The sequence below is a fragment of the Dendrobates tinctorius genome, unplaced genomic scaffold (assembly GCF_039654945.1).
Source record: "Dendrobates tinctorius isolate UK_male_01 unplaced genomic scaffold, ASM3965494v1 ptg000022l, whole genome shotgun sequence".
NCBI classification, from domain to species: Eukaryota; Metazoa; Chordata; class Amphibia; order Anura; family Dendrobatidae; genus Dendrobates; species Dendrobates tinctorius.
This window is the reverse complement of record NW_027361690.1, coordinates 95,640,772-95,784,950: the sequence shown is the minus strand read 5'-3', so window position 1 is coordinate 95,784,950 and position 144,179 is coordinate 95,640,772. Positions and strand designations below refer to the sequence as shown.

At 45.8% G+C, this 144,179-nt stretch overlaps 1 protein-coding gene and 1 long non-coding RNA gene across 2 annotated transcripts; both read left to right on the top strand.

Moving 5' to 3' along the window:
• The first annotated feature begins 28,041 nt into the window (after positions 1 to 28,041).
• Positions 28,042 to 91,837, top strand: LOC141084436 (uncharacterized). Its single transcript, XM_073569161.1, has 7 exons — positions 28,042 to 28,112; positions 28,922 to 29,033; positions 32,897 to 32,985; positions 39,216 to 39,351; positions 39,448 to 39,644; positions 51,531 to 51,621; positions 91,652 to 91,837. Exons 1-7 carry the CDS (start codon positions 28,042 to 28,044, stop codon positions 91,835 to 91,837), a joined length of 882 nt encoding a protein of 293 aa, XP_073425262.1.
• A 12,115-nt stretch (positions 91,838 to 103,952) lies between these two features.
• LOC141084323 (uncharacterized) lies at positions 103,953 to 106,606 on the top strand. Its single transcript, XR_012230978.1, has 3 exons — positions 103,953 to 104,051; positions 104,154 to 104,301; positions 105,821 to 106,606. It is a non-coding gene; the product is annotated as an uncharacterized lncRNA (long non-coding RNA).
• Positions 106,607 to 144,179: the final 37,573 nt, after the last annotated feature.

The window sequence follows — 144,179 nt, the reverse complement described above, 5'->3', positions numbered from 1 at the left end:
GGTAAAAAAAAGGCATGTGCAAAAAAACGCATACATAAGCATGCCAATGCGCACATATGCTCACCATAGACTTATAATGGGTGTCTTGCTGTAAAAAAACGCATTGCGCGCGCATGCGTTTTTTTGAGGCAAGTCGGACGCTCAAAAAATGCAACAGGTTGCATTTTGTGCGCCCGAGCGCATACCGCAAAAAAACGCATGCGCGGTAAAACGCGTACAAACGCATGTGTATGCGCACATAAGCGCATCCCATGCAAAGTATAGGAAAAAAACACGCATGCGCTATTTAGCGCTAAAATACCGCGAAAAAAACGCAAATGTGAAACCAGCCTAACGCCGTGTCCTTCGGGTAGAGTTCTGTGGCCGTACACTGTGCACTCTTTTGGCCGGGCTCTGTGAGCTTAACAGGCATCGGCATCTATGTTCAGCGGTTGTGCGGCTCTGTGCATTAACAGAGTTTGCCCCTGTTCACATTGGGTGACGTAACCCACGTGTGACTGATTTCACACCGCTTAATTCTTCCGCCATTACTTAGCAGCTGTGTACCACCTCTGCACGGTGGACCCCGGGCTGCGAACGCACCTGCTATTATTTTATAATTTGGTGTGTTCCGCCAGCCCTAACACCAGGTCGCATACCAAGAATTCAAAGCACGGGGAGCAAACACTAAGACAAGCGGGGAAGCAGAAGTAAACAGTCAGAGAACAAACCAGGGTGTAACGGGGTCAGATGCTCAAGCCTGGGGGCAGAAACTATAACTGACGCTGCCTGCCGTCCGCAGCGGACTGGAATAGCAACACAGATCCCAAAATGAGGCAGAGAAAGTTAACCCTCACATGACCAGATCGGGGAGAGAATAACAAGAAACAAACCCCGGCCTCGATCATAACAGTACCCCTCTGTCAATGGGGGGCCACAGGACCCCCAGGTTTTCTGGATAACAAGCGTGAAAGGCCAGGACCAACTGATCCTCATGGACCAAACGAGCCGACACCCACGACCAATCCTCAGGACCGTAACCCTTCCAATGGACCAAATACTGAAGTGAATGGCATAGCAAACGAGAATCCACCACCCGTTCTACTTCATACTCGGTCTGACCATCCACCACAACAGGTGGCAGGTGCGAAGGAGACTTACATGAGGAAGACACCAAATGCTTCAGAAGCGCCTTATGGAACACATTGGGGATCCGAAACGACGAAGGCAAGCGCAAGCGAAAAGCCACAGGATTAACCACCTCTAAAATTTCGTAAGGACCAATAAACTTGGGACCATACTTAGCAGAAGGAATCTTGGTGGATAACCATACCTTATCCTCCACCTGAAATGCCGGCCCCATCGAACGTCGTTTATCCGCAAAAAAATTGTATTTGCCCTGGGCCTCTGGACCTCCCTCCAGACCTCCCCCAACCACTTGAAAGGCCGAATCATCCCCTGGACACCCCGAATCCAGCCGGGAAAACTCATTAAAGTGAGGGTGAAAACCATAGTTGGAAAAGAACGGGGAAGTACCAGTGGATTGATTACCACGATTATTGAAAGCGAATTCTGCCATGAGTACTGAAGAGCACCAATAATTCTGTCTAGACGTGGCAAGACACCGTAATATATTCTCCAAAGACTGATTGGTCCTTTCTGTCTGACCGTTGGTCTAGGGATGATAGGCCGATGAAAAGGTCAGGCTGATACCCAGTCTTTTACAAAAAGCCCTCCTGAATTTCAACACAAACTGTACCCCTCTATCGGTCACCACACTCATAAGCACACCATGCAATCAGACAACATGCTCAATGAATAGTTTTGATAGAGTCTCAACATTAGGCAGACCCGCCAATGGTTCAAAATGTGCCTGTTTACTGACCCTATCCACTACTACCCAAACCATGGTTTTACCATAAGAGGGGGGAAGATTTGTGATAAAATCCATGGACAGATGAGTCCAAGGTCTATCCGGAATTGGCAATGGCACCAATTCCCCGGCTTGCCGGTTATGGGAGGCTTTAGCGGCGCGCGGGCACAGGTTTCACAGGAGGACACAAACACAGCGACGTCAGAAGCCAACAAGGACAACCAAAATAGCCTAGTGATGGCTTTACGTGTGGCCGGGATTCCAGGATGCCCACTCAGAGCCGAGTCATGGAACTCCCGAAGGACCCTTAACCGATACTGGACTGGCACAAAGAACTTATTATCAGGTACGGATGGAGGAGCAAGAGACTGGGCCTCACAAATCTCCTGCTCCAATGCCGAGGACCCCAGCCAACTCCACTCCACACTGAAGAATAGAGGAAGGAGGTTTAGGGGGTGACATAGGATCCAAGCTGAGAGACAACGCATCAACCCACATTCTTGGACTCAGGCCTGAAAGTGATTAAAAACTGAAATTGAGAAAAAAAAAAAATGACCACCTCGCCTGTCTCGGGGTTAAACATTTGGCGGACTCAATGTAAGACAGGTTGATGTGATCCGTAATGACAGTGATACGATGGACAGCCCCCTCCAAAAAATGCCTCCATTCTTCAAAAGCCAGTTTAATGGCCAATAACTTTTGGTTACCCACATCATAATTCCTTTCAGCGGAGGAAAACTTTTTCGAAAAGAAGGCACAGGGTCTTAAATTAGTTAACGTGGTGGGCCCCTGGGATAACACCGCCCCCACTCCCACCTCCGAGGCGTCCACCTCCACGATAAACGGTTCAGATAAATCAGGTTGAATCAGTACAGGGGCAGATATGAAACACTCTTTTAAAGAAGAAAACGCCACCAAAGCTGGAGCTGACCAGCTTTTTATATCAGCCCCTTACGAGTTAAATCAGTGAGGGGTTTGACCACCTGAGAAAACCCTTTGATGAATTTTCTATAGTAATTGGCAAAACCCAGAAAACGCTGAAGACCCTTGAGATCACTGGGCTGCACCCAATCCACAATAGGCTGTAAATTTCTAGAGTCCATACGAAACCCCTCAGCAGATAAAATGAATCCCAGAACGGACAATTCTTGGACAAAAAAATGAATACTTCTCCAGTTTAGCAAAGAGAGAGTTCTCCCTGAGCCTCTGGAGAACAGTATAGAGGTGGCCTATGTGATTCTGTTTATCATAAGAATACATGAGGATATCATCCAGATAAACTACCATGAAGCGCCCAATAAAATCGGAAAAAACACGATTGATAAAATTCTGGAATACCGCTGGCGCATTAGTCAGGCCAAAGGGCATAATCAAGTTCTCAAACAAACCCTCAGAGGTGAGAAATGCAGTTTTCCACTCATCCCCCCTCCCACATGCGGATGAGATTATATGCTCCCCTGAGGTCCAACTTAGAGAACCACCTGGCCCCAGACAATTGATTATACAAATCAGGTATAAGTGGGAGGGGGTAAGTGTTCCTTACAGTGATCTTATTCAATTCTTGAAAATCTAGGTATGGGCGTAAATCATCATCCTTTTATTTTAACACAAAAGAACCCCGCCACCATGGGAGAAACAGAAGGGCGAATGTGCCCCTTACGAAGGCTTTCAGAGATATGCTTCTTCATAGCTGCCCGCTCAGGGCCAGAGAGGTTGTACAAATGTGCCTTGAGCAATTTGGCACCAGGAACGAGATCAACAGCACAATTGAATGCGCGGTGTGGTGGTAAAACCTCAGCCTCCTTTTCGGAGAACACATCCTCAAGATCCTTTAGGTACTCCAGAATACCCTCCAGATACTTTAACAAGACATCTCTTAGAACAACTGGGACCACAATTAACAATATTCTGAGCTTCCCAGTAAATGACCGGGTTATGTACTAGTAACGAGGGAAACCCCAACACCAATCCCGCTGGCAGATTGTCCAGAACAAAACATGTAATATGTTCTTGATGATGGAACCCCACCCTGAGGATAAACTCCTCGGAGACAAACATAACCACATTCTTAGCAAGAGGACTTTTATCAATGGCTACAATATTGATGGGGGTTCCCAACCTGACTGTCCCTAACTTACATTTAGCCACCAAATCAGAGTCAATCAGGTTCAGCGATGACCCACAGTCCACAAAAGCTGAAGTGGGCGTACAACAGTTTTCAACAAAAAGTTCCACTTCCAATTGTAATTTTAACAGTGAGGAAAAACATAACCGAGAGTCTGGGCAACCTCCTCGATGGTTACCCAGACTTAGGCGTTTCCCGGCACCTTGGGAATTGGAGGACAGGAAGGACAGTACTTTTTCCAGTGTCCAGGACCACCACAGTACAAGCAGAGTCTGCCTTCCCGTCGTCATCCCCTCTCTCTTTCCTTGACGGTGGTGGTCCCCACCTCTATGGGCTCGGAATGTGGCGTAACGCCGGAATTGCTCGGAAGAAGAGGAACTTCCCGCTGCATGACACCCCTCTCCCGTAGTCTACGATCCATCCGGATGGCCTGAGTCATAGCCTAATTCAAGGAACTAGGTGGCGGATGGAGAGCCAGAGCGTCCTTCAGATGATCAGACAGTCCCCTCCGAAACTGACACCTGAGCGCGGAGTCGTTCCAGGACACCTCAGAGGACCATCATCTGAACTCCTAGCAATTCCACTCGGCTGAGAGCTTTCCCTGAACAAGACCCACGATATTGTCCTCAGCCAACTAACCACGGTCCGGTTCGTCATATATAAGTGCTAGGGCTCCAAAAAACCTATCCACCGACATCCGTTCAGGGGCATCGAGAAAGCCCAAGACTGGAGACCCTTCCTGAGTAAGTAAATAATTATCCCTACCCGCTGACTCTCATCCCCAGATGATCGAGGGCTAAGCGAAAATAATAATTTACAACTCTCCCTGCCTGAACATACAAAACTTGTCTTTCTCTCCAGAAAAGGTGTCAGGAAGCTTAACCGAGGGTTCGAGAGAGTGCAAAGCAACATCTACAGAATCACCAGTCCGACCAACAGCATGAGGGGTGGTACCCTGCACAGTCTTAACAGTCTCCGTCAACTCTTTCTTTGAGTATGGGACGTGGCCAATGCCCTATGTTCCACCGATAATTCTCGCATCATCTGTGTCAAACTGGACACCTGATCCACCAGGTTACGAAGTGGGTCCATGACCAGAGGGAAAAAAATGAAAAATCCCCTTTAAATCTTTGGTCAGTTATAATGTAATGATACTGCAGTGCAGTATAGTGCAACCTCCACCAAGGGGAGCTGGTGAGGGAGAAGAGGCTGCACTCACAGCGTAGCACCACAGTGCGACAGCACAGGAGCCACTAGGTGGCGAGAGAGTGGTCAGACAAACCAGTGTAACAGGCCAGATTAACCCCCCACCCAGAACATACCCTGGGTTAAAGTGGCCTAGGCCAGATTATACCTCTGGTATATTCTGGCCTAGGCCAAAATATACCCCGGGGTATAAATTGGCCTAGGCCAGTTTATACCCCTCTGAGCCAGAATATACCCCAGCTGCTGTAGATCAGATTTTTCACGCTTTTGAGAACCATGCTTAACATACTTAACGGGGCCCCAGTCAGTGCACAGGGGCCACAGGCAGCACAGAGGGGCCACAGGAAGCGCACAGGGGGTCAGAGACAGCGCATGGTGCCCCAGACAGCGCACAGGGCCCCAGGCAGCACACAGGGGCCCCAGGCAGCACACAGATGCCCCAGGCAGCACACAGGGGCCCAAGGCAGCACACAGATGCCCCAGGCAGCGTACAGGGCCGAAGGCAGTGCACAGGGCCCCAGGCAGCGCAAAGGTGCCCCAGATAGCACACAGGGGGTCCCAGATAGCGCACATGGGGGAAGAGACAGCTCACAGGGACCCTGCGCGCTGTCTCTTTCCCCCTTGCATGCTGCCTCTGCCCCACTGTGCGATGTCTCTGCCTCCCTGTGCGATGTTTCTTCCCCCTGTGTGCTGTCTGGGGCCCCGTTTTTGACTATATCACTCTATTCTGTGTGATGTCTGGGGTCCCTGTGCCATGTCTGGGGTCCCTTGTGCTGTCTGGGTCCCCATGCGCTGTCTCTGCCCCCCCGTGTGCTGCCTGGGGCCCCGTGTGCTGCCTGTGATCGCGGTCGCTGCCTCTGCCCCTCCCGTGTGCTGCCTGGGGCACCTGTGTGCTGCCTAGGGTCCTGTGCACTGCCTGGGGCCCCTGTATGCTGCCTGAGGCCCCCGGATGCAGCCTGGGGCCACTGTGTGCTGCTTGGGGCCCCCGTTTGCTGTCTGGGGTCCCGTGTGCTGTCTCTGCCCCCCGTGTGCTGCCTGGGGCCCCTGTGTGCTGCCTGGGGCCCCATTATGGAGTATATTACTCAATGGTTCTCAAAAACCTGAAAAATCTGATCTACAGAAGCTGGTGTATATTCTGACCCGGAGGGGTATAATCGGGCCTAAGCCAATTTATACCCCGGGGTATAGTTTGGCCTAGGCCATAATATACCCGGGGTATATTCTGGCCCAGAGGGGGTATAAACTGGCCTAGGCCAATTTATACCATGGGTATTTTCTGGGCGGGGGGTTAATCTGGCCTGTTACACCGGGTCAGCAACAGTCAGGAAATGCAGTACCAGAGGGAAACACAATACACGTGGTCAAGTACAAGCCAGAGAAGTCAGATCCAGCCGGGAGCAGAGATATCTGACACGTAAGACAGTCAGACAGGTCAGAAGTCAAGCACGGTCACATACCAAGAAGCACAGGGAGCAAACACTAAGACAAGCGGGGAAGCAGGAGTAAACAGTCAGAGAACAAACCAGGGTGTAACGGGGTCAGCTGCTCAAGCCTGGGGGCAGGAACTATAACTGACGCTGCCTGCTGGCTGCAGCGGACTGAAATAGCAACACAGATCCCAAAACGAGGCAGAGAAAGTTAACCCTCACATGACCAGACCAGAGAGAGAATAACAAGAAGCAAACCTCGGCCTGGATCATGACATTTGGTAAGTTTTTCACTTCAGTATATCTAAAAAACTGGAGTGGGTGAAAAATACAGAAGTGGCAATGTGTTTCTATTATACTTTTCCTCTGATTGTTCCACTCCTGGATTTGGCTTACAAATACTGATGTAAAATACTGAGGAATGATGAGTCACTGGGGAGGTGCCAGATGTTGCAGAAGTGCCAGCTGGGCATGTAGTCCCAATGGCAGCAGATGATGTCACGGTAGCTGAAGTGGGTCGCTGGACCCCTCAACACTTCCCTTGTGTCCACAACAATTGTCAGTAGCAGGAGGTGGCACTTGTGGATGGTATAGGACCCCCGGGGGGGGGCTCTCTTGTAGCAGTGATGTCTGGGTGCAGGTTTTGGAGCGCCCATGGTGTTTGTGCAATCTCAAGCAGCCAGACACACAGGAGAACTTGTAAACATAACAATTTTACTGAAAGAGGTGATGGGGTACAGTCTCTCTCTTAAAGGAAAAGTTCACAGCATATTGTGCATATGAAAGTAATGATTCTCTCCTCAGGAGACAGGCGAGCTTATGGCCTCTTACGGCACTAGGACCAGATTTCTCTTCACTTGCTATTAGAGGAAGTGCTATGCGCAGTCCAAGAAATATTACACTGATGGAGGGGCCTTCACAGATTGGCTCTCCGTGGAAACACACTAAATTGTTAAAGTACTCACAGTTTTGACCCTACTGTTCCCTATCGCAGGGGGTAGGTTAAACAAAATCGGTGGTGTGGCAGCCACATGTATCTGGTCCTAGCTAGAAGCAAACAGGATAACCAGCATGCAGGAGAGCACATGTGCAGCTTATCTCTCCTGACTAGAAGAGGCTTCACTCCTTTGTGGAGGAGATTATGAGGAGAAAGATGTTCCCCCATTGTGGACTGGCATGGAAGCCATCCGGGGAACAGTAGTGTCTGCTTCCTCAAGCAGCCTGAACAGCCCAGAACTGGCAGTTACATCAGGAAGTTGTGTGAACCCTGAACTAGGAGTTACCTCAGGAAGTGTGCGAGCCCTGAGCTAGGAGTTACCACAGGAAGTGTGCGAGCCCTGAGCTGGGAGGCTCCTCCCAGCAGTTTCTATGGCTGCTTGTTGTGAGAATAATCATTTAACTTCATAAACACATTGGCCAGTAGATGGCAACAAAGCACATTTATGAATCGTTGGTATACAATGCAATGTAATACATCTCCTAACTCACAGTGCCCAATCTAATTCTGACACACTGGAACAAATCTACTGCCACACAACAACTGTCTTATTCAACAGCAGTAGTACAGATATTGGGATACCACATACTGAATGTGTGAACGTGGCCTAAGAGATTCCTATGATCTAAATTATTTTTCATCCATGAATTATTCAGCTTTGAGCAGATATTTTTATGATAAAAAGTATGAAATAAGAGGAATTCCTTCCACTAATGCCTGTACACAGGTGCCATTATTATATATTATCCCAGGCTATTTGTGTTCTTCCAGGTGGTGAACATTCTCCCTTCGCTCCAAGGAGATTTAACCTCTCCATACCAGAGGGCTGTTGCATCCAAAGTGTTGCAAGCACCAAATATAACAGTGCAGGATGTGGAGCTGTGAGTATTGCAGCGTCAGTGTGGCTGAGGGCTGATCACATCTCTGTTCTCATAAAAAGGTGGCTTTATTCATAGGATGGGAAGATACGTGTGCCAGGCAGATGTGCAGGATCTGGAACCGTATAGACAGAATATGAATATTTCCTTGGCTCTGAGAAGAAACCTCTTCCAGTGTGTCACCAGAGGAGACCTCTTTCCAGACTCTATGGTGAAGTTCAATAACTCAGCGGGGATAATAAGGATAGTATACCTCTACTTTGCTAGTAATTACTTGCAAACTTTTTTTGTGTTTACACTGTTATCTATGTAAGTACATAGGAGGGACGGATGCACGGGATGAGTACTAAGCACCTACCCATACGGGGAATGTTTCTGGTACATAGAAAAGTAATCTGAGATTTGTGCATTTATAAGTAAATTATTTGTATTCATAACACAGCGCTGGGGGGAGTAAAGGGAAGAAATGTGTGAATGAATCAACAACTGCGTGTTAAATAAATGGTAACACTTAGAGCAAAACAATGTGGAATTGTATTTATTTATTTTCTTGCTTATATAGCACCATTTATTCCACAGCACTTTACAGACATTGTCATTGCTGGCGCCCTTTGCGGCTCACAATCTAGATCCCCTAATCAGTATGTCTTTGGAATGTGGGAGGAAACCGGAGAACCCAGAGGAAACCCACGCAAACACGGAGAGAACATACAAACTCCTTGAGTGGAGACTGTGTCCTTAGTGGGATTGGCAGCACTGCAAAGTAACAGAGCTAACCTAACCACTGAACCACCGTGCTGCCCATAGTTTTATGAAAGCTTTTACAGAATTGTTATTTTATGGGGAATGCAAATATTTATTAAAACAGCACAAGGCAGATTATAGTTGGGGACATTAGTTCTCCTGGCACAAGACAGTGATGGAAATTTATCAAAATTGGTTTAAATTAAAAGTGGATCAGTTGTCCATGGTTGTCCAAACAATTAAATTCCAGATTTAATATTTAGACTGTGTACCCACGTAAGCGGTTTTTTTTTGCGTTTTTTAAGCGTTTTTACCTTACAAGAAGCATCCCATTCATTTTAATGAATTCTGCACTTTTTGTGCATAATTTTGCAGAAAAATCTGCCTTTTTAACTATATTCTATGAGACTGGGGACGCTCCGGAAAAAAAACGCAAAAAAAAGCGCGCAAAACACGGAAAAAACGCGCATTTTCTGAGAAGGAGTCCGGTTTTCAGTCAGGACTTTTCTGCATACGTGGGTACATAGACTAAGGGGCAATTTGAAAAATTGAAAGCAGTGACTTTATTGCATGCCAGAGAGGATAGGATATAAATGAATGGTAACTGTTTCCTTATCCTTTCCCAGCCCTAGGCTCTGATCATTTGTCTCTTTGTCATCTGCTTAGATGTCGGAATTCCTGTTTGGTGATCAGCAGTCTCAGGACCTTGGAGAGCTCAGCTCAGACTCGGTCCCCAATCTTTCTGTGGCGATATGCTTTCTGGGATACAATTTTCTCCAGAGTCTCAGCCCAGAGCGCCTGATGCCTGTCCTTTCTGATGTTGCCTCAGTAACATTAACAGCAGCTCAGGTAATGCTATTATTTTAAATCAGTCTGTCTGTCTATCTATCTACAGGGGGTGAAATCCGTATTTAACATATCACCAATTTTCTAAGTAAATCTATTTGTATAGGTGTTATTGACATGAAATTCTCACCAGATGTCAGTAACAACCTATCCAATCCACACAGGCAGAGAAATCAAACCATAGATGTCCATAAATTAAGTTACCAGTAATAATGAGAAATGACACAGGGAAATAGTATTGAACACATGAAGAATGAGAGGTGCAAAAAGCCATGAAAAGTCAAAGTCATGAAACCAGATGAAATCTATTATTAATTAGAAATCAATCCTGTCGCTTAGGCCTCTTTCACACATCTGTTTTTTGCCATCAGTCACAATACGTAGTTTTAAAAAAAAAAAACGGATCCAGCGACTGATGCCGTTTTTTTCTCATATACTTGCATTAGTGGCGGATTGCGACGGATGGCCACACGTTTCATCCGTCGTTCGACGGATCCATTGGAAATTCTTTGTCCATTTGCTGGACACAACGCACAAAGCAACGTTTTTGTGTCCGTCTGTCGTCTGCTAGAATGGATGCCTATGGGTGATGGATTCCGTTTTTTTTAACTGAGCATGCTCAGTTTACCTCCGGTCCCTGGTGTCAGCTGATGGGACAACTGATCCCTTCATCCGACACCTACTACCACTAATTGCAGTGAGAGCAGGAGCGATGGATGGGAGTATTCATCTGCCGCTCCTGCGCTGAATATATATAAATAATAGAAATAAAAAAAACGGTGTGGGTCTCCCCCTATTTTTGATAACTCGTCAGACGAAACTTACAGCTGGGGCTGCAACCCTCAACTGTCAGCTTCAGCAAGGCTAGTTATCAAGAATAGAGGGGTTCCCATGCTTTTTTTTATTATTTAAATAAATCATTTTAAAAAATGGCGTGGGGTCCCTCCCATTTTTGACAACTAGCCTGACTAAACTCACAGCTGGGGGCTGATATTCTCAGGCTGGTAAGGGGCCACTGATCTTGCCCCCCCAGCCTAAAAATAGCAGCCCGCAGCTGCCCAGAAAAGGCGCATCTATTAGATGCGCCAATTCTGGTGCTTTGCCTGGCTCTTCCCACTTGCCCAGTAGCCATGGCAAGTGGGGTAATAAGGGGTTAATGTCACCTTGCTATTGTAAAGTGACATTAAGCCGGGTTAGTAATGGAGAGGTGTCAATAAGACACCTCTCCATTACTAATCCTAGAGTTACTCAAGGGTTAAATAAACACCCACACAATAAGAATAAAGTCTTTTAATGAAATAAATAAACACACAGGTTTTCCATCTTTATTGTTCTCCTAATCCAATGGAAGCCTTGATCTCCTGAAAGAAAAAAAAACAAAAAAAACAACAATATACCCATACCTCTCCGGCGAACAGTCAAGTCCCACAGCGTAATCCATATATCTGGGGGGTAAATACTTTACAACAGGGAGCGGTGCTAATGCGACCACCCCGGCTGTAAAGCACTGAGGAATGAGATGCTGGGAGCGGAGGTTCAGTGACTAGAGCTGACGTCACCGAAACCCCATCCCCTCACAGCCTACCCTGGAGTGAACTCTGAAGCGTGAGAAAATCAAAGGGAAGAGGTCACCGCAGGTATTATATCTATTCTATCTATCTATTCTTTCTATCTATTCTGTCTATCTATCTATTCTATCATTCTTTCTATCTATTCTTTCTTTCTATCTATTCTTTCGACGGATTCGATGGATCCATCAAAAAACGGACGAAATGGATGAAAAAACGGATGCGACGGATCCATTTTTTTGATGGATCCGTCAGTCAGATCCGACAGTCGGATTCGTCAAATAATCAGATCTGTCGCATCAGTTTTTCACAATCTGCGACGGATCCGACGATCCTCAGTGAATCAAGGTGGTCCTCGTGGAGAGGCCAGATAGTAGATATCAATAAAGGGAACCTGCCACAAAGTTTTTGCCATATGTAACCAACGGCCACCACCTTTCAGCCCCACATGAGAGCATTTTATAATGCTGTAAAAATGACTCCATTTCGCCCTGCAAGGCAAAAAAGACCTTTTATTACACTCACCTGCGGCAAGGGCCGGTCAGCATAGATGTTCTTCATCCTGCGCCTTCTCTCTTTTTGCGATGCCGTCTTCCTTCTCTGCTGCGTGTGGATGACGGAAACATCTGGTCACAGGTGCCCTATAAGGTCCCGGCACAATCATGCACAATGAAAGCCTGGGATGGGCTGAAACGCGTCCTGTTTGCTGACTGAATTAAAGCCGAAGTCACCAGAACTTGAGTGCCAGGACTGTATTGAAATCTATTAAGTAATTTCAGCAACCATTGTGGGTTTTTCTTACTGTAACAGAAGGGAACCAACAATTTTGTCCATGTGTGTAATGAATGCAAGCAATGGCATATCGTGAAACTTGTGGACCCCAATGCAAATTCTCTAACAGGACCCTCAACTATCACAGGTCTTTAATAGTATTGGTCTTTTCATATGGGGTGAAGGGACCATTTGGGCCCTTTAGTCTCCAGGGTCTGGGTGCGATTGCAAACCCTGCACCCATTATAGTTACACCCTTGAGTATAAGGTCAGCCTGACTCCTGTAGGTATGATCTTCACAGTAACACAGGAATAATGTGAACTGTCCGAGACTAGGAGGCTGCTGCCATCACCAGCTCTAGCATATTAATTACTGCAATTAGCAGTAATATGTTTAATACGGCACTGATATAGATGCCGATTCTGCCAGTGTGACTCCCTCCTCCCCCTGTAGACTCTGCCCATAGCTCTCCATATCATTTAAAGGGCACAAGCCTATTGGAACCAGTGTCTTGAATACACATGAAAAATTGTACGTTTTACCATATACGTTAATGGGAAAGCCACAATTTCTGTACATCCAACATTTATTCTTGTTCATATAGTAGCAACATATTCCACAGCACTTTACTCATGTAGTCATCACTCTCTGTCCCCATTGGGGCTCATAATCTAAATTTCCCATGAATATTTTTTTTTTGGTGTGAGGGTGTTAACTCACACAAATACAAGAACATAAAAACTCCATGCTGCTGCTGATGAATTTGAAGCCAGGACACTATGCGCTGCAAGGCAACAGTGCTAGCCACTAAGCTACCATGCTACCCACTGAGCCAGCATTATGGAGTAAAAGGCACATTTTTACCATATATGCATGGAAAACACCCATGTTAAAACATATGTAAAACATATATAGTAAACACTAAAATTCAATAATGCAAATTTAAATAAAGGCAGATGATAACATAATGCTTATTCCATGAATATGGCTTTTCTACCATTAAATTGAAAGACAACTTTAAAAGAAAATAAATGCGGCATGATTTAGAGATGTACCAAGGGTAGAAGTATTTTATAATTTGCTCTGACCTTTGTAGATTTTTTTTTTACTTTAGATAATATAATCTATAGATAAGAATCTAGACAAAGAAATGTAAATACACATGTTGCCCACAAGGTGGCAGCAGAGATTTTAATATCCCACGGGTAATGTACGTAGTATAGACTATACAGTATGTATTTATGGATCAGTATGTGTATATTGCAATTTTTCTTTATTTTTTATTCTGCAATTATTTTTATATATTTTCTAGGCACGGGAGATTGTTCAGAAGGTTCTAAATCCAGGAAACGTGAGTTTAAACCTGTGTATATGATGTATCATTCAGGAATTATCAAAATGATTGTGTTAGGTCATGCAGTCGTCATATATGAATGGGATTTTAGCAACATCAATTGGTATATATTATTATTGTTCATTTTTATAGTACAGCATGTGAAAAAGGGGCATACATAGACAAGAACAATAAACATGAACAATACAAGGCACGCACAAGTACAGAAGGAGAGAGGACCCTGCCCGTGAGGGCTCACAGTCTACAGGGGATGGGTGAGGATACACAAGGAGAGGGTAGAGCTGGTCGTGCAGCGGTTCAGTAGACTGAGGGTCACTGCAGGTTGTAGGCTTGTCAGAAGAGATGGGTCTTCAGGTTCCTTTTGAAGGTTTCTGTGGTAGGCGAAAGTCTGATGTGTTGGGATAGAGGGTTCCAGAGTTTGGGGGAAGCATGGGAGAAGTTTTGTATGCGGTTGTGAGAAGAAGAGATAAGAGGAGAGTAGAGAAGGAGGACTTGATCGAAGGTTACGTGTAGGTAAGTACCAGGAGACCATGTCACAGATGTATGGAGGAGACAGTTTGTGGATGGCTTTGTATGTCATAGTTAGGGTGTTGAAATGGAGTCTCTGGACAATAGGAAGCCAGTGAAGGGCTTGGCAGAGAGGAGAAGCTGGGGAATAGCGGGGAGACAGGTGGATTAGTCGGGCAGCAGAGTTTAGGATAGATTGGAGTAGTGCAAGAGTGCTATAGGGGAGGCCGGAGAGTATGGGGTTGCAATAGTGGAGGCGGAAGATGATAAGGGCGTGCACGAGTTTCTGTATCTTTTCTCTCCACTCACAGGTCTCAGATGAAATCCTGGCACACATGGGCTCCTTGGTGTTGGGGATCAGTCCATCCTTTCTTCAGCAGTTATCACACAGTCAGGTTGCACAGCTGCTGCCAGCCATGACCAGTAATGCAGACCTGCTCAGTTCTGCTCAGACGCTGACCGTCTTCAGGACTCTATGGGTATGTGCAATTGGAAACTTTTATGATACTTTTTTCTAATATTTAGTGCAAACATTATATTTATTCTTCAAGGAAAGGTATTTCATAAAAGCAGCATTAATAACTGCCAAGTGAGTCCTTGGTATGGAGTATAGAGCAATTTAAAGGGGTTAACCAAGGTGTTCAAAATGGCCACATGTTCCAAGATGCAACCTATCCAGACACTCATTAGATCGGGTTGCCTAAAGAAACACTGTAGCAACAAGAAAAAAAGAAGGACCATATGGAAAAATGCACACCACCAGTATGTATGATTATACAAGGAGAAGGATTTATTAACAACAATGTTACATTAAAAACACGTAAAAGCAGAAAAATGAATAACAATCCCCCTGACGAAGCCCTCTTGATACGGCGACACGCGTTGGGTTTCTCCCATCTGTTATCCTGCCGGCACTGGCACCTCAGTATGGGTCCCTCATGCTTTTTATCATCTTCTGCTTCATACATGAGCTTTTACCTTCAGCTGTGAGAGGGCTGCTTTCATTCAGGCATATCTGCTCTTTCATCAGCATTTTCATGTCTGACATTCTGTAGCCTTTTATCTACACGGCTTTATTTTTTGCAGCTCCTCAGCGCGTTACTTTTCTCATTTTTATGGGATGGAATGTTTTCTTGCACATTGTGTGCGCTATTTTCACCTCCATTGCGAACACTGTGGTTGTTGCACATTTGGCATGGTTGTGTGGTATTTAGCTATTCTGATTGATATGTTATCCGGGAAACTTTTCCTACCTGAGGGTCATTTACATGTTTGAGTCTCTAATCAAGGCGATCTCATTAGGTTGCACACTATGAGGGGCATCTTGATGTAACTACATTGTCATACATTATTATGTGGATACGCCCATTTGTGTATGCCCGTTGCTACTTATCTTGTTGTTTATCCATGTTGATGGTATATATATATGAGACTCTATTCTATTTTGTATGGACTAGGATATACAGTGGGATTGTTATTCATTTTTCTGCTTTTACTGTAACATTGTTGTTAATAAAGCCTTCTCCTTGTATAATCATACATACTGGTGGTGTGCATTTTTCCATATGGTCCTTTTTTTTTCTTGTTGCTACAGTATATTACTATGTGACCATTTGCACCCCCTGGCAATTGTTACTTCTGTATATTAGCAGTGCGCCCGTACATTCCTTATTTCAGTTGCCTAAAGAAACACTGCTCGAGACATATGTCTGAGCGATGTTAGAGCAAGTTCCTGTCAGGCTGAGGAGCAACATTGTAGATGAGCATAACTGATCTGCCCACTCAATCAGTCTGAGGCTACTTTCACACTTGCGTTTTTTTGCTGCGCGTTTTTGCGCACACAAACGCATGAAAAAAACGCATCATGCGTTTGTGTGCATTTTTTGTGGGTTTTGGTGCATTTTTTTAAAAAAACGCATGCTTTTTTGCGCATATGTGCGCATTACAATGCGCACGTATGCGGACCCATAGACTTTAATGGGTGTTTTGCTGTAAAAAAACGCATTGCGTGTGCATGCGTTTTTTTGGGGCAAGTCGGATGCACAAAAAATGCAACAGGATGCATTTTGTGCGCCCGAGCGCACACTGCAAAAAAACGCATGCGCATACAAACGCGTACGTGCGCATATGTATGCGCACCCATGTTAAAGTATAGGGGAAAAACGCATGCTTTTTTTGCGCTAAAAAGCAGCGCAAAAAAACGCAAGTGTGAAACCAGCCTGACAGGTGAATAACGGGACGCAAACAAAACCGACAATTAAAAAAAATAAAAGTGAGCAAATACCCTCTAGTAAGTAAATGATTAAAGTGTAATAGTACTTATAAATAATATATGGCACTTAGTTTGCACTATTTTGTTCAAAAAAGTGTAAAAACCATCCCACCAGGACAAGGTGTACCCAATCAGGATGGTACTTAACCTTGACCTCACTCTGTGTCAGCAGATGTCAAAATAGATAAGGGCAGAGCAGGACCCAGACCCGACTGTTCAGACTCCTGCCTATGGAAAGAACTGCCATCCCGCCCAGGACACCTCCACTTTCCACACTTATAGAAATATGCAGGCCATTAACACCCAGAAACTTATGAAGAATTTGCAGTCATCATTGGCCCCAATCTCCTCCCTCTCATGTCCTGACTCTGCACTGAAGCATTATAACGAAACATTGCAAAGTGCCCTGGATGAAGATGCGCCTCCTATACATAGAACAACTCGGCACACACGGAGATAACCCTGGCACACGCTGCAAACACGTTTCCTATAGCGGTGCACCGAACTTCTGTAGAGAAAATCCAATCTGCCCGAAGATTTCATCCATTATAAGCTTATGCTTAAAGCATACAACACTGCCCTTAACCTCTACTAACAAACAAACCTATTTCAATAACCTAAAACGTCTCTTTGACACTTTTCATTCCCTACTCAACCCAAAAGTGCAGGCCCCAACCACAATCTGGCCAATTATTTCAAAGAAAAAATTGACCATATCAGACAGAAATTTTTTCCCAATACCCTCATACCATGCACTGTCCTCCCCCACTGCATCTAGCTCACTCTCTGACTTTGAACCAGTCACAGAAGAAGAAGTAATCCGGCTCCTTGCATCTTCTTGCGCTATTACTTGGACCAGTGACCCTATTCCGCCACATGTCCTCCAGTCCATTTCCCCAGCTGTCACCACTCGTCTAACAAAAATATTCAACCTCTCTCTCTCTCTTCCGGTATCTCTTCCTCCTCAAATAAGTACGCCATCATACATCCATTACTTAAAAACCATCCCTTGACCAAAACTTTGCTGCTAACTATAGACCTGTCTCGAATCTTCCCTTCATTTCTAAACTCCTGGAACGCTTGGTCCACTCCCGTCTTATGCGCTATCTCTCAGATAACTCTCTTCTTGACCCTTTTCAATCCGGTTTCCGCTCTCTACACTTTAATGAAACTGCCCTCACTAAAGTCTCTAATGATCTAACAGCTAAATCTAATGGTCACTACTCCATGCTAATTCTCTTGGATCTCTCTGCAGCATTCGACACTGTGGATCATCAGCTCCTCCTCACTATGCTCAGCTCCATCGGCCTCAAGGACACCGTTCTTTCCTGGTTCTCCTCCTATCTCTCTGACCACTCCTTCACTGTATCTTTTGCTGGTTCCTCCTCCTCTCATCTTCCCCTTATACCCTTACTGTTGGGGTTTCTCAAGGATCTGTGCTAGGCCCCCACCTCTTCTCCTTGTATACTGCCCCTATTGGACAAACACTCAATAGATTTGGTTTCCAGTACCATCTCTATGCTGATGACACCCAATTACACACCTCTACTCCCGACATCACACATGCATTATTAAAAAACACCAGAGATTGTCTTACCGCTGTCTCCAACATCATGTCCTCCCTCTGTCTGAAACTGAACCCATCAAAAACTGAATTCCTTGTGTTTCCTCCCTCTACTAACCTACCTATGCCTGACATTGCCATTTCCATGTGTGGTTCTACCATTACTCCCCAGCAACATCCCCGCTGTCTTAGGGTTATACTTGAATGAGAGCTTTCATTCACCCCCCACACACACACACACACACATCCGATCACTGGCTCGCTCTTGTTATCTGCACCTTAAAAACATTTCTGGAATTCAACCTTTTCTTACTTTCGATTCTGCAAAAACTCTTACTGTTGCTCTTAGTCATGCTCTTCTGGACTATTGTAACTCTCTACTAATTGGTCTCCCTCTTACCAAACTTTCCCCTCTCCAATTTGTCTTGAATGCTGCAGCCAGGATCATATTCCTCACCATATTCCTCACCAACTGTTAAACTGATGCCGCTACCTTGTGAGAGTCATTACACTGATTACCCATCCACAATAAACTTATCATAAAGTTATCACTCTCAACCACAAAGCACTTCACAGTTCAGCACAACCCTACATCTCCTCCCTCGTCTCAGTCTACCACCCTACCCGTGCCCTCCGTTCTGCTAATGACCTGAGGTTAACATCCTCAATAATCAGAACCTCCCACTCCCGTCTCCAAGACTTCTCCTGTGCTGCATCTATTTTTTGGAATGCACTACCCAGGACACTTTGATTAATCCCCAATACTGACAGTTTTAAGCGTGCCCTAAAAACACATTTTTTCAGACTGGCCTACCGCCTCAACACATTAATCTAACTATCCATGTGTTGCCCATTCAATATTTTTTACCATATCCAGGTTCCTCGTATCGTTCTCACATGTTTTATGCATTTAATAGCCCTCTGTATCTGTACTTTTGCATATTCTGACTGATAACCTGTTCATGTAGCATTACATGAACACCCAATTTATTACATTATGGCTGATCAGAAAAATGGAAGCAATTGTTACCATCCACCTTTCTTGTCTCCTCTATTTCCTCAGAGATTGTAAGCTTGCGAGCAGGGCCCTCATTTCTCTTGGTATCTGTTGATTTATGTGATTATTGTTATGCTGTATTGTCTGTACAAGTCCCCTCTAAAATGTAAAGTGCTGCGGAATATGTTGGTGCTATAGAAATAAAATTAGTATTATTATGAAAAGCTATATAAACAAAATGAACAGTCCAAAAAGAGGGAGCCACACTCCTGTTTGTAGAAAATACAACAAAATTAAGCAAAACAAAAAAGAATTATGCATAGGTGTGCATTCACACTGTGGCCATTTAACAAACAGAACCTAAGAAAAAAAAGAAACAAACACAAATAAATAAAATCTGAAAATAAATGCACAAATACACCACGGAGACACCATGGTGGGGTGCTGGTAATAGCACTACGGTAAGTGAATTAATAAATAGTAATAGTACATGTAAATAATATAGGGTACTTAGTTAACACTTTTTTGATTAAAAAAGCATGTAAGCCATCCCACCACAAATAGTTGTACCCATACAGGATGGTCCCTAACTCTTGTAGTTCACCTCGATATGTGGACACAAATAGGGCTGAAGTAGGAAAAAAACCTCTCCTCCATGTCTTTTTTCCTCTTACCTTATTCCTTTTCCGTGCTGCATGGCAGTTTTACAGCATGGCAGAAAGGCTGACTGAGCAAAACAGGTTGTAGCCTGAAATATGTGTCAGCAGACATTTTTGACAACTGCTTAGATTCCCCCATTAAGTTGGACTCATGTTAGCTTTAGAGACAACACAACGAACGAAAACAGAGGATGAGGTTTTACTTGGAGGGCAAATCAGTACCAGGACTTATGTAGCTGTACAGCAAGGCAGGTATGGGCCCTACTTACTCTATACTGACCCCAATACTTATCATTTATATTTATATCTTCCTTTTTTCATCTGTATTTATCATTTGCAGGAGTCATGGAATATTTCTCATAACCTTAATGAGCTGGGGCCTCTACTACAATCATTGCCACTGATAATGTTACGTACAAGGAGCAAAGAAGTGCTGTCTCATCTGTCTAATGTGAGCTCTATGGCTGGGGTGAGATGGAACGAACAACAGGTACAGCACTAATACTTCATGATCAAGTGCTTTATTTTAAAGAGATTCTGATTTTAAAGAGATTCATCCCCAAAGTACCTTTAAACTAACGATACAGTGATATAGGGAACTTAGCCCCCAATAAAATCTTGCTGGCACAGAGCTTGAGAAAATAACTTTTAAGGTAGGTGTAAATGATGAGTCTTCAGTGTTCACTTGGTATGTTAGAAGAGTTCAGTGCGTAGTTTTGTCCCCTTATTTAGTATCTTAGGCACTTCCCCTGCTTATGATGCACAGCATTCTCTTCCTAGTGTGAATGCTGCCCTGGGTGTGCGCACATGCGCGATTACAATGGCCGTGCCGGCCACACACACAGTTCATTTTGGGAATGCCCACGGTGGTTGAGCGGTTTCTCCTACCTGGCTCCTGGCTGCACTGGTACATGTGGAAATGTAGTGAGCAGCTTCAGAGAGGAGGAGATGGTGGAAAAGTGCAGCTCTTGGCTTCATTGCATAACTGAATAGGTGATTATCCTCGCTGCCACCAATGATAACATTTTAGCTGCTAAAAAAAAAACAAGCAGCATGTTTTGTCCAGCCATATAATTGCTGTCTAGAAAGTTGTTTTTGTGTGTTAATCCTTCATATAATTCATACTGTAAGGTAACAGCACCACCTGCTGGCCGTTTAATGCATAGATTCTAATTTAATTTGCAATGTATTGTGGGATTGTTCCTGTTACATCATAGTCTTGTTTATGACACTGTGAGGGGAACAGCAGCCTTTATTCCTCCACGTGTCTTAGGAGAAACTACACCATTCGTGTTCTTCATGCTTCTTAAACAGCCTGCTCTAAGCATAGTTGGTAAGCACTAACTAGGTGTTATAATCCTGTGTTTATAACGTTTGTTGTATTAAATAGGTAATCATCAGCTATGTATTACCTCATGGTACCTATGTATTACCTCATGGTACCTATGTACTACCTCATGGTACCTATGTACTACCTCATGTTACCTATGTATTACCTAATGGTGCCTATGTATTGCCTCATGTTACCTATGTATTATCTCATGGTACCTATGTATTACCTCATGGAACCTATGTATTACCTCATGGAACCTATGTATTACCTCATGGAACCTATGTATTACCTCATGTTACTGTGTATTGCAGACGATCTGTATTTTATGCTCTGTGCAGTTATATATTCTGAAATGCTCCTGTTATTGCATCCTATAGTTTCACCCTTTCCTGTCACATGTGCAATCAATAAAAGAAGGTTACAATTTTACAGCCTCTTTTTCTTAAAGAAGACAGGGGGTTTAGCTACATGTCTCATTGCACACCCTGCTAACGTGTATGAGGACAGTATACAGCAACTCATGCACATGTGCTGAACTCTGAAACCCTTTATGTACATGGGATATGCGACAGTGTGGAGGCACCACTGCTGTGCGGCATTAATGATATAGGGTGAATAGATGATGAATCTGGATTAGGTCAGCCTGTTTTATTATTTAGGAGAACATTACAGCGATGGACTGTGTACTCTCCCCCATATTTCATTGTCAGAACAGAATCCAACAGTACTAGGGAAAGACCTGTAAGCAAGCCCAGTTTTAGGCAAAATGGGGCCCTAGGCAAAGTTTAAAATGGCATATTGCACATCATACAGAAGCATTTCAATTATATTTACATGCGCTGAGTTCAGGCTGCTAAATGAGTGTGATCGACAATATTGAAGTCGTTCAACACTTGTTTCCCGGCCTCTTTCCACCATCTGAGAAAGAATGATGGGGACAGAACAATCACTAATGGATCACTAACAGATCACCATACAGTATCACCTGGGGGCGGGACCTCGGCCCCGACGTCATCTCTTCTGGAGCCGCGGTCACTCCGGGGGTCCCGCCGGGTGCGCACGCGCACCTCTCGTACCTAGGTACCTGTCTCCTCCATGTTATGTCTGCGCTTGCGTGCTTTTCTCAGTTTGGTCTCCAGGTCAGTCCTCTCTATGGTACTGGAGGACTTGACCCGGAAGCTCTCGTGATCATGTGTTATATCAGGCTACCTCTTCCTAGGGGAGGTGCCTGATTATTGTTGTGTTTCCTGGCTTGGTCTGCCGTGTCCCTGCCTGGCTGTGCGCTGTATTCGGGTCCCCTGCCTTGCACTCTGTTGTGCCTCTTGGCACACGCTCTGAACCTGCACTCTGCATTGTACTCGGTTGTGCCTCCTGGCACTCGCTCTGATCCTGTGCTCTGTCTTGTACTTAGTTGTGCCTCCTGGCACACACTCTGATCCTGTGCTCTGTCTTATACTCAGTTGTGCCTCCTGGCACACACTCTGATCCTGTGCCTTGTCTCATACTCAGTTGTGCCTCCTGACACATGCTCTGATCCTGTACTCTGTCTCTTACTCAGTTGTGCCTCCTGGCACACGTTCCAATCCTGCACTCAGTCTTATGCTCAGTTGTGCCCTCTGGCACACACCCTGCTCCTGTACTCTGTTACACCTCCTGGCACACCTGCTGCCTGACTCAGTGCTCTGACGTGCTCCTTGCACGCATCCTGCTTCACTCACACCCAGACGTACGAAGTCTCTGTATACCACGTGTTCCCGTGTCCACGCTTTACACGTTCCTGCAGACACACTCACCCACTCGTGTCTCCTGTGAGCTGGCCGCCTGGTGCCAGCAGTCGTGGTACCTCATCCCCTGGGGCTTGCCCCTGACACTCCCTGTATAGGGGGTGGTCTTCACTAGGTCATCTCGCCCTGGGAGGGTTGGTGCCACGACCCAGAGGGTCCACTCCAGGAGTCGTCAGACATGTTATCAGCAGCACATGAATAGTTTACAACCCATAGTCCTCCATATAGTATAATACACTCCCTATAGTCCTCCATAGAATATAATGTGCCTCATAGTCCTCCATTTAGTATAATACACTCCTCAGTCTTCCATATAGTATAATACACTCCCCATAGTTATCCATATAGTATAATATACCATATGAAGCACTATGAGGAGTGTATTATACTATATGGAGGACTGAGCAGTATATTTTAATATATGGATAACTATGAGGAGTGTATTATATTATATGGAGTGGAGGACTGAGTGGTGTATTATACTATATGGATGACTGAGTGTCTTTTAATACATGGAGGGCTATGAGGAGTGTATTATACTATATGGATGACTAGCCCTCCATATACTAAAATACACTCAGTCCTCCTTATAATATAATACACTCATCATAGTCTTCCATATTTTAAAATACACTGCTCAGTCCTCCATATAGTATAATACACTTCTCATAGTGCTCCATATAGTATAATACACCGCCAGTCATCCATGTAGTACAATTCACTTCCCATAATATAATGCACCCATAGTTCTTCATATAGTATAATGTATTCCTCTTAGTTCTCGATACAGTATAATGCAGCCACCCCACAGAGTATAATGCAGCCATCCCAGAGTATAATGCAGCCCCACCATACAATATAATGTAACCCCCATAGAATATAATGCAGCCACCACACAGAATATAATGTAACCCCCCATAGAATATAATGCAACTCCCTCATATAGTATAATGCAGCTCCTCCATAGAATACAATGTAGCCCTCCTCATATAGTATAATGCAGCCCCAATAGAATATAATGTAGCTCCTCATAAAGTATAATGAAGCCCCCATACAAAATAATCTAGTCCCCCATAGAATATAATGCAGCCCCCCCATAGAATACAATGTAGCCTCCTCATATAGTATAATGTAGCCCCCTCATAGAGTATGATGCAATCACCCCCATAGAATATAATAAATATAATACAGCCGACCTCCCCATAGAATTTAATGTAGCCCCGAATAGAATATAATACAGCCCAAGATTATTATTACCTCCCCATAGAATATAATGTAGCCCCCATATTATATAACACAGCCTCCCCCATAGAATATAAGGTATAATGCACCCCCATGCTATATAACACAGCCACATAGTATATAACACAGCCGCATAGTATATAACACAGCCGCATAGTATATAGCACAACACCACATGATATATAGCACAACACCACATGGTATACAGCACAGCCCCACATGGTATATAGCACAGCCCCACATGGTATATAGCACAGCACCACATAGCATATAACCCCCCCGAGAATGGCCCCACAGTCCAGTACTCACTGTTACATTAAAAAAACACATTCCTCACCTCTCCTCATGCCCGCGCTGCTCCCGCCTCCTGTCACACAGTGAGTGCGCGATAACGTCATCGCGCAACCGCAATGTAAGAGGCAGAGCGGGAATGATGGGATGCTCTATCCTTCATCATTGCTTTGAAATGTCCTGGCGTCTATGCGGGGGCGGGGGGAGTCGACGCTGGCAGCAGGCGGGCCCCATTGCCTCACGGGCCCCATATAGGCTGTGTGATGTGCCGCTAGCTGGGGGCCCCTGGGGGAGTGGGGGCCCTAGGCAGCTGCCTGGTCTGCCTGCCGCCAACCCCGGCCCTGCCTGTAAGCTGAAGGAGATATTCCCTCAAGATATAGATCTTCAGAGTCTTATGTGACCAAATGACATTTGAGGGTGTGACCTATCGGCAGTTGAGGGGCATTAGATTTCCAACAAGTTATGCAAACCAGTTTATGGGCTTGTTGTAATCGGTGCACATCGCCTGGGCCCTCCTGTCAATGGGTTGCACTTTATTTTACAAACTGTTCATAGACAATTTGTTTTTCATTTGGATCGGTACATTAGAAGAGAGGCAAACAACTTTGTTCAAGGTCTAAAAAATAATAAATGGGGTTTAAAATTTCCATCTACCTTTTCCATGACCTCAATTGAATTCCTGGGTTTTGGTTATTTCTATAAATAATGAGGGAACTATTCGGATCTGCACCCTTTTTAAACAGGTAGAAGTCAACAGCTTTCTTAATTATTCAAGTGGGCATCTACCTCGTTGCGTGAAAAACATACCTTATGGACAGTTCTGGAGGATTCAAAAAAATTCTATGTCTGAAGTTGACTATTATAATGAATGCAGGATTCTGAGGAGGAGATTTTTGGAAAAGGGATACCCCCAAACAGCTTATAAAAGATGTCTTTGAAAAATCTAAAAGGTTGAAACAAAAAGGTTGTTTAGCTAAGATTTCTACAATATTTGAGAGGACAGCATGTTTGGGGGAAAATAGACTTCAATTTAGTTTTGTAGCAATTCTGAAGAAGTAATGGTTTATTCTGGCTGGAGACCCCATTTGATAAAAAAATTTTGCCTGAGGATCCTGTTGTAGTATTTAGGCATAATAAAAATGTTAAAAACTTGATAGCGCCCAGTCAAATTAATATGAAAATCAATTATGGAGCAGAGAGTGATAAACATGAGGGTACTATTCTGGAAACTAGTGGAACCTATAAATGTGGTAATCAGAAATGCAAGAGCTGTAAATGGATAATTCAAGTAGAAAGCAATTTGTAGCAGTTGTTAGAGGGGAAAAGTTTTTTCGTAAAAAGTTTTTTAAATTGCAACAGTTTGTATGTCATTTATGTATTTCAGTGTCAATGTAAATTGCTGTATAGGGGAATACATCTCAGGATGAATAAACACAGGTCTAATTTAACCCCTTTCTGACATTGGGCGTACATTTACGCCGATGTCGGAATCTCTCCCTTTCATGTGGACTGCGGCAGTGAGCCCACATCTTTCCGGGGACATGTCAGTTGTTTTGAACAGCTGACATGTGCCCAGAATAGCCGCAGGTGGAATTGCGATGCACCCGCGGCTATTAACTAGTTAAATGCCGCTGTCAAACTCTGACAGCGGCATTTAACAAGCGCTTCCGGCAATCGCGCTGGAAATACGCACACTGGTGGCCCACATCACGTGATCGCGGGTTATTGGTGTGTCGGTATGACAAATGGAGGTCTCCTGGAGACCTCTATGGTTGTCTGTGCCGGATTGCTGTGAGCGACACCCAGTGGTTGGTGCTCATAGCAAGTGAGCAATTGTACTACATTGAGGTGATCTGACCATCGCCTCTATATAGCAGAGCCGACTGGGTTATGGCAGCTTCTAGTCTCCCATGGAGACTATTGAAGCAATCCAAAATTAAAAAGAAAATGTTCTTAAAAATATAAAAAAAATTAAAAAAAATAAAAGTTTAAATCACCTCCCTTTCACCCCATTCACAATAAAACAATAAAAATATAATCAAACATACACATATTTGGTATCGCCGAGTTCACAATCGCACAATCTATCAATAAAATAAAAGGATTAACCTGATCGCTAAACGGTGTAGCGAGAAAAGTCAAAACGCCATAATTACGTTTTTTGGTCGCCATGGCATCGCATTAAAATGCAATAACGAACGATCAAAAGAACGTATCTGCACATAAATGGTATCAATAAAAACAACAGCCTGGCATGCAAAAAATAAGCACTCACCCAACCTGATATCACGAAAAATGGAGACGCTACGGGTAACGGAAAATGGTGCATTTTTTAGAATTTTTGGGAGTTTTTTTTACCACTTTGATAAAAAAAACCCTAGGCATATCTGGTGTCTATGAACTTGTAATGACCTGGAGAATCATAATGGCAGGTCAGTTTTAGCATTTAGTGAACCTAGAAAAAAAGTCAAACAAAAAACAAATGTGGGATTGCACTTTTTTTTGCAATTTCACCGCACTTGGAATTTTTTCCCCTTTTTCTAGTACACGACATGGTAAAACCAATGATGTCGTTCAAAAGTACAACTCGTCCTGCAAAAAATAAGTCTTCACATGGCCATATTGATGGAAAAATAAAAAAGTTATGGCGCTGGGAATGAGGGGAATGAAAAAAAAAAAATGCAAAACCAAAAAAAGCTCTAGGCGTTAAGGGGTTAAAAAATGGAATTATGAACCATAGTTTGTCGAGGCATTTTTTTCATGTGCATGAAAAAAAACCCTGCCAATCTAGAAGTTATTATAACAGAACAAATACCAGCTAGTCATAGTAATAGCCATCAAAGATTGGTGAATAGGGAAAGTTTCTGGATTTTTAAATTGTCCACATTAGTTCCTGATGAGACAGCACCCTCAGATCGTCATTTTTTTCCTTCCTGTTCCAATGATATTTATGGCACAACTAACTTGAGTATAAAGTTTAGGGGTTTATACAAGAGCAAATTAATGTTGTATGACATGTTAATGTAAATGTCACAATTCGACTGGCAAGTGACCCGGGACCAGGGGCTCCTTTCCTGGCCCTAAAGCTAGGGGGCGCCCTAGCTCATCCTGTACCCGGGATACTTCAGATGGCGAAGATGCTGGGGCCTCCGCCCTTGCTTCATCTCATAGAACAACCGTTCGTCTGTCCCCTTCCCCCACCCAGGGGCGCTACTGTCCACCGCAGTACACCAACCTGACAGACAGGGTAACAAAGACAAGGGTAAACTGAGAACTCCACACACACAAAATATACACTCACATATAACAGTGGTATTCACCAGGGTGTGTAGGGAGGAGGAAGAAAGCAAAACAGGGAAGGATAAGGAATTTCCAAGCATACAAACCAGACAACAGTCACTAATAAACTCCTCCAGCTTTCCTTCTCAAAACCAATTTCTCCCTCTCCAAAGTCATGCAGCAAGTGCTATATATAAAAAAACTATCTTCTTCCTATACAAGGCACTGCTGCTGATCCGGGAGGTCACACAAGGGATGCGTATGTCAGATGGAGTCAGGTAGGTTCAACAGACGTGCATGAAAAAATCTATAATTTCATGTACGGGTATGTTACCACGAAAAGTATGGAAATCTTCCCCCAGAAGAAGGCACCTTGCCGAAACGCACGTTGGGGCAGTGGCACCGCAACTCTCAGGTAACACCATGTTATTTTAATATATTCCCTCTCTCCTCTCATTATTTTTTTCCAAACACTGCATACAGCTTTGATAATCTAATTTGTTGGTGCTCCCATTTCCCTCATACTTTGTATATAATTTGTTATATTGCTTTATATGGAATTATTTGGCTGCACATATACTCTTGAGCAACTTACTTTCTGTTTATTATTGCCTTTATGTTACCCCTCTGAGTTGCTGTTCCACATTCTGACTTGTCACTGTCATCACCTTACTGCCTCAGTTATGTTTGTTTTTTATATGTTACTTCAATAGAGCTTTACCTTTTATATACAGTATCTATCCATTGGTTCCTGGTGCCTGGTTGATTTGTGCAGATTGTCTCTACTTCTACTGTAATATCCAAGGAATGTTCCATGTGGAAAATCTGGAGAGAAAATCTTTTCCTTATATTACCTCTTCAAACATACCCTCTTACTTTGCCTCTTGTGTATAACTCTAATAAAGACATAGGGAGGCACAATGAATCACTCTATCCTTCTTCACTAAGGGTAGTGTGAATTGTATAAATCTCATGTCTTCCACTGGCATCACAACAATATCATAAGGTCAGAAGAGACCTACATGAATGGTCACATTTCTATGTCATGAGAGTTGGAAAGTTGGACGAAACCTCTTGTCCCTGTTTGGGTGGTATGGTGACCTCGGCCCACCAACCTCATCTTATTTATATCAATACATCCTACCTTATATATTTGTGTTATCTCCATGTACCCAAATCAAAATCTTCCATCCCAAATACAATCATTCTCTTTATCCCTTGTAGGTCCACAGTGACTACATCCCACTGTGATTCCCTGAGAAGCCTCCTACAAGATAACTTCACACAAGCTATGGAGCAGTTCTATGATATCATAAATGCATTACCGCAGCATGTGGTGAGAACACAAAATGGAAATATGGCTCTGAGTTGAGTTTGCTGTAATCAGCACATTTGGTAATTAGACATCTGCATACTATGGTCCTGATACTGGTGTCTTGCACGCCAGTCTTAATGAAGACACTACTGGCGTAAGAGATGTCTGATTCATTAATAATTCATTATTGGGAGAACACCGCTTAATGAATTAGATGCATCTCACAACTGCCGTGCGCCTCTACCAGAAACGTTACTCTAGTCAAGGACTGGAATCATTTTCTGGCATAATTTACATCACTTTGCATTAATTTTGACCAGTATTAAATGGGCCATGTCACTCCACATCCTGCCCCAGTTCTACCTGGTTTGGCAAAGCTGGTCGACAATGGCATAAAAAAGACAAATGTTGCAACATTTTTAGCTGTGCAAAATGGTTGGTGCATTTTAAAGTGTTTAAACGCCTGAATTCTGGTATAAAACCCATAATTAATTGGGTCCTATGTGTGTGTTCACATATTCACATTTCGTTCTGTGATAGACATTGCAGCCCAGGGTGGAACCCTCCAATACACCGGGTATGGGTCGGATCTTCTGGTCCCTGTTACACGGTTGGTGGTGGCTGTGCTCGGCACTTGTTACTTTGGAGGCACTGTAAAGAGAGGAGGCACATGGCCTTTTGGTGAGCGGGGGTTAAATGCTGCTGTTTTACTGTCCCCTCTGAGTGTGATGGTAATGGCATTCCCCATGAAGTAGGTTGTACTATTCAGCTTGCCGTCTCCTAGGGCTTTCAGACATTTCAGGGGCATTTGCCTAATGTTGTATGGTTTACGTTATTCATTATCATATATAGAAATGATGGTTGCATTGTTTGTAGTACTTTGCTGCCATCTACTGGACATTGTTATGATATGTTTTCGTGTTCTATAACTGTAATTCCCACAATGTCTCTCTCTTTGTAATTCCTCCTATCTTCTTCCTCACATCCTTTCTGCTGGTGCAGCATGTGCATCAAGACTGAAGAGAGGATTCTCCTGTTACCTCTACCCTCCATATTCTACCTCATCTTCATCACTTCATCTTCCCTGACATCTTTCCTCACCTCATCAAAGTACTGCGAGTACCGCGGTGAGGTTTAGGTTGGAAGAGGTTACCTTTTATTTTTAACACAGCCAGGAGGATGACAGCCACAGATGGTACAATGTAAACACGTGTAGATGAGAAAACAGTCCCAAATCACAGGCTGCATATGGTAGCAGAGACAGGCAACCAGGAATATAAGGCTATGTGCACACGTATGCAGAAAATTTCTGCATGAAAACCTGACTCCTTCCCAGAAAACGCATGTTTAATTCTGCAAGTTTTCTGTGCCGTTTTTGCGCAAAAAACGCGCGTTTTTTTCCAGAGCGGAAAGCGGAGCGGAGCTACAAATGCGGAATTTTCCACGAAATTAATGAGTATGCTGCGTTTTTTCCGCGATGCGTTTTTTTCACGTGAAAAAAACCGCAACATGTGAACACAGCCTAAGAGGAGAGCACGACAGCAAGTCCCTCCAGTGGCCTAAGTACAGTGGGGAAAAAAAGTATTTAGTCAGTCAGCAATAGTGCAAGTTCCACCACTTAAAAAGATGAGAGGCGTCTGTAATTTACATCATAGGTAGACCTCAACTATGGGAGACAAACTGAGAAAAAAAATCCAGAAAATCACATGGTCTGTTTTTTTTTCATTTTATTTGCATATTATGGTGGAAAATAAGTATTTGGTCAGAAACAAGCAATCAAGATTTCTGGCTCTCACAGACCTGTAACTTCTTCTTTAAGAGTCTCCTCTTTCCTCCACTCATTACCTGTAGTAATTGCACCTGTTTAAACTTGTTATCAGTATAAAAAGACACCTGTGCACACCCTCAAACAGTCTGACTCCAAACTCCACTATGGTGAAGACCAAAGAGCTGTCAAAGGACACCAGAAACAAAATTGTAGCCCTGCACCAGGCTGGGAAGACTGAATCTGCAATAGCCAACCAGCTTGGAGTGAAGAAATCAACTGTGGGAGCAATAATTAGAAAATGGAAGACATACAGGACCACTGATAATCTCCCTCGATCTGGTGCTCCACGCAAAATCCCACCCCGTGGGGTCAGAATGATCACAAGAACGGTGAGCAAAAATCCCAGAACCACGCGGGGGGACCTAGTGAATGAACTGCAGAGAGCTGGGACCAATGTAACAAGGCCTACCATAAGTAACACACTACGCCACCATGGACTCAGATCCTGCAGTGCCAGACGTGTCCCACTGCTTAAGCCTGTACATGTCCGGGCCCGTCTGAAGTTTGCTAGAGAGCATTTGGATGATCCAGAGGAGTTTTGGGAGAATGTCCTATGGTCTGATGAAACCAAACTGGAACTGTTTGGTAGAAACACAACTTGTCGTGTTTGGAGGAAAAAGAATACTGAGTTGCATCCATCAAACACCATACCTACTGTAAAGCATGGTGGTGGAAACATCATGCTTTGGGGCTGTTTCTCTGCAAAGGGGCCAGGACGACTAATCCGGGTACATGAAAGAATGAATGGGGCCATGTATCGTGAGATTTTGAGTGCAAACCTCCTTCCATCAGCAAGGGCATTGAAGATGAAACGTGGCTGGGTCTTTCAACATGACAATGATCCAAAGCACACCGCCAGGGCGACGAAGGAGTGGCTTCGTAAGAAGCATTTCAAGGTCCTGGAGTGGCCTAGCCAGTCTCCAGATCTCAACCCTATAGAAAACCTTTGGAGGGAGTTGAAAGTCCGTGTTGCAAAAGCGAAAAGCCAAAAACATCACTGCTCTAGAGGAGATCTGCATGGAGGAATGGGCCAACATACCAACAACAGTGTGTGGCAACCTTGTGAAGACTTACAGAAAACGTTTGACCTCTGTCATTGCCAACAAAGGATATGTCACAAAGTATTGAGATGAAATTTTGTTTCTGACCAAATACTTATTTTCCACCATAATATGCAAATAAAATGAAAAAAAAACAGACAATGTGATTTTCTGGATTTTTTTTTCTCAGTTTGTCTCCCATAGTTGAGGTCTACCTATGATGTAAATTACAGACGCCTCTCATCTTTTTAAGTGGTGGAACTTGCACTATTGCTGACTGACTAAATACTTTTTTTCCCCACTGTATGGTGTCCAGTACTGAGCACTGAGGAAACTACTACCTTCAACCCTTTCAGGATTGTAATCCCTGTTCGGCCCCCATGTCCCAGCATCATTAACCTTCAATAACATGTGAGTCTTGTTAGCGGAGATTTTCCCCATAGTTGCTATGAGTAACTAATCCTAGCCGAATATTCTTCCTGCATTCTGGGCACGCTTGCAATGGCAGTAGACCGCTGTGTGAACAGTAGAATCGGGGCATCACTCACACCAGGAGTAGACGTTCCAAAGGTTCACTCACACTTTCCTCGGAGAAGCTTCTTCATAATGGCCTGGTAGAACAGGAAACTAATTTCCCTCACATATTTCTGCTGCTTGAGCTATCTTGGTGCTCACTGAACTTCTCTTGTAGACTCTTGACTCTGAACTCCAACTCTAACTCTGACTAGAATTATTCTTGCTATAACTTTTATGTGTATCACTCGGGTATTACAAGATGACAGTAGTTATCACAGATATGTATACCAAACACCAAATCCATACTGTGAACCCTGGCTAATCAGATGCATGGGGTCAGCTGAACATGGATATAGCCCATCATACCTGCATTTATGGTACATACTGTACATTCTGGGGGGTCTACTGTTATACACGTACTGTCTGTCTATCCTATATGATAGATATTATGACATGGCATATAAATGTTATACATGTTTCCCATCTCTTCTCCTGTTCAGGTTCGCTGTGTACTGGATAAGGTAATCGTCCTTCCTCCATCTATTACTCTGCTGAAAAGTTTAAGCTCCCAGATGATTGCTGAGATTCAGTAAGTCAAAGCCATCAGTTCTCTTCAATGTTTAGCAGCCTCTGCCAGGTGCTGCAGATCAGCTTCTATTCTTTTCAATGGCAGTTGATCTGCAGTACTTGGCAGCGACTGCTAGACTGTTGTATGCCCTCTGCGCATGACCGACCAAATCATCACTAAGCTAGAACAGGCACTGACTGTGGGTTATCTCATTAATGGACAGAGTAGTTATCATGGTTGTTCTGTACATGTGTAAGCAGGTTGTGGGGTTCAGTGACAGACAGGAGGCAGAGCAAGGGTTAACAAGATGTAACAATTTAATAGAACATGGTATTCACTCCTGGCAGGGAGGTTAATGGCTGCGCCAATTCTTTGGAATGCACTTCCCAGGTCAATACGATTAGTCCCCAATCCCCACAATTTTAAGCGTGCCCTAACGCATTTATTCAGACTGGCCTACCGCCTCAACACATAAACCTAATCTATCCCTGTATGGCACAGCCAAAAGTTTTACCATAACCAGGTTCCCCGCATCATGTTCCCACATGCTTTATGCATCCATTAGCCCTCCGTGTCTGTACTGTTACACACTTAACATTATGGCTGGTCCAAACAATCAGGGCAATTGTTACCACCCACCTTTCGTGTCTACCTCTTTCCTCATAGACTGTTAGCTTGCGAGCAGGGCCCTCATTCCTCTTGGTACCTGTTATGATCTATGTGACTATTGTTATGTCCCCTCTGAAATGTAAAGTGCTGCGGAATATGTCGGCGCTATCGAAATAAAATTTATTATTATATTATAAGGGGGGGTGATAATACTGTAAGTATAGCAAATGTAAAACAATAACAGTCCAGTGAAGGAACTTATCATGTCCTGTATGCTCCTCTGCAGTAGATGAACCCTCAGGGGGGTGGTAGAATCGGCAGAGGCCGAGAATATGTCCTCAGATTATTATTATTATTGTTATTATTATTATTATTATTATTTATATAGCACCATTAATTCCATGGTGCTGTACATGAGAAGGGGGGTTACATACAAAGTTATAGATGGGGTCCTTTAAACGATGCTCCGTCTTCTGGCGGCAGCGGTCGGTCTCCGTTACCTTCCGCTGATTCCCTAGTCCATAAGCACGTGCAGCCAAAGCAAACAAGGCCATGGCACTCCCAGAGTCAAACGTAAATGGGCGGGAAGCAGGTGGCAGGGAAGGCCTTCTCTACTCTGCACGTGCACGGTACTCAGTCACTGAGCGCACGGCACCCCTGTCTCTGGCAGCTAGTGAGCGCACGGCACTTCTCTCCACAGTGGTCCCATTGGAGGTGGCGGGGACCAACCAACGCAGCCTGTTGCGGCACCGGTACTCAGAGGACGGCGCACGCTGCTTATCTGGCTGCGCGCTGTTGCTGGTTTACGGCAAACTGCTTGCGGCTGTGCGTGCTTTTCTTTTTAAGCTGCCCCTCCTACTCGGGTCATGAGGTTGGTCCGGCTCCTCATTCCTTCCCCCAGGCAATAAGGGGCAATAAGGGAGGCAGCCTCAATGGTTCCGGACCCAGTTTGTTACAGGTACAGGCAGCTCGGTCTTCCTCCTTACACATGAGCCAGTTCACAGCTCGCTTCTGGGATCATGTGCAGAACTACAATAATATCCCCATATAGGCCAGTTCTCTGCTGGAGGTGTCTTGTGTATGGCATCAAAGGCATCATTCATGCCACTCTAGGCTTGCCAGTGATGCTACTGGACACGTAGACGGCCAAGAGGTGCATAGAGGACATTTCACTTCTAATTAGTGTACCACACGGGAGTTGTTCATTTAGCAAAATATCTAACGGCCCTAGTAGGGATACAAAAGTCTTTTCATGCCAAACATCAAGGTGGAAATGAGGTATAAGGTAAAACCTGGTGACAGGTTCAACTAAGTGATTATATCATGCAGTTACTTACACTACTCAGTACCGGGCCGGTTCTTAAGGGGATGTGCTTGAGAAGACCGCTGGGGCTGATGGTGATGCAGCAGAGTTGTTACCACTCTCCACAGGTAGAGCTAAACCCCAGGGCAGTTATAATGAGATACGATGGTGATGATGGTGGTTGTAGTGCAGGGCAAGTGACGGAGTAAATAAATTGGAGGACACAGCAGTGTGCAGTCTTCACAGGTTTTACTCACAGTTCTGATGTTACAATCCCCAGCCAGGGTGCTGTGTCCTCAGGGTCGGTGGTCCAGCCAGCTCTCAGGTAATTTGGGGTTCACCGTGTCAGAACCCCCTTCAGATGTTCCTTCCCTGGTCATCTCACTGCGCTGGCTCCCTCCACTCCTGCCCTGCGTCTTCACACACAGTGTCCCAAGCCAGCAGCCTCGGATCTTGTCGGGCAACATGCTCTAGGTCCCCTGGATCCTATCTGGCTGCCTTTTCAGCTAATGTGTTGGATGCGGCTTCAGCACATGCACATACTGCAACCTCCGGTTAGCTAGCTAGGTCCTTAGTTTCTCCACTAGTCTGGGGCCGGTCCCTAACTGCGACCTGGTCCCTCCACCCGACTACGGTCGGTGTGGATGCGGGCCCCACGGGTGGATTCCTCACTACCCGTGCCCCTAGGACCCCTTATTTCTCTCTTCCGCTGAAGCTTATCTTTCTGTTCTTCTGTCCTTCCTTTCTCTCTTTCCACTGTCTGCTGGTCCCGGGCTGAGCTCCTCACTGCTCAAGTCCCCAGCACCAACTGCACCCTTTCCCTCCAACTGTCACTTCCTTCAGCTTCCCCTGCTGCTTTCTCCACGCACATCCACTACCCAGTCTCTCCCTGCGGCTGAGAGGTCTGGTGTTGGATGCAAGTATATCAGTTCTGTGCTGTGCCCCCTCCTTACCTGAGAGCAGAATACCACATCTCTGAATGAGGTGCAGTGGTGACTGAACCCTCAGGGGTGCCACACTAACAGTTAATGATATTGGATGAGCTAAAATAAGGTACATCACAGGGCATTAATACAGCAAAAAAGGGGCAGCTGTATTTACCTGCCCAGGTCTCAGAACTAATGCACTATCCGGATGCAGAAAACCTGTATAGTAAAGATCGCGGCAACACAGGTGCAAAATACTGATGAAACAACCACTCACAACCTGACCGTTCATGGAGGGGGTGATTGCTTAGTATTAAATTGAACAAAAGCGGGTTGTATAGACCATTGGTCACACTCAGGTAATGCACCGTGTCTGGCTTACATCCTTTTAGTAACGCCCATACTATTAGATTAGGAGGGCTGCCCAGCGCTAAGTGCACCCCATGAGAACAGACACCCTAGTTTATAAGGCCAAAAATGATGGGCCTGGCTGCACCCTGAAAAATTATATATAAAATAAATGAGGTATTGGTCGATATTTTGGCCAAGATATGCAAGTTCACAACCTACGTGTCAAGGGTTCTCACACTTGCGAGTCCTAACACTAAAATTAATAGCAAAGTCACAAACAGAGGACTAAAAATCCTCCAAAAATTCAAGAATTAACACAGCAAAAAACAACATCACAGGCAGGTCACCAGCCAACTTAAGGTCAGACAATAGCTCACAAGCTTTAAAGAAGAAATGTTTTTTTTATTTTTATTTCATAAATTTAGTAATACATGTGCAAATAAGACACTTTGTAATATATGTTAGGCGTCGGGTTCCTGCAGCTGCACAGCTGGGATCCAGAGCCTCACATTCAGAGGTCTCCCATTCTTCAGTGAACGCAGAGGAGCCTGCTCAGCAGCCCCGTCGCTCCTGACACTCTGCTCAGACCAGCTCTATGGGTCTGGTTGCTGCTGCTGCCACCTCTGGGCCAGCAATAGCAACGCAGCCTGCTCAGCAGCAAGCCGTTGCAGAGGCCAAGTCCTTCCGTCGCTCCACTGAGCATGCTCACGAGACAATCTCCCATTGGAGATCGGGAGTCACATACACAGGTCCTTCTCCAGATCTGATTGGTCCATCTCAGGGATCTGGAAGCTTCCGGAAGGTCCCGGCTATAAAAGGTTTGCATGGCCGCTTGGCCATGCGCTAGTATAGACTCTAGTTGCTACCTGTGTGAATGATGACGGATGCATGAACCTGCGAATGACTCATTAAGATTCCCCTCCCTCTGATATTACGTGTGTGGATAGGGGCTTAGTCTTAGAATCAGCGCCATTCAGTGGCGCGCTACAGGCCACAGTGCATATCTCCACAGAACTAGCGTCCGACAGTGCACCCCCTCATGTGCATTGTTGTATAGCGGCTGTGTCAGTCGCCGTGCTGCACTCAGCAGCACTTGTCGGCGTCCGCGGTAGCGATGCCGCACGCACGGTAGGTCTAGACGGACACTGACTCTGTGTCTTGGGCCCTAGTCCTGTAAGAACAAAAACGTTGGCACAACCCTGAGAATTGTAGGTGGTGCCCAAGTAGGATCCCAATCCGTGAACTAAATATATATAGACTTGGCACACACCAAAGGTTTCTGATGCAGAAAGGTGATTTTTAATTATACAACAGTACATACATACACAGACGTTTCGGTCTAGGACCTTCATCAATGTACGCACTTGGGATTCGCGGTGGATACTGCGTCCACACTCCACAAATCACCACGCAGTGGGACGGCTTCATTTGCCTCCTCACAGGATTGGTCTATCTCACAAAGCCCAGTCACTAAGAATCTCACAGTACAATATATCGTACATTGATGAAGGTCCTAGACCGAAACGTCTGTGTATGTATGTACTGTTGTATAATTAAAAATCACCTTTCTGCATCAGAAACCTTTGGTGTGTGCCAAGTCTATATATATTTGGGCCCTAGTCCTGTGACCATATACTGTTATGAATGAGTCACCGTAGGAGGCAAAAACAGAAATACAAGCTAAGTCCGGAAACCCAGAGAAGTTGGCAACTATCAGATTGCAGACCCCTGAACCTATCAACACAACTAGCAGTAGCCGTGGGGGTACCTACGATGCAGTAGACCCCTCGATCACAGCCGGAGAATTAAATAGGCCTAAAGAAAGAAAGGGGAAATCTAAACTGCCCCAGAGCAGACCCCAAAGCAATAGGCAGCCCCCAACATATAATGACGGTGAAGCAAGATGAAAACACTAACACAGACAGAAAGATAGACTGAGCAAAGACGGGGCCCAAAACTACCTAGATAGGAAAGGACAGGAAGGCTGCTGTCTGCAATCTGCCAAAACCCTATCAAAGACATAAGCCAACAAGCTGATATGAAAAAGGCCCTGAAGCAGCTAGGCTTCAAAAACTAAATCAGCACTCAGGTATTTTCAGAAGACAGAGCTAAAGGAATTCAGCACACCCCAGCAGGGAATGGCAGAAATCCAGAAAAACAAAGCAAAACAAAGTCAAAGCACCAATGCAAAAGGCCGAGCAGCAAACTTAGCTTTAGAGGAGCAGGAATTCAGACTGGTCTCCAAGGATCCCACAGAGAAATCACCCGCAGGGCAGAAGGGCGTCGGCAGCCTTATATCCAGTCAGTAACTCCACTCAGCCAGTCATCATCATCAGCCTCAGGTGTTTGATAATCAGGCTCACTACCTTTCTTTACCAGAAGAGGGAGTTCCTCGGGCCTCAGTAATGAAGGGGAAAATGAACTCACAACAATATACTGTGCTTGCATTCCACTGAGACCTGTGAGTCCAACAGGCTCGGTATTTATGTTTATTGCTTTGGCGCCTCTGTGAATCAACAGAGTACACGCAGCGCACACCGGGTGACGTTCAACCCGCGTGCGATATACCGCCATATTGAGTGTCCGCCATTACCTAGCAGCAGTGTTACACCTTCTGCATGGTGGACCCCGGGCGGCGAACGCACTTTCTATTATTTATTATTTAGTGCTTCTTTCTCCTCCTGAACTGATCATTCATTATTCAAAATTCTATATTTTCAGGCTAAGCTTGTCTTTATTGAAAACAGATTTGCCCATTACTAAGATGGGAGATGGCAGTTGGTTCTCATAAAGTTATATGGTGAACTGGAACTGTGGTTGCAGGAGAACTTTCATCAGAATGTCTGTTTCTGTGTCTATCTCTTCTCCCCTTTTCGCTCCATAGAACTTTGAAAGCACCAACTGTCCTCTCCGATCTCTGCAATAGGGAAATTTGCCTTTACTGAATATAAATTTTACCCATGAATTGAGAGTGAAATAAAAGATATATTGCAAAGTTTCTTATTGTCATGTGATTTATTGATATTTCTTTCCCAACATAACTGTCCATACTTCTGTTTTAGGCCCAGTGCTGTATCTCTCCTTCCAGCCAATAGCTGTAGATATGTACTTCAGATGCTGAAATCTGAAGCTCAGTCTGTGGCCGCCTTACCTCAGCAGCGTCGCTTTGGCTTGCTTGATGCACTCATGCGTTGCCTGGTAAGACTGTGTCGCCAGCTCACAAGTACTCACCTTTGCATACACATACTGTACATTTGCACATATAAGCACTATGTCATCTCTCTTTTTCTGCAGAATTCAGCAGGAATTATTGACCCTCAGGAACAATTTATCATTCTTGGAAGCTTAGCTCCATTTCTCAAAGGCTCAGCTTATCTCACATTGTCCCAGGGAATGATGCTAAAGAATGTTGAATGTGTGACAAATTACTGCTATCTTCAAGAAACATGGCTGCCATTATCCCAACTGCTGCAAGATTCACAAAGCTTTGGGTAAGTAACACACAGGTGTAAGGAAATACTGAACACGATCAGTATATAAATCAGCAGACAAATCAGGGGAAGATAGAAAACAAGAATGTGTATATGGTGTCCTTGTCCTCTGATACAGACATGTGTAAGATTCCAGGGATGCTGCTGCCAACACTCGCTCTCATGCATTGGCTTCATCGCCATCTACATACAGGTGCTTCTCTCAAAATTAGAATATCATCAAAAAGTTAATTTATTTCAGTTATTCGATACAACAAGTGAAACTCATGTATTATATAGAGTCATTACAGAGTGATCTATTACAAGTGTTTATTTCTGTTAATGCTGATGATTATGGCTTACAGCCAATGAAAACCCAAAAGTCATTATCTCAGTAAATTACAATACTTTATAACTCCAGCTTGAAAAATGATTTTAAAATCCAAAATGTTGGCCTACTGAAATGTATGTACAGTAAATGCTCTCAATCCTTGGTCGGGGCTCCTTTGGCATCAATTACTGCATTAGTGCGGCGTGGTATGGAGGCGATCAGCCTGTGGCACTGCTGAGGTGTTATGGAAGCCCAGGTTGCTTTGATAGCAGCCTTCAGCTTGTCTGCATTGGGCGGGTTTGCTGGCCAATCAAGCACAGTGATACTGTTTTTAAACCAGGAATTGGTACATTTGGCAGTGTGGAGAGGTGCCAAGTCCTGCTGGAGAATAAAATTTCCATCTCCATAAAGCTTGTCGGCAGAGGGAAGCATGAAGTGCTCTAAAATTTCCTGGTAGACGGCTGCACTGACTTTGGTATTGATAAAACACAGTGGACCTACACCAGCAGTTGATATGGCTCCCCAAACAATCACTGATCGTGGAAACTTCACACTAGACCTCAAGCTGCTTGGATTGTGGCTTCTCCACTCTTCCTCCAGACTCTGGCATCTTGATTTCCAAATGAAATGCAAAATTAAACTTTCATCTGAAAACAACACCTTCGACCACTGAGCAGCAGTCCAGTTCTTTTTCTCCTTGGCCCAGGTAAGATGCTTCTGGCGCTGTCTATTGGTCATGAGTGGCTTGACACAAGGAATGTGACACTTGTAGCCCATGTCCTGGATACATCTGTGTGTGGTGGCTCTTGAAGCAATGAGTCTAGCAGCAGTCCACTCCTTGTGAATCTCCCCCAAATTTTTGAATGGCCTTTTCTTAACAATCCTTTCAAGGCTGCAGTTATCCTGGTTGCTTGTGCCCTTTTTCTACCACACTTTTTCCATCTACTCAACTTTCCATTAATATGCTTGGATACAGCACTCTGTGAACAGCCAGCTTCTTTAGCAGTGCCATTTTGTGATTTACCCTCCTTGTGGAGTGTGTCAATGACTGGCTTCTGGACATCTGTCAAGTCAGCAGTCTTCCCCATGATTGCGGAGCCTACTGAAACAGACTAAGGGACCTTTTTAAACGCTTAGGAAGCCTTTGCAGGTGTTTTTTGCTAATTATTCTAATTTACTGAGATAAAGACTTTTGGGTTTTCATTGGCTGTAAGCCATAATCATCAACATTAACCCCTTAATGGCTGTAGTTTTTTTCGATTTTTCGTTTTTCGCTCCCCTTCTTTCCAGAGCCATAACTTTTCTCCTTCGCCTCATTGGGGGACACAGATACTGTGGGTGTATGCTTCTGCCGCTTGGAGGCTGACACTAAGTGAAAAAAAGAGGTTAGCTCCTCCTCCGCCATATACACCCTCGCCCCCATTGCAGGCGGAAATCAGTTTTTTGCTTAGTGTCCATGGAGGCACACGTCTGTTTTTTTGCTCCAGACTTTTTCCATGAAGATTAGACAGGGGCAACGGATCCTATTGAAAGGGTCTGATTTCCCCAAACCAACAACGAGCGAGCACGTGCAAGTGTCCCTCCACGTATCCTCTCCCGTGACGTGGGACACGATGCCGGACTTAGCCCTGACAACCCCTAGGTATTGAAACCATGGGCTGTACAGAGGCACAAGACTAGTCTGTGCGGCCCCCACTGCTCCACCAATGCTTAGACTGCGGTTTACGGTCCCTCTCCTCACCCCCCGAAGGGGTTAGATGGAGCTAGGGTGCCTGCACCATTCTATTTTTCAAGGCCCCCTCACATACCTGAGCTGGGAAGCCGAAGAGGATCATTAGTGAGGAGAGGGCCTGGGAGGGCTCCTGCGGTGAAGATCTGGGGCTGGAGCCCTTAGCCGGCAGATGCCATAGGCCATTCTTGACTGAGTGTGGCTGCAGACGGAGAGCGCGGTGTGGAGCAGCCCGCGACAGCAAGTAGCGCCAGATTTTGCGGCGCCATGGAAGGTCCGCGCCCCCCCATTCCCCCCCATTGCGGGCAAGGGATAAATTGAGGCCGTGGCTTTAGCCGGAGCTAGGCCGCGGCCGGAAGTTCCGCCTCCAGGCCGCGCGTCACTTCCGGCGGCCCGCCCCCCAGGCCTGGGAGGCGGTGGATAAATTTAGTCCCCGGCTTCGGAGCGCGGCTAGGCCGCAGAGCAGGAAGTACCGCCTCTGGAGTGGTTTATATGCTGGCGGCCCACCCCACAGCTGGTGGCGCGCGATTTTGATGTGGAGGCGTCCACGAACGTGGGGGCACAGGACTGGGGTAAGTGCTGCCCGAGAGGCCACGCTACAGGGAAAACGAGGTGCTACCTCCTCCCCCCCATCCCCAGCAGCGGACAGATACAGCATGTCCGAAAAAGCAAAGATGCACACTTTTTTTACGCTGCACGCATCTCTTGTCGGGCTGCGTTTCCGCGGGCACAGAGCAAGCGATTATGCGAAGCCTGAGAGTCTGACGCGCCCAGGAGCCCTCCCCTGTGACTGCGACCGAGGTCCCAAACCCCCCCCGGAGTGGGCCCTATCACTGTCACAGTCCATGGCGTCGCTAACGAGGGAAATCGAGTCCCTTCAGGCCCCAGATAGGGTCAGGGACAGTGGCTCGCCGGCCTTAGAGGGAACCTCCACCTCACTAGAGCCTTCAGCCTGCAGGGGCCGCTCCCATTCCAGGCAGACCCGGGGGAAGAGAATCCACGCGGTGTTGCCCAGTCCATCCGGTGCTTTGGCATCCGTAAGTTCTGCTTCTCGCTCCCCGTCACCAGTGGTTGATAGCGAGCAGACCTCAGATTTCGACCCCGAGCCCCTTGACCTGAATGCTCCAGGGTCAAGTGAGTCAGTGGACAGCCTCATAGAAGCCATCAATCAGACCTTGGGGATTGAGGATGATCCCGCAATAAGGTGGCGGCCGCACAGAATTTTTTCCCCTCACCCTGAGTTTGAGGACATAGTGCAGCGACACAGGGAACGACCAAACAGGCGTTTCTCGGGTCAAAAGGCACTCGAAGAAAGGTATCCATTTGCCCCGGACCTCCGTAAAAAATGGACGGAATCTCCGATGGTGGATCCACCGGTGTCACGCCTAGCCACTAAAACTCTGTTATCCATACCTATATTTTGATACAGGAAAGATGTACATCTTTGTACCGTGTTAGCCAGTCGATAGAAAAATATTCAGAATTGAGAGTCTTCAGTGGTTGATACCTTTTAATGGCCAACTGAAAAGATGGTAACAGAAGCTCAGGCTTCTATTCCAACCTGTGTGCGGTTCCCAAAAAGGACGGGACTGTCAGACCTGTTTTGGACCTCAAACTTCTGAGCAAATTCATCAGGATCAGACATTTCCGGATGAAGTCACTCCGTTCAGTCATATCAGCCATGGAGCAGGGAGAATACTTGGCCTCGGTCGACATCCAGGACGCATGTCTGCATATTCCCATCTTTCCTCCTCATCAAAGTTTCCTGCGTTTCGCCATCAACGGTCGACATTTTCAGTTCTTGGCACTACCTTTCGGATTAGCCACGGCTCCCAGAGTGTTCACAAAGGTTATGGCAGTTGTCATGGCCATATTGCATTCTCGAGGCATAGTCGTCTTGCCTTAAAGTACTTGGATGACCTATTGGTCAAGGGCCCTTCAAGACGGGCATGCGAGGAAAATGTCTACATCACACTAGATACTCTTGCCCGCTTAGGGTGGTTGGTCAATGCAAAGAAGTCATCCCTTCCATAATCATAATTCTGCTTCACGTCACTTGTCTCATCTATTGCATTTTTTCTGTGCTGTATTGTGCATAAATATGTGACTCTTCAGATTTTGTATTAGTCTATGCCTGATGAAGAGACCTGAGTAGTCTCGAAAGCTTGCAATGTGTTACCATCTTTTCAGTTAGCCATTAAAAGGTATCAACCACTGAGGACTCTCAATGCTGAATATTTTTTTATCCATACCTAGTGGTTCCTCTATTAAGGATCCCACGGATCGCCTCATAGAGAGCTTAGCTCGCTTAGTATATGAGGCATCAGGATCAGCGCTCTCTCTCCCTCGTTTGCAGCAACGTGGGTAGCCATGATCTCATGGTCAGAATCATTAAACAAGGTCGCGCAGGAGCAAGAGCTACCTGCAGAGATATCGGAGGTCGCGAGTCAGATCGCGATGGCCGGAGACTACGTAATCAATGCATCTTTGGATGCTGCCAATTGCTCGGCACTTGCTGCCGCTAACGCAATTTCTATCAGAAGAGCTCTATGGTTCAGGACATGGCGAGCCGATTCTGCTTCCAAGAAGTCCTTGACTTCCCTGACCTATCAGTGCGGCCGTCTATTTGGGGAGAAGTTAGTTCAACTTATCTCCGACTCCACAGGAGGAAAGAGCGGTTTTCTCCCTCAACAAAAGGTCAAATCACCTTTTTGCCACCCTTTTCAGGCACGTTTTCGGGCCTTTTGCAACCCCGGGTGGACCACAGCGGCCAATTCCACCGCTTCAGGCCACCCAACCAGGATAGGGAGCGGCAGGTCTCATATAGAACCAACCCATTGGGGAGAATGCGTACTCAACAGCCCAGATCAAGGGGATCCAGATCCCAAAGATCGTCAGCCAAATGACTCGAGGCGTTTACCAGACGACACCAGCAAGGCGGGCAGCCGACTACTCTGGTTTCGCCGCTTCTGGTTCAGTGCCGCAGGCGACGCATGGGTAAAGGAGTTGGTGGCTTCAGGTTACAAAATAGAGTTTGTCAGAAACCCTCCAAAACAGTTTTTTCTGTCTCATCTTCCCAGGGATACCCAGGCAAGAGCTCTGTTGGTAGCCATCGAATCGCTCCAGCGCAACAGGGTCATTGTTCCCGTGGCAGCGCACGACAGGGCTCAAGCTTCTATTCCAACCTGTTTGCGGTTCCCAAAAAGGACGGGACTGTCAGACCTGTTTTGGACCTCAAACTTCTGAACAAATTCATCAGGATCAGACATTTCCGGATGAAGTCACTCCGTTCAGTCATATCAGCCATGGAGCACGGAGAATACTTGGCCTCGGTCGACATCCAGGACGCATGTCTGCATATTCCCATCTTTCCTCCTCATCAAAGTTTCCTGCGTTTCGCCATCAACGGTCGACATTTTCAGTTCGTGGCACTACCTTTAGGATTAGCCATGGCTCCCAGAGTGTTCACAAAGATTATGGCAGTTGTCATGGCCATATTGCATTCGCAAGGCATAGTCGTCTTGCCTTAAAGTACTTGGATGACCTATTGGTCAAGGGCCCTTCAAGACGGGCATGCGAGGAAAATGTCAACATCACACTAGATACTCTTGCCCGCTTATGGTGGTTGGTCAATGCGAAGAAGTCATCCCTTGTGCCAGCTCAGAGGATTTCCTTCTTAGGAATGGTCTTCGACACTTGCCGAGGGTTGGTAATTCTCCCTCAGGAAAAAACCCTAGCTCTCCGGCAGGGAGTTCGGACTCTTCGCCAACCAGTCCCTCATACCATTCGTTTCAGGATGAGGATTCTAGGAAGAATGGTGGCAGCAATGGAAGCAATACAGTTCGCCCAGTTCCATTTTTGCCCCCTGCAGCACGCTCTCTTGTCAGCCTGGTAGAAGAATCCTTTCACGCTCGATCGGCGGTGCCGACTGTCCTCTCAAGTCAGGCAGTCGCTCGGATGGTGGATAACCAGTTCCTCTCTGACCCAGGGGAAACCCTTCCCCCCAGATCATTGGTTTAATAACCGATGCCAGTCTCCTCGGCTGGGGAGCGGTTTTTCACCACCACACGACCCAGGGACGGTGGTCGCCACAGGAGGCACGCCTCCTGATAGACTTATTGGAGTTACGAGCAATTTGACTGGCTCTGCATCAGTTTCATCACTTCTTAGCAGGCCGCCCCGTCCGGATCCAATTGGACAACGCCACGGCGGTGGCTTGCATAAATCACCAAGGAGGCACCCGCAGCAGAGCAACCATGCGCGAGTTAGGGCACGTTCTTCAGTGGGCCGAAGCAAACCACTCGGTGATTTCGGCAGTCCACATCCCGGGCGTGGAAAACTGGGCGGCAGACTTTCTCAGCTGGCAGGGTCTTGCGTCCTGAGAGTGGTCACTACATCCCGAGGTCTTCCAGCAGTTTTGTCAACTGTGGTGAACTCCGGATGTGGACCTGATGGCGTCCAGAGTGAACGCCAAGGAGCCCACATATGTCGCTCGGGCCAGGGACCCGCAAGCAATCGCTGTGGATGCGTTGGTTCTACCATGGAACCAGTTCCGCCTCCCATATCTATTTCCCCCACTGCCACTACTCCCGAGAGTCATCAAAAAGATCAAGACGGAAGGGGTTCCAGCGATTCTGCTGGCCCCTGACTGGCCTCGTCGAGCGTGGTACGCAGATCTAATGCAGCTGCTCGCCGACGTTCCTTGGCGGCTGCCAGAGCACCCAGATCTACTTTCTCAAGGGCCGATTTGCCACCCGAACTCAGGGGCCCTGTGTTTGACTGCATGGCCGTTGAATCTTGGATTCTAACCCAGGCAGGGTTCGGGAGCAGGGTGGTGGCGTTCCTAGTGGCCATCAATTCAATCAGGCGGGTTTCGGAGCTGGTGGCCCTATCCTGCCGAGCTCCGTTCCTCACTTTCCATAAGGATAAGGTGGTGCTCAGACCAGCCCCTCCTTTTCTGCCAAAAGTTGTGTCCTCATTTCACATTAATGAGGATGTTGTCTTGCCTTCATTTTGTCCAGCACCGGTGCACCGTGTGGAAAAGGCTCTTCACACGTTAGACCTGGTAAGAGCCCTCTGGAAGTACGTGTCGAGGATGGCACCCTTTCGTCAGACGGACACGCTGTTCGTACTCCCCGAAGGGCTCAGGAAGGGACTCGCTGCCTCGAAATCAACCATAGCCAGATGGATTCGTTTGACTATTCAGGAGTCCTACCGCATTAGAGGCATGCCGATTCCAGCAGGGATCAGAGCGCACTCTAATCGGGCAGTGGGCGCCTCTTGGGCGCTTCGGCACCAGGCTTCGACTGAACAGGTTTGCAAGGCAGCAACCTGGTACAGCCTGCACACATTTGCCAAACATTATAATATCCATACTCAGGCCTTGGCGAATGCGAGCCTGGGTGGAAGATTTCTCCAAGCAGCGGTGGCGCACGTTTAAACAAGAGGTGCATGTAGCTTGGATCGGTGAGTCAATCTCCCACCCAGGGACTGCTTTAGGACGTCCCACAGTATCTGTGTCCCCCAATGAGGCGAAGGAGAAACAGGGATTTTTGTGATAAACTCACCGTAAAATCCTTTTCTCCGAGATGCTCATTGGGGGACACAGTACCCACCCTATTAGCCAAGTTGGCTTCTATTTTGTTTAATTTATACGCATTTATTTATGTGATATAAGGGTGGTCTTTTTTCTGGACGTGTTGTACCGGTATTAAGGCTGATTTTGTTGTTCTCCTACTGCTTTGGCACCAAACTGATTTCCGCCCGCAATAGGGGCGAGGGTGTACATGGCGGAGGAGGAGCTAACCTCTTTTTTTCACTTAGTGTCAGCCTCCAAGCGGCAGAAGCATGCATCCACAGTATCTGTGTCCCCCCAATGAGCGTCTCGGAGAAAAGGATTTTACGGTGAGTTTATCACAAAAATCCCTGTTTTTAATTTTCAGTCAATATGGCCATGTGAGGGCTTATTTTTTGCAGGACGAGTTGTACTTTTCAATGACACCATTGGTTTTATCATGTCGTGTACTCGAAAATGGGAAAAATATTCCATGTCCGGTGAAATTGCAAAAAAAGTGCAATCCCACGCTTGTTTTTTCCTTGGCTTTTTTGCTAGGTTCACTAAATGCTAAAACTGACCTACCATTATGATTCTCCAGGTCATTACAAGTTCATAGACACCAAACATGTTTAGGTTCTCTTTTATCTAAGTGGTGAAAAAAATTGAGTGCAGGGTGGCGCTCATAGCAATGTGCCGGCAACAACCATAGAGGTCTCTATAAGACCTCTTGTTGTCAAGGTAACGCGTCGCTGACCCTCGATGATGTGACTGGGTCGGCGATGCGCTCACTTATGGCCCAGCGGTCGGAAGCTGTAGTTAAATGCCCGCTGTCAGCATTTGACAGCAGGATTTAACTAGTTAATAGGAGCAGGCAGATCGCGATTCCGCTTGCACCTATTGTGGGAACATGTCAGCTGTTTATAACAGCTGACATGTCGCGGCTTTGAGGTGGGCTCACCACCGGAGCCCACCTCGAAGCAGGGGACACCGACCGCTGACTTACTTTCCCGTCAGTGGTCGGAAAGGGGTTAACAGAAATAAACACTTGAAATGGATCACTCGTTTTGTAATGACTCTATATAGTACAGCTCTGGCAAAAATTAAGAGACCACTGCACAGTTTTATAAAAATCAGCTTCCCTACATGTCTGACAGCCATTCCATTCCAGTGTCAGTTGAATTCCAACCAGAGTACACCTCATTCTACTTAATGTGCTTCTGATTAGGTGAACACCTGAACCAAATCTTATTTAATGAAGGAAAGTATAAAAAAAAACCTGCAGTGGTGTTCACAATCCTCTTGCAATAGAACAAGCTGAATGGCAAAGCAAGTGCTAGTAATATCCCAAAAGTAATAGGAATGAAAAAATAACTTCTAACCATGCCAAAGTAGTTGAAAAGAAAAGTCTTGACTGAGGAAAAGAAGGGCTCAATTCTGGCTTTACTAGCAGAGGGATACAGTGAGCGTCATGTTGCCTCCATCCTTAAAATTTCTAAGACGGCTGTCCATTACAACAAGGTCAAGCAGCAGATATTGGGGACAACAATGCTACAGACCGGCAGAGGGCAAAATTGACTCTCCACTGACCGAGATGACCGTCATCTTATTCGAATATCACTCAGCAACTGCAGGATGACATCAAGTGACCTACAAAAGGAATAGCAAATGGCAGCTGGGGTGAAGTGCACAGCAAGAACAGTTCGTAACCGGCTCCTAGAGGCAGGGTTCAAGTCATGTAAAGGTAGAAAAAAGCCTTTCATCAATGAGAAGCAAAGGAGAGCCAGGCTGAAGTTTGCCAAAGACCATAAGGATTGGACCATAGAGGACTGGAGTAAGGTAATCTACTCTGATGAGTCTAGTTTTCAGCTTTGCCCAACATCTGTTCGTCTAATGGTTAGACGGGGACCTTGAGAGGCGTACAAGCCACAGTGTCTTGCACCCACTGTGAAATTTGGTGGAGGATTGGTGGTGGAGGACTGGTGATGAGCTGGGGATGCTTCAGCAAGGCTGGAATTTGGCAGGTTAATCTTTTCGAAGTACATATGAATCAAGCCGCATACAAGGTTATCCTGAACAAAAAAAACAGTTGATTCCTTCTGCTCAGGCAATGTTCCCCAACTCTGAGGACTGTTTTTTCCAGCAGGACAATGTGCCATGCCACACAGCTAGGTCAATCAATGTGTGGATGAAGGACTACCATATCAAATCCCTGTCAAGGCCAGCCCAATTTCCAAACCTGAACCCCATTGAAAACCTCTGGCATATAATCAAGAGGAAGATGGATAGTTACAAGCCATCAAACAAAGAAGAACTGCTTACATGTTTGTACCAGGAGTGGCATAAGGTCACCCAAAAGCAGTGTGAAAGACTGGTGGAAAGCATGCCAAGACGCAAGAAAGTTGTGGTTAAAAATCATGGTTATTCCACAAAATATTAATTTCTGAACTCTTCCTGAGTTAAAGCATTAGTATTTTTGCTTCTAAATGATTAAGAACTTGTTTTCTTAGCATTATTTGAGGTTTGCAAGCACTGCATTTTTTTGATATTTTGACCATTTCTCATTATCTGAAAATAAATACAAAATTTTGTGCTTGGAAATTCGAAGACATGTTGTCAGTAGTTTATAGAATAAAAGAGCAATTTACATTTTACTCAAAAATATACCTATGAAGAGAAAAAACAGACAAACTGAAAATTTTGCAGTGGTATCTTAATTTTTGCCAGAGCTGTATAGGAGTTTCACTTTTTTGTATTGAAGAACTGAAATAAATTAAATTTTTGATGATATTATAATTTTGTGAGAAGCAGTTGTATATATAACTAGAAGTCCGCTAAGATGTTTTCCTCCTAATCCTACAGCTGCTATCTCTAAGGCCGGGGTCACACTGGCGAGGAATACGGCCGAGTGAGAGGCGCTAAAAGCACGCATTAGACATGGACCAATGATTCTCTATGGGGTCCCTCGCACCAGCCGTATATTTCTCATCCGTATTCTAGGCTCCGTGCGATTGTCAGCATACTACGGCCGTAGTACGCCAATGCAAGTCTATGGGTGTGAAAAAATACAGATTACACACGGACCACATGTGTGACTTGCGAGAAATACGCACCCAGTGTCTTTTAGCAAAGCCGGCAATTCAGTGCGCTATACAGTAAACTCACACTGACAGGTTTAATAAAGAAATGAAAGAATAGATATAGACACATAGAATACACATATATATATATATATATATATATATATATATATATATGCATTCTATGTGTCTATATCTATTCTTTGGTTTCTGTTATAAACCCTGTCATAGGGCTCCATTATATGTCCATTTTGCAAGCCTGCGAGAAAATCTCGCAATACGGATGCCATACAGATTACATACGGATGCTGACATGCGCAAAATACGCGACCACACCTTGCTTACGGATGACATACGGAGCACTGTTTAGGGGCCATTCATCCGTATTACGCATGTAAAATACTGACCGTATTTTGCGTTGGTTAGTGTGACCCCGGCCTAACAGTGAGAGAAGGCTGATGCAGAGCAGAGTGAGCTGATACATCCAAGAAGCAGTAGGATAACCATCTAAGTGAAGGAGTTACACAGGCTCAACAACAGCAAATTTGTAGGATTTTTTTTTGTAATAAACACTATTTAGGAAGTTGCTTAATTTTATATGTTGGACTTAGATGAAGAATAAACAAAAAATGTAATGCAAATGTGTCTGTAACCTTTCAAGTAAATTTATCATCTACTCCATACTGCCCTGTGGGCGCAACAGGAAATAGTGACCGGTGTGCTTCTCGTAAGTGGAAATAAGCTTTAATGCTATTATTATTTACATATCATCATGGATTCCATGGTGCTGTACATGAGAAGGGGTTACATACAAATTGAGTCAGCTGTGAGTGCTGTAATATCGTAGTCTGTCATGTTCATAAGGTGTGACCTCCCTTCATTCACTTGCCACTGATAACTTTCTTACTTTGGAATACAATAAGAAGAAAGCTGTCAGTGAGTCAACAGTGGGTAAATGGCGGGTGTTCAATGGTGGGAGACCATATTTTATATGTTCAGAATTTCTTCGTGGGCACTAATGATGTTTTCACACTGTAGATTGCTGAATTATTTACATGCACAATACCTAATTAAGCATATAGAATACATACAAGAATGACAAAATAAACAATTTTGGTATGTTATGTAATTTTAGATATTACATTTTTATAGAAAAGTATGATGAAAAAAATTATAATGAGGTACACAATCATTTATCTTTTATTCTTTTTAGTTCTCCGACTCTTTGGACACCTCTGGTGCTGGAACGTTTGGACAGGTTGGTTCCTTTGCTGCCACTCAACTCGCTGAAGTCTCTGAACATGGTGAGTTCTAGCCTATAGAAGTGAGGATATCATATATTACTGCTTTAAAGACCAGGACATTTTTGTTTTTGTGCTCTTGTTATTTGCTCATCTTCTTCTCAAACCAATAACTTTTTTTTTTTTTTTTCTGTAGCCATAGACGTATAAGGCTTGTTTTTTTGCAGGACAAGCAGTAGTTTGGATTGGCACCATTCCAAGTGGGATGAAAAAGTGAAAAAAAAAATGCAATTCCATAATTGTTTTTTTGGGGACTTTTTTGGCGTTCATTTTGCGGTAATACTGACCTGGAAACATGATAGTCCAGGTCAGTGTGATTATGACGATACTAAACTTGTATAATTTTGTCCCCCTAATTACCGTCCGTAAGCTATAAAAAATAAATTCAGAATTTTGTAAAAAACAAAATTTGCTTTGTGATGACATTTTCCAAAACCTGTAACATTTTTACTTTTCCCTTGAAGGAGCTACATGAGGGCCTAACCCTTTTATTGATACTCATTTGGGGTGCATATGATTTTTGAGTTTGCTTTTTATTACATTTTTAGAGAGGTAAGATGACAAAAAAAACAATTCTGGACGGTTTGATTTTTTTTTCTCGTTACAGTGTTTGCCATTTGGGTTAATTGCATTTTTATAGATTGCATTTTTACGGACATGGTGATACAAAGCATATTGTTTTAAATTTTTTAAAATGGGAGAAAAATGGGTGATTTTTATTTTTATACTTTTCATATTTTTAAAAACTTTTTTTACGTTATGTTTTAGTATCCTCATATTTTATACTATAATACTTTAGGATTGCAGTTTATTGTAAAAATCGTGGTCTCACTTGCTGACTACTGCCCAGAACTTTTATTCACATTTAAATGCAGGAAGCAATTAATATACTTGAAAATAAGCCTCCACCTTGTGAGATATTTCTAGTTTTACTGTCAACATTTTGTTCTGTTTTTTTTTTTTTGTTTTTTAATACTGTTATCAGTTTTCCTGATATTATCATTAAGTTGATGTATTGCAAGAAGCTCCTAAGCTCCCCAAGCGGAGGCATCAGGAAAACAGAATTTTATATCTTAGAGGGGAACAAAACTTTTAAAAGACTTAACATTTAGTCACACCAGAATCCATTATTGGTGGGGATCAGGACTTGAGACCCTCACCAATTGATGGGAAGAAGAGGAACTGCTCAGCTAATTTTCAGAGTGAAATCAGTGCAGAGCACAGACTTTTTATGGTTCTGTACACCGCTCTACTGTGTGCATAAGACTAAAGTTTGGAAGTTATAATGTTGACTAGAGTTGAGCGAAACAGGTCGGTCAGATTCAAAAGTCGACGACTTTCGCCAAAGTCTGGTTTCGCCAAGCGAAACCTGACCATAGCGTGAGGTCGGCCATGCGGTTGGCGACCCGAGCGCCAAAGTCGCATTTCCCATAATGCTTACAGGTGCCTTTTCTCAGCCAATGAGCAAGGACGCACACTGTGGGCAACGCAATGACATAGGCAGCGGCCACCACCATCTTAGAGAAGGGCATTGCATTGATTGGCTTGCTTTGTGTGGCGTCACAGTGGCTATAAAAGCCCTGACCGCCGACCGCCATTTTACTTCTGCCAATCTTAGCATAGGGAGAGGTTGCTGCCACTGTTTCTCAATAGGGAGAGTGTTAGGCAGGAAAGAAAAAAGAATCTGTGCTTCTGCTGATAGCATTTGTGCTGTACAGTTAGCGTGCAGTGACAGGGGAGGATTTTTTTGTGTGCCGCAGCGCTGGTTATTAGGCTGCCTGATAGCTGCATTGCTGTATGCACACTGCTGTGCAGACTGCTTTTTACACAGCACTCATACTTTTATTCTTTTTTTCTGCACAGTTACCGAGCGTTCATTTTTTCCCACACTGTATAGAGCTGTACGCTCCTCACACACTACCGTGTACCGACTGGTATCATGGACAAATACATGCTGACTATCTGTGTGTGCCTCCAGAAATAAATATACGGAGATTTAAATTTTCCCCTACACCATATTCAGCTGTCCACTTCTGATACAGTACCGTATATCTGCTGTTTGGATTACGGTCAAATCCATACTGAGACAACATCTGTGTGTGACAATGGAAATAAATATACAGAGATTTAAAATTTCCCCTACACCGTATTCAGTTGTCCGCTTCTGATACTGTGCCGTATATCTGCTGTTTGGATTACGGTCAAATCCATACTGAGACAGCGTCTGTGTGTGACTCTGGAAATAAATATACTGAGATTTAAAACTTCCCCTACACCATATTCAGCTGTCCACTTCTGGTACAGTAGCGTGTTATGAATGAGTCACCAAGGAGGAAAAACAAAAACAAGCTAAGCCACAGAAAACCAGAGAGGTTGGTAACTAAGCGATTGCAGTCCCCTGATCCTATCCACGCAACTAGCAGTAGCCGTGGAGCGTACCTAGGATGATCCTAGATGCCTCGTCACAGCCGGAGAACTAAATAAGCCTAAAGCAAGAAAAGGGGAAATCTAAACTGACCCAGAGCAGAACCCAAAGCAATAGACAGCCCCCAAACATGTATTGTCGGTGAGACAAGATGAAAACACAAACACAGATAGAAAAATAGGCTGGGCAAATGATGGGGCCCACACTAACTAGAAAGTACAGGAAAGGAAAGATGCTGTCTGCAATCACGCACAAAACCCTGCCAAAAAAATGTCCAACACTTTCTGATAACAAAAACCCTGAAGTCACTAGACTTCACTTCCCTATATCAGTACTCTGGTATATTCTGAAGACAGAGCAAAAAGAGACCAATCTGATCAAGGACAAAAAGCAAACTGGCATAAACAGAGACATAAGAATGGAAATTCAGCGCAGCCCAAGCAGGGGCTGGCTGACCACAAAAACTGAGTAAACCAGACCAAATCTCATGTGAAAAAATAGCAGAGCACACTTAGCTTGAGCAGGCAGGAACAGAACTGGAAACCAGAACCTCAGGGCAGGAAAATATCACCAGCACAAAATTAGGGAGTCGGCTGTCTTAAATCCAGTCAGAGAGTCCTGATGTCCACTCACAGTCCTCCTCCTCAGGTGGCAGGTCTCTGCCATTTAGATCAGCTTCAATACCTACTGTCACCACTAGAGGGAGCCCGGATGGAGAACTCACAACTCCTCTGTCAACACAGCCAGCTCCACCATCCTCACCAGAAGCCAGAGGTAAACCAGAAAATGAATTCACAACAGTACCGTATACCTGCTGTTTGGATTACGGTCAAATCCATACTGAGACAGCGTCTGTGTGTGACAACAGAAATAAATATACAGAGATTTAAAGTTTCCCCTACACCATATTCAGCTGTCCGCTTCTGATACAGTACCGTATATCTGCTGTTTGGATACGGTCAAATCCGTACTGAGACAGTGTCTGTGTTACTCCAGAAATATATACGGAGATTTAAATTTTTCCATACACCGTATAGAGCTGTACGCTCCTCACACACTACTGTGTACCGGCTGGTATCACGGACAAAAACATGCTGACTATCTGTGTGTGACTCCGGAAATAAATATACAGAGATATAAATTTCCCCTACACCGTATTCAGCTGTCCGCTTCTGATACAGTACCGTATATCTGTTGTTTGGATTACTGTCAAATCCATACTGAGACAGCTTCTGTGTGTGACAATGGAAATAAATATACAGAGATTTAAAATTTCCCCTACACCGTATTCAGCTGTCCGCTTCTGATACAGTACCGTATATCTGCTGTTTGGATTATGGTCAAATCCGTACTGAGACAGTGTCTGTGTGTTACTCCAGAAATATATACGGAGATTTAAACTTTTCCATACACCGTATAGAGCTGTACGCTCCTCACACACTACCGTGTACTGGCTGGTATCATGGACAAATACATGCTGACTATCTGTGTGTGACTCCGGAAATAAATATACGGAGATCTAAATTTTCCCCTACACCGTATTCAGCTGTCTGCTTCTGATACAGTACCGTGTATCTGCTGTTTGGATTACTGTCAAATACATACTGGGAGAGCGTCTGTGTTGTGAATTCACTTTCTGGCTTACCTCTGGTTACTGGTGAAGGTAGTGGAGATGGTCATATTGACAGAGGGGTCACGAGTTCTCTTTCTGAGCTCCCTCTGGTGGTTACAGGAGGTAATGGAGCTGATCTAATTAACAGAGGCCTGCCACCTGATAATGAGGAGGACGATTGGACATTGGGAGTTTCTGACTGGATTTAAGACAGCCGACTTCCTCTATCCCTGCTGGTGATTTTTTCCTGCCTCCTGAGGTCTTAGTTTCCAGCTCAGTCCCTGCATGCTCAAGCTAAGTGTTCTTTTGCTATTGTTCACATTTGATTTGGTTTTGTCTATTTCAGTTTTGTGTGGTCAGCCAGCCCCGGCTGGGACTGTGCTGAATTTCCATCCTTATGTTACTGTTTGTGCCAGTTTGTTTTTGTCCCTTATTAGCAGGGGCTGGCTGGCACTTTTCAGCCTGGGGGGCAATCACAAGGCAGTGGCCCTCGAATTGTGGTGGCCCACCTCTGCCCAACTTATCTCTGGCCACTGCATTAAAGCAGCAGAGATGACAAGCTTTAAAGACAGGCTGGTACATAGATATGGGAACAGAACAAAGCTTGCTGCATAGATATGGGAGCAGAACCAAGCTTACTGCCTACATAGATACTGTAACAGAAGCAAGCTAACTATATAGACATGAGAACGGAACCAAGATTATTACGTAGATAAGGGAACTGAAAGGAGTTTACTACAGAGATGTGGGAGCAGAACTGATCTAACTACAGAGATAATGGGAGCAGAACAGAGCTTACTACAGTGATATGGGAGCAGAACCGAACTTATTACAGAGATATGGGAACAGAACTGAGCTTACTACAGTGATATGGGAGCAGAACAGAGCTTACTACAGAGATATGGGAGCAGAACCGAGCTTATTACAGAGATATGGGAGCAGAACCGAGCTTACTATAGAGCTATGGGAGCAGAACGGAGCTTACTACAGAGATATGGGAGCAGAACCGAGCTTACTATAGAGCTTTGGGAGCAGAACGGAGCTTACTACAGAGATATGGGAGCAAAAATGAGCTTACTACAGAGATATGGGAGCAGGACCGAGCTTACTACAGAGATATGGGAGCAAAAATGAGCTTACTACAGTGATATGGGAGCACAACAGAGCTTACTACAGAGATATGGGAGCAGAACTGAGCTTACATAGAGTTATGGGAGCAGAACGGAGCTTACTACAGAGATATGGGAGCAAAAATGAGCTTACTACAGAGATATGGGAGCAGAACAGAGCTTACTACAGAGATGTGGGAGAAGAACCAAGGTTAGTACAGATATATAGGAACCGAAAGGACCTTACTACAGAGATATGAGGGCATAACAGAGCTTACTACAGAGATAAGGGAGCTGAACCAAGCTTACTAAGTCTACTACATAAATACGGGAACAATACCAAGCTTATGGCATACATATGGTACCAGAATCTAGATTACTACATCGATACAGTACCAGAACCAAGCTTACTGCTTATATATGGTACCATAACTGAGCTTACCTTCAAACATATATACAACTCCGGAAACACGGACATGTAAACACACAGTACGCAGGGGCATTGCTACTGTCCTAAAACATCAGGGGTCCAAGCCCCAAAGTGCATGTTTCCCCATATGACCCCCCTATAGCCATATAAAATAGCATCTATACATATGTAATTACAGTATACCACTGATGCTAGCCAACAACACACAATGCAAAGGCCAATATTATCAAAATGACAACTATAAAAGACCAAAACAATACGGTTGCACAATGTCCACTACGATCACCACTACACAGTGAATACATAGTATGGCCCATTACCTCTACATAACAAGACACTCTATACAAAGACCAATGACACCACCATACACCTTCTACTACATAATGACTGAAACACAATAAGCTGCTACTAAATAAAAAAAATAAAAACACTACTAGAAAGAGCAATATTCCCACCTTACAGTAACCATATATTGGTAGATACCAGTCCCACAGAACATACAGTGATTACAGTACAGTTTAATTTACACATGTTTCGGTTCGTTCACTTTTCCAGTCTTTTCCATCTGGCCCAGACCTCCATTACCACTTCTCCAGCCACAGCTTGTCTGTACAACAAAAACACATTTTCAGCGACGTCGCCATCTATTTCCAACCTACACAAACTCCCCACTCTGCATGCACTTGCTGTGTGGAGCACTGACCCCAATATTTAAAAAATTGTGCCATTTTTAGGATTACTCCCTCCCCAAAAAATGAAAGTGTCCCATAGAAAGTATTAATGCCCCTACTTTGCAAAGGTCTGTATTCTATATAATATCCCAAGTGCCCCCTTCCAGCAACAAATACCCTTGAGTGTCCACTTAAAGTTAATAATGCCCCCCCCAACAAAAATGAATAAATAATGGAACCTGAGTGCCCCTATCAAAACTAATAATGTCCCCTTTTATAACAAATAATGTCCTCTGAGTACCCACACAGCTCTGTATATACAGAGTGATGGTCCTACAGCCCTCAATACACAATATGATGGTCCCCAATGCCCTTTATAATACATTGAGGACCCCAGAGCTCCCTATATATAGTAAAATGGCTACATAGCCCCTATATACGATATGATGTCCCCACTGCCCCCTATATATAGTATGAAGGTCCTCACTGTCCTATATGTATTATAAAGTGGGGAAAAAAGCATTTAGTCAGCCACTAATTGTGCAAGTTCTCCCACTTATAAAGATGAGAGAGACCTGTAATTGACATCATAGGTAGACCACAACTATGAGAGTCAAAAAGAGAAAACAAATCCAGAAAATCACCTTGTCTGATCTGGTAAGATTTATTTTGCAAATTATGGTGGAAAATAAGTATTTTGTCACCTAAAAACATGCAAGATTTCTGGCTCTCACAGACCTGTAACTTCTTCTTTAAGAGGCTCCTGTTTGACCTTGTTATCAGTATAAAAGACACCTGTCCACAACCTCAAACAGTCACACTCCAAACTCCACTATGGTGAAGACCAAAGAGTTGTTGAAGGACACCAGAAACAAAATTGTAGCCCTGCACCAGGCTGGGAAGACTGAATCTGCAATAGGCAAGCAGCTTGGTGTGATGAAATCAACTGTGGGAGCAATAATAAGAAAATGGACAACATAAAAGACCACTGATAATCTCCCTCGATCTGGGGCTCCACGCAAGATCTCACCCCGTAGGATCAAAATGATCACAGGAACGGTGAGCAAAAATCCCAGAACCACACGGGGTGACCTAGTGAATGACCTACAGAGAGCTGGGACCACCGTAACAAAGGCTACTATCGGTAACACACTACGCCGCCAGGGACTCAAAACCTGCAGTGTCAGACGTGTCCCTCTGCTTAAGCCAGTACATGTCCAGGCCCATCTGAAGTTTGCTAGAGAGCATTTAGATTATCCAGAAGAGTATTGGGAGAATGTCATATGATCTGATGAAAACAAAACTTGTCGTGTTTGGAGGAGACAGAATGCTGAGTTGCATCCAAAGAACACCATACCTACTGTGAAGCATGGGGGTGGCGGCATCATGCTTTGGGGCTGTTTCTCTGCAAAGGGATCAGGACGACTGATCCGTGTACATGAAAGAAAGAATGGGGCCATGTATTGTGAGATTTTGAGTGCAAACCTCATCCCATCAGCAAGGGCATTGAAGATGAAATGTGGATGAGTCTTTCAGCATGATAATCATCCCAAGCACACCACCAGGGCAACGAAGGAGTGGCTTCGTAAGAAGCATATGAAGGTCCTGGAGTGGCCTAGCCAGTCTCCAGATCTCAACCCTATAGAAAACCTTTGGAGGGATTTGAAAGTCCGTGTTGCCCAGTGACAAGCCCAAAACATCACTGCTCTAGAGGAGATCTGCATGGAAGAGTGCATAACACCAACAGTGTGTGCCAACCTTGTGAAGACTTACAGAATTCATTTGGACTCTGTCATTGCCAACAAAGGATATGACAAAATATTGAGATGAACTTTTATTAATGAACAAATCAGTAGCGTAGTTACTGGGGGGGCAGAGGGGGCAGTCGACCCCGGGCCCCATCCCATGAAGGGGCCCCCCAATCCATGATCGCTTCTGTCATAAGGCTGCCTTCCTGAGAATCTGCACACAGGCTAGCAGCGTGGCAGAGTCCTCAATGCAGCGGTAACACGGAGCTGACCTGATAACTTTCTGACAGGCTGGGGTCAGCTCTGCTCCTTGCTCTGGCTCATGCAGGCTGGGGCTCTTCTGGGTCCTAGTGCTCACCCTTGAGTGTCCTCTGACACTGTCTGGGCCTGACCTCATTGCATGCTCTTCACCTGCAGCACTGGAGGAGAAATTGCCAGGGCCCCTGCAAACTTCATCTGAAGGCGGCCAGAATGTATTATGCTAAGTAACTTCAGGTATGCAATGATCACTGTGGGGTGTATGTGATAAGATGGTGATAGGGTGGGAGCTGAAGGGGGGGTGGTGGAGGGAGGACAGGGCAGGGGGCTTATTATTAGTGTTTATGGGTCGCCCTCCCAGGGCTGTGGGGTACTCGGTACCGGGCCGATCTCTCAGAGGGAGGTGTCACAGCAGCGGTGACCCGGTCCGTGGCCCTGGGTGCCCATGTAAAAGGGGTTGAGTGGTGGAATAAAGTTTATGAGTGATTCGTGACGCCACATGTGGTGTTCGGCAAGGGAGGTGTTAAGCCGACTCTGCAGACAGATCCTCGGGGAAAGATGGTGGGGTGCAGCAGTGATGTTATAGCCCTCCACAGGGAGGGCCGCAGTCCCAGGGCAGAGTAGATGAAGAGAATGGGGGGTTGAGGAAGAGGGTGCAGTGTCTGGCACAGAGATGTAGCAGTGCTGGAGAAGTTGCAGAAAGAAGGCAAGGACACAGCGGAATGTAGTTTCTTTACCTTTACTTTGTAAGTGCAGTCCAGGGTCCAGATTACAGATGGCACAGGAGCTGATTAGCCTGGAAGCAACTTAGGAATCTCTCTGTCAGACGGGTTGTGTGGTCTCCTCTCTAGCGCTTATTTTTAGGTACTTGCAGTACGTTGTTACACTGAAGTTCCACTTGCTTATTCTCTTTAGAACTCCCTCGTATGGCAGACAGCTGTAGCCTTCTATCTCCTTTGGCTCACATGTCGCTGTGGTGCCTCTGAGTCTTAGATGGGAATAGAGCATTTACAGCTTCCTATTCCTCTGGTTTCTGTTGCAGGACCGTCAGTATCCATACAACCTTGGAGACCAGGCTCCAGATCATGCGCATTAGCTGGAAATGAGCCTCAACTCTCTGCTCAATCTTCCCGCTCCTCTCCTTAAGTCCACACACTTCACCCTCCTCACAGAACCAACTAAATTTCCCCTTCCTGGCCCCCAGAGAGCAGCTCTTCCCCCAGTTTTGGTTCAGAGCTCCCTCTGCTTGCCTGGAATGGGAACTGTGTTGTGTGTATTGATTAACTGCTAGAGAGACCCTTCATTGCTTCCAGGCATGACATCACACTCCCTAGGAGGAAGGTAATGCCACTGTGGCAACCATACTCCTGGGGGCGCCACACTCCCCCCTAGTGCAATTCAGTACTCCCGGACTGAAGAAAAAGAAAACAAGTAAAACATATTAACAAATTAACAATTGTAACTGTTACAAGATTTAAAAAAAATGAAAAATTACAAAAACCATGCTCAAAAATAGTCCCTGTGACGATTAGTCCATGCGTCAATGTCCATGGTCCAATTCCTGAGCAAGTTGGTAACTATATACAAAATAGTTTTGGCCACACATAGTCCTGTGGTCCAGCTGTCCATTGAAACAAAATAAAATTGTTCAAAATGGTTCTTACAGAGTCTCTGTAGGCACAAAACTTTAAACGTTGCATATTTACAAGTACAACGGACAGACCTGCGTAGCACTGGTGTGGTTGGGGACCTCACTGATTGCGTGGTGCTAACTATTGGTGTAGTGTGTGTTGTACTGGCTACACTACTGGTGGTTCTGCGTTGCACAGGAATACTAGATTTCCTAGGACCACTTCTACTCACTGTAGGTAAACTAGGTAGTAGTTGTCTGCGAACTCTTAGACTCACCAAGGGCATGACAGATTCACCACTGACAGGGCGAGGATTCTCTGGCTCCACTGTTGGTGTGGCATCTGCTGCGTGAATTTCCTGATTTTCAGAATTTTCTTGAGTCACTTCTTGCACTACCAGTTGGAGAAAGGTCAAAACTGGCACCACTATGGCTTGATTCACTCTAGTCCAATTTACAGGGAATTCTCCGAGTACAGTGCTGACCTTTTCTTCCTTCTCTATGGGTTGGATGTTGTTTTGCTCTTCCATTCTGTCCTTTAGTGGGTCAGGGCACAATTTCAGATAATCCCTCGACACTGCTGATGAGGTTTCTCCTCCATCCTTACTGATAAGGCACACTTTGGCGTTGTCAAAGTTTGATGGTAGGACAGTGTAGGGTTCAGCTTCCCATTGGTCATCCAATTTATGCATCCTTCTTTTCCTCTTTAGGACTTGTTCTCCTGGTGACAAGGGAACTGCAGGTGCATGTTGATTGTAGTTCTTCTCCTGTTTTTGTCTTGCCTGAGCTAGACTCTTTTCTACACACTCTTGTACTCTACGGTACTGCTGCTGTCGCTCTGTATCCCAGTCAGCATCTGGTGATGTTACGTCAGGTGTAAGGACTCCCATATCCAAATCAATAGGTAACTTGCCAGGCCTCGCTCTCATTAGGTAGGCTGGAGTGCAGTTGGTGGAATTCACAGGTATGTGATTGTAGAGGTCAACCAGATCTGGCAACTTCTCAGGCCACAGATTCCTCTTTTCCAAAGGCAAGGTCTTCAGTAGGTCGATCACCACCTGGTTCATCTTTTCACACATGCCATTGGTCTGTGGATGGTACGGTGTTGTCCTGATCTTCTTGCAACCATACAAGTTACAGAATTCCTGTAACACTTCTGCCTCAAAGGCTGGACCTTGATCTGTAAGCACTCGCTCGGGATATTCGTGTGGTCTACAAAAGTGCTGTTAGAATGCTCTGGCTGCTGTCCTGGCTGTTTGATCCTTGACAGGCACGACTACCAGGAATCTCGAGTAGTGGTCAACGATGGTAAGAGCATAAATGTAGCCTGAACGGCTTGGGACCAGCTTCACATGGTCCAGGGCAACCAACTCAAGTGGCTGTTTGGTTATTATTGGCTGCAAAGGAGCTCGCTGGCTGTTACGGTCCTCTCTTCGCAGGTTGCATTGTCCACACTCCCGGCACCAATTTTTAATGGCCTTCCTCATTCCAGCCCAGTAGAATCTCTCCCGGAGCAAGGCTTCCAACTTCTTCCATCCGAAGTGTCCAGCTCCATTGTGGTATGCTTCCAGGACCATTGATGCCTCTCTCTTTGGGACTACCACCTGCCAGACCAACTCATGAGTGCGGGCATTGATACTCCTCCGACACAGCTTTCCTTCATAAATGAACAGCCTGCCTCTTTCCTTCCACAACTGCTGGGTTTCTTCAGGAGCATCCGACTCTGGGCGTGAGTCAGCTTGTGACAGTAGCTCCTTCACCAGGCAGACTGCGGGGTCATTATCTTGGGTTTCTGCCCAGTCATGATGAGGCAATGGATTTAGGGTGGCCTGCTTCATGATAGACCGTCTGTTTCTCACTCCTTGGGCACGTTGGGCCGCAATTGGCCGGTGGAAGGCAGGTAACTCTATTTCTTCGAGTGCCTCAGGGCCTTCTCCTGCATCTGGCAGATTAGGCATTCTGGACAGCGCATCAGCATTGGCATTCTTGTGCCCCGCTCGGTACTTGATGGTAAATTCATAGTTAGACAGCCGGGCCATCCATCGCTGCTCCAGTGCACCTAGTTTTGCAGTTTCCAAGTGAGTCAACGGGTTGTTGTCCGTGAAGATGGTAAACTTGGCTGAAGGTAGGTAATGCTTGAATCGTTCAGTCACAGCCCAGACTATGGCGAGGAACTCCAGCTTGAAGGAACTGTAGTTGTCAGGGTTCCTTTCAGTGGGATGAAGCTTCCTGCTGGCGTAGGAGATCACTCTTTCTTTGCCATTCTGTACCTGTGACAGTACTGCTCCCAGTCCCATGTTGCTGGCATCAGTATAAAAACAAATGGTTGGTCATAATCTCGGTAGGCCAGAACTTCATCTCCTGTGCGAGGCTGAGAGCCATCTTCAGTCGAGTGAAGGACCTCTCAAGCTCCTCATTCCATTCAAATGTAGGACTCTTCTTCCTGGCTTTCTTGGGCTGGCCCACCAGAAGATTTTGCATAGGGGTGGCTATCTCAGTGAAGCCTTTGATGAACCTTCAGTAGTAGTCTACCAACCCGAGAAATTGACGTACTTCATGGAGGTTGCTGGGCTTCTGCCAGTCCCGGATGACGGTGACTTTGTCAGGATCCGGTGCCACACCTTCTCCACTCACTACATGACCGAGGTACTGTACCTTGGGCTTCAGGAGGTGGCATTTGGATGGCTTCACTTTCAGGCCAAAGTTGGACAAGGCTTCAAACACCTCAGCCAGGTTCTTCAGATGGTCTTCATAAATCTTGGAGAAGACAATGACATCATCAAGGTACAACTGGACTGTCTCGAAGTTCTTGTGTCCAAGACAGCAGTCCATTAGCCGTTGAAATGTCCCAGGGGCGGTGCAGAGCCCGAATGGCATGTAGTTGAACTCGCAGAGACCCACTGGTGTAGTAAACGCTGTTTTCTCCTTGTCTGCCTCTGCCACGGGAACCTGCCAATACCCACTAGTGAGATCTAAGGTGGAAAAATAGTTAGCAGTTTTAAGTGCAGCTAATGACTCTTCAATTCTGGGTAATGGGTAGGCATCCTTATGTGTAATGCTGTTAATTTTTCTGTAATCAACACACATTCTCATGGTACCATCTTTCTTTTTCACAAAGACTATTGGGGATGCCCAGGGTCTACAACTGTCTCTGATCACCCCAGCTTCCTTCATTTCCCGCAACATACTTTTGGCACATTGGTATTGTGTTGGGGGTATAGGTCGGTACCTTTCTTTAATGGGTGGATGATCTCCAGTGGGGATATGGTGTTGAACCCCTTTTGCCTTCCCAAAGTCTAGGGGGTGTTTACTGAATACCCACTCATACTCCTGAGTCACTCGGTAAACCCCACTCTTTTGGTATGAAGGGGTGGAGTCAGTTTCCACCTGCAGCTGCTGACACCACTCCTCCAGCTGCTTTACAGAGCCATTGTCCTCCACCTGGTTGGATGAGACCAAGGGCTCTGCTGCCTGTATTGCATTGTTACTGACAGTAAGCAGCTTAGCAACTGTGGCATACTGAGGTATTGTGGCCTCCTCCTCCCCACAATTCCCCCAGTTTTGGTTCAGAGCTCCCTCTGCTGGCCTGGAATGGGAACTGTGTTGTGTGCATTGATTAACTGCTAGAGAGACCCTTCATTGCTTCCAGGCATGACATCACACTCCCTAGGAGGAAGGTAATGCCACTGTGGCGACCATACTCCTGAGGGCGCCACATTTACTTACTGTTTTACACTACATGCACTACACCACAGCACATGTGCTGTTTGGGGGGCTGAAAGGGAGGTAGGGGGCTTATTATTCTTACAGCCCGGGGTCTTATACACCCAGCCTGTGAGTACAACAAGCCCCCATACAGTAACCGCGGCATGAGCATTATATGTAATACTGTTATATTAAATGACGTATTATAATAATAAAGTTATTAAAGCTCTCCTGACCAGTGATACAGGATGCTCACGGATTTTGCAGCGTCTATCAGCAGCGGCTGTAGTGTCCCAGCCGGGTATGTTCCCGCGATCAGTAAACGCTGCGGGTTGGACGGTGCGTACATCCACAGCGCCCAACCCGCAGCATCCAGATGTTACAGCATAGTGGATGGGATTTCTAGGAATCCTATGTCCACTATGCGTGCACTGACATCCACAGCTCACCTGCAGAGATAGACATGGGCTACGTCGAAAGCGCTGCCAATTTCTGAACTTCTGCACATACCCAAAAGCTGCGGCGTTTCAGAGAAAAACATACTAATAGCTGCTGGGGAGCACCTGTGCACAGGTCCCTGGCGGCTTCTCCCGGGCTGCTGATGGTTACCGACAAGTCTCTGCTATACGCACACGTAGGATGACACTTTTCAGTCACTGGCAGTGGGCGGGAAGAGGTCGCCAGGGACATGTCTGTAGGACTAGTGGACAGCGCCGCTAGCTCCCCAGCAGCTATTAGTATGTTTTTCTCTGAAACGCTGCAGCTTTTGGGTATGTAGACACGTGGATTGCTGTGCGGATCCGCAAGAGATTACAGTACAATGTTTTCCTATGGAAAAAAAATACCCTGTGCACATACTGCAGAAAAATCCCTGTGGAAACACAGCGGTTTATTTTCTGCAGCATGTCAATTCTTTGTGCGGATTCCGCAGCGTTTTTACACCCATTCCATTATAGGAATCCACAGGTGTAAAAACGCATGCCAAATCCACACAAAATCCGCAGTAAATCCACAGGAAATCTGCAGGTAAAACGCGCTGATTTTTACCTGCGGATTCTACCAAAAATAGCAGATTCTGCTCAGAAAATTCCAAACACGAATCCGCAACGTGTGCACATACCGTTACAGACACATTCATACCTGGTGAGATACTACAGCTGGTGCTGATACACGCTGCATATAGTTTGAGCAGGCTTTATCACCTGTCAGGCTCCCTGTAAAGGGGTTGTCCAGGCTTGGGATAAAAGGCTGCAGTCAATCTATGTGACTACAGACTGCCATATGACAAGGTGCACAGTGCCTGCTGCCATGAGTCCGATCAGGTGCGATCAGGTGGTCATGCAAGCTCATGTGTGCTATTTGCACATGCTGACTAGACACGTTGGGCATCTTTCAATAAAAAGAATTGCGAGAAGCCAAAAGAGTGTAGTCGACATATGACTGCAAGTTGTATACCTGCCGTCACATGACCATCTGCTGACATCACCGATACTGGGGCCATTATTACTGTACATGGGGAGACTCGGGGGACTTTATTAAATGTCAATATAAGTAGAACTCAGCACTCAAGAGAGGTATGTAACAAGAATTACATTATAGTCACAATCCATTTAGTCCAATGTGAACACAATTTCAGGGGGCCCTCATATGGTGTGGGGGCCATTATACAGTGTGAGGACTACTGTTGGGGCCATTATACAGTTTGGGCGCTAATGAGAGGTCCATCATACAGCTTGGTGGCTAATATGGGAACTACTGTGAGAGGCCCTCATACAGTGTAGGAGTCAATTTACACTAAAGTATGGGGACTACTGTGGGGCCATTGTACAATGTGAGAGCTAATATGGGGGCCTTTTTACAGTCAAGGGGCCATCATATATTGTGGAGACTACTGTAGAGGCTAATATAAAGTGTGAGGGCCAATATATAGTATTGGGTTACTGTGGGAGCCATCAGACAGTGTGGAGGCCATTATATAGTGCGGTGTTACTGTGGGGGCCTTTATCCACTGTGATGACTACTGTGGAGTTCATTATATTGTGTATAACCCCTTAATGTCCAATGATGGACACAGTCCGTCATCAGTCATCTCCCCTGCTTTGATGAGGGCTCCGGCGGTGAGCCCGCATCAAAGCCGGGACATGTCAGCTGTTATGAACAGCTGACATGTGCCCGCAATAGGCGCGAGCGGAATCGCCGTCCGCCTGCACCTATTAACTAGTTAAATGCCGCTGTCAAAGCTGACAGCGTGCATTTAAATAGCATTTCCGGCCGCCGGGCCGGAAATGACGTCACCGCCGACCCCCGTCACGTGATCGGGGGTCGGCGTCATGTTGCCTGGACAACCAGAGGTCTCTATGAGACCTCTATGGTTGTTCCAGGCATATGGCTTTCAGCGCCACCCGGTGGTCGGCGCTGAAAGCACAGCAGTAAATCTGCTACATATGGGCGATCTGCTCATCGCCCATATGTAGCAGAGCCGATCGGGTTGCGCATGCTTCTAGCCTCCTATGGAGGCTATTGAAGCATGCCAAAAGTAAAAAAAAAAAATGTTTAAAAATAAAAAAAAATTAAAAAAACCTAAAAGTTCAAATCACCCCCCTTTCGCCCCAATCAAAATAAAACAGTAAAAAAAAAAAATCCCACATACACATATTAGGTATCGCCGCGTTCAGAATCGCCCGATCTATCAATAAAAAAAAGCATTAACCCGATCTCTTAACGGCGTAGCGAGAAAAAAATTAAAAACGCCAGAATTACATTTTTTTGGTCACCAAGACATTGAATTAAAATGCAATAACGGGTGATCAAAAGAACGTATCTGCACAAAAGTGGTATCATTAAAAACGTCAATCCGGCACGGAAAAAATAAGCCCTCAGCCGACCCCAGATCATGAAAAATGGAGACGCTACGGGTCTCGGAAAATTGCGCAAATTTTTTTTTTTTTTTTTTTTTTTAGCAAACTTTGGAATTTTTTTTCACCACTTAGATAAAAGAGGACATAGACATGTTTGGTGTCTATGAACTCATAATGACCTGGAGAATCATAATGGCAGGTGAGATTTAGCATCTAGTGAACCTAACAAAAAAGCCAAGCAAAAAACAAGTGTGGGATTGCACTTTTTTTGCAATTTCACCGCACTTGGAATTTTTTTCCCGTTTTTGAGTACACGATATGGTAAAATCAATGATGTAATTTAAAAGTACAACTCGTCCCGCAAAAAATAAGCCCTCACATGGCCATATAAACGGAAAAATAAAAAAGTTATGACTCTGGAAAGAAGGGGAGGGAAAAATGAAAATGTAAAACCAAAAATACCCCTGGTCATTAAGGGGTTAAGAGCAGAGGGCCCATCATATTGTTTATAGGGCAGCTGTGGGCCCCTCATACCGTGTATAGGAGAGCTGTGGACCCACCCTGCTATGTATAGGGAAGCTGTAGGCTCTTCATATTGTGCATAGAGGAGCTGTGGACCCACCATACTGTGTATAGGGAACATGTGGGTCCATAATACTGTATATATAGAAGCTGTGGGCCACCCATACTTTATTTGGGGGAGCTGTAGGGAAAATATACTGTGTATAGTGGATCTGTGAGTCCCTTATACTGTGTATAGGGGAGCTGTACATTTTGGGAATCGGGACAATATTAAATGTTAAGTGGGCACTTAAGAAACATTATTGTTATAGGGGCACTCAGAGTTTTGTGACTGTCAAAGGTGGCAGTATCCGTAGGATGAGGAGTTTGTGCAGGCAGGGAATAGATGGGAACGATGCTGGAAAAGTGAGAAATCATATGTGTCTTTATTTTTTTTGTAAATTCTTTATTTTAGAATTTTTTAAGTTTTTGAACATCACCATTAAACACAACACCAATTCTCAGGTACAGTTGGCGACATATTAAATAGTGTCTGGTTTAGGGCGGGAAGGGAGGAGAAAATAAGGAAAAAATAGGTAGGGGAGGAAAGGAAAAAAGAAAGGGAAGGGAAAAAGGGAACATATTCATATACAATATCAACAACATTAACAATAACAACATGTGGTTGACAACATGAGCACAATCATTGCATGGGTGCACTTCAAAAAATAACGCTTCTCCATGTATTACAATTGAGCTATCTAATATGGGGTAGTAAGGCCAGGAGCCCCAAAGCAGAAGCCACCCAATTCAGTAGAGCCTAACAAAACAAAAAACTCCAGAATGTTCCTAAAGAGGATTGTCTTCTAAGTACCTATTCCAAGGGGCCCAAGTCGACACGAAAGCTTTATGATTATAAATTTCCCAGCTAGACAGCTCCTCTAAACGATAGATCTGATTTATTTTCGCATACCATTCTCCCAACGTGGGAGGAGCTACATCCTTCCAATGGGTAGCTATCAACTGTCTCGCCGCACTCAACATCAGTGGAAGAAGCCCATGTTTTTTTGGTAAAAAATCTTTTGACGGGCATGAAAGGAGAGCTTCCGTGGCTCCAAGATCCACCTTTATTAATCCTAATTTTTTGAGAACTAACTCAACTCCCTCCCAAAAAATTCGCAATCTAGGACATTCCCAGAATATATGCGTATGATGTCCTCTAGGATTGAGGCATCGCCAACAATCATCATTATCCACGAGGCCTAACTGGAACAACTTAGCTGGAGTTAAATGCCACCTAGTTAATATTTTATAAGAATTCTCCTGCAAAAGTACACACCTAGAAAAACCCCTAGCATTTGACAGCATTTTAGATATTTGATCTTCTGTAAACGTGATATTAAGTTCAATTTCCCACGAGTGTATAAATGAGGGTTTAGAATGTACATTCGGAGAGATGAGATGTGAGTAAATGCGGGATATAATTTTCTGCCGTGGGGATGGAAGTTTAATCATAATATCTAGCCAGGACCAATTAGATTTAGACGGGAATCTCCTTCCAAACTGTAAAAGTATGCGTTTGATGTGTTGTTTCTGGAGAAAATTTGTTGGTTGGACCGATGCCCCCTGTGGCCAAGATCCCTCCCGCAAAGTGTTATTACTATAAAAACTATTTAACGTTTCTCTAGGGAGGTTGGACCATAAATTGTATGGATCCTGAAAGTCTTGCTCTAACAAATAGGGAATTGAGCCAATCGGTGTCAATGTGGAGGGGAAAGTATCTTCCGGGAACTCTCCCATTACCAATCTTTTAATACGCAACGTAGTTGTAGTTACATCATCCAACCTAAGAGAGGCCGGCGGCTTAGCCCTAGTCCAAAGATACGGCAAACCTCTCGGGCCCAGTAAAGCCCAGTCAACACTATCCCCCTCCTCCCTTTCAGCACAGGACACCACCTTTAACCATCTACTGAGATGGATAGCCTTATAATATAAAAGAAGGTCTGGAACCCCTAACCCTCCAAAAGAGAGAGGACGAGAAAGAAACTTATAAGGTAACCTAGCCCTTTTATTTTTCCATATAAATTTTCCAATAAGGGATTTTAATGTTCCAAAAAATGTCAGGGGAATCCGAATCGGAACCATGTTCATGGTATATAGTATAATGGGCATTATATATGCCTTAAACACATTAATACGACCCATCCAGGATAAAGTGGGTAAGCTATACTTCTGCATCAGGTTTTTGACCTTTTGAATTAAGGGAGTGTAATTGTCATGGAATAGGTTAGTGGGGTCTCTAGTTATCATTATTCCCAAATATCTAATAGAATTAGTGGCCCAAGAGAATGGAATCTGCGTACGAATGGTGGAGGTCTGAGAGTGAGGGAGACCAATGTTTAACACTTCAGATTTTGACAAATTGATTTTGAAATTAGAAAGGAGACCAAAATGATGAAAGGCTTGAAGAATAATTGGAAAGGCCTGGGATGGATTGGAGATAAGGAAAAGCAAATCGTCTGCGAAAGCTAGAGTCTTAATTGACCTCTGACCCACCGTCAACCCCTCTATACGTTGATCTTGTCTGATGCTTTGTATCAAAGTTTCTATAACTAAAATGAACAAAGAAGGCGACAAGGGGCAACCCTGTCTAGTCCCGTTGCTAATCCCAAAACTATCTGACAGGGTGCCGTTGACTCTGACCTTGGCCGTCGGTTGTGAATAAAGCGAGAGGACTGCTGTTATATATTGAGGAGGGAAGCCAAACTTAATCATTACTTGTTCCATAAACCTCCAGCTCACTCTATCGAAAGCCTTCTCAGCATCCGTCGACAAGAGCATCAAGGGCATACCCCGAGTCTTAGCAAACATTATAGACTGAATGACTTTAGTAGAATTATCCTTCCCCTCCCTGCCTCTTACAAAGCCTACTTGGTCTGCATAAATTAGCTTAGGTAAGAAATTGCTTAATCTGCCCGCTAATATTTTAGCCCACATCTTGATATCTGCATTAAGCAGTGATATTGGTCTGTAGCTAGTGCACAGATTGGGATCTTTACCCTCCTTAGGGAGGACTGTGATGTATGCCTCCAAGGATTGTCTAGGGGGGAGCTGGCCTGCTAAATAGGAATTAAACAAAGACACTAGGTGAGGTAACAGTGGTTTTATAAACTTTTTATAATAGATAATGGGAAGACCATCTGGGCCCGGTGCCTTTCCGTTCGGAATAGTAGAAAGAATGTCTAAAATCTCTGTAGGGGTAACTGGGGCAGTCAATAAGGACTGACCTTCAAGAGTTATTTTAGGGAGATGTAACGAGGTCAAAAATTCTTTCATTTTTGCTAAGGCTGTGACTGGCTCCTGCATGCTATCAGGTGTATTTAAATTGTATAAATTTTCATAAAAGTCTTTAAACTCCCTGGCAATATCTGCAGTCCCGAGAATTGAAGAGCCATCTAAAGCTCTAAGTTGTCTGATAAACGTCTTTTCCTTTTGTTTCTTAAGTAGGGATGTCATAAGCTTACTACTCTTATTGCCATGTAGATAAAACTTCTGTCTACTTCTCATATAAATTTTTGCTGATTTAATGTTTAAAAGGTTTTTTAATGAGGTTCTCAGATCTGTCAGTTCTGACAATATTTTATTCACCTGAGATCTCTTATGTAACCTCTCGAAGGAACTGATTTGATGTAGAATAGACACAACCTTTTTTGATCGCTCCTTTTTCAAATATGAGCCTAGGGCTATAAATTCCCCTCTCATTACTGCTTTATGAGATTCCCACACCATAGGCAAGGGCGGGCCTGAGTGCAAATTATTCTGAAAAAAGAAGTCAAGAGTACTTGTCAGTTTTTCAATGTGAGAATCCGAGTCCAAAAGAGTTTCATTCAGTGACCACGACCCAGCCGGCCGTGGTAGAGTTTTTATCTCTATGTCAAGAAAAATGGGAGCGTGATCTGAGAGAGAAATGATATCTATATTAGCTTTTCTAACTAATTGGAGATTAGCTGTTTGTACCAGTAGGTAATCAATTCTGTGATAGCTATTATTCGGATGGGAATAAAAAGTGTAATCTCTGCCCGAAGGAAAAAGCGTTCTCCAAGGGTCTATCAGATGCAATTTTTGTAATGAAAGGTGTAATCGTCTCAGCGCTCTCTGAGAAAGAGCCGATCTGCCCGTTGAAGTATCTAAGGCTGGGTTCAAAGATACATTAAAATCCCCTCCCACCAACAACAGACCCTCAGTAAAAAGTTCCAGAACATTCAATGTTTTACACAGCCAACCTATCTGGTTCCTATTTGGGGCATATAAGTTACACAAGGTAATCTTAGTGTTAGCCAAAAAGCCCTTAATTATAATGTACCTGCCTTCTGAATCAGATAAACAATCGCTCAAAATAAAAGGAACATTTTTCTTTATAGCAATACTCACTCCACCCGACGCTGAACCGCCCGTACTGTGATACCAGGTCGGGTAGCGAGATCTAGACATATCTGGGACTCTCCCTTTTTTAAAATGTGTCTCCTGCATGAAAACTATACTAGACTTCTTTGAGTGCAAAAGATTCATCACTTGGCTTCTCTTATTCGGAGAGCGTAAGCCCTTTACATTATACGAGGCCACAGTTATAGTGGCTAGGTTCACCTTATCACCCATAATTTGTTAAAGAAGGTAATAAAAAGGATTCCTCCGTCATCAAACCACAGAAATTAAAAGAAAAAAACAAAGAGATAAGAAAAATAACAAAAAACCTAAAAATTATTAAGATAAAACATGAGAAATACAACAAGAACCAACTACCTGTCTGTGGCAGAGGCAGGGGGTCAAAAATACCTCCCATAACAGAACAGGAAAAAACATTTCTGACACACGAGTGGCATATGTTAACTTATACGGCAATTGAATGATATCAACACCTGAATAAATGTCAAACTTAGCAAGCTGAAATAAGACAAAGCATGTCCGAACGGGCCGAGGGGTCCGGCTCCAGTGAGGAAAAAACAAATACAACCGGGAGAAGCACAAGAAAGCTCAGGGGGGTATCTCCTTTTCCGTTCCAGATTTCCCTCTTTTGGGAGTCGAGCGTCTCTTTCCCAAGACCCAGTCCCCCTGTCCTCCAGTAAAAGCATGAACAGGGGGAGGCGTACGATGATCCATGTCTAGAGGAAGCCAGGAAGGAATGTCCATAGGGGCAATGCCAAAAGCGTCCCATATTTTGGGTAAATCTTCAGGGGTCCGAACCATTATTTGCCTACCATCTCCTTGTATAGATATACCAAACGGAAACAGCCATTTATATAAGATTTTACGCGAGCGTAACACCTCCAGGAGGGGCCTTAGGACTCTTCTTTTTGCAAGGGTCGACGGCGCAACATCCTGATAAAGATGAATAGCAGATCCCTCATAAGAAAGATTTTTAATGTCTCTTGAAGCGGACAAAATAGCATTGGTATCCAAATAGCTCAGTAGGCCGCAAATCACATCCCTCGGAGGTTCCGTTGGTTTCGGCTTTGGTCTAAGAGATCTATGCACCCTTTCTATTACAATTCGGTCACATGTTTCTTGTGGAATTAAGAGGGCGAAGATCTCCTTAGTAGCTTTTTCCAATATCTCTGTGGAAACACTTTCGGGCAAACCTTTTATCCGTATGTTCTTTCTGCGACTCCGATTTTCCTGATCCTCAAGGGCCAGAAAAGAGTTGTTAAGCTGAATTCTGTGATAATCTAGATGTTCTCTCATAGCATTGGAGTGGCTAATGATAGAGGACTGAGAGGACTCCAAAGACTCCACTCTATTACCAATGTGTAACAAGTCCGCTCTCATACCAGATATTTCATTAACCAATGGTTTCATAGCCTGTGCTAATAATTTTTTAAAAAACGATCTAGAAAGTTTCCCAGAGTCTGATTGAGTGACATCGCTGCCAGAAGCATCGTCACTGGAATCTGAGTCCTCGGCATGCTCCTCCTCCACAACCTCTGCAGGGAGCCTTTTAGCATTAGGCTTAGACGTAGCAGATTTGTTTTTCAAAAATTTATCCATTTCACCTTGTTTGCTTCAATGCGCCTCCGCAATCAGCGATTTTGCACGCTCTTTATTAGTTTTGACCATTTTGCTCAATTGAAGCGTGCCTAAAATTTACCACCCGTGCGTCAAGAAAAGTCTAGTACAGCATTTTGCTATATAAAAATAACCCCATGTAACTTGGAGGGTGAGGGGTTAAAAATTGGAAACATCCGCGGGGATCCGCTGGAGCCGGCAGAGACAGGGTAGCGCCAACTCTCCACTGCTGCGTTTATATCAGCAGACAGCAGCACTTCTATGTGGGGGGAGCGATATCCCCCGCTCAGGCCTTGCAGAAAGTCTCAGCAATGCCGGGGGCCGTCAACAACCTGTCTGGCCCAGAGCCAGCACCCTCCTCCCCCTCATGCAGCTCATGCAGCGACAGCAATCCCCGCAGGCCACACAGACAGCACACCGGGGGTTTCCTCTCACCGCCTTGTGCTCCAACAGGCGAGACCGCTCCCTCCTCACACCTCCACCAAGGGCCTCCTGCGGTCCGGATCTCCGGGTCTTGTACTCAGGGGAAATATAAAGATGGCGCCCGTCTTCCTCCAGCGCCGCAGCACTCTCCACGAGGCCGCTCAGCGCTCCGGTGCCGCGTCTCCACACCACCCCTCACCTTCTTCTCCAAGCCCGGGGCACTCTAAAAATCTTGTTTGTCGCTTTTATGCCGCTTTTATCTGGGCCAAATAAGGCAATTTTGTGGCTAGGAGCGGGAGCTGCCATAAAACACGTCCTCCCTGTGTGAGATCCAGGCCACGCCCCCATATGTGTCTTTATTTTAATCTCTGCAGCTGAGACCTGGCTGGAGAAGTTGTCATGATGGTCTGGGCCTGATGGAAAAGACAGGAAAAGTGAATGTTTACATCAGAAAGAACGTCAGCTGTAAGTCACTATTTATACCCCTTGTGTAAACTCCTGTATGTTCTGCAGTAGAGATATCTAGCACCATATGGCGGTAATAACAGTGGTTTTTTTATAGAGATTTATTTTCAGTAATAACATGGTCATCAGCAAGTTCCCCTATGCTGACAATTAGGGTGTGCCACTATAGTTGTAATCAGGGTTACCTGGTTAGGGGCCCATTCAGATGTTTCGCCCCCCCTGAGCTAAACCCCTAGCTACGCCTCTGGAACAAATACTTATTTTCCACCATAATTTGCTAAATAAATCTTGCCAAATCAGACAAGGTGATTTTCTGGATTTGTCTCCTCATTTTGACTCTCATACTTGTGGTCTAACTATGATGTCAATTACAGGCCCCTCATCTTTTTAAGTGGGAGAACTTGCACAATTGGTGGCTGACTAAATACTTTTCTCCCCCCACTGTGTATATGTATATATATATATATATATATATATATATATATATATATATATATACACAATATGAAGGTCCTCACCCCCACCATTCCTCATACAGCACCTCATCATCCCCCCCTTCTCCACACAAATTCCCCACACAGCCCCTCATCATCCCCCCATCCCCCACACAGCCCCTCATTATCCCCGCATTTCCCATACAGCACCTCATCATCCCCCTTCTCCCCACACAGCCCCTGATCACCCCCCATTCCCCACACAGTCCCTCAGCATCCCCCGATTCCCCACACAGCCCCTCTTCATCCCCCAATTCCTCACATAGCCCCTCATCATTCCCTCATTCCACACACAGCCCCTCATCACCCACGATTCCCCACACAGCCCCTAATCATCCCATCTCCCCACACAGCCCCTCATCACCCCCAATTCCCCTCACAGCCTATCATCACCCCCAATTCCTCACAGCCCCTCATCATTCACATCCCCCTTCTCCCCACAGCCCCTCATCATACCCCTTCTCCCCACTGCCCCTCATCATCCCCCTTCTCCCCACAGCCCCTCATCATCCCTTCTCCCCACAGCCCTTCATCATCCCCCTTCTCCCCACAGCCCTTCATCACCCCCCAACCCCACAGCCCCTTATCATCCCCCTTCTCTCCACAGCCCCTTATCTCGCCACAGCCCCCCTTCTCCCCACAGCCCCTCATCATCCCCCCTTCTCCCCACAGCCCCACATCATCCCCTCTTCTCCCCACAGCCCCACATCATCCCCTCTTCTCCCCACAGCCCCTCATCATCCCCCCTTCTCCCCACAGCCCCTCATCATCCCCCTGCTCTCCACAGCCCCACATCATCCCCTCTTCTCCCCACAGCCCCTCATCATCCCCCCTTCTCCCCACAGCCCCACATCATTCCCTCTTCTCCCCACAGCCCCACATCATCCCCTCTTCTCCCCACAGCCCCTCATCATCCCCCCTTCTCCCCACAGCCCCTCATCACCCCCCCCTTTTTGGTACCAGAGATTTGGTGAGTCGGTCTTTTTGGTGGCCTGCCTTATCTCGTGATGTCAGGAATTTTGTGCAGTCCTGTGGGACTTGTTCTCGGTCTAAACCCTGTTCTCCTTCTAGTGGGTTGTTGATGCCCCTGCCGGTGCCCAAGAGGCCATGGACAAATATCTCAATGGATTTTATTTCTGATCTTCCTGTCTCTCAGAGAATGCCTGTTATCTGGGTGATTTGTGATAGATTTTCTAAGATGATCCATCTTGTACCACTCCCAAAGTTGCCATCTTCTTCAGAGTTGGTGCCCTTGTTTTTACAACAGGTGGTTCGGTTGCATGGGATTCCTGAGAACATTGTGTCGGACAGAGGAGTCCAGTTTGTTTCCAGATTTTAGAGAACTTTTTGTTCCAATCTGGGAATTCAGTTACCGTATCTTTCTCCTCTGCGTTTCATCCTCAGACCAATGGGCAGACTGAGAGAACAAACCAGACTTTGGAGTCCTATTTCAGATGTTTTATATCTGCTGAACAGGATGACTGGGTCTCATTTTTGCCCTTGGCCGAATTCACGCTAAACAATAGAGCTAGTTCTTCCACTTTGATGTCGCCCTTTTTCTGTAACTTTGGGTTTCATCCTCGATTTTCTTCAGGGAAAGTGGAATCTTCGACCTGCCAAGTGTGGACACTGTGGTAGAGAGAATGCAGCAGATTTGGGACCAAGTGGTGGATAAGTTGTCCCTCTCTCAGGAAAAAGCCCAAAGGTTTTCCAACCGGCATAGGACCATTGGTCCCCGGTTTAAAGTGGGTGATATGGTTTGGTTGTCGTCAAAGAATATTCCCATGAAGGTTGCATCTCCAAAGTTCAAGCCAAGATTCATTGGACCTTATATAAGATTTTGGAGATTCTTAATCCTGTTTCTTTTCGATTGGCTCTTCCAGTTACGTTTAAGATCCATAACGTGTTTCATAAATCTCTGATGAAGAGGTTTGTGGAGCCAGTAGTTCCTATGGCACCTCCTGACCCTGTATTGGTTAAAGGTAATTTGGAGTATGAGGTAGAGAAAATATTGGATTCTCGTTTGGCTAGACGGAGACTCCAGTACTTGGTCAAATGGAAGGGTTATGGCCAGGAGGATAATTCTTGGGTCTCTGCTTCTGCCATTCATGCCGATAGATTGGTTCGTGCTTTTCATCAGGCCCATCCTGATCGGCCTGGTGGCGTGGATGAGGGTTCGGTGACCCCCTCCTCAAGGGGGGGTACTGTTGTGAATTCACTTTCTAGCCTACTTCTGGTTACTGGTGAAGGTAGTGGAGATGGTTATATTGACAGAGGGGTCACGAGTTCTCTTTCCGGGCTCCCTCTGGTGGTTGCAGGAGGTAATGGAGCTGATCTAATTAACAGAGGCCTACCACCTGATAATGAGGAGGATGATTGGACATTGGGTTGGACAGTTTCTGACTGGATTTAAGACTGCCGACTCCCTCTATCCCTGCTGGTGATTTTTTCCTGCCTCCTGAGGTCTTAGTTTCCAGCTCAGTCCCTGCATGCTCAAGCTAAGTGTTCTTTTTCTATTGTTCACATTTGATTTGGCTTTGTCTATTTCAGATTTGTGTGGTCAGTCAGCCCTGGCTGGGGCTGTGCTGAATTTCCATCCTTATGTTACTGTTTATGCCAGTTTGTTTTTGTCCCTTATTAGATTGGCCTCTCTTTGCTCTGCTTTCAGAATATACCAGAGTGCTGATATAGTGGGCGAAGTCTAGTGACTTCAGTATTTTTTCTATCAGATGTGTTGGGCATTTTTTGCAGGGTTTTTTGCGTGATTGCAGACAGTGTCTTTCCTTTCCTGTCCTGTCTAGTTAGTTTGGGCCTCATCGTTTGCTCAGCCTATTTTCCTACCTGTGTTTGTGTTTTCATCTTGTCTCACCGACAATATATGTTTGGGGGCTATCTATTCCTTTGGGGTCTGCTCTGGGGCAGTTTAGATTTCCCCTTTCTTGCTTTAAGCTTATTTAGTTCTCCGGCTGTGTCAAGGCGTCTAGAATCATCGTAGGTACGCTCCACGGCTATTGCTAGTTGTGTGGATAGGATCAGGGGTCTTCAATCTGCTTAGTTACCAACCTCTCTGGTTTTCTGTGGCTTAGCTTGGTCTTGCTTTCCTCCTCGGTGACCCAATCATAACACGTCTGTGTGTGACTAAGGGAATATATAAAAGGAGATTTAAATTTTCCCCTACACTTTATACAGCTGTACGTTTCTGATACAGTACCGTATATCTGCTGTTTGGATTATTGCCAAATACATACTGGGAGAGCGTCTGGGTGTGACTACAGAAATAAATACCGAGATTTAAATTTTCCCCTACACTGTATACAGCTGTACGCTCCTAATACAGTACCATATATCTGCTGGTATTTTTGGTACATTTTCCCAAACATGAGGAAGTTTGGTGGAAGAGGCCGCGGACGTGGGCAGGGGGGGCATCTGGTACTGCTGGTGGTGGTTGTGCATCTGCTGGTTATGCCAAAAGCATAACAGCAGCTAAGGCAGGAGGTGTTGATCCTGCGTCATCTGGCTCAAGAAGGCCTGGAAGGTTCCCTTTTCTGGGAGTAGGTAAACCGCTTTTAAAGCCAGAGCATCAGGAACAGGTTTTGGCTCACATTGCAGAAACAGCCTCCAGCTCTATCGCCTCCTCTTCTGAAGTGTCCAAGCACCGAGTCATCCGTGCAGGCTTCTGGTCAGGAACAACACTTTTCCTTGTGTCCTTCACCCCCACCAAAAGTGAAGGATACGGTAGGCCACACTTCTGATTACTGCATGGAGCTTTTTCACATACCATGCCTGGGTTACCAAGTCAAATCCTGAATTCCCCAGTCCAAGATGAATTTGACATATAGTGCACTGATGCACAGCCACTGCTAGATGGTTCTGCTGGTACATTGACCCATAGCACTACATTGCCTTCGCAGTCTACTGAGCCAGAATCTGACCCTGATGAAACTCAGGTGCCCCTTCCCGCATACTATGCCACCTTTCACGGTGACACAGAGGAAGGTGCAGCTGAAATTCAAGAGGAGGTGATGGATGACCCAGTTGTTTACCTGGATTGGCATCCATTGGGGGAAGAGGGTGCCACTGGCAATAGCTCAGAAGAGGAGAAGGATCCGCAGCAAGCATCGACATCGCAGCAGTGGTTATCTGGCAGGCCCGTAGCTGTCCAAAAACGTGGTAAAAAAACAAAAAGAGTTGCAGGACAGCTTGCCCAGATGGTCAAAATAGCACAGTGTGCAAGCCCTGAAAATTTATACAATAGTAGGAAGAGTGCAGTGTGGCACTTTTTTGACCAAAATCCTATTGATGAGGCAAAAGTTATCTGTAAGAAGTGCGGAAGGACCTTTAGCTGAGGGAAAAATCTCCAAAATTTGAATACCAGTTGCATGCTTAGACATTTAATCACCTTGCACTTGCAAGCGTGGATGGACTACAAAACCTCAGGTAGCACATGTGCACCTGCTCTGACTGAAGGTAGCCAGCAACGCTCCATCGCTTCCCTCACTGTAAGCCGACCGATAAGCACACCACCAGCAAGAAATGTTGAGGTGTCGTCGCAAGGCCAAAGCAGTCGGAATCAGAATGTTTTTGCAACGAAAGACTGAATCTAAGCCAGCACCACCACCATCACCAACCCCCTCTCAGTCCGTCAGGTCCACCACTAGTTCCCCCATATGCAGCTCTCAAGTCCAGCTCACCCTAGCAGACACTCTGAGTAGGACAAGAAAGTACTTATCCTCTCATCCGCGTACACTGGCTTTGAACGCCTACATTGCCAAACTGATCTCATTAGAGATGATGCCCTTCCGTTTGGTTGAAAGCGCAGCATTCCAAGAGCTCATGGCCTACGCTGTCCCACGCTATGACCTACCCAGTCGGCACTTCTTTTCTAGAAAAGCCATCCCTGCCCTCCACCTGCATGTGAAAGACCGCATTGTCCATGCACTCAAACAATCAGTGAGTGGAAAGGTGCACCTCACAACAGATGCATGGGCCAGTAGGCATGGCCAGGGCCATTATGTGTCCATCACTGCGCACTGGGTTAATGTGGTGGATGCAGGCTCCACAGTGGACAGCGTCGGTGGAACAGTGCTGCCTAGCCCATGGTATAGGAAACAGTTGGCTGTCGGCGTTCGACCTTCCTCCTCATCCAGAAGAGAAAGCTTGTTGACAGAGCGCAGTCGCACGAGCACTCCATCCGCAGCTGCCAGTGTTGCACATGAGGTGTCCCACTATCGAACAGCTAGTGGTAAGCGTCAGTAGGCTGTTTTAAAGATGATGTCTTTGGGCGACAACAGACACACCGCGGAGGTACTGGCTGACTACTTGCAGCGAGAAACTGAGTCATGGCTGGGCAGTCTACATCTTGAGCCAGGCAAGGTAGTCAGTGATAACGGCCGTAATTCTGTGGTGGCCATAGCCCTTGCAAAACTCAGACACATACCTTGCCTGGCTCACACCTTGAACCTGGTGGTGCAGTGCTTCCTAAATAATTATCCGCAGTTAACAGCCCTGCTCCATAAGGTGCGAAGACTGTGCTCGCACATCCATCACTTGCCCGTAGAGCCGTATGCAGAGGCTGCAGCGATCGCTCATCATCCCCAAGCACCGCCTAATCATAGACGTTGCAACAAGGTGGAGCACCATTCACATGGTTGAGAGGCTGTGCAAACAGAGGCAGGCTGTAATGCATTTGTGGGAGGATACACGGGCAGGCAGTTTGAGGGCAGACATGGAGTTGTCGGGTGTGCAGTGGTCAAAGCTGAAAGACCTCTGTAAAGTCCTTCAGTGTTTTGTGGAATGCATACGGCTGGTAAGCACAGATGACGCCATCATAAGCGTGAGCATCCTCCTTACGCGTCTGCTCATGCAAACTTTGATGCACATTAAGGATCAGGTGTCTGCAGCGGAAGAGGAAGAGGGGGAGGAGGAGGAGGGAAGCCTTGATGACAGTCATCCATTGTCTGCTCAGGGAACTGTCCTGGACGAGGAGGAGGATGAGGGGGATGATTATTTTGGGGAGCAGGATGCTTCTCGGGGGGCAAGAGAAAATGTTGGCGTGCCAAGGTCAGGTACAGGGTTTGTGCATGACTGGAGGGATGTGGATTTGGCAGAAAGTGCTCCTCCACCCACCACTGTTAGTGCATCATTGACACGTGGAACATTGGCCCACATGTGTGATTATCTCTTGCGGATCCTAAAAAGGGACCCCCACATTGTCAGAATTATGAAGGATGACGACTACTGGTTGGCCAGCATCCTCGGAAAGTACAGATACATAGGACCTGTGGACGCTGAAGTTTAGCAAGCAGTTACAGGACCTACGGTCATGTGACTGCAAGGGGGCGCAGCTTAGCATCCTGCTTTCAGAGATGGCAGGACACTATACAGAAAAAAAACGGAGGTCATACACAGAGATAACAGTAAAGTACCAAGGATGAGACAGAACGGATAGTCAGGGCCAAGCAGAAGTCAAAATCAAACAGACATAGAAGGTACCAAGCAGAATCCAAAGCAATATCTAGATAACAGACCGAGTCGTACACAGAGAATCAAGCAACCAAAACACAGCACAAACACACTCAGGGGTCACCACACAATGCCAAGGGCGAAAGTATAACTGACGGGGATGGTGCGTCCTGAGGCTATAAGAAGCCTCTCCCAGAACCAGGGAGAGGCCACAGTCATAGCCCCAGGTGTGCAGGTAAGCCTGCGCTGGGATCACAACCTTTAATCCCAGAAATGCCAGTCATCAGCACTGGTTCCAGACATTAACCCCACGTGTGCGAGTCAAACCCGCGCTGAGATCATGATAATACCCCCCTCTCAACGGGGGGCTTCTGGACCCCCAGGCTTGCCCGGGTATTTAGCATGGAAAGCCCGCACCAGGCGATCAGCATGCATCAACCGGGCCGGTACCCAGAACCTGTCTTCCGGTCCATACCCCTTCCAATGAACCAGGTACTGTACTGACCGCCGTACCAACCTGGAATCTACGATATGACCAACCTCGTACTCCACCTGCCCCTCGACCAAAACAGGAGGAGCAGCGGACTCGGAGTCTCCCCGGACTGCTTCAAAAGGTTTCAGTAGAGATTTGTGGATGACGTTAGGGATCTTGAAAGAGGGTGGAAGGCACAGGTTATACGCCACTGGATTGATTTTTTCCACAATCTTGTATGGGCCAATGAATTTGGGCCCCAACTTGGCTGATGGAACCTTCAACTTAATGTTTCGCGTGGAGAGCCAAACCTTGTCTCCAACCTGAAACGTGGGCCCTGGTGTTCGTTTCCTGTCCGCGAAAAACTTATACCTGCCCTGAGACCTAGATATACTCTGCTGAACTTCTGCCCACGTATTCTGTAATCGCTGAACAGAGCCCTCAGCCCCGGGACACCCCGAGTCCAGACGAGAAAACTCACCAAAATGAGGACTGAACCCATAATTGATCAAAAAAGAAGTCATACCCGTGGATTGACTCACCCGACTATTGAGGGCAAATTCAGCCATCTGCAGTGCATCGCACCAGTCATTCTGTCTAGCAGAGGTTAGACACTTGAGGTTCTGTTCCAGGGACTGGTTAGTGCGCTCCGTCTGACCATTGCTCTCAGGATGGTATGCAGACGAAAAGGACAGAGACGTCCTTAATTTTTTGCAGAAATCATGTCAAAACTTAGCCACAAACTGCACACCACGATCAGACACCACATTCAGGGGTACCCCATGCAACCGGATCACATGCTGCACAAACAACCTGGACAACGTCTCAGCTGACGGTAGTGCGGACAAGGGTACCAAAATAAGCCTGCTTACAGTAGTAAACCTGTCCACCACTACCCATACCACTGTATTACCCTTAGATGGAGGGAGATTGGTAACAAAATCCATGGATAAGTGAGTCCATGGTCTTTCGGGCACTACCAAGGGCATCAGCTCCCCTGCCGGCCGGCTATGAGAGCTTTTAGAACGAGCGCAGACCCCACAACCAGCAATGAATTTTTTTATGTCCGAACCAAGGGTAGGCCACCAAAAGATCCTAGCCACCGCCAGACGCGTGGCTGAAATACCAGGGTGAGCACTCAGCTTGGGTTCATGGAACTCCTGCAAGAGTTTCAGGCGAAGTTGCTCTGGGACAAACAACTTCCCCTCCAGCTTGGCCGCCGGGGCCCGCGACTGGGCCCCCTGAATCTCCCGTTCCAATTCAGACGAGACCTCTGCTATCACAACCCCAGGGTGAAGAATGGAGGACGGTGGCTCAGGGGGCGATACCGACTGAAAACTGCGCGATAAGGCGTCAGCCTTGACATTCTTAGACCCTGGACGAAATGTAATCGTAAACTGAAAACGGGAAATAAAAAGTGACTAACGGGCCTGTCTGGGCGTTAGTCTTTTAGCAGACTCAATGTTTGACAAATTTTTGTGATCCGTGATCACCGTAACCGGGTGACTGGCCCCCTCCAAAAAGTGCCTCCATTTTTCAAATGCCAATTTGACCGCAAGAAGCTCTCTATTGCCTATGTCGTAATTTCTTTCCGCAGCAGAGAACTTCTTGGAAAAGAAAGCACATGGCCTGAGGTTGGTTAGAGTGGTAGGCCCTTGGGACAACACCGCCCCCACCCCCACCTCAGAGGCATCCACTTCCACGACGAATGGTTTGGACGGATCTGGCTGTACAAACACGGGAGCAGACATAAAGCTTCTTTTCAGGGTCGCAAAGGCCTCTTTTGCGAGCGAGGACCAGTTTCTCACATCCGCACCTTTACAAGTAAGATCTGTGAGTGGTTTGACCACCTGTGAAAACCCCCGAATAAATTTGCAGTAATAATTGGTGAACCCCAAGAACCGCTGAAGACCCTTAAGGTCTCGGGGTTGCACCCAATCCGCAATGGCCTGCACCTTCTTGGGGTCCATGCGAAAATCCTCACAGGACACAATTAATCCCAAAAAAGACAATTCTTGAACAAAAAACACACATTTCTACAATTTGGCATACAGATGATTTTCCCTCAGTCTTTGGATTACGGTTCGTACATGATTCAGATGAGATTGACTGTCGGGAGAGTATATCAGAATATCGTCTAAGTAAGTAACAACAAAACGACCAATGAGATCCGAGAATACCACGTTGATAAAATTCTGAAATATGGCTGGGGCATTGGTAAGACAAAATGGCATGACTAAATTTTCAAACAGTCCCTCGGTCGTGAGGAACGCGGTTTTCCATTCATCCCCCTCCCGGACCCTTATCAAATTATATGCCCCCCGAAGATCCAGTTTGGAGAACCATTTTGCCCCTGAAAGTTGGTTACACAAATCGGGAATCAGCGGAAGGGGGTACGTATTTCCTACAGTAATCTTGTTGAGCTCACGTAAATCGAGGCAGGGACGTAAACCACCATCTTTTTTCTTAACAAAAAAAACCCTGCCGCCACAGGTGAGACTGAGGGACGTATGTGTCCTTTGCGAAGACTCTCAGCAATGTAATCTTTCATGGCCAAGCGCTCAGGGCCAGATAAATTAAACAGACGGGCTTTAGGAAATTTAGCCCGCGGGACTAACTCGATAGCGCAGTCAAAATGTCTGTGGCGGCAACGTCTCGGCCTCGCTTTCAGAGAACACATCTTCAAATTCATTCAGGTACTCCGGAATACCTTCCAGCTCGACAGATGACACAGATACAGATTTAACAGGTTCAACCAATAGTGCAGACTTATCACATAACATCGAATCATTAAACCCCCACTGAACAATCTCCCCCCGTTTTCCAGTTAATGACTGGGTTATGGCGTTGTAACCAGGGCATGCCCAACACCAATCCTGCTGGTAGATTGTCCAGAACCAAACAACTTAATTTTTCCACATGGGTAGTGCCCACTTTGAGCGAAAACAAGTCAGACATAAAGAGAATTCCCTCTTTAGTGAGGGGGGAGGAGTCAATGGCCACCACTTTGATCGGAACCTTAAGTCTAACTGTCCCTATCTTACAGAGTGTGACCAATTGGGAGTCAATGAGATTGATGGATGATCCGCAGTCCACGAAAGCTGTAGCGGGAAAACAACAATCGTCCACTAACAGTTCCACATGAAGCAACACCTTAGAAATCGAGGAAAAGGGTACCTGAGGGTCTGAGTAGTCTCCCTGCTGACTACCCAGACCTAGTCGTTTCCCGTCGACCGGGTTGAGGATGGATAATCAGGACACTCCCTTTTCCAATGTCCCATTTTACCACAGTAGAAGCATAACTGCTTTTCTCTCCGGCGTTGTCTCTCCTATTCCTTCAGGGAGAGAGCCCCTACGTCCATGGGCACAGAAACAGTCTCTTTTCCACTAGGGAACAATGGAGTCTCCGCCTGCATCACCCCCCTGGCCCGCAGCCTGCGGTCCATCCGGACGGCCTGGGTCATGGCATCCTCGAGTGAGTTAGGTGGGGGATGTAATGCCAAGGCATCCTGTAACCGCTCGGACAAGCCTCTGCGAAAGAGTCCTCGGAGTGCGTCGTCGTCCCAAGAGACCTCTGCGGCCCAGCGGTGGAATTCTGTACAAAACCACTCAGCCGAGTGTTTCCCCTGACAGACACTCATCACCATGTCCTCTGCCAATCGCACTCGGTCCGGCTCATCATATATGTGCCCGAGGGCCTCAAAAAGCGCATTCACAGACACTCTCTCAGGGGCAGTGGGAGGAAGGGAGAAAGCCCAAGCTTGTGGGGACCCTCTTAACAGAGACATAATGACCCCAACCTTCTGACTTTCATCCCCAGAGGAACGTGGCCTCAAACTAAAGAAGAGTTTGCACCCCTCTAAGAAGACCCTGAACTCCTTTTTGTTCCCAGAAAAGAAATCAGGCAGTTTAACAGGTGGTTCTGGGGACACCAAAACAACGTCACTCGCCCCAACCCCCAGAGACCCAGCAGCTAAAGCCCCCCGCACTGTCTCAGAAACCTGCTGCTGAGAGCGAGCCAGAGCTTGCTGCTCCAGAGATAAACCCTGAAACATCTGACTCAGATTTTTCATTTGCTCAGCAAGAGATTGTATGGGATCCATATTTCTTAGCAGAGAAAGAAAAAAAACCCCCAAAAACTTAATGGTCAGTTATAATGTCAGGATCTTGTCAGCGCCGGTGTGCAGCCTCTGCTGAGCAGGGACTCACCCGCACTGTAGGGGGGCCCGGGGTCAGGTACAGCCGGAAAGTACAGATACACAGGACCTGTGGACGCTGAAGTTTAGCAAGCAGTCACAGGACCTATGGTCATGTGACTGCAAAGGGGTGGGGCTTAGCATCCTGCTTTCAGAGATGGCAGGACACTATACAGAAATACTCAGTCAGGCAAAACGGAGGTCATACACAGAGATATCAGTAAAGTACCAGGGATGAGACAGAACCGATAGTCAGGGCCAAGCTGAAGTCAAAACCAAACAGACATAGAAGGTACCAAGCAGAAACCAAAGCAATATCCAGAGAACAGACCGAGTCGTACACAGAGAATCAAGCAACCAGAACACATCACAAACACACTCAGGGGTCACCACACAATGCCAAGGGCGAAAGTATAACTGACGGGGATGGGAGCGTCCTGAGGCTATAAGAAGCCTCTCCCAGAACCAGGGAGAGGCCACAATCATAGCCCCAGGTGTGTAGGTAAGCCTGCACTGGGATCACAACCTTTAACCCCAGAAATGCCATTCATCAGCACTGGTTCCAAACATTAACCCCACGTGTGCGAGTCAAACCCACAATGAGATCATGACAATATGCCTTACAGGAGCTCGCTTGCCATGCTGGAAGCGATCAGAAAGAGTCTTCAGTGCTGCTGGAGCAATTCTGACAGAAAGAAGGATCCGGCTGCTGACCCAAACTGTTGATGATCTCACCTTCATTAAAATGAACCATGCATGGGTTTCAAAGGATTTTGTCCCACCTTCCCCTGATGACACATAGGTTGCCAGCAAAATGGCTTGCTTTGTCCTCCTCTTCCTCCAACTTCTCCAATTCCTCCATTTGCAGCTGCTGAACGTCCAGCCTACACCTCAACATATGCCAGTTTTTCCACCTCTCTAACTGGTCTGTCCGCCCCCCAGGGCCAGCGTCAGCACCTGGCGCACCCGGGCAAGTGCCGGGACCCTGAGCAGGTGGGGGGACCACTCGTGTGCGATGGCACAGGGCCACTCACAGTAGCCCGGTGTCTCTGATGGTGGGGGGCTCGCTCGCCGTTACAGACACCGTCGCACTATGAGGGGCCCTGTGCCAGCGTGGTCGCCCACGAGTGGGCCCCCCTGCTTGCTCAGGGCACCAGCACTTGCAATACTTACCTCTCCCTGCTCTACCGCTGTGACCTCTTCCGCTTTTCCTGACAGTGACATTCAGGTAGGAGAGCACGATGATGTCACGTCTGTACGCCCTCTGCCTGAACAGTCCAAGTGCACAGAGCTGTAAGATGGTGACGCTGAGGAGTCTAAAGTAGAGCAGTGCCCAGCGAGGAGAGGTATTTCATTTTTTTAATGTTTGAAGCAATATATGGGGAGCATTATACACTGGAGAATTATATATGGTGCCCATCATACACTTGAGCATCATAGATAGGGCCCATTATACACTGGAGCATCGTTTGGGCCCATTACATATGGAGCATTACATGGGCCCATCATACACTGGAGCATTATAAATGGGGCCCATCATACTCTGGAGCATCATCCATGGTGCCCATCATACACTGGAGCATCATATACGGGGCCCATTATAGACTTGAGCATTATAAATGGGGCCCATTATATATGGAGCATTATACACTGTTTGCCTTATTATTATTTGGCAAGTTGCATTTGAGAGGATTCTTTTTATTATTGAACAACAACTATGTTGTCAATCAACCGAAAAGACTCATAAATTTCAAAGCTTCCTATTTTTGGAAGTTGGAGTGGTTTTTTTTAGATTTGGCTACCTTAGGAGGATATCTGTTTGTGCAGGTAACTATTACTGTGCATAATTATTAGGGAAGTTAATAAAAACCAAATCTATACCCATCTCGCTTGTTTGTTTTCACCAGGAAAACCAATATAACAACACAAAATTTAAAAATAAACATTTCTGACATTCAAAACAAAAAAAACAAAAAAAAAAGGGACCAACATAGGCAGCTTTCTTTACGATGACACTCAAAAGCCTTCCATACATAGATTGTCAGTTGCTTGATCTGGTTATGAACAACATTACGTGCAGCAGCCACCACAGCCTCCCTGACACTGTTCCGAGAGGTGTAATGTTTTCACTCCCTGTAGATCTCACATTTTAGGAGGGACCACAGGTTCTCTATGGGGTTCAGATCAGGTGAACAAGGGGGCCATGTCATTATTTTTTCCTCTTTTAGACCTTTAATGGCCAGCCATGCTGTGGAGTATTTGGATGCATGTGATGGAGCATTGTTTTTCTTGAATGATACCGACTTCTTCCTGTAACACTGCTTGAAGAAGGTGTCTTCCAGAAACTGCCAGTAGGTCTGGGAGTTGAGCTTCACTCCATCCTAAACCCGAAAAGGTCCACAAATTCATCTTTGATGATACCAGCCCATACCAGTACCCCACCTCCACCTTGCTGGCGTCGAGTCAGAGTGGAGCTGTCTGGCCTTTACTGATCCAGCCTCGGGCTTATCCATCTGGCCCATCAAGAGTCACTATCATTTCATCAGTCCATAAAACCTTACATCTGTCTTAACATATTTCTTCGCCCAGTCTTGACGTTTTATCTTATGTTTCTTGTTCAAAGGTGGTCGTTTTCCAGCCTTCCTTACCTTGGCCATGTCCCTGAGTATGGCACACCTTGTGCTTTTTGATACTCCAGTAATGTTGCACCTCTGAAATATGGCAAAACTGGCGTCAAATGGTATCTTGGCAGCTTCACGCCTGATTTTCCTCAATTCATGGGCAGTTATTTTCAGCCTTTTTTTATCAACACGCTTTTTGCGACCCTGTTAGCTATTTACCATTAAACGTTTGATTGTTCAGTGATCACGCTTCAAAAGTTTGGCAATTTCAAGACTGCTGCATCCCTCTGCAAGACATCTCACAATTTTTGAATTTTCAGAGTCCGTCAAATCTCTCTTCTGACCCATTTTGCCAAAGGAAAGGAAGTTACCTAATAATTAAGCACACCTTATATAGGGTGTTTATGCCATTAGGCCACAACCCTCCTCATTACAGAGATGCAAATCACCTGATTTTACATAATTGGCAGTTGGCTTTCAAGCCTATACAGCTTGGAGTAGGACAACATGTATAAAAAGGATGATGTGATCAAAATACTTATTTGCCTTATAATTGTGCACACAGTGTATAGGCCCATCATACACTGGAGCATCATATGGGGCCCATCATATACTAGAGCATCATATGGGGCCCATCATATACTGGAGCATCATATGGGGTTCATTATTTATGGGGCATCATATAGGGTATGGAGCATTATATGGAGCACACATGAGGCCTATTCTGTATGAAGTATTATATGGAGCCCATTCTGTATGGAGCGATATATGGGGCCCATCATATACTGTATGGAGCTTTATATGCGACTCATTATACTGTATGGAGCAATATGTGGGGCTCATTCTTCTCTATGGGGACCGTCCTATACTGTATGGCACATTATATGGGGACCATCATATACTGTAGCATTATGTGGAGCTCATCATATACTGTATGGAACATTATATGGGACCAATTATTCTGTATGGAGCAATATATGGGGCTCATTATTCTGTATAGCGCACTATGTGGTGTCCATAATGGAGGAATATACTGTCTGGTTTTTGAGCTATTGTAGAATTTAAAATAGATATCAGTCATGTAATGTAAGAAGTGAAGTATTTGTCATTGCACTATACCAATATTTCTTTGCCGTATGGGAGCATCATGAATAGTGGTACGTGTTAAAGGGGCCCATTGACACTCTTTCGCCTGGGGCACACGAAAACCTGGAGCCAGCCCTATCCCCCCACAACTTTAGCCAAATAACCCCCAGTTTTCAATGCGTAACTATTATTATAAAGTAAATTAAGGTTGACAAGCTTAAGTAATAAGAATTGATGTAGCTGGCATTGAAATCGGCACTGTTGGTGTGTTTACTGTCCTCCACTCCCTGCCGACTTTGCTTCCCCATTGACTTGCATTGGGTTTCGAGTTTCAGTCGGACCTCCGACTTTTCACGATAGTTGGCCGATTTCATTCGACTCTACTTTTGAGAAAGTCTGGTTTCATGAAACTCGACCCTAAAAAAGGCAAAGTTGCTCATCCCTAATGTTGACCATAACAGGGGCCAGTCAGCTTCCCCACTATGGTTGATGATAATTAGGTAAAAATATGAGAATATATTCCGTTTTCATTCTCAGAGAACAAAATGACTAGTGAGGGAAAACAGTCAAGATTTTTCTTTAGTACTCTAATATACTTGAATATATTTTTTGGTACCATATTTGATACCTGTGTCAGATACTTCTAAGCAAAATGGTAAAGATTGATACACAATGTGGTGTAGTTGCTTATGGCAAGGACCCAGAATGATGTTTTCATTTTATTGAACTGCATATACAGAAAGGCAAAATAACAAGCATCACCCTAATCTATATGGCTTTTCTTTTGTGTTCCCTTCTTTTGTAAAGGCTGCACTTTCTAGCCGTTGGTTATCTCAAATGCTTTCTGAAGAACGATTATGGAGGAAATCAGCATTGGGTACTGCCTGTACAAAGGGCGAAACGGTGGACCAACAGGCAGAGAAGATGCAGAAACAACGTACATTGCTCCAACGCTTGTTTCAAAGCATGTCAAAGACTTCAGGTTCGAGTTGATTGGATTGAATTGTAGAAAGTCCTATTAAGTGCACACAACGTCTTGTTACTGTGGATTCCTTGCCAAAAACCGCCTGATAAGGCGCTTACTAAACGCTCAAAAGATTGAATTTATTTCTATGTAAAAATTACCGTACTTGCTGTTCATAAGTTCAGTTTTTTTAAGCATTTAAGTGCTTCCGTTTTCCAAAGACACCAAGTGGTTAAAAGAAGTGAGGTGATCATTCTTTAAGGGGTTTCCGTTCATATAATGCTCTAAACCTTATTATACAAGTCAATGGTACAGCTCTAAAGACGCCCAGGCATTTTTTAAAGCGTTTCGCCAGTGTTTTTGCTAGGGATTTCTTTTTTGTTGAATGGAGTTAAAAAACGTCTGGAAAATGCAAGTGCAAAAGATGGAACAAAACACTGGTAGAATGCTTGAAAAGACTCATAGCAGTCAAAGACTTGTAAAACGACACAAAAATGCTTAAAGAGATGCATCAGGAAAAAAAAAAGTTCAGCATTTCCTGAAGTGTCTTTCTCTTGAAAAACTTGGTGGGGTCAACTGCTTGAAAAAGACATGTGCACGTACCTTTAGTTTGTTATTTTAAGGTTTACAATCATCTGTAAATTTGTTGAAAATACTCACTCTTTAAAAAAAAAAAAGAAAAAAGAAAACAATATCAGGATGGGACCCTCTACTAGTGTTGAGCGATACCATCCGATATCGTGACGTATCGGATCGGATTGGATCAGACCGATACCCAAAAAGTATCGGGTATCGCCGATTCCGATACCGGAAGCCCATGCAAGTCAATGGGGCACAAATATCGGAATTAAAATAAACCCTTTCTTTACTTGCACACCCAGTTCAGGAGGGGGGAAGAGTGTGGGCGGTGCGTGGACAGACACTGTGCGTGTCTGTGTGTGCGGGCGGGGTCTGTACGGGCCTCTCGGGGGTCTGTGCGGGCCTGCCGGGGGTCTGTGCGGGCCTGCCGGGGGTCTGTGCGGGCCTGCCGGGGGTCTGTGCGGGCCTGCTGGGGGTCTGTGCGGGCCTGCCGGGGGTCTGTGCGGACTGCCGGGGGTCTTTGTGTTTGTGTGAAGGCATCTTCCGATGGGACTACAAGTCCCATCGGGCTATGCCTGCTACAATGTCAGTGATTGACACATTAGCCAATGATGGGACAGTAGTAGTCTCATCATCCGGCTAATGTGTTGAATGTAAAAAAAAAAAAAAAAAAAACAAGCCTGTGACCGCAAATGCATTCCCATAGCCTCAATACGCCTCCGTGCGTATCATGGGGAGAACACATGGTGCCCCCCTAGCAGTAGCAGTGGTCACTGCCTCACATATCCCCCTCCCCTGTTTAAACCTGTGGGGTTGAACACTTGTCACCCCACATGGGAGTGAGACATGGCATGCTCCTGCGACATCCCCGCCCGACACTGCACTAAGAAACCAAAGTAGGATCCGGAACCATCGATCGGCATTTGCATCCCTTCCCTTTGCGTTTCTCTTCCATACTTCATTACGGGACCACCCACCTCGCCGTTCTCCATTGCAGACGCCATGCTTACTTTCGCGTTTAACCGTAGATTTGGGTCAATTTTGGGTGGTCTCGACCTTGTTTATTTTGGGTTCAGTAACCCTGCATCTCATCCTGTCACCTATGTACTCGCCTTTGGGTCTCTGGTACCGTTTCCTCTGTACCCTTACCCGTGCCTCGGTGACTATATCACGCTGAAGTGCCGTGGTCCGCCCTGGCAACGCCGAGCATCCTTCTTTATTACATCGCACCCAAACCTTAGCCTCCCAACACTGCTGTCTAGCGAGCACTGTATCTATTTTAGGCTACTTTCAAACTTGCGTTTTTTTGCTGCTCGTTTTTTGCGCACACAAACGCATGAAAAAAACGCATCATGCGTTTGTGTGTGTGTTTTGTGCGGGTTTTGGTGCGTTTTTTAAAAAACGCATGCTTTTTTGCACAAACATGCGCATTACAATGCGCACGTACGCGCACCCATAGACTATAATGGGTGTTTTGCTGTAAAAAAAAACGTATTGCATGCGCATGCGTTTTTTGGGGGCAAGTCGGACGCATAAAAAATGCAACAGGATGCATTTTGTGCGCCCGAGCGCACACTACAAAAAAACGCATGCGCATACAAACGCGTACAAACGCATGTGTATGCGCACCTATGCGCACCCATGTTAAAGTATGGGGAAAAAAACGCATGCGTTTTTTTGCGCTAAAAAACAGCGCAAAAAAACGCAAGTGCGAAACCAGCCTTACTTTGACCCCTGGCCACATCATTGGCTGGTGTCAGAGGGTTACTCGTACGCACGTCCCCAGTCGCCTCTGTGACCACACACTCCCGGTTCTTCCTGGAGTTCTTTTTAAACCTGTGGTTTTTCACTAGTTTCTCAGCGTGGGACCCTGGAACTGAGCTGTCCCGAACTCACCAGGGGACAATTCCAGCTCAGGGTTCAGTGGGGTCTCCTTGACCTCTACTGCCACAACCTCTAGGGGAAGCCTATCAGGGTTACACTCTGTCCCTAAGTTGGCAACCCCTGTGGCAGATATTTCTAACTTGACATCTTCGGGTTCTGTGCCCAAAGCAACATTTTCATCCTCCCCTGCCAATACCTCTAGGGGTAGCCTACCGGGATTACACCCTGTCCCTAGGTTGGTGACCCCTATGGCAGGTATCTCAACATCTTCGGGTTCTATGCCCGGCAAGAGGGTTGACCCTGGTCTCCCACAAGGACGAAAACAGGGGCAAGTCTCTCCCCAACACAGTCCCATATGGAAGGGTCTTCGCCACTCCCACCACATGTTTAAAGTCCCTACATGGTGTAGAAAAATTGACCTCAGTGGTCGGGTACTCTCGGATTTCCCCATGGATACCCATCACCTCCACTTTCCGTCCTTTGGAGTTGTCCCCGGCAACAAGGGACCTATGGACCAAAGTCACTCTGCTCCCCATGTCCAGGAGAGCCTCTGTGCAGCATCCGTTCACAAGCACCTGCACAGTCGCTGCACGCTGTCGGCAGTGCCCGCAGTGGTGGTGCAGACTGGCTGGGCATACATAGATACAGGGTGAGTGAGTATACCCGCAGTCAGTGGGCTCAGATCAGTTACTAGCTCCATTCCCAGGCTCTGGTACAACATCCCAAGTGGGTTTATGCCATTCAGTCAATCCTACCAACAGGTCCAGATTGCCCGGGTCCCTTTGCCCGACTCAATGCTGCATGGCGTCTGGCAGAGCCCGCACCATCTGATCAACCACAACTCTCTTCATCATCTTGATCGGGGAAAAAACTCAGGCTGGTGCCATTCCTCCACCAACTGCAACAAGTCATTTGCCTGAGACCTGGTGGGCTGAGACTCTACATAGGTCCACTGGTACACCCAATGATCACCCCTCACCTTTGGGGTCTCTTAATGACTCTTCTGATTGCCCCTCACCTTAGGCGGCTCCTCTTTACACCATTGAAGATTTGGTATCTTCCACTGCAGGACCTCTTGCTGCTCCTGCTGCAACTGCAGAACCTCTTGCTGCGACCACTGAAACTGCAGCGCCTCTTGCTGTTGCTGCAACTGCACAAACTGCTTCAAAAGTTCCTCCATTTCTCCACCACACTTGCACAACGATCTGCAGCACTCTCTGGGATATGCCTCAGTTCACACTGCCCTGCATTCTCCTGCCATATGTAGAGCAGCGGTAGCACCGTACGCAGTGATGAGGCAGTGACCCACAAATTTCAAACATAAAAGTTTCTTTAATGTGTTATCTTCACACAAAAAGGTTCCAATCCACACAATTACATATAACTTCAGTGCATATTATCAGTGTTCAATTCACACCAGTTCATAGCACTACATAGTGCACGGCTTTGTATCACAGTCCCTAAACATGCCAGACTTCACCTTGTCTAGTTTCCATGGGTGACTGCACGCCCTGCCAATGTCTCTCACAGTTTCCTTTAGTCTCTTTACTAATGCACACAGCCGTACACAGTAGTTGATATCCTCCGGATCCTGGCCGGGCAAAATATCCATCTGTTTGCAGCTGTTATACATGCCAATTTTTCTTCGGGCACAGGAACTGTCTACCTCCGGGCACAAGACATCCACCTCCGATACCAGACACCGTGGATGGGAGCACCACTGTGTACACTGTGGGTTGCCAGGCCTCACTCTGGCCTTTCCTGCAGGGCTTTTAACACAGAAACCTGTGGCTTTCAGCCACATGGAAAACCTGGGTCCAGAATGGAACAGACTGCAACACTATCATACTGCAGTCTGTTTCAAACACAACATCCAGAGCAGGTTTTCCGTACCTCTGCCTTGGACACTAACATGTCCAAGACTAACACTTACTTTTATTATCAGTCTGCATTGCAGTCACATCTACGCCTGTGACTGCCATGCACACCTTTGGCCTTCATACACCTCCGTGCATATCCTGGGGAGACTACACAGCGACCCCTACCTGTGTCACTGCTTCATCATTGCAATCCCAGCTATGCCTGTGACCGCAATGCATCCCCATAGCCTCAATACGCCTCCGTGCGTATCCTGGGGAGAACACACAGCTCCCCCTAGCTGTAACAGGGGTCACTGCCTCACAATTTAGACCTGTCATTGTAGTCTTACGATGCAAATATGAAGTAATTGGACATCATACAACAAAATTAATGAATGTCTATCTACAATGTAAAATCTGACTATACGATTGTTTCCTTGAAAGGATTTATCATTTATCCCTTTTTCTCCTCTATTCAGTGCTTGTACCTGAGTGTGGAAATCTTCGTGGCAGCATTGTCTCGGCTTGGGGTGTAGAAGTTCTCCTACAAATGACTCCTGTAAATTTTATGGACTGTCTGGAACCAATAGGTCAGGATCCTGATATTCCTAACAGTGAGCTGGCTCCTCTATTGGCCAGAGTACTAAAGGTAGGAAATCTGAGGTTTTCCGATATCAGCCTTAGGTTGAAAGCACAGGTATACTTTGGAATATACTGACCCTATATACAGTTGTGCTCAAAAGTTTACATACCCCGGCAGAATTTTTTGCTTTCTTGACTTTTATTCATGGAATATGAATGATAACACCAAAACATTTTTCTCCACTCATGGTTAGTTGTTGGATGGAGCCATTTATTGTCAAACTACTGTGTTCTCTCTTTTTAATCCATAATGACAACCCAAAACATCCAAATGACCCTGATCAAAAGTTCACATACCCTGGTGATTTTGGGCTGATAACATGCACAGAAGTTGACATGAATGGGTGTGAATGGTTACTAAAGGTAACATCCTCATCTGTGACCTGTTTCTTGTAATCAGTGTGTGTGTGCATAAAAGCTGAGTGAGTTTCTGGGATCCAGACAGACTCTTGCATCTTTCATCCAGCCACTGACTTTTCTGGATTGTGAGTCATGGGGAAAGCAAAAGAATTGTCAACAGATCTATGGGGGAAGGTAGTTGAACTGTATAAAGCAGGAAAGGGATTGAAAAAGATATCCAAGAAATTGATAATGCCAGTCAACAGCATTCAACCTGTGATTAAAAAATGGATAATCAGGGGTTCTGTAAAAACAAAACCACGGTCAGGTAGACCAACAAAAATTTCAGCCACAACTTCCAGAAAAATTGTTTGGGATGCAAAGAAAAACCCACAAATAACATCAGCTGAAATACTGGACTCTCTGAAAACTAGAGGTGTTGCTATTTCAAGATGCACAATAAGGAGGCATTTTAAGGAAAAAAGCTACAAGGAGGTGGATTTCTGATGTTTTGGGGATGTGTGAGCTACAAAGGCACAGGACACTTGGTCAAAGTTGAAGGAAAGATGAATGCAGCACATTATCAGCAAATACTGGAGGCAAATTTGCAATCATTAGCCCGGAATCTGCGCATGGGACGTACTTGGACGTTCCAACATGACCATGATCCAAAACACAAGGTCAAGTTGACCTGTCATTGGCTACAGGAGAACAAAGTGAAGGTTCTGGAGTGGCCATCTCAGTCTTCTGACCTCAATATCATTGAGCCACTCTGGGGAGATCTCAAGCGCGCAGTTCATGCTAGACAGCCCAGGAATTTACAGGAACTGGAGGCTTTTTGCCAAGAAGAATGGGCAGCTTTACTATCTGAGAAAATAAAGAACCTCATCCACAACTACGAAAAAAGAATTCAAGCTGTCATTGATGCTAGAGGGGGAAATACACGGTATTAAGAACTGGGGTATGTGAACTTTTGATCAGGGTCATTTGGATGTTTTGGGTTATCATTATTATTTAAAAAGAGAAAACACAGTAGTTTGACAATAAATGGCTTCACCCAACCACTAACCATGAATGGAGAAAAAGTTTTGGTGTTATCATTCATATTCTCTGAAAAAGGCCAAGAAAGCAAAAATTCTGGCAGGGTATGTAAATGTTTGCGCACAACTGTAAGTAAGCACAATGATATACTGGGTGCATTCTCTTTACAGATAGCTGGACCTGTGTCTGTCCTTCCTAAACATGTTGTTTTGCGGCTCGGTCGTTTGGCAACTAAGCTTAGTGTGAAGCAACTCAAGGTGGTTTCTTTAGAAGATTTGCAAGTTGTGGAGGCTTTTGGAAACCAGCAAGAATGGACTACGAGTCAGGTAAAAAAAATTCTCTAAGGGCTCATTCAGTTGTCCTTGCAAATCGGTTCATGCATGCACCTCAATGCACGGACGGACTGATCGCGGCTCTCCCAACTGGAGCGTGACAGCCTTATAGAAATATATAAAGCCGTCATGCTCCGGCTGGGAGACCTGCAGTCTATTTGTCCATTGATGTCCTTCATCAGACAGAGATCCACGGACGTCTGACTAAGCCTTTAATGCCGACAGTCCTTTCTTGTAATTTTACAGGAAATATATATAATGAATACCATCATACAACCTCCTGAAAGTTCAGTGAGCTCTGGAATATTGACACTTTATTATCTTAATATTTCCACAGCTAAACACATTGATCAATGGATTCCTGCAGACTCATAAAGTCATAGCCAAGGATTTGACTGCATTGCACTTGGTGTCTCTTGGATACTTAATTTGTGGTCTACCTGAGATAGACATGCAACAGATCACACCACTGGAATTTTGGTATTTTGCCTTTTTTTTCCATTAGTGGAGTAATCGAGTATATAATAATAATAATAACAATAATAACCGATTTGTTCCCTTCTTCTTTGTGTTAGCTCTGCCATCATGTATCTTGGCCACTTCTCTCTTAGCTGCACCGAGCTACAATTGGAGGCGCTTGTACGGCTCTGCACTGGTAATGCCATGTTTGGACCAGTCAGTGGATGGACAGAAGACATATTTCTTGAGATTGGATCTGTTGCTGGTGAGAAGCATTTCCATAATAGTAATTTTAATAATAATTTTATTTCTATAGTGTACCAACATATTTCAAGACACTTTACAAGTTGGAGGGTAAACCAAAAGCAGCAAAAAGGGACCTTTTATTAGGGCACAGCAAACTGTATACGTATCAATAGGATTAATAAAAATATAATTAATCAGAACCAAGTGGTAACTGTGCTGGCTGATAAAAAGGACAATGTATAGAGATATTATGACAGCCGGAAATTACAACACCAAAAGCAAGCAAGAAGCAAATAAAAACAACCATAAGTCCATCATTAAGACAAATAGTTCAAAATTTATTAATATTACAGGTATTCAATAATGACAATAGATCAATGTAAACACTAAAATGTTTGTATGTTAAACAAAGAGCGCTGATATCCAGTATACATATAGGTGGCTAATGTGGACACAGACCACAAAAATGTGTGTAAAAACCAAGTGATCAAACCACTAAGTCCCACAAAACATCATATATAAAGTGCTTATAGTGTGTAAACAACATTTGTAGCAAAAAGTGCATATGAATAAAATATGAATGACAGAAAAAAAGATTTGTCACTGTGACCACATCATGTACCGCAGGACCAAAGAGGGAACGTATCAACAAGAATAATAATAATAAGATAATATAAAAACTTACACAGTAATGTGCTCCTGGTCTCCTGGATGGGCGCCCTCCCCAACACACGTTTCGGCATGCTGCCTTCTTCGTTTTTTTTTGCAAGTTGGAGGGTGCACGTGCAAAACCCCCCAGACATTACAGAGTAACAGTTCGAACAAGAGGATTGCAGGCCTTACTCACAAGAGCTTACAATCTATAAGGAAGTTGGGGTTACACAAAAAGTAAAAAGTACTTGTAGTGTATGGTCCAGGAATCATTAGAATTAATAAGGGTATTAAAGTAGAGCTGCCTGAACCTAAGACTGTATGTGTATATGTCCAGATACAAAGTGCTACTGAGTGAATGGAAAGTGTAGAACTAATAATAAAAGGGACCAAACTCTGAGGAACATTCAGGAAGGGAGAACAGGGAATGGTTAACCTGTTAAATCCCCCTGTCAATCTCTGCCAGCAGATTCAACATAAGCCACCTGTAAGTGCTCCATTACACGCTCCCCAAAAAAGTTTACTTTACATGCAATTTTTTTTTATTTTCGCAAGGGTAACAAAAAAATGGACCCCACTCACCTGAGTACGCAGATACCCCATATGTGAGGGTAAACTACTGCTTGGGCGCACGGCAGGGCTCAGAAAAGAAGGAGTGACGTTTTGGAACGCAAACTTTGATTGAATTGTCATGTCGCGTTTGGAGAACCCCTGATATGCCTAAACAGTGGAAACTTCCCAAAAGTTACACCGTTTTTGGAAACTAGACCCCTCAAAGAATTTATCATGATATGTGGTGAACACCTTGAACCCTCAGGCGCTTCACAACGTTCATCTATGAAAATAAAAAAAAATTATTTTTAGCCCCAAGTTTTTAATTTTCACAAGGATAAATGGACCCCAACATTTGTTGTGCAATTTCTCCTGCATATGCTGATACCCCATATGTGGTGGAAAACTACTTTTGAGGCACAGTGCAAAGCTCAGAAGGGAAGAAGCACAATTATGGAGTTCAGATTTTGCTGGACTGGTTTGAGGGTGCCATGTCACATTGGCAGAGCCTCTGAGGTTCCAGATCAGCAGAACCCCCCCATAAGAGACCCCATTGTACAAACTACACCTCTCATTAAGTTCATGCAGTGATCATATTAACACCACAGGCTTGTCACAGAATTTTATACTATTGGGTAAAGAAGACAAAATTAATTACATTTTTACCCCCAAAATTTGATTTTAGCCACAGATTTTACATTTTCATACTGGGAAATGAGTAAAAATTACACCAAAATGTGTCCCACAATTTCAGCTGAATGTAGAAATGCCCCATATTTTTCTGCATAATACTGCTTAGCCATGCGGCAAGACTCGGGAAGGAATGAGCACTACGAGTTATTTGCCTCCTTGAGCTCACATTTTCCTAGAATAGTTTGTGGACTCCATATACAGAGCCCCTAAGTGCTAGAAGAGCAGAATCCCCCTTCATATGACGCCATTTTGGAAATTATACCCTTTTGGGGATTTATCTACAGGTGTAGTGACTCCATGAGTGTTTTCCAGAAACAAGACGACGTGCATGTTGCTGAGTGAAAATTGCAAACTGCAGTTGTAGTGACCAGTACGTTGTAGTGCCCGTACTTTGTGCCCAGATCATGCTTCTGGAGACACGCACCTGTAAATTTGGTGGGCTGTCATCGCTACAGAAATACCAAGCATGTGGACGCTAAATATAGTTTAGGCACACTGGGGCTCAGATGGGAGGGGGGCATTTGGATTTGGGAGTGCAGAATTTGCTGGATTTCTTTTGGGGGAAGAGGAGCCATTTTGCTTATCCAGAGACTTTGTACTATCTTTGTTGTAGAAGCCTTCTATATTTCCATTGACAGATAACGGACCTTAGTGGGGCTTGCTTTTTTGTGGATTGATTTGAAGCTTTTATTGGGAGTAATTTATGTAACGTTTTGGGGGTCAGATTTATTCTGCACTCTACGCTGAACACTTACATCGATGTTTCCATGTAAATGTCCGAGTAACGTGATTCAGATGAAACCCCTGAGGGATCCATTCCTTATAATGAAACAGCAGAGTTACTCTGGACTCCATCTGGCCTCTGTTCAGAGGTTTCTCTCTTTTCAGAAGTGCACAAAACTGTGGCCGAAGGCACACTTTATACACACCTAAAAAGACGGACACCCCTGGATCATATGCCAGATGGCTTCACAGTGTCTCCATCTGCCTCATTATAGGGAATCTTCTGCTGGGGATTCTGTCTGAATCACCTATCTCAGAGATTTACACAGAAACCCCGGTGTAAGCGCTCAGGGTAGAGCACAGGATAAATGTGCGCCGAGCCTTACTGCAATCTTTAAGAGGCAGAATGAACAAATCAACAGCAGGTAAATAATTGGTTTTATGTATTTTTTACATAATTCCTCCCGCAGTACAATTGATAAGATCACTTTATTCTTTGGGTCGGTGCAATTACAGTGATACCAGATTTATAGGGTTTTTTTATGTTTTGGTTGCTCTCACACACTAAAAGACGCTTTTTTTGCAAACACTAGTTTTTGAATTGCCATATTTTCACACCTATAATCTTTCCATATTTCTGCCGACAGAGTCATGTGAGGGCTTGCTTTTTGCGGGACAAGTTGATCTTTTTATTGGTACTATTTTCCGGCACATGACTATTTTTTTACGCCATTCCGCATGTGGCAAAATTGATAAGGCAGCTTTATTCTTTAGGTCAGTACGATTGCAGCAATACCACATTTATATATTTTTTGGTGTTTTTGTGCTTTTACCCAATAAACACTTTTTAATTTTTCCGCTGATGGAGCTGTATTGTGGCTTGCTTTTTTGTGGGACTAGATGACGATTTCAGCTATACCATTATTATTTACATTCGTCTTTTTGATCCCATTTTATTCCACTTTTTTCTTGGCAGTATGATGAAAAAGTATCATTTTTTGCCTAATTTTTTACTTTTTTTTATGGTATTCACTAAAGGAGTTAACTAATGAATATCCGAGTGATGTGCGTTGTCACTCGCACCCATAGACTTTTATGGGTGTGAGTCAGCCTATTGCAGCATGCTGCGATTGTTCTTGCATGCCAATTCGGCATAAGAAAATAATCGCAGATGTGATGTGCCCCATAGGTTAACACTGCTCGAAGTGCTATGTGATGTTTTCTTGCATAGCACTTGTCCATATTCTAAGGTAGTGTGACTCCGGCCTTAGAGTTATACTGTAACTTCATAATGGGCGGATAATGTTTTTGAGGTGTAGGTAACATGAGTGACCTAGTGATTGGACATAATGAGTAAATAAATTACAGATCTGAGTGAAATATACCCCAATGACAGTGGGCATGCTTCTTGGGAGTAAAGGGAGAGCCACACATGAAAATGGCAATATCAGGTTTAGGTAGGTTAGTAGAGGGAGGAAAATGCAAGAAGGTCTGTCTTATGGGCACTTGCATTTCTTTTGTAGCATTATAAGACTTTCCAGTGCCAGGAAATATCTGCGTGCCACTATGACAATGGGTCACCAACTTCGTTTAAAGGAATTAAGGTTTCACCATTATGATACACAGGGGTTCTTTACTGTAAAAGCAGTCAGTGTAGGACTCTTCCAGAACAAGTCAAGATATATATTCTTTGAAAGAGTTTAAACGAGGTTTAGATGGGTTTCATGAAATTAATGTTACCAATGAAGTTCTGGTTAAATTTCTTTCCCTCAAATGATAAATGTTGGGAGGATTTCCAAATGTATAAATTAGACAGAAGGTTCCACCCTATGCCTCACAGATGGCAAAAGGAAACTGTCAGATGAATAGAGCCCTATGAGTACGTCTGACATATACGTGAGATGCCTATGTGCAAAATGTAGGGATCTGGAATTATGAGGGGAGTGCCTACCCTGTACTAGATCATTGGAGATGGGTTGTTGATCTAGGAATTTATTCTGCCGTATTTGGAGAAATTTGTACCTCTAAGATTAGGGCAGTTACTTCATACGCTATATTTTGGCTTTCTTGGGAATAACCCTTGGATTGTAATGCAATTGAGCCATTTTTCCAGACTCAGTGACTATGCTCCTACTTTTCTTATAGCTGGACTGCAAGATATCGAACTGTCTTCCCTGGTCCTAGAACAGATCCAAGGTCTTACACCTCTTGCAATATCGCTCATCCATCCTAAGAAGTTTGCAGTAAGTAGAATTCATTGATTCAGATGCCATGCAACTTAATTTGCAGAATTTTGAAAATAATATGTAATAAAATCGCTCCATCTCTCCACTTCATTCTTCCAGGTATCGTTCTCTTCACAGCAATTGCAACTGTTCTCTTGGTCTCAGGCCAAAGCAGTCACAGAGCAACAGAAGAAACTGCTGGACAATGAGCAGACAAAAGCTCTAACATTGGCTCTCTTTGAAGATAGTGGAAACCAGACTTACAGAGGTATTAATGGGGATAGAGGTGAACACAATAATGGGTGGAATTAGTTAATAATAATAAAGCATTTTATCAATCGTACTTCTCCCGATGTCTGGCAATTTGCTTGGGTCTCTCATAGTGATGGGAGAAGGTACTTGGATAAGGTGTTATATGAGCATGCTCGGGTGCTAACCTAGTTTCTTCGGTGTGCTCAAAAAATATTTTCGAATCCCCTCGGCTGCATATCTCGAAGGTGTTCAACAGCCGCAGCACATGCAGGGATTCTCTGTCAAGCAATCCCCGAATGTGCTGCAGTTGTCGAACAGCCGCGGGAAATGCAGCCATGAGGTCTCAGACATAATATTTGAGCACGCTGAAGACACTAAGTTAGTACCTGAGCATGCTCATATAGCGACTTATCCCAGTACGTTCACTCATCACTAGTCTCCAGTTTTCTCATTGACACGTTCATGATTTCCTTTCATTGGAATCACTAATCTTGATGTTATCTAGACTTTCATTCGCTTTTTCCATTTCAGACTTCTCTTGTCTTTCCCAGTGATCAGTTTTTCATAAAACATGCAGATGTATCAGAGCTCGGACTAAGGTCTCTTTCACACTTCAGTTTTTTACAATCAGTCACAATCCGCCAGGTTTTGAAAAAAAGGATCCTCAATTTTCTTTTGAAGATCCGTTTTTTCCCCCATTGACTTCCATTAATCTCTCTCTCTCTCTCTCTTTCTCTCTCTTTCTCTCTTTTTCTCTCTTTTTCTCTCTCTCTCTCTCTTTCCCGGCCAGCGTTTACTTTAAATTTCCTCATTTTGAGGATCCGTCTGAAAACGGATCCTGTGCCATCCGTTCACATCAGTTGAGAACGGATCCGCTTGTCTGACTTTTTGGCGGATTTGAACTGATGCAAAAAAACTGAAGTGTGAAAGAGGCCTAACACACAGAGCACACTATGCTGATATTGTAATGTGCCGATACTCTTTGTGTAGGTGATGCCCATTTACTTTGTATGCTCAGCTGCCGCTCTATGTAAGTACTGTAGCCACCGACATGTCAATTTTAAATTTTTTTAAACCATTTATTACTATTTTCCTGGCGCTTGCCACACCTCTATGCCATTGAAGTCCATACAGTTTGAATGCATCTTACAGATAAAATGTGATGGAGATATTCTCTGCTAGAAGCATTGCTTCTGAAGGAGAACACATCCATAACATGGTCCGGTACGGAGACATCATATTGTGGCACCACGACTTCTTAGTATGCAACTCTACAGGCTTCACATGACACCTTACAGGGTAAAGGCACACGGCTATACTCAGCTCCAAGCTTTAGTTTGGTCCTTGTACCTGATACAAAACAACAGACTTGATTTTGTAAAGGATCTACATGTTTGTAGAAAATTTTCAGAAAGTTCTTCACCAACTGCAAACTCTTTTCCTAGTCTGCTTCCTTATATTTCTCTCCTTTATTCCCCAGTTCTGATATATAGCGCCACATTTCCATGCATCTTAAATCTTTTTTCTCTTTTCAGCAGGGAAATCACACGCGGGTCACGGCTCATACTGCGCTCTACTCCATCTCAGCACTCTGCTTCCAGTTCTACACGTGGTCTACATTGTGAAACCTACTGTTGTCTGCGCACATGTACAATAACATACACGGTGTGCGCCTCCAATTCAAGGATTGGTCTCCTATTATATGTGACATGAAGAAGTCACAGACCAAAAATGACCACAGGAATTATTATTAGTAGTTTTCTTTATTAAATAAGCCCAAATAAGTACAAAACTCCTCCAGAAAATGTTATTTTAAAGCTTCGGATAAAGGTGTCCACTACTATATCCTGTGGGCCATATGTTATGTCACTGCTTGAACTCACCAGAGAGTCTTCTGGTTGGGACCATTTTACCTCTTAATTATTACTGGCATTAATATCTCAAACTTATATCTCAAATTGTTTTAATTTCCAGATCAGCTTTTGTGCTCAGAAGTAACATTTGCAACGCAGCCAACATTCTTCCTGCCATCACGTGCTAGAATTCTGTTATTTGTCGTAGGTGCCGGACATCTATATATGGAAGAGAAAAAAAATGTAGCATTAAATTCAGAATATAGTCTTGAATGGGGAACTGTACCTGAACTGCAATCTAATGTACTTTGTGTAGTAATTCCTCTGCGTTTTATCCTCTGCTTGCTGTGACTAAATTGGAACACGTTTGCTAACATAATACTAAAGATTTGCCTCGGTTGTTTGAAATCTATGAAATCCTGAGAACTCAGCACATCAACAGTACAAATCTCCCTTGGGATGGATTCCCACACAGCGGTTAAACATGTTTTCAATGGCAGAGATGAAACTATAGGTGTAGGTGGAAAATGCCAGGAGCTGGGAAGAAGAAAAAATGCATGTCACCTCAGATCACTCCTGCAGTGCAACCCACTTTGCATGACGGTGCTATCAGAGTGGGTTAGCACTACAGGAAGGCAGGTGGGAATGAGCGTGAAGGAGGAGGTATGGGGTTCAGGTCACAGCGCAGGATGTACGTATGAATAGCAGCATGGAAGGGGCTTTGGTTGCAGGCTTCACTGCAGGAGGTTCTGGTGGTGATGAGCGGATGAGCGGGAAGGGATGGGGCGTGGAGTGTAGGCTGCACTGCACGAGGAGCTGATAGTGATGAGCGGGAGGGGATGGGGCGTGGGGTGCAGGCTGCAGTGCAGGAGGAGCTGGTGGTGATAAACGGGAGGGAATGCAGCATGGGGTGCAGGCTGCACTGCAGGAGGAGCTGGTGGTGATGAGCAGGAGGGGATGGGGCATGGGGTGCAGGCTGCACTGCAGGAGGAGCTGGTGGTGATGAGCGGGAGGGGATGGGGCATGGGGTGCAGGCTGCACTGCAGGAGGAGCTGGTGGTGATGAGCGGGAGGGGATGGGGCGTGGGGTGCAGGCTGCACTGCAGGAGGAGCTGGTGGTGATGAGCAGGAGGGGATGGGGCATGGGGTGCAGGCTGCACTGCAGGAGGAGCTGGTGGTGATGAGCGGGAGGGGATGGGGCGTGGGGTGCAGGCTGCACTGCAGGGGGTGCTGGTGGTGATAAATGGGAGGGAATGCAGTGTGGGGTGCAGGCTGCACTGCAGGAGGTGCTGGCGGTGATGAGCGCGAGTGGATGGTGTGTGGGGTGCAGGCTGCACTGCAGGAGGTGCTGGTGGCCATGAGCGGGAGGCGATGGGGCATGGGGTGCAGGCTGCACTGCAGGAGGTTCTGGCGGTGATAAGCACGAGGGGATGGGGCGTGGGGTGCAGGCTGCACTGCAGGAGGAGCTGGTGGTGATGAGCGGGAGGGGATGGGGCGTGGGGTGCAGGCTGCACTGCAGGGGGTGCTGGTGGTGATAAATGGGAGGGAATGCAGTGTGGGGTGCAGGCTGCACTGCAGGAGGTGCTGGCGGTGATAAGCGTGAGTGGATGGTGTGTGGGGTGCAGGAGGTGCTGGTGGCCATGAGTGGGAGGCGATGGGGCATGGGGTGCAGGCTGCACTGCAGGAGGTGCTGGCGGTGATAAGCACGAGGGGATGGGGCGTGGGGTGCAGGCTGCACTGCAGGAGGTGCTGGTGGCCATGAGCGGGAGGGGATGGGGCGTGGAGTGCAGGCTGCACTGCAGGAGGAGCTGGTGGTGATGAGCGGGAGGGGATGGGGCGTGGGGTGCAGGCTGCACTGCAGGAGGAGCTGGTGGTGATGAGTGGGAGGGGATGGGGCGTGGGGAGCAGGCTGCACTGCAGGAATAGCTGATGGTGATGAGCAGGAGATAATGGGGCATGGAGTGCAAACTTCACTGCAGGAGTGGCCAGTAAAGATGAGTAGTACAAAAAAAGTTGTGGCCAGTAAGCATTTTTAAATAGTGCAAAAAGTTTGTATAAAAGAGCCAGTGTTAATTTGCAATTTTTGTATGTAAATATGAAATAAAACTTTGATCCAATAATTAGTGCAGATTAAATGTATGGAAGAGACGTTCTCGGTTTCACATGACTAATACTTGCACTTTCAGTTATACCTAATATCTTATTCTACAAGAGAAGTTGCTGTAATTATACTTATTATACAATATTTCAGAATTTTTAGACTGTTAAAATATAATAATTTTTGTTAAAAATAAAACAATTACTAAGAAACATATAATTGTCCTGGTTTGTCAAATATTGTAAACGATGCCCCTTGGTGAGTTGGCTAGGGATGAGTGAACCCGTGGATGTTCCGATTCGACCGAATTGTAGTCCAAAGTTCGGTTCGGGTACCAGAATTCTACCAAAACTTGAAGCCAAACCCCATAAAAGTCAATGGGAACCCAATCTTTTGTGCTCTAAAATGGACATACTGTAGTAAGGGCTACAAGGCTGCAAAAGGAAGTCAAATGGGGGTAATAGCAGGACAATTGCCCTGAAAACAAATGTGGATAGAGAAATGACTTAAAATAATAGAATAAAAAAAATAAAAAATAATCTAAAACCAGTAGGCGGAAGTCCAAGTGGAGGAGGAGGTTGAGGAGGAGGTGGACGTGGCCGTGGTGGAAGAGGAGGAGAAGGTAGCTAACACTGTTTTTCTTGTTTATTTTTTTAATTTGGGGAGGCCACAAGACATTGGGAATGGCAAATAGAATGAACAAACTGCGGTGGAGTATAATAATGGCTGAGTGTGGGATTCACGCCTGATTCATTTTAAGGAATCTAAGCTTGCCTACATTGGCTGTGAGATAGGCGGATGCGCCTGTGTGTGATTACACTCCCTGCCATGCTAAACACATGTTCCAACAATACACTCAGTACATGAGGACGTGTGGACTAGTGATGAGCGAACATGCTCGGATAAGGTCTTATCCGAGCATGCTCGGGTGCTCATTGTCTTTGGCGTGCTCAAATAATATTTCTCTTTTGTCTCATTGGGGACACAGGAACCGTGGGTGTGTGCTGCTGTCACTAGGAAGTTGATACTATGCATGAAAAAAATGTTAACTCCGCCTCCGCAGTATACACCCCTCCGACCGGCTGCAGGATGATCAATCAGTTTTGCTTAGTGTCAGCAGGAGGTGGACAGAGGTCTCTCGTAGACCCATGCCTACCTCAATGTGCGTCGTTCCTTTTCAGGTAACCATGGAGGGATACAGAATAGGTATGCTACATCTGTATTCCCACACTGGGATTATGAGTACGGCGTGTACTGCCACCTCGTATCCTCATGAATCCCGCGGGCAGGACCCTATCCCCTAACACAGGACTCGTGTTCAGGTGGCAGCTCCTGGTCCTGACCTTCATCTCCCATCACTCGCCCACCAGAACCTGATGATCGAGAGAGACACCCTGCAGAAAAGGTTTGGGACAGCAATCTTTTCATGCAGGTAAACAGACCCCTGTTACGGGGTGAACTGGAGGTAAGAGGCTGCAGCGTTGTATGATCTGCTCACCAGCCGCTCTGGCTGAATGTGACCGCTCTAATCAGCACTCGGGCTTGCAGCCCATGGCTCTATACTTAGTTAAGAGCCAACACTTACTTTCAAGCACGCGGTGCGACGCGGTTCCAGCCTCCTCCCGTGGCAGCATTATGGCCCTGGACTCCAGCAGGAGCCCAGCACGGCCGACACCAGATTCCGGCTCCCGGCAGGCTCTGCCCCCCGGCTTCCTCTTCCTGTACCAGCGCCATCTTGGTGCTCCAGGAGGCCAGAGCAGGGCCCCACCCACCACTTCCAGGTGGGGATTTCATAAGGCTTCTAGGCAGCGGCAGGACTGTTCACCTCGCTCTCTCATCAGCCTTCAGGCATCAGCTGCAGCGGGGACACAGGTCGTGGGTATGTGAGTACTGCACTACAGGTGGCTCCCTCACTCCGCTCTCTACCCCCGACGGTCGGCACCAGGTAAAACCTGTCAGTGTGCCCAAGGGAGAGCAGTCCCGCTCCTCCTCATCTGCTTCAGTGACCTTGGTCAAATATTTTGTATGTACCAAATGCAATGTCAGGCTTCCTTCAGGTCAGTCCTCGCCACTCTGCTCAGATTGCAGCAGACCTACGGTGTCGCCTACGCTAGAGAGCAGGTGCAGCCCCCCGCTTTGCCTGTCAGAGCTCCCACATTACCCCTGGAGCAGGAGGAAGCCACCTTGCTTACTTCCCAGGGGCCATCCATCACCACGGGAGACAGCGAGTGTCCAGGATGGGCCTCTTCCTTATCTAAGTCCTTGGCCGACCTTACCAAGGTATCACAGACTGTTGTGAGTTCATTTTCCCCTTCACCATTGAGGTCTGATGAACTCCCTCTTCTGGTGAAGGAAGGTAGTGAGGCTGATTACCAAGCACCTGAGCTGGATGATGATGACTGGGTGACGGGAATTGCTGACTGGATATAAGGCAGCCGACGCCCTTCTGCCTGGCTGGTGATTTCTCTGAGGGATTCTAGGAGACCAGTCTGATTCCTGCTCCTCCTCAAAAGCTAAGTTTTCTGCTCTGCTTTTTGCATTTGTGTTTTGGTTTTGTTTTGCCTTGTTTTTCTGGATTTCTGCCGTTCCCTGCTGGGGAATGGCAGAAATCCCTTCCATTCCCTTTTTGCTCTGTCTTCAGAAAATACCTGAGTACTGATATAGTCTACTTGAACCCTAGACAGGCTAGGTGGGCCTTGTTTTTTACACGTTTTGATTTTGTGGTCTCTTTTCTTCCTGACACTAAGAATGTCAAGGCTGACGCTCTCTCTAGGAGCTTCTTTGCTGATTCTCCTGTGGTGACCAAGCCTGCTACCATCTTAGGCGAAGGGGTAGTTCTTTCTGCCATCTCGCCCGATTTGAGACGTGCTCTGGAAGAGTTCCAGGAGGACAAACCTGAGCATTGTCCCAGTGGAAAGTTGTATTTTCCTGACCAGTGGAAGAAGAGAGTGATGTCTGAAGTTCATTGCTCTGCATTGGCTGGTCATTCAGGTATTTTTGGTACTAGAGATCTGGTGAGTCGGTCTTTTTGGTGGCCCGCCTTGTCTCGTGATGTCAGGAATTTTGTGCAGTCCTGTGGGACTTGCTCCCGGTCTAAACCTTGTTCTCGCTCTAGTGGGTTGTTGATGCCTTTGCCGGTCCCCAGGAGGCCATGGACCCATATTTCAATGGATTTCATCTCTGATATGCCTGTCTCTCAGAGAATGACTGTTATTTGGGTGATTTGTGATAGGTTCTCTAAGACGGTTCATCTTGTACCACTCCCTAAGTTGCCATCTTCCTCTGAGTTGGCTGCCCCTGTTTTTGCAACAGGTGGTTCGCTTGCACGGGATTCCTGAGAACATTGTATCTGACAGAGGAGTTCAGTTTGTGTCTAGATTTTGGAGGACTTTCTGTTCCAAGCTGGGAATTCAGTTGTCCTTCTCTGCTTTTCACCTCAGACCAATGGGCAGACGAAGAGAACAAACCAGACCTTGGAGTCGTATTTGAGATGTTTTATTTCCACCGATCAGGATGATTGGGTTTCATTTTTGCCCGTGGCCGAATTTGCTTTAAATAATAGAGCTAGTTCTGCCACTTTGATGTCACCTTTTTTTTTGTAACTTTGGGTTGCATCCTCGATTTTCTTCAGGGCAGGCGGAGCCTTCTGCCTGCCCAGGTGTTGACACTGTGGTGGAGAGAATGCACCAGAACTGGGACCAAGTGGTGGATAAGTTATCTCTCTCCCAGGAAAAGGTCCAGCGGTTTTCCAACCGACATAGGACCATTGGTCCCCAGTTTAAGGTTGGTGATATGGTTTGGTTATCATCAAAAAATATCGCTATGAAGGTGGTTTCTCCTAAGTTTAAGCCTAGATTTATTGGACCTTACAAGATTTTGGAGATTATTAATCTCTTTTCGTTTGGCTCTTCCGGTCACATTTAAAATCCATAATGTGCTTCATAAGTCCTTGTTGAAGAGGTTTGTTGAACCAGTAGTTCCTGGGGTGGCACCTCCGGACCCTGTATTGGTTGAAGGTAACATGGAATATGAGGTAGAGAAGATACTGGATTCCCGTCTGGCTAGACGGAGACTCCAGTATTTGGTTAAGTGGAAGGGTTATGGTCAGGAGGATAATTCCTGGGTCTCTGCCTCTGATATTCATGCCAAAAGATTGGTGCGTGCCTTTCATCGGGCTCACCCTGATCGCCCTGGTGGCGTGGATGAGGGTTCGGTGACCCCTCCTCAAGGGGGAGGTACTGTTGTGAGTTCATTTTCCCCTTCACCATTGAGGTCTGATGAACTCCCTCTTCTGGTGAAGGAAGATAGTGAGGCTGATTACCAAGCACCTGAGCTGGATGATGATGACTGGGTGACGGGAATTGCTGACTGGATATAAGGCAGCCGATGCCCTTCTGCCTGGCTGGTGATTTCTCTGAGGGATTCTAGGAGACCAGTCTGATTCCTTGCTCCTCCTCAAAAGCTAAGTTTTCTGCTCTGTTTTTTGCATTTGTGTTTTGGTTTTGTTTTTCCTTGTTTTTCTGGATTTCTGCCATTCCCTGCTGGGGTGAGCTGAATTCCTTTTTGCTCTGTCTTCAGAAAATACCTGAGTACTGATATAGTCTTTTTGAAGCCTTGCGTCTTCAGGGCTTTTTTCCCTATCAGTCAGTTGGCTCTTGTTTTGATAGGGTTTTGGCGAATTGCAGACAGCAGCTTTTCTATCCTGTCCTATTTAGTTAGCTTGGGCCCCATCATTTGCTCAGCCTATCTTTCTACCTGTGTGAGTGTTTTTTCATCTTGCTTCACCGTCATTATATGTTGGGGGCTGCCTATTGCTTTGGGGTCTGCTCTGGGGCAGTTTAGATTTCCCTTTCTGTCTTTAGGCTATTTAGTTCTCCGGCTGTGATCGAGGGGTCTAGGGCACCGTAGGAACCCCCCACGGCTACTGCTAGTTGTTGTTGATAGGTTCAGGGGTCTGCAATCCGATAGCTGCCAACTTCTCTGGTTTTCTGGACTTAGCTAGTATTTCTGTTTTTGCCTCGTACGGTGACTCTTTCATAACAACAGACCTTGGTAACGGTGTTTAACAGATTGCCACTTCAGACTCCAGTTGACACAGGAGCACCAAAGGAGCCTCCTTTTGGGCCTTCTAGAGGCCGTAAAAGGTTTAGACTGGACCACCAACCCAGGTCCCCTTCTCACTCCGTCTCACCGCCAGAATTCCTCTGGCCGTCTGCCTCCTCCCAGTCCTCATCCCCAGAATCAGGGGAGGCATTATCAGAGACACACTCAGGAGGGTTCTGAGTACGGGCCAGAACAGTCCCAGGTCAAGGATATTATTCTGCCACCGATATACATGGATGAGATGTGTCTGAGGGATGTGATCACGAATCTCTATATAAACAATGGCGGATAGCGTTACACGCCAGCCTGTGCTCCCAATCCCTATCAGCGGCGCGTGGTGGTCCGGAAGGATAATGCAGTGATGAATTCAACAGGCTTTATTTACAGTACTGTTATGATTGAGTCACCGTAGGAGGCAAAAACAGAAATGCTAGCTAAGTCAAGAAAACCAGAGAGGTTGGCAGCTATCGGATTGCAGACCCCTGATCCTATCACAACAACTAACAGTAGCCGTGGGGGGTTCCTACGATGCCCTAGACCCCTCGATCACAGCCGGAGAATTAAATAGGCCTAAAGAAAGAAAGGGGAAATCTAAACTGCCCCAGAGCAGACCCCAAAGCAATAGGCAGCCCCCAACATATAATGACGGTGAAGCAAGATGAAAACACTAACACAGACAGAAAGATAGACTGAGCAAAGACAGGGCCCAAGCTAACTAGATAGGAAAGGACAGGAAGGCTGCTGTCTGCAATCCGTGAAAAACCCTATGAAAATAAGAGCCAACAGACTGACAGTGAAAAAGGCCCTGAAGACGCTAGGCTTCAAAAAAGCTATGTCAGTACTCAGGAATATTCTGAAGACAGAGCAACCGGCAAAAGGAGATTCAGCTCACCCCAGCAGGGAATGGCAGAATCCAGAAAAGCAAGGAAAACAAAAACAAAACACAAATGCTAACAGGCAAAGCAGAAAACTTAGCTTTAGAGGAGCAGGAATCAGACTGGTGTCCTAGAAGTCCACAGAGAAATCACCCGCAGGGCAGAAGGGCATCGGCAGCCTTATATCCAGTCAGTGACTCCACTCAGCCAGTCATCCTCATTAGGCTCAGGTGCCTGATAATCAGGCTCATTACCTTCCTTTACCAGAATAGGGAGTTTACCAGACCTCAGTGACGAAGAGGAAAATGAACTCACAACACAGTACCTTGATGAGATGAGATGTCAAGGAAGATGAAGGAATGGAGATGAGGTAGGAGTGAGGACTGTAGGTTAGAGCTGTTATAGAAGCACCAGATTAGAGATGATAGGAGCTGCAGGTTGGAGGTAACAAGAGAATCCTTTCTCCAGCTCTGCAGCGCATGTGTGTTACAAGATGGCCCAGAGTACAAAAACAGGAAACAGAACGAAAAAGATAGGAGGAGCTATAGACAGAGAGGTATTATGGGAAAATACCATAACAAAATATTACAGTGTAATACAGCAATGGCCAGTAGATGGCAGCAAAGTATAACAAATACAATAGATGATAAACTAAGTATATACTATTACATAAATGTCCATGTATGGCTGAAAGTCTATCAGAATAAACTGAAACAGCACACTCCCCGTCTGAAATCCTTGGATTTCACATATCAACAGTCTCGAATGGGAGTGTTTACCTGAAGTACATGGAGGGATACCTCAACCTGTAAGATAAAAAACAATGCATGCAATGCGACAATAACATATTGTTTAACAAGATAGACGAATGTCTATAATGTGTTCCTGAAGTAATCCAAAGGATAACCCATCTTCGAATTGGAGTAGCCGCGCTAGGCCAAACTGTCTCCAACCCATTTGTAATCCAAAGGTCTAAGTTCCTTGAAAGAGTTCCTACTGATTGGATGGATAATCAATCCTCAACCGGTATGAGTAAGATAATGTCTGATATAGGGCTAATGAAGGATTTGGCGTCACCTTGCTTAGCAACTGTCACTTCTACCTTGCGTACCTTGCCATCGTCACTTGGAAAGGTTTTAGATATAAGTCCCATAGGCCATGTGTTTTTTTTCTCCTTCTGGTCTTTCATGAGGACAATTTAAGTTGACAATGGGGATGTTTTTAGGAACGTCTTGTTTCTTACGTATACATTCCAGTTCCTTGTGAAAAACATTCTGCTGCACATTGCGTATCACAAAGAGTTCACTCAGAGCAATGTCTTCTGCAGAGAGAGGCTTATGGCAGATATGCCAACCATGACAATCAGTGTTACTGTCCTTATTGCGATAGCATTGTACAATGTGTACTAACCTTGCAATGGCACGAACCAACCTCGTCCATCTTGAGAAGCGATCAAAACGCCGACAGTCCAACCCAACCGTCTCCTTGAATTTGGTAATGAAGGTGCTGACATCAGGACCGATCTCTGGGTCGACATCTGGATCCTGAAGGTTGAAGCTGTCTTCAACGGCAGTCTCTTCGCATTGGTCGTGAAGGAACCCTGGTCCTGTTAACCAAGAAGAGCTTGCGAAGGCATCAATAGACACTGGTCTTGTAGCAAGGTCCGCAGGGTTAAGATGGGATGGGACTTGCTGCCATTGCTAGGGCTTAGAGGATTTCCTGATCCTTTCCACGCGGTTACTGACATAGATGTAGAAGTGTTTCTTCTGGTTATGTACAGTGGGGAAAAAAAGTATTTAGTCAGTCAGCAATAGTGCAAGTTCCACCACTTAAAAAGATGAGAGGCGTCTGTAATTTACATCATAGGTAGACCTCAACTATGGGAGACAAACTGAGAAAAAAAAATCCAGAAAATCACATTGTCTGTTTTTTTTTTTTCCATTTTATTTGCATATTATGGTGGAAAATAAGTATTTGGTCAGAAACAAAATTTCATCTCAATACTTTGTGATATATCCTTTGTTGGCAATGACAGAGGTCAAACGTTTTCTGTAAGTCTTCACAAGGTTGCCACACACTGTTGTTGGTATGTTGGCCCATTCCTCCATGCAGATCTCCTCTAGAGCAGTGATGTTTTTGGCTTTTCGCTTGGCAACACGGACTTTCAACTCCCTCCAAAGGTTTTCTATAGGGTTGAGATCTGGAGACTGGCTAGGCCACTCCAGGACCTTGAAATGCTTCTTACGAAGCCACTCCTTCATTGCCCTGGCGGTGTGCTTTGGATCATTGTCATGTTGAAAGACCCAGCCACGTTTCATCTTCAATGCCCTTGCTGATGGAAGGAGGTTTGCACTCAAAATCTCACGGTACATGGCCCCATTCATTCTTTCATGTACCCGGATCAGTCGTCCTGGCCCCTTTGCAGAGAAACAGCCCCAAAGCATGATGTTTCCACCACCATGCTTTACAGTAGGTATGGTGTTTGATGGATGCAACTCAGTATTCTTTTTCCTCCAAACACGACAAGTTGTGTTTCTACCAAACAGTTCCAGTTTGGTTTCATCAGACCAAAGGACATTCTCCCAAAACTCCTCTGGATCATACAAATGCTCTCTAGCAAACTTCAGACGGGCCCGGACATGTACAGGCTTAAGCAGTGGGACACGTCTGGCACTGCAGGATCTGAGTCCATGGTGGCATAGTGTGTTACTTATGGTAGGCCTTGTTACATTGGTCCCAGCTCTCTGCAGTTCATTCACTAGGTCCCCCCGCGTGGTTCTGGGATTTTTGCTCACCGTTCTTGTGATCATTCTGACCCCACGGGGTGGGATTTTGCGTGGAGCACCAGATCGAGGGAGATTATCAGTGGTCTTGTATGTCTTCCATTTTCTAATTATTGCTCCCACAGTTGATTTCTTCACTCCAAGCTGGTTGGCTATTGCAGATTCAGTCTTCCCAGCCTGGTGCAGGGCTACAATTTTGTTTCTGGTGTTCTTTGACAGCTCTTTGGTCTTCACCATAGTGGAGTTTGGAGTCAGACTGTTTGAGGGTGTGCACAGGTGTCTTTTTATACTGATAAGTTTAAACAGGTGCCATTACTACAGGTAATGAGTGGAGGAAAGAGGAGACTCTTAAAGAAGAAGTTACAGGTCTGTGAGAGCCAGAAATCTTGATTGCTTGTTTCTGACCAAATACTTATTTTCCACCATAATATGCAAATAAAATGAAAAAAAAAACAGACAATGTGATTTTCTGGATTTTTTTTTCTCAGTTTGTCTCCCATAGTTGAGGTCTACCTATGATGTAAATTACAGACGCCTCTCATCTTTTTAAGAGGTGGAACTTGCACTATTGCTGACTGACTAAATACTTTTTTTCCCCACTGTATGTAGCCCAGAACTACCTTACTGTCTGTGTAGAATTTTGTGTCATCCACGTGAATAGCTAGTTCGCTCTGTATGAAGTCTGCAATCTCTATGGCTAGTACAGCCCCACAGAGCTCGAGTCTGGGTATGGTGTGCTCGGGTTTAGGAGCCAGTTTAGCCTTTCCAAACAGAAATCCAACATGGGCTGCATGGTTAGAGACTACAACCTTCAAGTAAGCGACAGTGGGAATAGCTTCAGTGGAAGCATCAGCGAATACATGAATCTCTTTCCTTTGACTCATAGCTAGGGATGCCGGAGTGTAACAACGTGGTATGTGGATCTTATCCAAGGCGCAAAGAGAATCTCTCCACGACTTCCACCTTAGTTGTTGGTACGCAGGGAATGGTACATCCCAGTCCTTAATGCTCTCTGAAAGTTGTCTCAGCAGGAGCTTGCCTTGTATAGTCAGGGGTGTGACAAACCCAAGTGGATCATATAGACTGTTCACCACTGACAGAACTCCGCACTTAGTAAATGGTTTTTCCGCACCACTAACCTGAAAGCTGAAGGAGTCCTTTAGCAAGTTCCACCTCAGGCCTAGGCTTCTCTGTACTGGTGGATTGTCTGGGCCTAGATTCAAGTCCCTAAATTCTGCGGCATGATCATTAGGGTGAAAGGCCTTCATGACAACAACACTATTGGAGGCAATTTTATGCAATCTTAAATGAGCTTTAGAAAGCATACCTTGTGTCCGTTTGAGCAGATCTATGGCTTCTTCCGCTGTGGGCAGGGATTTAAGACCGGCGTCCATGCAGAAGTCCTTTTCAATGAACTGTTGGGCATCCTTCCCGAACTCTGCTGCGCCATCGGAAGCGGTCCTACGCAGGCCGTATGTAGCGACTGCAGGAGGACTGTTTCCGAACACGTGCACCTTCATGCGGTATTCGACCATTTCCTTGTTGGTGTTGTTGTCTCGGTGACATAGAAAACGGAGATAATTTCTGTGATCTTGTTGCATGACGAAACAATGGAACATTTGTTCGATGTCGGCGGTAATGGCGACCGGTTCCTTTCTGAATCTCATGAGCACTTCCACCAGGTTATTAGTCAGGTTCGGACCAGTGAGGAGAACGTCATTCAGAGATACGCAGTCATGTTTGGCGCTTGAATCGAACACCTCTCTGATTTGTTTCGGCTTTCTTGGATGATATATTCCAAAGGAAGGTAGATACCAGCATTCTTCATCAGCTTGCAATGGTGGAGCTGGCTCTGCGTGGTCATTGCGAAATATCTTGTCCATAAAGGCTATGAAATGTTCCTTCATTTCAGGCTTGTTCCTCAATGTTCTCTGCAACGAGATGAATCTAGATAAGGCCTGTTCTCTGTTGTTAGGAAGCCTGGTCCTTGAAGCCTTGAAGGGTAAGGGAGCAACCCAGCGGTCAGATTCGTTTTTGAAGAATCCACTGTCCATCATTTTAAGAAACTCCTTGTCTTCTATGGATAAGGCGACTTTGTTGTCATCTTTTGTTGTGTGAAACACTGTTCTCCCTAAGTCATCACCGTAGGGAGTAGGAATGATGTCAGGCTCTTGGATGCAATCAGAGAACCTTTCTTTCACTTCGTAGTGATGAGGGCATGGCTTAAAGTGAGTTGCGCGACCATTTTGGAGCACATACGTTTTACAGGCGTTGACATCGGATGCCTTGTGACTCCTATCCAAACATACATCACCCACGATTACCCAGCCCAGGTCAAGTCTTTGGGAGTATGGCGCATCATCTGGGCAGTTACATTGTTGGCGCACCTTGTGGACCTTCAGAATGTTCCTCCCGAGTAGGACCAGAATATCAGCATTCATGTCCAGAGGAGGGATTTCTTTAGTCAGGTGCCTCAAGTGGTGATGATGAAGCGCGGCTTCCGGAGTGGGAATCTCCTCCCTGTTATCAGGTATCTGGTCACATTCAATTAGGGTTGGCAAGGGTATATGCTCGTTTCCCTTGATTGAAGAGACTATGTACCCAGAGGCTCTCCTGCCAGAAGTCTCAATACAACCAGAGCAGGTGTTGAGGGTGTATGGAGTTGTTTGTCCCTTTATGTTAAAGATCTCAAAGAATTTGGGCCTTGCTAGAGATCGGTTACTTTGCTCATCTATTATGGCATACATTTTGGAGGCCTTGTCGGGTTGTCCTTCTGGATAGACCTTAACCAGACATACCTTGGCACAGCATTTAGGAACAGTCCCTTCTCCACATACCTCAATACATGAGGAGGAAACAGCAGTTGCAGTTGGATCAGGAATTTGTGGCTCTCCGCCATGCTTTTGAGCAGGATTGGATGTCGCAGAAGGTTGCGAGTTGTATGGATCTGGCATGGGATGCAAGGCTGTGACGTGTTTATCACTGCTGCATTCAGTGCACTTAATAGCAGCCTTACAGTCCTTAGCGAGGTGGTTTGAGGAGGCGCAACACTTATAACATATCCCAAGCTCCTTGAGGGTATCTTTACGCTCCTGCAAAGTCCTTGCTCTGAATCCATGGCATTCCTTAAGTGGGTGAGGCCTTTTGTGGATAGGGCACATACGGTTACTGTCCATGACTTTAGGAGCAACATTATTTGTTTTAGTGAAGGCAGGTGTAGTAAGTGGAACGTCAGTCTTTCTCTCGGATACTGTGTTCCTTGAATCTCTACGTTTGGTAATGTTATCATACCTTGTAGATGATGATGCTGGTGGAGTAGGCTCAGTGAAGTCGAAGCTGGAATCATTCTTCCGAGCTTGGTCACTGATGAACCTGGAAAAATGTGAAAAGGGGGGAAAGGACACATCATGCTGCCTTTTATACCGTGAGCCGTGGTCTGCCCATTTATCCTGCATACTGTGTGGCAACTTGGACACTATTGGATTAACGCCATGAGCAGTATCTAGGTAGCTCAGTCCTGAGAGACGTGGGTCTAATTTTGCCAATTCTATTTCCTTTAGCAGGTCGCTCAGATCTTGAAGTTTTCTATTGTCCTTGTTAGTTATCTTTGGGAAAGTTTGCAGTCTTTTAAATAAGGCACATTCTATGGCTTCTGAGCTGCCATAGGTTCATTCCAGTCTCTCCCAGGCTGCAATAAGACCTGCATCTGAATAGTTCACATGAACTGCCCTTATTGTCTTTATGCGCTCTGCTGATTCAGGGCCTAACCAGTTAACAAGCAAATCCAGTTGTTCTTTGCCAGTGAGATTAAGGTCTTGGATCACTGCTTGAAAGGTCGATTTCCAGGCTCTATAATTCTCAGCATGATCATCAAACTTCGAGACACTAATGTTTATTAACTCCTGGTGAATCATGTATCTGGCGAAGTCAGACATGTCCGATCTCCTGGTCATTGTTGCAGGATGAACTTGTGGTATCCTTAGGGGATGTAAGTTCTCTGGCTTATATGACTGTGACAAATCAGGACGAAATGATGCGGCATAAGGGTTAAACTGCGGTTTAGTCTCTATAGGTTCTGCTGGCTGCGGCCTAAATTGTGAGTTAGTGCTGGATGTTACCTTGTCGACAGTAGCTGGCGACATTTCTTGACTTGCGGGCGCATCCGTGTTAGAAACTGGAGGTGGTGCTGGTGCAGATGTTAAATGTCTTAGCACGCAGTCAGAAGTGCGATCAGCTGAGTCCTCCATTTCTCCTGGAATAAGACAATCCAAATTATCGTCTTGTCCCAATGCTTGTTCTTGAACCTTCAGTTTAGCAAGGGCTGTTGCTTCTTCCCTTTATGCTTGGAGTATTTTTAATTTCCTTTGAGCTTTCATTTTGTTTCTTTGAGCCTCCATCTCATTTCTTTGAGCTTCCATTTGGGTTTCTACTTCTGTAGGGAAGGTGACAAGACGGACGGACTGACTGGTCAGATTTCAAAAGGGAAAACAGCTAGAAAAGTGTAGGTGACGTGCAGTACCTTGAACTGACATTAGAGGGCAGGGAGGAGTGTGAGCATAGGACTTTACATCAGCTTAGGGCTAAGAAACCGTTGGTCATGGGGCGGAGTTATAGGGAACCGGGAAAGCTATAAATTTGACAGGGTTCCAGAAAGTTCCAGTCCCCAGGGGGGGCTCAAGTGACGAGGAGACTGTGACAGTTGCTGCACTGTGAGGAAAACCCAACCAGGGGGACTGAGGAGAAAGGAAGTCGGGGGGGGTGGTCCTGACATGAAGTACCGCAGTATAGACGAGGCTCCGGGTGTGGGACACCGTATTGGAACGACGCTTGACCAGTAACATTACTGTTGGTGTATAGGCCTAAGGCAGCCACAGTGATGGAGCTGTCAGAGCGTCACTGAGTGTAAAGGGGATGGTACATAAATATACACCCCTGGAGAAAGTGTGTCACCCTGTGTTCTGTAACCAGAGAACCGTGAAGAAAAGTGCGGTGTGCTGTGGGGCCGTCTGGCGGACGGCGAGAGAAATAATAAACTTGGACCTGCTGCACCTGAAATTTGCCTCCAGCTTGTGCCTGTACTTTACTACGCGGTATCCAGAGGACCACCTCTCAGCCCGGCCCCCTGACCCTACACTTCCACTTCAGCCTCCCTCTTAGCAAAGGAGACTTTTACTCTAGCTTCCTCTGCAGCCGCACGGATCTCCAGTATCTTGTCGGACAATGTTGACTTCCTGGAGTGAGATGATCTGGAAGACGAAGATGTGATTTTGGTCGATGTTGTGCGATGTGACCTGGCTTCTTCGAGGTGAGCGATGCGGAGTTCTGCTTTATCCTGGGCATCTCGTACTAATGAGGTCTTTTCTTGGAGAAGAGTTTCCCTTTCAGCTAGTTCTTCTGTGGCGTCTTCCATGTCACAGTTACTCAGGAATGTGATGTACCAAGCAGACAGTCTCTGGTAGCGATCATAGGTGGCAGATAAACTCTTAAATTTGGCGGTTAAATCTGTGGCGTCACTGTGAGAGCGTGAAAAAGCTGCTAAACAGTGATCAACGCTGCCCCATAAATGTTCTAGGTTATCATGGAACTCGTCTCTAGTAATCTCAAAGTTCTCTCTTGCCTTTTGTGTCGGGCCTGGTTACTCGTTTGGGTCGTACATCTTGCTCTGCAGTAAGTGCGGACTCTGCTCCTGCAGCATCTATGGTGTCAGGAACTGGATGTGCATCACTTGCATATGGGTTCACGGTGCCTTTTGTGGACATGTTTTAGCTAAGATGGTGGACGGTTAAGACTTGCTAGCAGACAATGCATATACACACAGACAACTGTAGACTTAGGTCTCTTGTTACTATTCTGCCACCGATATACGTGGATGAGATGTGTCTGAGGGATGTGATCACGAATCTCTATATAAACAATGGCGGATAGCGTTACTCGACAGCCTGTGCTCCCAATCCCTATCAGCGGCGCGTGGTGGGTCGGAAGGATGATGCAGTGATGAATTCAACAGGCTTTATTTACAGTACCTTGATGAGATGTCAAGGAAGATGAAGGAATGGAGATGAGGTAGGAGTGAGGACTGTAGGTTAGAGCTGTTATAGAAGCACCAGATTAGAGATGATAGGAGCTGCAGGTTGGAGGTAACAAGAGAATCCTTTCTCCAGCTCTGCAGGGCATGTGTGTTACAAGATGGCCAGGAGTACAAAAACAGGAAACAGAACGAAAAAGATAGGAGGAGCTATAGACAGAGAGGTATTATGGGAATGTACCTTAACAAGATATTACAGTGTAATACAGCAATGGCCAGTAGATGGCAGCAAAGTATAACAAATACAATAGAATCGTAGAGTTGGAAAGGACCTCCTGGGCCATCTGGTCCAACCCCCTGCTCAAAGCAGGATTCGCTAAATCATCCCAGTCAGATGTCTGTCCAGCCTCTGTTTGAAGACTTCCATTGAAGGAGAACTCACCACTTCTCGTGGCAGCTTGTTCCACTCATTGATCACTCTAACTGTCAAAAAGTTTTTTCTAATATCTAATCTGTGTCTCCTCCCATTCAGTTTCATCCCATTGCTTCTAGTCTTTCCTTGTGCAAATGAGAATAAAGTTGATCCTTCTACAATGTGACAGCCCTTTAGATATTTGTAGACAGCTATTAAGTCTCCTCTCAGTCTTCTCTTTTTCAAACTAAACATTCCCAAATCCTGCAACCTTTCCTCATAAGACAGGGTTTGCAGACCGGTCACCATTCTGGTCGCTCTTTTCTGAACTTGCTCCAGTTTGTTGATGATAAACTAAGTATATACCATTACATAAATGTCCATGTATGGCTGAAAGTCTATCAGAATAAACTGCAACAGCACAGATATGGTTCAGGGCCTCATTGCCGCAGTTAATTTGACTTTTAACATTGGGGACACCACATCAAAGCCTAATGATCAGGTTTTTTCATTTAAGCGTCATAAGTCCCCCTCTAGGGTCTTCGCCTCCCACAAGGATTTTGAGAAAGTGTTGGCCAGGGAAAGGGAAAACCCAACCAGGCGGTTTCAGAGAGGGAATCGTTTTGGGGTTCTATATCCCTTCCCTCCAGATCTTACCGCCAACTGGACCACCTCCCCTTTGGTGGACCCACCAGTGTTCAGACACGCTACCAATACAGTCCTCCCACTCGCCAGTGGGGCAGCCCTAAAAGATACCAATGATAGGAGGATAGAATCCCTGGCAAAATCCTCCTTTGAGGCAGCAGCCGCTACATTGTGTCCAGCCTTCGCCTCAGCCTGGGTAGCTAAGTCTGTTACAGAATGGGCCAAACAGCTTAGAGAGGTCATATTGGCCGGGGCACCACCAGCGGAACTGGTGGAGTTCGCAGATCAAATCTCTCATGCTGGGAGGTATATGGTATCAGTAGCCCTGGATGCTGCGTCTTGCAGCATAGGAGGAAGGTATCATTTTGGGCCACCCTGTCATGGTATTCCCGCAGTTCCAACAGCAGAGCTACCAGGTCAGGGCCGGGCAGAGCCACTTCAGCCTGACGCCAGCAGGGAGTCCAACTCCCGTCCCAGTACCTCTCCCAGACTAGGAGGCCGCCTTCTCTTCTTCAGAGATATCTGGCAGAATTCAGTAGAGGATAACTGGGTAAAGGAGGCAGTATCAACAGGATGCAAGATAGACTTCAACGCGCTTCCGCGAGATTGCTTCTTTTTATCGTAGCCACCAAAAGACGCTGCTATGGCTCTAGTTTTTTTGCGGCAATCGACTCTCTCTTCAACGCAGGAGTAATCATCCCCATTCCCGAGCAGGAACGTTTTACCGGCTTTTACTCAAACTTGTTTGTGATACCAAAAAAGGATGGCTCAGTTCGTCCCATACTAGACCTCAAAAGGCTAAACAGATGGGTCCGCTTACGCCATTTCAGGATGGAATCGATTCGTTCGGTAATTACGTCTATGGAGGATCAGGAATTCCTATGCTCCATAGATATCCGGGACGCCTACCTACACGTCCCCATTTTTCATGGACATCAGAGGTTTCTGCGTTTTGCTGTCCAAAAGCAGCATTTCCAGTTTGTGGCCCTGCCATTTGGGCTGGCAACAGCCCCCAGAATTTTTACAAAGATTATGGCAGCGATATTAGCTATATTAAGGGTCAGAGGCATAATATTGGTACCATATCTCAACGATATTCTTGTCAAGGCGCCCTCCTTTGCTCAGGCCCAGGAATATCTAGCGGTAGTTTTAAATACGCTCTCCCAGTTTGGTTGGATCATAAACAGGGAGAAATCCCACCTAACGCCAACACAACTACTAGAATTCTTAGGAATGGTAATCAACACCCGCCGCTCAAGGGTCTTTCTCTCAGAAAGAAAGTGGATTACCCTCCAGCAGGGAATTCGCTCTCTGTTGAAATTCCGTCTTCTATCCTTTCACGCTGCCATGAGAGTCCTGAGAAAAATGGTGGCAGCTTCAGAGGCAATACCCTTTGCCCTGTTCCATTCCAGGATACTGCAGAGGAACATCCTCCTTCAGTGGGACAGGTCCATCTCTTCGCTGGATCGCCCCTTCCTCCCCTCCATTCAGACCAGGGAGTCCGTCAAGTGGTGGCTGACCTCCCCCCTTGTTCATCTGGGATGGCCTTTTCCCCCTGTCCACTGGCAGGTAGTAACTGCAGATGCCAGTCTCCTGGGCTGGGGTGCGGTATTCCGCCACCTGACTGTCCAGGGACGATGGTCGAGGCAAGAATCCTCACTATCAATCAACATTCTAGAGCTGAGGGCGGTCTTTCTAGCACTTCTACATTGGGAAAGATACCTCAACAACCAGCCAGTCCTGATTCAAATGGACAACGCCACGGCAGTGGCATACATCAATCACCAAGGGGGAACCAGAAGTCCCCGGGCACTGGCCGAGGTATCCAGAATCTTCAACTGGGCAGAAACCGCAATTCCGGCAGTTTACATTCCCGGCACAGACAACACGTCCCCCGACTTCCTCAGTCGGGAAGGGCTCACAGCAGGGGAATGGTCCTTACACCAGGAAGTGTTCTGTCAGATATGCCAGCTATGGGGGAGTCCAGATGTGGACCTTCTGGCATCGCGACAGAACAGAAGGGTCCAACAGTTTGTCTCAAGATACCGCGATCCTCTAGCAATAGGTGTCGACGCGCTGGTCATTCCCTGGACACAGTTCAGACTCCCTTACCTGTTCCCTCCCCTTCCTCTCCTGCCAAGGCTGCTAAAGAAGATCAGGGCGGAAGGGGTGTCAGTCATATTGTTCGCCCCGTACTGGCCCAGGAGGGCCTGGTTCACAGAAATTATCAATCTTCTCACAGGCACCCCCTGGAGACTCCCCGACAGACCAGACCTCCTGGCTCAGGGGTTGTTTTACCACACGAATTCTCAGTTGCTCAATTTGACGGCATGGCCGTTGAAACCACAATAATGAGACCAGCGTGTTTTTCGGACCGAGTCATTAATACAATGATCCAGTTTAGGAAGCCTTCCTCTTTCAGAGTCTATTATCGAGCCTGGAAGGCCTATTTTGACTGGTGTGAGTCTAATCACATCACACCTATGTCCTGTTCCCTGCCATCTGTCCTAGCTTTTCTCCAGGCAGGGTTAGATGGCGATCTGGCCCTAAGTTCCCTGAAAGGCCAAGTTATCTGCTCTCTCTATTCTTTTTCAAAAGAATTTGGCCTCCCGCTTACAGGTTAAGACCTTTCTGCAAGGAGTAGCACATGCGACCCCTCCTTACAGATCTCCTGTGGCTCCATGGGATCTTAACTTGGCCTTGGAAGCCTTGACAGGTTTGAACCCCTACAGGAAGCTCCGATGTCTTTGTTGTCCTGGAAGGTGGTATTTCTCGTAGCCATCACCTCTATTAGGCGGGTTTCAGAATTAACTGCATTGTCTTGTCATCCTCCAGTCCTAATTATGCACCAGGACAAGGTTGTTTTGCAGCCTCCTCGTAACTTTCTTCCCAAGGTGGTATCGGCCTTCCACCTGAACGAGCATATAATCCTTCCTTCATTTTGTCCCGCTCCAACCGATCCTCTGGGACATTCTTTGAATAAGCTAGACCTGGTCAGGGCGATAAGGATCTATCAGGCCAGGACCGCTCCTTTCAAGAAGGCGGACTCACTCTTTGTTATCCCCAATGGGGTGAGAATAGGCCTGCCGGCCTCTAAGGCAACAATTGCCCGCTGGATCAGAATGGAAATTCAGGAAGCCTGGGTAAAAGACAGGGTGTCCCCTGCTGGGGTTAAGGCCCATTCAACCCGGGCGGTGGGCGCCTCCTGGGCGGTACACAACAGGGCATCAGTCATGCAGTTGTGCAAGACTGCCACATGGTCGTCCGTGCATACCTTTTCAAGGTTCTATAAAGTCCATACCTATGCTTCAGCGGACGCCAGCCTAGGCAGAAGAATCTTTCAGGTGGCAGTGGTGAGTTCTCCAACCTGAAGGAAGTTTCTGTCTTTTCCCACCCCAGGGACTTCTTTTGGACATCCCACGGTTCCTGTGTCCCCCAATGAGACGAAAGAGAAAACAGGATTTTGGTTGCTTACCGTAAAATCTGTTTCTCGGAGTCTTCATTGGGGGACACAGCGCCCTCCCATGATTTTATTACCTGTAATGAATATATGATGACTTACATGGTAATGTCTCCTCCTACTGCTTTTTCACTAACTGACTGTCCTACAGCCGGTCAGAGGGGTGTATACTACAGAGGCGGAGTTAACATTTTTTCCATGCATAGTGTCAACTTACTAGTGACAGCAGCACACACCCACGGTTCCTGTGTCCCACAGTTCCTGTGTCCCCCAATGAAGACTCTGAGAAACAGATTTTACGGTAAGCAACCAAAATCCTGTTATTTGAGACTCAGCAGCTGCAATACATGCAGGGATTGCCTTTTTGTTACAAAATGTATGCCTGGCATCAAGCTCTGACGGCATAGTGCACAAACCACCTGTGTCTTGTCGTCAGCATATTTCCTGAAGAAAAGCCACTTCAGGGACCTACTTTGAGCTGGCTTTGGTGTGCTCAGTTCGTCATTGCAGCGTGCAGTAGCAGCCAACGTCCTGCCTAGGGGCCAGCCACTGTGATTTAGCACCCTGTTCCCTCTTTTGCTGTGCAGATCGGGCAGCGTGACAACTACCTCTTCTTCAGAACAGCGCTTGTCAGTCGGATGGCCTTGACTCCATATCGGGTCTAGTACGTCATCATCCTTCACATCATCTTCCATCTACTAATCACCCCTGCCCTCCCTGCTGATCTTCCCACTGCAGAAAGCCACAGCAGTTGGCACCTGTGTTTTGTCATAATGATCAGAGATGTGCTGCGGTGGTCCGCTGATCGTGTACACTAACTCTAACACGTACTCATCCTCAAACAGAACAAGTGGTTTGGCATCAGTGTACTCAAACTCTTCCTCTTGTGGGGCAAGGCCAGATGGATGTTCCACAAGGGACGGCTGCATGACTTGGGGTTCAAACTGCTTTAATTTGCAAGGGTTTGAGGTGGAACACTGATGCCCATGGGCCGCAAGTGCAAACTCTGTGCTTTCAGCAAGGGACTGGGTGAGAGACCAAGCAAAGGAACTGGAGGCACTCTCAGCCATCCGATCTAAAACTGATTCTTCATGTTCTGTCCTCACCATTCATTCAGCGGTACCTATGAAATTATGCAGAACGTTCTGTCTCCTGCGTGAACCAGAGTAAGGTGTTTTATTTCGGTGTGTAGCAGGCATAGATCGATCGACCACATCCTCTCTCTGCAGCAGTTACACCACCACCACCACCAGCATAATGGCCACCCCAAAAAAGTGCAGTTTTACACCACCTGTGCCGGCGGTGGTGCAGAAAGATACAAATAAGACAAGATAGTCCTAACATAATACAACATTTATTTTCAACATTTTTACAACTTTTATTTTTCAACACTTTTACAAAAAAAATTGGTTAAGGTTGGGATGATTTGCTTTTTCTTCGGGTTTATGTGAGGGTGAAATGGGGAGGACCTTGGGGGTGTGGAGCTGTGAGGATTGGGTGGTAGTTGATGAGTAAGGGGTTACAGGGGAAGGGTCTACAGGGGAAGGGGAAACAAATTGAAGGATTGGATCAGGGATGGCAGTGGAGACATTGGGGATAGATAACAAAGTGGAATCATGGGGATCGATAGACTAACTGGAAGGAACAGACAGAGACACAAGGGAAGGTAGTGACAAATTGGAAGGTGAGGGTGGAGGTGGTGTGTTCAATGTGGGCAAAGTTTTATGGCTCCTGGTTTTGCTCCTGTTGCCAATTTTTTTTTTTGGACCTCGCTTTTCTTGGCCGAGTGGGAGTGCTGGGTTCTGTAGCAGTCATCTGGCATGGTGCTGGACTGGGCTGCATTGTGGATACTGCTGGCTGCAGGGGTGCTGTAGTGGGCAGGGATGCTGGAATCGGTAGGGGTGCTGGACTGGGCAGGGGTGGTGGACTGGGCAGCATTGTTGATACTGCTGGCTGCATGGGTGCTGGAATCAGGAGCATGGTGGCTGCTGCCGGCTGCAGGGTTGATGGACTTGGCAGCGTGGTAACTCGGTGAACTGGAGGTGGTGGTGGTGGCGGATAGTTCAGTGCTGTGGGAGCTGGAAAGTAGATTGGCTGCTGGTAATATCCTCTGGCCTGTTGATTGTAGGATTGTGACTGCTGCTGCTGCTGTAATGTGTGGCTGTAAGCAACGTGGGAGTTGAGGTGTAAGGTTTTCGGACACGCTCCGCTCAATTGCAGAAAAAAAATGTTGCGCCGATCTCTCAAGGTCGGCTTACAGGCGGTCAAGGCATTCCTTGACTTCCTTGAACCCACTCTTCACTCTGTCAGCAATCAACCTAATCCCATCCTGGAAGACCGAGCTTAATTGCAGAAACTCGGGCATGCCTGACCTCTCCCAGACCCTCTGCTGCTGACGAGAAGACCCAGCAAAAGCAGAGGCAGAGGGCTGGGCGAGGGGAAAACCTGATGGCCTCTTCCCCAGCATGTGAAGCCTGCAAGGTTGCTCCATCGCTGGTGGATGACTGGCACTGCATTCAGTGGCTGGCAGGTGAGGGGTCGCTATAAACGAGGATGAGCCGGGTTGTGTGGTGCTGCACCAGGTTCTGTGTGGAAAAGAGAAAAACATTAGTGCAACAATAAAGGTTGTGTTGCACTGCTCCTGGTTCTGTGTGTGGAAAAAAATAAACATTAGTAAAAAGAAAAAAAAAATTCTATACTTACATTCGCTGAGTAAGCGCAGGCCTCAGAAAGGCAAAGTCCCGGTGGTATTTGTATTTACGGAACCTTGCAGCAGAACCACTTCCAACCCGAACCTCCCCTCTCATGTCCTTGTTGAAGCGGTCCTTCATTGAGCGCCAACGGATTTTGATTTGCTTCACTGAGAAGGTGAAAAAAATTTTAGAAAACAATGCACATCCATTCACAGGTTCACTGCCGGTCCAGACCACATTGCAATACTTACCAAAATCTGTTCTGGCTCGTGGCGTGGCACTGTCCCAACCAGGCAGCAGCGATGTTGCCACTTCTTTGCAGAGCTGTCGAGTCACCACATTGTCGGAGTGCTGACGGTCACATGTGACCCACAATGGTACTCGCTCTTGCACGAGGTGGATTAGTTGCTTGTTGTCTACATCCAGTGTGGCTTCTTCCCGTTGTGAAACCTATAGATAAAATAGAAAAAAAATAATTTTAAGTAAAACTGAAAAAAAATTGTATTACAACTCTGATGAAAAGAATACTTACACCCCGTCTTTCCTCCTGAGGCACATGAGCCCGACGACCCTGGGAAGAATCCTCTCCACTGGACTGCTCCTGCTCTTCATCACTGCCAGGTACCTGTAAAGAAATTAAATGATTTAGCACATGTGGAGTATTGCCTGTCAATACATACCAATCAGTATAGCAAATGTGATTACATAATCTTTGTCGGGTCCACCCTGGGAAGAAGTCTGTTCTTCACTTGAGGACATTTTGAAGAGCAGGCAGCAGTCAAGTGAACCACTACAGAAAAGAACAGAAGAAAAATTAAAAAAAGGACAATAATACTTACATTACAGGCAGTAGTCCAACACCACAGCAGTCAGCACAGGCCAGGGACAGACGGCAGCACCAGGAGACAACCACAGCACCAGGAGGCGACCAGTAGAAAACTGCTGCACCAGGAGACACCCACTGCGCCAGAGAGAATCGGCCAGTCTACAAGGAACAGAAAAAACATTCAGAGAGACAGACATTTCCAAAGTTTGTATATGTAACGCCGCTGTGTTTGTATTCTGTTTACCCGGCATTACTCTGCATATCTCTGCTTTAACTCTTCGCTCCTTTCCTTCTAATGAGCTGGAATGCTGTTGTCAGTTACCTGTGTGGATGTTGCTCAGTTCCCGGCTCTGCTGCGTAGCCGTACATGCATGTGTAGCTCCGCTGTACTGCATGACCACCCGCTTGTGCGGTCCCTGGCTGCCACTGTGGAAAGCTATCCGCGGGTTGCAAGGTCCTCTGCAGTTGTGCATGACATGTGTTCAGGCTTGCAGCCGCTGCCAGGTGTCCTTTTCAATGCTGATTTGTGTCTGGCTGTGCTTAGGGTGTGCGCGGCCACACCTCCCCTGCTTTTATGAGGAATGGGTGTGTCCTAGTAATGCTATTTCAGCCTATCGCTGTGAGGCAGCTCCTATATAAAGTTTCCCTGCCCTGTGGGGCATTGCCAGAGCTTCGCATCAAGTTTCTGAGTCTTGCTATGTCTGTTTGGTGTTCAGCATCTGTCCTGTCTGCCTGCAGTTCTAGGTGAGCTGATGCCTGTCTTTCGCCTGCTCTGGGGGCAGACTACCCAGATCCATATATGTTCAGTCTGTTTTCTGCTTTGGGACAGCTGAGGACTGAGTTCCTGGATTTATCCCGTTTATGTGTTGGTAACAAAGTCCTTGTCCTGATTCTTGCTGTGTTATAAAGTCCTATTCCTGATTCCTGCTGTGTTATGTCCTGATGTCCGCCTGGTGCCTTGATGTCCTGATATCTAGATGTTCTGCCTGTGACCTGATGTCCTGATGTCCGTTCAAGTCCTGATGTCCTGATGTCCGGTTTGTGCCCTGATGTCCTGATGTCCAGTCTGTGTTCCGATGTCCAGTCCGTGTTCTGATGTCCAGTCCATGTTCCGATGTTCAGTCCGTGTTCTGATGTCCTACCTGTGTCCAGATGTCTTGCCTGAGTCCAGATGTCTGTCCGTGTTCCGATGTCCAGCCTGTGTCCAGATGTCCAGTCCGTGGTTCTGGTAGTTCAAGTTGTGCTCTTGAGCCGGTCCTGCTCGTGTTCCTGGATGGATTCTGTCATGATCCGAAGTGGATCTGACAGTTTAAATGCACAATTAAACTTTTTTCCTTTGGCTGTGTGCCAAAGTGTGGTGTGCTTGCCCCCGGTGGCCATTAGAATTATTACACATGGTGTCGTTCATTCTAAGTTGCCCCGGCGGTGGTGAGTGGTATCGCACTTTAGTTCTTTGGTTTAATGTGCACGTAATTACAAATCAGGTGTGATGCTCTATAAAAGAGTGTCAGGTGTGTTGATCAGTGTTGGTGATAGTTAGTCATTTACAAGGAAGCCTGGGTGAAAGATGGAGCTGAGCTAGAGTCCTGGGCAGCCCAGCCAGAGGGGACGAGTGGCAGCTTTGGAGACTGCAAGGAGTGCTGGCATGGATTGGTGGAGTCCAACGATGTGGTCTGCAAGAAGGGCAGGCATGGCGTGGTGTAGTTGCAGTTTATGGTGTCAGCAGGAGGTGCTTGCATGGCTTGGTGGAGTGGCGACTATGGTGAGAATTGCACTCAAGCATGCTGGACTTATTGGCAGAAAAGTTGGACTCAAGCATGCTGGACTTTTTGGCAGAAGCTGGACTCATCTTTGGGTCTCTGTTTACTGGGCAGCTACAACTGGTGGTGGACTCTGCTCCAAGGCTGCACTATGGTGATGGATCCAGTTATGGTGATGGATCTGGTTGGAGGAGAAGATGCATGCATGTGGTGGGCTCTGTTGCTGGGAGCGTAAGCAACAGAGAAAAGCTAAGTGGTGTCCTCCTGTTTTGTCATTTTCCCTTATGTGTGTTTAGTGCAGTGGTGGGATTAGTTTCCGCACCGACCAATTCCCTAGTGAGGGTTTAGGTGCAGGGCAAGTCAGGGTTTTAAGGTACGCGTGCGTCGCCCGGTGCGGAAGGCATAGGGAACGATAGGAGTGTAGAGACACTGACTCAGGGGAGTGCAGGAGGTCTCAACATTCGCATTCCCTATGGCAGGGCCCTCCATTGTTAATGTTACCCAGGTTTCCCTTATTATTTAAATTCGACTTACTGAAGGCGGGGTTTCCAGACTTTTATATATATACGTGTAATATCTAAATTCGCCAGTTGGAGGAGGTGTATCCAGCTGCACGTCTTATTATTTAAATTCGCCCCACTGGAGGCGGTGTATCCAGGGTCACGTGTGTCATATGGGTTCGCCTTGCGGTACTCGCTGCGTCCAGACACACGTGACCGTGACATTATCACCAACCTGACTTTTTTTTCTGGTTTGCCTTGGCCATGTGGAGACCTCTGAGTAATTGCTGCCGGGCCTCACTGAGGTGAGGAGCGGCATGGTGTGTTAGAGCCGCTGCAGCAGTAGTTATCAGGGTCTGGGGCCTTCCCTTTAGCTTCACCAGAGAATCAAATGGTGGCTGCGGTCTGGCAAAAAGCCCCTAGAGTCGCTGCTGGAGAGCGGGACTTGTTCATACAGGCGGATGTAACCAGACAGGTGGGTGGAGTTGGTGATCCCCATGGTGCTGTCTGGGGTTCCCCGAGGTGAAGGGGTACGTCCCTGTAGTGAGCAGACTGGTGTATAGTCCGCGGGGCTCACGCCAAATCTTCAATACCACCGAAGAAGCCGTCCCCTCCTGGTCGCGTGGAGGAAGGAGACCAGCGAGTGTATTTCTTCTCCATATCCCTGTGGCTCTGGCAAGAAGCCCCTAGAGTCGCTGCTGGGGAGCAGGACTTGTTCATACAGGCGGACACACCCAGACAGGTGGGTGGAGTTGGTGATCCCCATGGTGCTGTATGGGGTTCCCCGAGGTGAAGGGGTACATCCCTGTAGTGAGCAGACTGGTGTGATAGTCCGCTGGGCTCATGCGAAATATTCAATACCACTGAAGAAGCCGCCCCCTCCTGGTCGTGTGGAGGAAGGCGACCAGCGAGTGTATATTTCCTCCATATTCCTGTCCCCTTCTCCTCCAGGTGTGAGCAGCAGGTGCGCTGCGGGGAAGTAGAGACAAATCTCAACCCTCGCCATTAACAAACCCTGGGAGGCGCAGACTTCATGGTGAAAGGGTTGGAGGGTGGTGTCCCTTGGTGAATAGCGGGGGTGTGAGTGTGGTGATGCAGGGGGACGCCTCTGTTGTCGATCCAAGAGTGAGTTCACCGAATAATGACAAACGAATGCGTGGCAATAAACATTCAGGTCTGGATCTGTGTGTGAACGAGCTTGTATGGGTGGCCACCAAAAAACATCCTGTGTAAGTGTGTTGTGGAGCCTTACCAGCGCATAACAATCATACACATATATAACTCGTTCCCCAGGTCGACGCTTTGGAGATGAGTGGTTCCTCCAGAGCATACATTACCAATACCAGCGGTGCGTTTGTCATAAACCTGATGTGCAGGTAGTGGTTTGGGTGAAATCTGGATCTAGGTGTCTCTGCTGTAGGTGTTTCCCTGATGAGGAGTGGCCTTGAGGGTCCAGAGGCCCCTCATTAAGGAGGGGGTACTGTCATGATCCGAAGTGGATCTGACAGTTTAAATGCACAATTGAACTTTTTTCCCTTTGGCTGTGTGCCAAAGTGTGGTGTGATTGCCCCCGGTGGCCATTAGAATTATTACACGTGGTGTGGTGCATTCTAAGTTGCCCCGGTGGTGGTGAGTGGTATCGCACTTTAGTTCTTTGGTTTAATGTGCACGTAATTACAAATCAGGTGTGATGCTCTATAAAAGAGTGTCAGGTGTGTTGATCAGTGTTGGTGATAGTCATTTACAAGGAAGCCTGGGTGAAAGATGGAGCTGAGCTAGAGTCCTGGGCAGCCCAGCCAGAGGGGACGAGTGGCAGCTTTGGAGACTACAAAGAGTGCTGGCATGGATTGGTGGAGTCCAACGATGTGGTCTGCAAGAAGGGCTGGCATGGCGTGGTGTAGTTGCAGTTTATGGTGTCAGCAGGAGGTGCTTGCATGGCTTGGTGGAGTGGCGACTATGGTGAGAGTTGCACTTAAGCATGCTGGACTCATTGGCAGAAAAGTTGGACTCAAGCATGCTGGACTTTTTGGCAGAAGCTGGACTCATCTTTGGGACTCTGTTTACTGGGCAGCTGCAACTGGTGGTGGACTCTGCTCCAAGGCTGCACTATGGTGCTGGATCCAGTTATGGTGATGGATCCGGTTGGAGGAGAAGATGCATGCATGTGGTGGGCTCTGTTGCTGGGAGCGTAAGCAACAGAGCAAAGCTAAGTGGTGTCCCCTTGTTTTGTCATTTTCCCTTATGTGTGTTTAGTGCAGTGGTGGGATTAGTTTCCGCACCGACCAATTCCCTAGTGAGGGTTTAGGTGCAGGGCAAGTCAGGGTTTTAAGGTACGCATGCGTCGCCCGGTGCGGAACCGGCATAGGGAACGATAGGAGTGTAGAGACACTGACTCAGGGGAGTGCAGGAGGTCTCCACGTTCGCATTCCCTATGGCAGGGCCCTCCATTGTTAATGTTACCCAGGTTTCCCTTATTATTTAAATTCGACTTACTGAAGGCGGGGTTTCCAGACTTTTATATATATATGTGTAATACCTAAATTCGCCAGTTGGAGGCGGTGTATCCAGCTGCACGTTTTATTATTTAAATTCACCCCACTGGAAGCGGTGTATCCAGGGTCACGTGTGTCATATGGGTTCGCCTTGCGGTACTCGCTGCGTCCAGACACACGTGACCGTGACATTATCACCAACCTTACTTTTTTTTCTGGTTTGCCTTGGCCATGTGGAGACCTCTGAGTAACTGCTGCCGGGCCTCACTGAGGTGAGTGAGGAGCGGCATGGTGTGTTAGAGCCGCTGCAGCAGTAGTTATCAGGGTCTGGGGCCTTCCCTTTGGCTTCACCAGAGAATCAAATGGCGGCTGCGGTCTGGCAAAAAGCCCCTAGAGTCGCTGCTGGGGAGCGGGACTTGTTCATACAGGCGGACGTAACCAGACAGGTGGGTGGAGTTGGTGATCCCCATGGTGCTGTCTGGGGTTCCCCGAGGTGAAGGGGTACGTCCCTGTAGTGAGCAGACTGGTGTATAGTCTGCGGGGCTCACGTTAAATCTTCAATACCATCGAAGAAGCCGCCCCCTACTTGTCACGTGGAGGAAGGCGACCAGCGAGTGTATTTCTCCTCCATATCCCTGCGGCTCTGGCAAAAAGCCCCTAGAGTCGCTGCTGGGGAGCGGGACTTGTTCATACAGGCGGACGCACCCAGACAGGTGGGTGGAGTTGGTGATCCCCATGGTGCTGTCTGGGGTTCCCCGAGGTGAAGGGGTACGTCCCTGTAGTGAGCAGACTGGTGTGATAGTCCGCGGGGCTCACGCCAAATCTTCACTACCACTGAAGAAGCCGCCCCCTCCTGGTCGTGTGTAGGAAGGCGACCAGCGAGTGTATATTTCCTCCATATTCCTGTCCCCTTCTCCTCCAGGTGTGAGCAGCAGGTGCACTGCGGGGGAGTAGGGACAAATCTCAACCCTTGTCATTAACCAACCCTGGGAGGCGCAGACCTCATGGTGAAAGGGTTGGAGGGTGGTGTCCCTTGGTGAATAGTGGGGGTGTGAGTGTGGTGATGCAGGGGGACGCCTCTGTTGTCGATCCAAGAGTGAGTTCACCGAATAATGACAAACGAATGCGTGGCAATAAACGTTCAGGTCCGGACCTGTGTGTGAATGAGCTTGTATGGGTGGCCACCAAAAAACATCTTGTGGAAGTGTGTTGTGGAGTCTTACCAGCGCATAACAATCATACACATACATAACTCGTTCCCCAGGTCGACGCTTTGGAGATGAGTGGTTCCTCCAGAGCATACATTACCAATACCAGCGGTGCGTTTGTCATAAACCTGATGTGCAGGTAGTGGTTGGGGTGAACTCTGGATCTAGGCGTCTCTGCTGTAGGTGTTTCCCTGATGAGGAGTGGCCTTGAGGGTCCAGAGGCCCCTCATTAAGGAGGGGGTACTGTCATGATCTGAAGTGGATCTGACAGTTTAAATGCACAATTGAAATTTTTTTCCTTTGGTTGTGTGCCAAAGTGTGGTGTGATTGCCCCGGTGGCCATTAGAATTATTACACATGGTGTTGTTCATTCTAAGTTGCCCCGGTGGTGGTGAGTGGTATTGCACTTTAGTTCTTTGGTTTAATGTGCACGTAATTACAAATCAGGTGTGATCCTCTATAAAAGAGTGTAAGGTGTGTTGATCAGTGTTGGTGATAGTTAGTCATTTACAAGGAAGCCTGGGTGAAAGATGGAGCTGAGCTAGAGTCCTGGGCAGCCCAGCCAGAGGGGACGAGTTGCAGCTTTGGAGTCTGCAAGGAGTGCTGGCATGGATTGGTGGAGTCCAACGATGTGGTCTGCAAGAAAGGCTGGCATGGCATGGTGGAGTCGCAGTTTATGGTGTCAGCAGGAGGTGCTTGCATGGCTTGGTGGAGTGGTGACTATGGTGAGAGTTGTACTCAAGCATGCTGGACTTATTGGCAGAAAAGTTGGACTCAAGCATGCTGGACTTTTTGGCAGAAGCTGGACTCATCTTTGGGACTCTGTTTACTGGGCAGCTGCAACTGGTGGTGGACTCTACTCCAAGGCTGCACTATGGTGATGGATCCGGTTATAGGGATGGATCCGGTTGGAGAAGATGCATGCAGGTGGTGGGCTCTGTTGCTGGGAGAGTAAGCAACAGAGCAAAGCTAAGTGGTGTCCCCCTGTTTTGTCATTTTCCCTTATGTGTGTTTAGTGCAGTAGTGGGATTAGTTTCTGCACCGACCAATTCCCTAGTGAGGGTTTAGGTGCAGGGCGAGTCAGGGTTTTAAGGTACGCGTGCGTCGCCCGGTGCAGAACCGGCATAGGGAACGATAGGAGTGTAGAGACACTGACTCAGGGGAGTGCAGGAGGTCTCAACATTCGCATTCCCTATGGCAGGGCCCTCCATTGTTAATGTTACCCAGGTTTCCCTTTTTATTTAAATTCGACTTACTGAAGGCGGGGTTTCCAGACTTTTATATATATACGTGTAATATCTAAATTCGCCAGTTGGAGGCGGTGTATCCAGCTGCACGTCTTATTATTTAAATTCGCCCCACTGGAGGCGGTGTATCCAGGGTCACGTGTGTCATATGGGTTCGCCTTGCGGTACTCGCTGCGTCCAGACACACGTGACCGTGACATTTTCTTCCTCCGTGGTTTCCGGGAGTCTACAGCTCTGTACCCCGGTGACGGTCCCTCCAGTGAGTCATGGACCTGACCAGCCGATGCCCGGTGCTGTGGTGCCAACATTCCTGGACATGTGCTATACGTGTCTTGCTTATGTTGTGATGTCCTGCCGGTTCCCTGAGGTCTACCTGTGATGACTCCTGCTGTTGTCTGAAGTCTGCCTGAGGTCGGTGTCTGATGTTCTCCTGCTATGCCTGTGCTGCGCCTGAGTCCTGAGAGAAGCCATCCTAGTATGCCCATGCCAGATGACCCTGGACTGCGCCAACCCGTGATGACCTCTTGCTTCACCTGTCAACCTGAGATGTGTTTCCTTCGTGAAATTCATATTCTGGAACCTGGTGTTTACATGTCTTCTGCTTTATTTCAGTAGACTTTACGTTTATTCATACCTGAAGTTGTGCAGTGTCTTTTAAGGGCCTGTCACACTAAGCGATATCGCTAGCAATATCGCTATAACGTCACTGGTTTTGTGACGGTATAGCGATATTGCTAGCGATATCGCTATGTTTGATACTTACCTCCGACCGGCTCCCCCGCTGATTATCGCTGATCGCGCGAGAACGTCCTGGACCGTTTCTCGTCGTCAGCTTTCTGCTGGGCTTCCTGTGGCGCCGACGAGCGACGCGTGGACGCGGGCGGGAGGACGTCAGGATCGCCTCGTCTGACAGGTAAATAGCGACCCCCAACTGCTGCTATGTCGCTGGTGAGATCTGCCTGTGTGGCAGCTCACTAACGACCACTTAGCGATGCACCAGCGATCCTGACAGCGTCATATCACTGGTCGGGATCGCTGGTGCATCGCTAAGTGTGACAGTACCTTAAGTCAAGCATATGGCCATCTTGTCCACAAGCTCATCTCCCACACTGCGTCCGCGATCGTAACAGTATACGTACATAGACAGTGTTGTCCTCACCTTGACCGAAAGCAGCACCAGGAGACGAACTGGGGAAACCTGCTGCACCAGGCCAGTCGACACGTCTAACAGTAAACAGAAATTTTTTTAATACAAAGTACAAACAGCAGTGAGGGAGGATGACATTTTCTAAAAGGTTCTATACTTACATAGCCAGTGTTGTGGTATCGTCCAGGGTCCAGAGAATTATGGCCTTGCTGTGTCCACACTTCCTTTTATAGAGCTGTCAATTAGCAGATGGTTGAATCACTTCCTGGACCAACTCATTTTAGAAAGCATGCTTATAGAACGCATGTGCGTACGCATGTCCTTGCGTATGCATGCGTTCCCATAGACAGTAATGTGTTTATTTGACGCACTCATCCACATGCGCATGAATTCGCATAACAGATTTTTGCAGCTTCCAAAAATCCAACTTGTTGCGTTCGCCGGACCCCGCCGCACACCAAAAAACAACGCATGTATATGCTGACGCATGTGAACTGATGCAAACGTATGCCTCTGTGTACACCATGTTAAAGATAGGGAAACATGACGCATATGGATTGCTGCAGATGAAACGCTGCGCAAACAGACGCAAATGTGAAACCAGCCTAATACAACCTCAATTCCAAAAATGTGACATTATGTAAACTGTTAAGAAAACAAGAAAGCCCTGCAATGGAAATATCTTATTTTATTCACAATATAACATAGAGCACAGATCACAATTTGAACATTAGATAATTTCCCATTTTATTTGAAAAAATAGTGCATCCTCCTCTTTTTTTTCAACAATATCTTTTTATTTGATTTTAAGAAAATAACAAACAGTGTATACAATACTTTAGACTGCCAAACATTGAAGTCTACATAGGGATTAAACCTACAGAAAATATACAAAATAACATACAGGGCTGTATTCAACAGATTTCAAGGATCGCAATCATTAATGACTACTGTTAAATTGGAACAATATTTCTGGATGATTCAACTAACTCTTCCAATTAACATTGAAAACTTGTAACTTATTATTTTTGCGTGCTATCATTTTTTCAAAAGCACAAGTTTTATTTATCTATTGTATTATCTTATCATTGGCAGGAATTCCTTGGGACTTCCAATATCTTGTAATCGCTATTTTTGTAGCTAGAAGAATATGTGAGGCAATTACTCTGCGATTAGAGGGAATAGAATGTATATCTAACAAAAGTAGTGCTAAAGAAGGAGATGGCTGTTTTTTTGTTGGAGTAGAGAAGAGATCAGATGAAAAGTAAACGACCAGGCAGAGGTGTATCTAGGCTTTCTGGCACTCGGGGCATAAATTCAGTTTGGCGCCCCTCCAGCACATATGCGGTTTGCACACTTAGTCATGCGCCAACGAGCTGCTCTTCCTAATTCTCTCAATAAACCACAAAGAAAGAAACCCGAAAAAATGTCGAATAATTCAATATACAAATGTTTATTATGAAATACAGAAACCATAGGGTGGGGTGGGGAACAAATACCAAAAAACGGGGCACAACACAAAGGACAACAATGATTGCAAGAGAATGTGGCCAATTATGGTAAAATGTTATTGATATTATGGCATGACACAGCAATGGTCAAAGATGACAAAAAAATATGCCACAAGAAAGGATAAAAAGGGTAAAAATACAAGAATAAAACTGCAATAAAAAAAGTGATAATGTGCAAGTATGTGCAAAAATATAGCAAATATGAATAAAATGCAAATGCAAACAAGTAAATCAATGGGGGCTGAAGTAAAGCAGCAACCTAAAATTTAGGTGAAATAATAAGAGATGTGTATATATATATATATATATATATATATATATATATATTGCTGCAGACTTAAGTAAGTCAAATAAATAGCCACCCATTTTTTTACCTTATGCACATATGCGCAGAGTTGTAGAGTCTGCCTTCGTCCCTGAACAAGGCAGATGCCTAAACGCGCGTCGGGGCAGGGCACATCCTGGGGACTCTCCGCATAAGATGGTTTTCTTTATTTCTGCATTAGTAAGAGGGACACTCAACTGTTCCAACTGATCCTGAATAGAGAAGGAAGACTAAGATTAGCTAGGAAGGACTCACTGTCCAACAAATTGGGAGGAATATGGTCAGGAGCAGAGGATAAGTTATAAAATGAGGAATAATATTCCTCAAATTTATTTGCAATGTCTTTAGGGCTGTATAATTTCTGTAGCTGAGGGCCATTTTTGAAATAGGGGATTTGTGCTTTAATTTCTCTGGATTTTTTTTTTTAAATTCGTTTATTAACCACAAAACAAAATGTACACACTTGTATACAATCAAAATAGTACATGTGCATTTATCAAGGTGGTTATGAGAGAATTTGCACAATAAACTGTTTGTACAATGTTAATTTCACAAGTCCATATATTGCTGTATGGATAATAGACCAGATAACAAGGGAACAAAGAATATCATTCACCCATATACATGTTTGGTAACATATACCTAAAAAAAAGATATTACGCATCTACTTAAACTACAACTATCCCGCTGCCAAGCACAGTTGCACAATATTAACCTCCATGTGATGCCATAAAATATAAACCATAACATTCAAGGTGGTACTGGACCACTACGCACTTGTAAAGTAAGATGAGAAAAGTTCCACCTGTCCCAAATCGAATTTCCCTAAACAGCCCTTTTTTTGATAGTGTTCGCTCATACGGTATAACTGAATTTACCAATTCAATCTAGGTTTTGAGAGAGGAATGTGAACCCACCCTTCCATCGTAATGTCAACACATTCCTAGCCAGAAAAAGTGTCTCGCGCAGGAAGATCCTAACATAATGTCCCCATGTTTCCTCATCCAACACCCCAAATAAACAAACTAGTGGATTGAGAGGAATAGGAGCTTGTACTGAGGATGTCAACAACGATATTACCTCCTTCCAGTAGGAGAGGATAGTAGGGCAGCCCCATATCATATGTACAAAATTTGCTTCTAATGAGTGACATCTCAGACATTCTGATGATTGGAACCGACCCATTTTGAATAGCCATATCGGAGTTAAATATGATTGATGTATTATATATAATTGAGTCATTCTATTATTGACAGATGGAGACACCCTAAATGGAGATTCAAGGACCCCCTCCCAATCCTCATCTTGAACATCAGGGATGAGACATGCCCACTTCTCCTTAATTGTCCTTATAGCAGTCAGTTCCCACAGACAACATGTACTTGTATAAGGAAGAGATAAGACCCTGTGGACCCCGTGAGTTAAGGATTTCTATTAAAGGGAGAGATGTTCGTGTTCGTACAGCTTAAATACAATTGGAAAGCTGATCTGAGTTGAAGGGAGTGAAAAAATTGGGACTTCGGGATGTTATATTTAGTTTGTATTTGCTAACGGACATTAGGACACCACGATCGTATAAATCCTTGATCGAGGAAACATTATGCAAAATCCAGAAGTCAGTGGATGAGTGGCTTAGCAGTCCTGGGAAGTAAGCATTATTCCATAACAGCATTTCAGCTATAATGTCCTCAAAACGGATTACTTTTTTTAATTTGTCTCCAAACTGATTGCCCTAATTGAAGTAAGGGCAATTATCGAGGGACCAACTAACAAGTATAATGTGAACAAGGGTTACCTATAACCGACTAACTGAAAAAAACCCTATTAAAATATAACTTTTATTAAGTACAAAAATAACAATATAAAATTGCACAGATGTTCCCTGTTATATAGCCTAGTAAAAAACGGACTATTGTATTGCTGGAAAGAGATAAGGTATAGCAGTCAAACCAAATCTAACCAGCTGAATCTGCCAATCCAATCATGTGGTCAGAAAAACCTGAATCATAGCAGTTAAAACCTGCACAATACTATTATAGCCCAAAAACGGAAATGGACATAAAGATGTATAAAAATTGATAATACGTGCTGCCATATGATAACAATTTCACTCAGCCGATGTGAAGAAAAGAGTGACCTGGCCCTATACAAAATGACTATCTGAACACCTACCTAGGTGCGGAGGTTGGCACCCTAAGAAATACAAGAATGACGCCCCCGCTCGTGCGATGGCTACGATGGCTATCCCTAATCTCCTATATCATCCCATAAGAGGACAGATTAGAAACAGAGGGCCAGATGGCCTGTATCCATTTGCTTAGAATATCTTCATGAATGCAGTAAAGTAGATTTATACAATCATATATGCATGTGAGGAAAGGTAGAAAGTCCAGACAGTCTGAATAGATGCATAACACTCACACACAGTAGAACCAGTTACATATAAATTTGTAGCAAATTATGCCCTTTCCCAAAACCACTATGTTATGTATATGAAGTATATATAAAAATTGTCACATCAAGTACCCAGATAAAAAACTGCCTATTAGACACAATGATGAATCAATGGTAGGTAAACAGGAACGGCTTATCTGATAACAAATTGTCAGAAATCATGAAAGCAAACAAAGACACCACTGAATGTACCAGATTTTCAAGTCTCAGTGTAAATAAGTTGGGGTGCTACAGCCACTCCAGATATCAGATATATATCGTACCCCTAGTTTAAATCACCAGATACTGACAACAATAAGCCCATTCATGGGGGAAAAAAACAAAACAGTACTTATCTGTGAATATATACTCCTTCATAATGATATCCATAAGGTCCATGATAACATCATTCCTCAGATATAGTCCGCACACTCTCAACGCGTTTCCCCCTACTGCGGGTTCATCAGAAGAGATGCATATTGGTCAGAGCGGTCTGGCA

What these genes read in the sequence shown, in the direction of transcription:
- LOC141084436 (XM_073569161.1), top strand. Translation starts at nt 28,042, where the DNA reads ATGGAAATCTTCCCCCAGAAGAAGGCACCTTGCCGAAACGCACGTTGG. An exon ending in ATGCATTACCGCAGCATGTG is followed by an intron (nt 29,034 to 32,896) that starts GTGAGAACACAA and finishes TCTCCTGTTCAG; the next exon opens with GTTCGCTGTGTACTGGATAA. An exon ending in CGCTGAAGTCTCTGAACATG is followed by an intron (nt 51,622 to 91,651) that starts GTGAGTTCTAGC and finishes TCTTTTGTAAAG; the next exon opens with GCTGCACTTTCTAGCCGTTG.